We start from the raw sequence: 144179 nt of genomic DNA, 5'->3' as shown, positions 1-144179 counted from the left end.
TGAAGCAAGACTCACTGGACTATAATTTCCTGGGCTATCTCTACTCCCTTTCTTGAATAAGGGAACAACATCCGCAACACTCCAATCCTCTGGAAACTCTCCCATCGCCATTGATGATGGAAGAATCATTGCCAGAGCCTAAATAATCTCCTCCCTCCACCTCCCACAGTAGGCTGGGGTATATCTCGTCTGGTCCCAGTGACTTATCCAACTTGATGCTTTCCAAAAGCTCCAGCACATCCTCTTTCTTAATGTCTATATGCTCAAGCATTTCAGTCCGCTGTAAGTCATCCTTACAATTGCCAAGATCCTTTTCCGTAGTGAATACTGAAGCAAAGTATTCATTAGGTATCTCTGCTATCTCCTCTGGTTCCATACACATTTTTCCACTGTCACACCTGATTGGTCCTATTCTCTCATGTCTTATCCTCTTGCTCTTCACATACTTATAGAATGCTTTGGGGTTTTCTTTAATCCTGTTTTTCAAGGCCTTCTCATGGCCCCTTCTGGTTCTCCTAATTTCATTCTTAAGCTCCTTCCTGCTAGCCTTATAATCTTCTAGATCTCTTTGAACCTTTCGTAAGTTTTTCTTCTTGATTAGATTTTCAACAGCCTTTGTACACCACGGTTCCTGTACCTTACCATCCTTTCTCTGTCTCATTATAATGTACTATGCAGAACACCACGTAAATATCCCCTGAACATTTGCCAGATTTCTGCCATACATGCCCTGAGAACATCTGCTCCCAGTTTATGCTTCTAAGTTCCTCCCTGATAGCTTCATATTTCCCCTTACTCCAATTAAAATTTTCCTAACTTGCCTGTTCCTATCCCTCTTCAATGCTGTGGTAAAGGAGGTAGAGTTGTGATCACTATCTCCAAAATGTTCTCCCACTGAGAGACCTGACACCTGACCAGGTTCACTTCCCAATACCAGATCAAGTACAGCCTCTCCTCTTGTAGGCTTATCTACATATTGTATCAGGAAACCTTCCTGAACACACCTAACAAACTCCACCTCACCTAAATCCCTTGCTCTAGGGAGATGCCAATCAATATTGGGGAAATTAAAATCTCCCATCACGACAACCCTGTTATTATTACATCTTTCCTGAATCTGTCTCCCTATCTGCTCCTCAATGTTCCTGTTACTATTTGGTGGTCTATAAAAAACACCCAGTCGAGTTATTGACCTCTTCCTGTACCTAACTTCCACCCACAGAGATTCAGTAGACAGTCCCTCCATGACTTCCTCCTTTTCTGCAGCCGTGACACTATCTCTGATTAATAGTGCCACGCCCCCACCTCTTTTGCCTCCCTCCCTGTCCTTTCTGAAACATCTAAACCCTGGCATCTTAAATCCTGGGTCTTGGGCAAGATTTCGTCGACACAGTTTGTGGATTGGACCCTGTAGTTCAAGTTATGATGTGTTTCTGCTTTCTGGTTGCTTCTATTTCTTTTGCTATTTTGTACAATTTGATTGGGGTGGACTGGCTCTGTGATCTGCAGATGAGGAATGACAGAGCACTCAGATGAGTTGGACTGAATATGACTGGACTCTTTTGATGACCTGGTGGTTTGGTGTTTTATATTCTGTGTTTTTCCACTCAATTTTATTGGCATTTGTGTGATTTTTTTTGGGGGGGAGCATTGGGGGTTGATGTTTTCCTTTGAGCAGGTTCCATTGCTTTCTTTGTTTCATGGCTATCTGTAGAACGATGGATCTCCGTGTTGTACACTGCATATGTACTTCGATAATCAATGTATTTTGAATCTTGATAGAAAGTCTACAAATGCTGTTAGGAATGGTGTTTTAAAATCATTTAAAACAAAAAAGCCACATTCTGAGAATCTCAAAGGTTGTAAGATTTAGAGGACTCTGTTGGGTTTTAGCAGACTGTTGCAATGGAGGTGTGAATATGTGGAAAAGTGTTAGAAACTAATAGCTGATTTGCTGGGATAAGGCGACTGGAGATGGTTTGATAACTGACCTTGATCATGCATATGAATTCAGTGAACATTTTTTGCTAGAATTCATTCATTTCTTCAAGGCTTGACTCTTAATATTCCTCTGCAGAGTTGTTCCCAGCTTGACTTTTCAGCTCATGTCTGGAGTCTCCTGGGCCTCTCCTTCCTCTTTTCCCACTTTCTCTGCTTGTTATCCTGAGCAGTATCTTAAAAAAAAGTGTAGAGCCTACTCTCTCATACTGTGCCATGTCTTCTATTAAGTTGCAATCACTACCAAAATGATTTACACCATCTGCTGCAGCCACAACGTACCGCCCTGTTAATATGTGTCGGCTGACTTTAAGTCGCGCAAGCTAACTTCATTTAATGATGTTCACTCAGAAAATTCTCTGAGGCAATCAACAGTGCAATTAAAATAGGCGGTAGACAAAATTGTGATAATGAGCAGACTGGAACAATTGGTGTGTGGTCTTATTGGAAAACATTTTAACTCTGTTTTCTAAGTGTTTATTTTAAGTGTTGCTTTTATTGCACATCGTGTTTATTCAGATGTTGACCATGCCTTTACTATGCATTAAGTGTCTGTTACTGAGTGCGTGGGATTACTATGATATTTGGGATGTAACCATTGAATGAAACCTGTCCATTGGTCCCCCCCATCCCTCCCCACTGACCTCCCTCCTGGCACTTAATATCCTTATAAGCAGAACACTTCCTCCCTTACCACCATTCAGGGCCCCAGACAGTCCTTCCAGGTGAGGCAACACTTCACCTGTGAGTCAGCTGGGGTGATATACTGTGTCCGGTGCTCCCGATGTGGCCTTCTATATATTGGCGAGACCCGGCGCAGACTGGGAGACCACTTTGCTGAACACCTACGCTCTGTCCGCCAGAGAAAGCAGGATCTCCCAGTGACCACACATTTTAATTCCACATTCCCCTTGCCCATCCTCTGGTTTTTCCCACCCCCCTTGTCTTTCTCCCAGGGCCTCCTGTCCCATGATCCTCTCATATCCCCTTTGCCAATCACCTGTCCAGCTCTTGGCTCCATCCCTCCCCCTCCTGTCTTCTCCTATCATTTTGGATCTCCCCCTCCCCCTCCCACTCTCAAATCTCTTACTAACTCTTCCTTCAGTTAGTCCTGACGAAGGGTCTCAGCCTGAAACGTTGACTGTACCTCTTTCTAGAGATGTTGCCTGGCCTGCTGTGTTCACCAGCAACTTCGATGTGTGTTGAATGAAACCTGTGTACCCCTCGAGAAAAACGAATGTAGCCAAGTAAGGGAGATAAGAGTAATTGATTTATTAGCTAAAGTGAAATTTACAGAGATATGCCAATGCTGTTAACCCAGAAGGGGTGCTATAAAGAATGCTGTGTGAAAACATCAACAGGCATTCAGTGGCAGACTTACAGAGCCTAGTCCACTGCCTGTCTCAGCTTTACTTTGCAAATTAAAGTTTAAAATTTCTTGAAGAATCTTCGGTGCTTCCTTGTCATTTGTGAAACCACGACAAAACTGGCGTAGTCGGGCAGGATCGGGAAGAGACCCGTGGAAGAAGAGAAACGGCAGATTGAGGGCGCTTCCCGGTCCCTGGGGGACCTCCACAGAGCTAACAGAATTCAGGGTGCACCCAAAGAAAGGTAAACGCTTTTTAGCGACAATTTGGACTAAGAATTCTGTTGGTTTTTGGGGAGATCTCGGGGACTCAGAAGTGTGAAACAACTGCTGAAGGGTCTCTCCGATTCAAAGAATCTGGCAGAATTGAGGGTTAAAAGGAGGCTCGGAGAATTAATCAAGAACACTGCAGTGGGGGGTGAGTATGAATAAAGTAATAAGAAGTGTAGTAAGAAAAATTCCACGTGGTGTTGCTAAGTCCCTGTGGATACCGCTTTGTATGAGACGAAGGTCTGAACGGGCAGGGAAAGAAAGAAAAAAAGAGAAAATCCTCGTGAATACCGCCTTAAGAAGTGTAAGGGTCTGCACAGGCGAGGTGCAAAAGAGAAAATCCTCATGAATACAGCCTTAAGAAAAGTAAGGGTCTGAATAGGCAAGATGCAAAAAGAAAGTTCTGCGGATACCGCCCGAGAAGGGGGTCTGCGCGGGCAGAACAGAATAGAAGATAAGGATAGCTTAAGTAGATAATTTAGACGTGGGTGAAAAGAAACCATAAGGTTAGATAGAGAAATAGGTTACAGAAAATAGTATTACCGAGGTGTGAGACGTTAAGAATACCTTAAAAAGGGGAAGAACAATATGACAGGGAAAGGAACAGCAGTAGAAATAGAGTAAAATATTCCCGGTGGGTCAAGGTAAGATCGCGGAAATTTCAGAAAAATGGGAAAAAAGAACCAAAAATCTGGTCACGAAGTGGCCGAAAGAGGGAACATTTGATGTAAGTTTATGTGTGGAAATGGAGGCGCTGATTAAAAATCACAAACCAAGAGATAAATCCAAGAAAAGAGAGAAAAAAAAAGAAAATAGGAGATAGAAGTGTTAAAACTCTTTAGGCCGGAGGGAGAAAGATTGAGAAAGAAAGGAAGAATATCAGTAGTAAGTAAAGAAGATACTGAGAAACAAGAAAAGCAGTCTGGTAAACCACCGGAGAAACAGAATAAAGAGCCGACTCTATACCCAGACCTGAGAAATGTAGAAACCCCTCCCCCTTATTACCAGAAGGAAACTCGTTTATGACCATACTGCTCCGAACCACCGCTTTGGACACAATGCCTCCGCAAGTTAAATCTAAACTGGAGGAGGTGGTCGGACTGATGTCAATGAACTCTCAAGAATTTAGAGACCACGTAGTCCATGCGGTTGAGAAATATCGGAAAGCCAAACGGAAGCTGATTGAGCAGCAGGAAGAGGTGTAAAGAAAGCTAATGCAAATGCAGCTTGAAGAACTCAAAAAAAAGTATAAAGAGAAGGGAAAAAAGGTGCTGCCAGTAGCACCCGATTTGAGTGCAACCGTTGAAATGAATGAAACACCACTGTATGGAGGAACCGGTCGCGCTGTCAGACAAGGGCCAGAAAACCCCATGCCAATAATAAACGTCTTTGGAGGAGCATTCCTACGAAGGCCCTATCAGGATCAGAGTAAATTTAAACAGCAGCCCAGACAGGACTGGAAATCCCAAGGAAGGGGACGGAGAGGTTATGGACAAAGAGGGCCAGTGAGGAGACAAGGGGAGAGAGAGATAGAGAGACTGTGCTGGGGGTGTAAACAGCCAGGACACATGAGAAGAGACTGTCCACTCAGGTCATGGCCCGTCATGTTACCAGCAGGAACCGATGAGGAGAGAACGGCAGGTTAGCCAAGGATCAGCTCCCACAGGCTCAGGCGGACCCGTGAACCCCTATGCAAGATGCTAGGGAACTCAGAGAACCCAGGTGGGAAGGGACATTACCCAGTGATAATAAGGGAGGTGGAAATGGCGTTTAATACTATTAAACAGGAATTGCAGTCAGCCCCAGCGTTAGCTTTGCCTGACCATGAGAAGGACTTTCATTTGTATGTATCTAACCGGCAGGAAGGCTATGTTGCAGCGGTTCTAACACGAGAGACGGGCACAGGAAAAGCAAAACAACCTATAGCATACTATAGTGCGAAATTGGATGAAGTGGCTCAGGGGTACCCACCCTGTTATCAGGGACTAGCAGCATTGTACTTTGCCTATGAAAAGGCATCATCCGTGACCATGGGCTACCCTGTGATCCTGTACACACACCACAAGGTAACAGAATTACCGGAAATAGGTAAATTCGTGTTGACACCAGCCAGAATAACAGCATATCAGATGTTATTGACATTTCCAGATATAACTATACAGAGATGTACTACCAATAATATAGCTGATTATGTCCCCTTGGGTCATGAAGCAGAACCCCGTGACTGTGTAAGGGAAACAATGGCATTTGCCAAATCAAGAGCAGATTTCCAATCCGAACCACTAGAAGATATTGCCCTTATTGGTGTACGCTATCCCAAGCTTCCTCGCAATTCCATCGAAATGTGCTCGCCCATAAATGTAATTATAGCAGACCTTGGGCCATTAGTAAAAGAAGTCAGACCCCCGCAGTGGGAAAATTGATAATGCAGGATCATTTGAATTATGAATGCTTTACACGGACAGGTGCTTTCTCGGTTGGCCATTTTAGGGGTAACTGTATGTAGACTTGGGATGTAACCCCAGGCCGAAGATACATAGTAGGTACCCCTCCACCCGAAGGTGCGTTGGATGTCCAGAACATTCCATTAGTGGACACTTGGTGGTTGCGCGGAATGGAGGAAGGCCTGAGATCCACGCTTCCCCTTAGTTGGGCAGATACATGTACACGGGTTATGCTGATTCAAGAAGTTGTACTATCCCCTGAAGTACAATTTGACGCTCCGAAGCAACAGACACTGTGGCGGAAGAGGCGAAAATATGAACCTGACCCAACGATTCGAATCGACAGTATGGGACAGCCGAGTGGTATACTTAACGATTTTAAGGCAAGAAACGAGATTGCTGCTGGCTGGGAAGCGATTATACCTGTAATAGGGGTTAGCAAAAACTTTGAGTGGATAAATTATATATATTATAATCAACAGAGATTCATTAAGACCATAAGACAAAGGAGCAGAAGTAGGCCATTCGGCCCATCGAGTCTGCTCCGCCATTTTATCATGAGCTGCTCCATTTTATCCTATTTAGTCCCACTGCCGCGCCTTCTCACCATAACCTTTGATGCCCTGGCTACTCAGATACCTATCAATCTCTGCTTTAAAGACACCCAATGACTTGGCCTCCACTGCTGTCCGTGGCAACAAATTCCATAGATTCACCACCCTCTGACTAAAAAAATTTTTTCGCATTTCTGTTCTGAATGGGCGCCCTTCAATTCTGAAGTCATGCCCTCTCGTACTAGACTCCCCCATCATGGGAAACAACTTTGCCACATCCACTCTGTCCATGCTTTTTAACATTTGAAATGTTTCTATGAGGTCTCCCCTCATTCTTCTAAACTCCAAGGAATACAGTCCAAGAGCGGACAAACGTTCCTCATATGTTAACCCTCTCAATCCTGGAATCTTCTAATTAACTACACCAATGATGCGCTGGAGTCACTAGGACAACAGCTGGATGCAACTAGTAGAGTGGCGTGGCAGAATAGACAGGTATTAGACTGGCTGTTGGCAGAAAAAGGAGGAGTTTGTGTAATGCTTGGAGAACAGTGCTGTACTTTTATACCAAGTAACACTAGTCCGGAGGGATCATTTACCAGAGCAATGAACAAATTGAAAAGTCTGAGAAGAGAAGTTAGACAGAATGCAGGGCTCGGACATCAGCTATTTGACTGGTTAGATAGTAAACTAGGTGGATGGGGAGCTTGGCTAACCATGATAGCAATAACTGTAGATATTGTATTGGTAAGCTGTGCGATTGTTTTGTGCTGTTTTCTTCCGTGTCTCAAGTCTCTTATAGTGCGGGCCGCAACAAAACGCTTTCCGATGCTCCTGGAAATTGCTGAATCAAGCCCAGTGGAAGGAGAAATACCGATGGTATATTGTTACAGCTTACACGACATGCAAGATTTACAGGAGGGAAATGATAATGTGGGAGTAAACTGTAAAATCTCCTGAGTCTTTTTTCCTGTCTCAGACAGAAGGGACAGGTGTTTGGCTCAGTGGCCTAGGAAGATAGGGAGAGAACACTTTGAGTTCTAAGCACAAGAAATTATAGTTTGACCCAGATTTGGGAGTAAATTCTGGAGTTTATTTGAGCTTTTGTGTGTGGACTCGTAGTTTCCTCTCTCTATGTGAGACTTTGTAAGTCTCAAAGGAGAGATTATATTGGAAAACATTTTAAGTCTGTTTTCTAAGTGTTTATTTTAAGTGTTGCTTTTATTGCACATCAAGTGTTTATTCAGATGTTGACCATGCCTTTACTATGCATTAAGTGTCTGTTACTGAGTGCGTGGGATTACTATGGTATTTCGGATGTAACCATTGAATGAAACCTGTGTACTTTTAACCACTCGAGAAAAACAAATGTAGCCAAGTAAGAGAGATAAGAGTAATTGATTTATTAGCTAAAGTGAAACTTACAGAGATATACTAATGCTGTTAACCCAGAAGGGGTGCTATAAAGAATGCTGTGTGAAAACATCGACGTTCGGTGGCAGACTTACAGACCCTAGTCCTCTGTCTGTCTCAGCTTTACTTTGCAAATCAAAGTTTAAAATTTCTTGGAGAATCTTGGGCGCTTCCTTGTCATTTGTAAAAATCACGACAGTCTCAGCTACCTGGAAGGGGCACAGGCACTTGCCCTTCATGAACCCCTTCCCATTTTTCTGGTGCAGATTGTTCATCCTACATACGTTAATGCCACAAGTTCTGAAAAGTTCAGGCTGAATTCAGATCAAAGAAATTCATGTATCACGGTCATGTGGGTCACTATCCAAGATGTGATTTGTTTAGGTCAGGCAAGGTAAGCAGGCCAAGGGAATGAGTCAATGAATCCAAGTTTCATTTGTTGCTGTAAAGTTTGTTCCTGTTTTAAGGCTGGAAGATAAAAGGATTTGCAAATTTAACAGAAAGCATTTGTTTTTGCCTTGATCTGAATAATCAAGATCTTCTCATTTCAAGTTGTTCCTGATTAAAGCCGATTATCACACAAAAGTAAAATCTTACAATAATATGAGTCACTTTGGTCAGTCATTCATCTACATTAATTAGAAAAGGGACCTTTATAAAATAAGGGATGTAAAATTTTGAGATGGGTTGAAAAGTCTGTTTCCATTCTGTGTAACTCTATCACTCTATAATATCATGGAGCAGATCTACATGAGTATTCAAATTACTTTGATCCATGTGTGGTATCTGACTTTTTCAGAATTTGTAGCAATAACTTTTTGTGGAATAAACAGGGTTCCACTCAAAAAATGGGAAGGGGATCATTAAGGGCAAATATCTCAAGTCCCCAGAGGGCATGACTGCATAAAAATTCTTCAGTTAGTTTCGCTTATAGCGAAAATGCCATGGGCCAGGCCGTTCTGTGGTACAGGGGATTTGACAAATGAATAGCTAGGGCACATCCATACTGTCAACCTAGGAAAGTTCATCATTCACCACAGAAACCCTAACTCGGACTAATTTTGCACTCCCCTGTTTGTACACCAGTTAGATGCTGGATGTGAGCATCAGGGGGTGTGGTGTGTCAGTCGCCATGGAATTTGTTAGAGCTGCTGTTGCAGACTTGGTCATGTAGCAGTCACAGTCATATTCATGGAGGCCAGGTTGGTCACCATACCATCCATGAATTCTTGATACAAATTGGAGTTGTGCTCTTCCGTGTCTGAGATAAAGTATGCAAGCATGTTGTCAGATGACTCTTCTGTCTTCAGTGGTGAGAGACTTTGACATCAGAACCTGACTGTTCTGCATCACTGCCCCTTTTGAAACTCCCCCTCCTTCCAACTGTCTCATTTACCTTCCTTAATGCACATTTGAGCTTGATAACTCAACTTATAGAAACATAGAAACATAGAAAATAGGTGCAGGAGTAGGCCATTCGGCCCTTCGAGCCTGCACCGTCATTTATTATGATCATGGCTGATCATCCAACTCAGAACCCCGCCCCAGCCTTCCCTCCATACCCCCTGACCCCTGTAGCCACAAGGGCCATATCTAACTCCCTCTTAAACATAGCCAATGAACTGGCCTCAACAGTTTCCTGTGGCAGAGAATTCCACAGATTCACCACTCTCTGTGTGAAGAAGTTTTTCCTAATCTCGGTCCTAAAAGGCTTCCCCTCTATCCTCAAACTGTGACCCCTCGTTCTGGACTTCCCCAACATCGGGAACAATCTTCCTGCATCTAACCTGTCCAATCCCTTTAGGATCTTATACGTTTCAATCAGATCCCCCCTCAATCTTCTAAATTCCAACGAGTACAAGCCCAGTTCATCCAGTCTTTCTTCATATGAAAGTCCTGCCATCCCAGGAATCAATCTGGTGAACCTTCTTTGTACTCCCTCTATGGCAAAGATGTCTTTCCTCAGATTAGGGGACCAAAACTGCACACAATACTCCAGGTGTGGTCTCACCAAGGCCTTGTACAACTGCAGTAGTACCTCCCTGCTCCTGTACTCGAATCCTCTCGCTATAAATGCCAGCATACCATTCGCCTTTTTCACCGCCTGCTGTACCTGCATGCCCACTTTCAATGACTGGTGTATAATGACACCCAGGTCTCGTTGCACCTCCCCTTTTCCTAATCGGCTACCATTCAGATAATAATCTGTTTTCCTATTTTTGCCACCAAAGTGGATAACTTCACATTTATCCACATTAAATTGCATCTGCCATGAGTTTGCCCACTCACCCAACCTATCCAAGTCACCCTGCCTCCTCTTAGCATCCTCCTCACTGCTAACACTGCCACCCAGCTTCGTGTCATCCGCAAACTTGGAGATGCTGCATTTAATTCCCTCATCCAAGTCATTAATATATATTGTAAACAACTGGGGTCCCAGTACTGAGCCTTGCGGTACCCCACTAGTCACCGCCTGCCATTCTGAAAAGGTCCCGTTTATTCCCACTCTTTGCTTCCTGTCTGCTAACCAATTCTCCACCCACACCAATACCTTACCCCCAATACCGTGTGCTTTAAGTTTGCACACTAATCTCCTGTGTGGGACCTTGTCAAAAGCCTTTTGAAAATCCAAATATACCACATCCACTGGTTCTCCCCTATCCACTCTACTAGTTACATCCTCAAAAAATTCTATGAGATTCGTCAGACATGATTTTCCTTTCACAGATCCATGCTGACTTTGTCCGATCATTTCACTGCTTTCCAAATGTGCTGTTATCACATCCTTGATAACTGACTCCAGCAGTTTCCCCACCACCGACGTTAGGCTAACCGGTCTATAATTCCCCGGTTTCTCTCTCCCTCCTTTTTTAAAAAGTGGGGTTACATTAGCCACCCTCCAATCCTCAGGAACTAGTCCAGAATCTAACGAGTTTTGAAAAATTATCACTAATGCATCCACTATTTCTTGGGCTACTTCCTTAAGCACTCTAGGATGCAGACCATCTGGCCCTGGGGATTTATCTGCCTTCAATCCCTTCAATTTACCTAACACCACTTCCCTACTAACATGTATTTCACTCAGTTCCTCCATCTCACTGGACCCTCTGTCCCTTACTATTTCTGGAAGATTATTTATGTCCTCCTTAGTGAAGACAGAAGCAAAGTAATTATTCAATTGGTCTGCCATGTCTTTGCTCCCCATAATCAATTCACCTGTTTCTGTCTGCAGGGGACCTACATTTGTCTTTACCAGTCTTTTCCTTTTTACATATCTATAAATGGAAACATCCAAACCTCTAAGAATGGCAGGTTCCAGTACTTGCTCAAGTGAGATCAAGTGGTGTCCAACCTTCTTAGATCAAGAAGGATGACATTCCCCCATATCACTTCCTCCACCAACTGACAGATAAGCAGCTTCTGAAATAAATTGGAGATGTAGGCTACATTTTCATGTGTTGAGTGTGGAGTTGCATGAACTGAAGGAGGCTGTAGTTTGTCATGTAGGGGTAAATGTGGAAGGGATATAAGGTCTTTTTCACCAGTGGGAGATTTAGGAACATGATGTATTTACAAAAGAATGGACCGGCAATTCAAAACTGAGCTGTGCAGAGATTTCTTCTCTCAAAGGGTATTGAATATCTGGAATTCGCTGCGCTGAGGCTGGTGAAGGTTGGATCATTAGATATATTCCAGATGGAGATCAATAAGTATCTGTCAAATCAAGGAATTGACATTTAACGTGAGTGTCATAAGACAAGTTGATGCTGTCATAGATTAAACATCGTATTGAATGGCAGGGCAGGTTTGAGAGGCCAAGTGTTCAATTCCTGCTTCTACTTTCTCTGAAGACCTGCTGTTGACTGTATTGGCCTTGCCATTGCTATAAACATGATGGCAATTATTGCTTCAAGCGTGCCCTGAACGTTCCTGTCACCCTCCATCTGTTTTCAGATGAGGACAAATTACAAGACCATAGGTACTCAATAGTAATGCTTTAAAGTACTGGATAGATAGGCAAAGCACAATAAGAAAGGCTTTCGAAATATTTGTAAATAAATAATTAATTTTCCCATGTTCGCTGTGCTTGACAACCCATGCAAAGGGAAGTGACTAGAAACAGGAGCAGTTCCTTAAATGATCTGCCTCTCCAAGATGTCAGTAACTGGGAAGTGCTGGGAAGCTGCAACCAGTGTGGAGGTCACAAGGAAAATCTGTTAGGATGAAATGTAGGGGAAGAAGAAATGTGGAGGTCGGTAATGGAGGGGAATTCTAGTCAGCAATAATGTCACATGAGAACATGGTTCAGGAATTTAACTTCATTTTTATAGCCTGGTTTATAAGTGTTTGAGGAACTGCCTGGGGACGGAGGCACGATGACTGTTTCAATCCCTTTAGCCTTATTCCAGAAGATAAAGAGCAAAAACTGTCAAGATAAACATAAGACCACAAGACATAGCAGCAGTATTAGGCCATTTAGCCCATTGAGGCTGCTCCACCATTGGCTGACTTATTTCCCCTCTAAACCCATTGTTCTGTCTTCTCCCCTACTAATCAAGCCTCTATCAACGTCTGCTTTAAATATACCTAATGACTTGGCCTCTATAGTTGTGGCAATGAATTATACAGAATCACCACCCTTTGGCTAAGGAAATTCCTCCCTCTCTGTTATAAAGGACGGCCCTCTATTCTGAGGCTGTGTCCTCTGGTTCTTGACTCTCTTACTGATATGGGCTATAGTTTAAATATGATCTACTGAGATCCTTTGCTGATCATGCTGATTCTTTGACCTGAAGGTATAGCAGTTATTATCTGTGGAAACAATTTGCAAATTCAGGTGAGCAGTTATGAAAAATCTGTATTTAAGTGTGAAATGCTTTTTCCAACGGAGCTGTTTCTTATATTTTTCCCATATCTGGCACCATCAGAGGACTGGCTGTAGACACTTCTTATTAGCTTTGTTGCATTGGTCTGAGGAAGTAACTCATCTTGACTTAGCTTAAAGCAGCGAAGTATCTACTAACTTGTAAGCAGTCATTCTGCATTTCCATAAATAGTACAAATTTACCCTTTTCTTGTGACAAATGGACAACCTCCACTTTGCATCAAGGGCCATTCAAAAAACCTGCAAATGACTTCCATATGCTATCTTGAAGGTAATTTAACTAAATTCTGTGAAGTTTCTGACAGAGCACCGCTTGACTGCACAATTTAAGACTCTTCCTTTAATCTTTGACATAGTTAAAATATTTTGTTGCTCTGCTCTTGTACCACATGACAAACAAAAAAAAAGAAATTTAAATTGATTTAAAAGTTATTCAGCTTGACAGGTCATTTGAGTGGATGAATTGACAAGGCAGCCCTTAAATTTTGAATAGTTTGGATTCCTGTGAACTGGACAGTGTTCAGTGTCATGAATTTGGATGATGCAGACTAAAGTATCAAATCTAGGGTGAATAGAATTCCCAGCTACTAACGAGAAACAGTTTAAACGAGATTGTGAAGATGGTTGTTTCAACTGAAATAATGCTTAAAAATGCAACAAGAATTTGTGGAGAGACGAGCTGGTCCTCAACAGAATAACGCTACTACAAGTATTAGGATGATTAGAAAAAGAAACTTATTTATTGCCTTTGATTTATGATATTGAATCACCATGGGTTTTTGTTTGAAATTACTGATGGTGCATTATTTACAGTGGACAGTTGTGTGATTCATTTTCACATTAAACACACGTGCCCTTTTCTGAAGTTAGATACACTGAGAGTGCTGTCAGCTTTACGCTAAGCAGCAGCTCAGAACGGTATCATTTGACATATTTCTCAGAGCAAGGTTCTGTTTCTTTGTTGTTGACCTTCATAACGTGTTTTGGAACATGAGCTTTGTCTGACTAGTTAGTCATAAAAGTCAAAGCTTGCTTCAATCACTATTCTAGAAATCTAAATCAGATGTCAAACTGTGACTAGTTTAGATCTAAAAGGTATTCTTATAATTTTGATGGAAGCAGCAGACAATCAGATCCAATATTTATGATGAATGTACCTGAATATAAAAGGAAAGGTGGGCACTTGAGGCTTAACGTCCAAGTTGGATTGATCATGGTACTGAGTCTCAAATTTTTATGAATTTTATTGTGTTAGATCTCCACATGAAGGGACACACTGAGTAAGATCATGCCTTAAAAGATTCAACTTGATCAGTCCAGGTAAGATCACTACAACATCAACATCAATCCACTTTATCAGGGGGAAGTTCGTCAAGATTGTGGATGAATTGGGAAAAAGGACAGGGACTTTGTGGGGGGGGGGAGGGAACAAAAGAACATGTGGTAATGCCCTTTGATTAAAAAAATTGAAATTTTGAATTAAATTTTATTATCATAATACATAAATGTCACTATATACTAACTTCAGATTCATATTTTGTGGATATTCACAGTAAGTAAAAGATTAGAATCAATGAAAAAACTATATAATGAGGATGGACAAACAACTAATGTGCAAAAGAAGAAAATCTGTGCAAATAGAAAAAACACTAATAATAATAATAATAATAATAATAACAATAATAAAGAACAAGTGTTGTAGAGTCCTTGAAATAGAGCTTATTGGTTGTAGGATCAGTTCAGTGGTGAGATCAGTGAAGTTATCCATGCTGATTCAGGAGTCTTTTGATTGAATGGTTTGACTGTTCCTGAATCTGGGGTCTAAGGCTCCCATACCTCTTTGCCATGGCAACGGTGAGAATAGAGCGCAGCCTGGATGGTGGGGGTCTTTGATGATGGATACTGTTCTCTTGTGGCAGCACTCCTTGTTGATGTGCTCACTGGTGGAGAGGACTTTTCTTGTTATAGACCGGGCTATAGCCACTACTTTTTTTGGAGGGATATGATAAAATAAACAAAAATTGTTAATTTATAAAATGTGACAACTAAAAGCAGAAGTATTTTATAGGTAAAGTAAATTACTCTAAATAGAATTGCAGATTGGCATCATTCTCAGAGCAATGAAACCTGCCTTTCGGTTGTCTTAATAGATATAGAAAAGTCTTTGAAGCTTTGCTATAATCCAGCAAGGCTCCAAGCAAAGTGTTGCACGAAGGAAGGTATAATTTGAGTCATAATTGATTCAGATGTATATTGCAAAGAGGCTAGTTAAATTTCCAAAGTGATACAATCATGGAAATGGTCATTATTACTTAAGTACATATTCAATTTTAAAAGAAGACCCTGCCATGTGACCTAATGAAGGGTCTCGGCTGAAAGCCTCTACTATAGTCTTTTCTATAGATGCTGCCTGATCTGCTGAGTTCCTCCAGCATTTTGTGTATGTTGCTTGGGTTTCCAGCAGCTGCAGATTCTCTTTTTCCAAGCCAGTTCCCTCCACTTGCACTCTCATCTGCATTGTAGAATTACTCCTGTCCTCAATAACATCTCTTTCAATTCCTCCTACTTTCTGCAGTAGTCATGGACCCTAGCTATGCCCATGTTTTTACAGTTTACAGTCCTTGTTCCAAGGCTATCCAGCAACCCCAATCTCTTTCTCTGCTTTATCAGCACCGCTTCCAGCACTTGTGCAAAAACTTTCAACTTCATAACATTCTCCAGCCACTCCCATCCTGCCCTCAAATTCATCTGGACTTTCTCTGACTCTTCTCTTCCTTTTCTGGATCTTCTGTCTCTATCTCAGGAAATGGCCATTGGCATCTTCCTTAAAATCATTGACTCCCATCCTACCTCTTGTAGGGATGCCTTCCCCTTTTCTCAATTTTTCCATCTGAGATGCATCATTCTCAAAAAAGGAGACCTTCTGTTCTAGTAATGTCTTCCTCCATCTTGAAATTTGACTTTACTCTGCAATGTCCTTATCAGAAACAATGGTGAGCTATGATTTAAAACAGTTGAAAGGGAAATCTGACCCATGTTAAGTTGTATGTGTAAGAACCCAGGTTTGCAAGGCTGCATGATGAGGGGAGATGGGACACTAAGTTCGATAACAGTTACACTGCCCAATGAAAGGTATTTTACCATATGCCTGATTAATGTCCTCACACTCTGCGGTGTCCTTGGACACTCAACCACACAGTGTCCAGGTATTTTTATGAATTTCCTGAAGTTTACTTGTGGATCAGGAGAAACAGTGGTGTGTGTAAGTGAGGATATCGACTTGAAGTATCATCCAAACATTTGAAAATCAGTGACGTGGAGAAAGATCCAACAACAGCGGGAACAAAAAGTACGGGTTGAGTAACTCTTACCAAAATGCCTGGGGCCGCAAGTAATTTGGATTTTGGTTGTATATTTTGGAATATACAGTATGTGGGGCACACGGTAGAGTAGTAGTTAGCACAGTGCTTTATAGTATGGGCTCAATTCCCACCTCTGCCTGTAAGGAGTATGTATGTTCTCCCCATGACCATAAAGTTTTTCTCTGGGTGTTCTGGGTTCCTCCCACAGAAAAAGGATGTACCAGTTGGTTGGTTAATTGGTCATTGTAAATTGTCCCATGATTTAGGCTTGGATTGAATCAGGGATTGCTCGGCTGCATGGCTTGAGATGTCAGAAGGCCCTATTCTGCTTTGTATCTCAATAAATAATAAATGAATTATGAGATAGCTTGGGATTGCCTTCATTTCAACTCTGAATTTCTGTGCCATGTGTAAGTTGTGTTTGTCTTACTCTTGTTCCTCAAACATATGTACTTGGCAATAAAAAAAAATTCCATGCCATTAATATAATGAAAATACAGTGTGAGCAGGGCAACAAAAGTAGCACAGTAGCATCGAGATAACACCAGAATCAGCTGCTGAACAACAACAAACAATGGCAGGCTTCCAGTCTTCACCTACAATGTCGTGTTTTGATTACGAGGTTACAGTACACTATATTTGTCTTTTACTTTTCTAGGTTTTATGTAAGTCACAAAAACAATCAGCATCATAGACTTGTTCTGGGGCTGAATTTTTGTGATCAGTGGATGCTTTAAAAATTTAACACTGTGCCTTTTCTTAAATTTCTGCAACCAGCCTGCAGAATATTCACAATTACCTTCAATTTTCAGTTTGTCATGAGGGATCTTTGCTTGTTTCATGACCAGCACACGGTTAAGCTGCATATGTTCACTCCGCTGATGACACATGATCAAGGATTTCATTTTTTACTTCATCCAGTGCTTTTCTATTTTTCATTAACTTCTGTTGATTATATTTGTGAGGCAACTTCTCAGAACTGTCTGTGTGTACAGAGACCTGTGCATCAGCTGGGAACCTTCCCAGTGCCCTGTGGAATCTTCCTTTTGTGACATCATGTCAGCACTCAAAAAAAAAAATTGGATTTCGGAGGTTTTCGGAGTTTGGAATTTGGATAAGGGGTACTCAACCTACATTGATAAAAGAATATTGTAGGTGGCTCAACAGGAGAAAATAGAAAGGAAAGCATTTAGTTAATGTAAAATGTGTTTACCGTGATCACAACTGAAAACGGGCATTTTAATCCACCTGTTTTCCGAATGTAAGAACAGAATTGTAAACAATTGATTAACTGATGCCCAGTGACTATATGAAACTTCTGCATTTTAGTAGAGAAGTACCATCCCCTCTCAGCTTATCACTGCACATAGCTACCAGTAAAGTTCAAAGGAGAATTTGAACCTGTTTAGAAATAATTGCACTCCAGTGCTATCATTGCAAATCTGATTGTCATGTTTTCAGAAGTAGATGCTGCTGCTCATCCAATTTGCATCATTACATTTTTCGCCACCAGCTGATGGAAGAGATTTGACTGTATTCTGCGGAAGAGGATGTCACTCTAGATTACTTTTGATTTGAAAATTGTGTGTAATTTTGCACAGGATTTTGGTACATAAATATTTGAAGCTAAATGTTAAAGAAAAAAAATTTATAGATTGCTGAAATTCAAGCCCTTGCATTGTGATTTCTATGGTATGTTATTAAATAGGAAACAGAACCTGCTCACCACTCTTGGTAGGTTAACATTCACTGTGGATTTGATTAGTTCTATAAAAAACAAAGTTACCTCTTCAAATATTATTCATTTTATGGCACTGACATTTTCAAAATTACTCCGTATGCAATTAAATATTTGGCTTAAAAATGGCAATACTTATTTTGTGGCAGTATGGTCACGTAGTGGTTAGCACAGGCTTTACAGCACAGACAACCTGGGTTCAATTCCCAACAATGCCTGTAAGGAGTTTGTACGTTTTCCTGGTAACTGTGTGGGTCTGCTTTCGGTGCTCCAGTTTCCTCTCACAGTCCAAAGATTTACCAGCTGGTAAGTTAACTGAGCATTGAGAATTGTCCGTCAATTGGGTTAGGATTGATTCGGGGAATTACTGGGTGGCATGTCATGAAGGGCCGGAGGGCCTATTCTGCGCTGTATCTCAATAAATATAAAATAAAATCACATCAGCTAGTAATATACATTCTGAGCTTTTGGGAAAAAACAAAAAACAAAAATAAGATTTCTGTGTATTATAATTTATTCAAATTAGAAGGCATAGTATCATGATTTAAAATCCATTTTCTTTGCTCTGACCTTCTGCACTGAGTTTACTCTATTGTGCAATAATATCTTTACTAAACCTAACTATAACCTTGATTTTAATTGTCAAATTAAAGTATGGAGATTAATTAACTTTATACCTGTCTCACTTTTGACAATCAAATTTCACATTTATATTAAAAAAAAGTAGTGAGAAATAACGAGTGTCATCTCAACAAAGAATTACTTTATTCTGAAATAACTTGGGAAAGTGGGAATTCAAATAATTAGGTAAAATGGACATAACTGGATATTGATAGAAAATTATGGCATGACAATTATGGTCTGGACAAATATTATTTTACAAGTAGTACTATGTAATTTCTATTCACACACTAACTGAGACTGTTAAATTCTTAATTTAAATAATCCATAAAATATTGTTTTTTTGGTGGTAATATACTACATTATGTAAGTGCTTGTTGCATTCGCCTGGAAGAGAAGTTAATATAAGTTTGTTTTCAAAATCCATAGAAGCCAGTTAAATTGAAGTTCGTACAAACATTTTCACAATGCTGTTGTCAAAGCATTCATCTTTTTAGCTGACTTTAATCTTCCAGGTGCCAACCTAAACTTCTTTTCTGCCACCATCCTTCAGGCTGCTGTTGTATAGCTACCTGCCAAAATCAGCTGCTTCTAATTGTGGGAAGGCTGTTTCATGCAGAAAAGATTACTTCTCTGAGAAACAACACCTTGCTGCCAAGAATGACTGTTCCCCAAAGGAAAATAACTAATTCTTTTTGATCATAAATGGTTTTCCTATGAAAGAGATTGCCTATCTGCCAAGAATGATCTGTCTTGCTTATAAACAAAACTTGTGTCAAAAATAATTGCTTTTGTTGATCTTTACTGGAGGGATACATGCTGAATCTATATGTATGAGCAGTCAGTAAGTTTCAGAACTAGACCCTGCAAGTTGCTTGCTAAAAGTATGACTGGTTCTCAGTCACTTTGGAATAATTACTGAATAGATATCTAAAGACTGACTGACACTTATTCCTCTTCTCTTGGTTACTTTCTATTGGTTGAAAGTCCACAAATACCTTCACACTGCTAGGCAGGAATGAGGGATGAAATGCTTAGTTAGCTGAATATATTTCAGTTTCAAAATGATCATTTGTGCCCACAGTAATCATACTAATAAAACTAATGAAGCTTTTTGGTGAGGTACATGAAGGGAAGATGCTAAACTTCAAATTCACATGAAGTTAGAAGAAATGAAAAGGTAATGCCATCTGCTGCATTCATCTTTCCCATTCACACATGTGGTGGTTGAAAAGATCGTCTTTACTCCTGCTGAAGGGTCTTGGCTCGAAATGTTGACTGTACTCTTTTCCTTAGATGCTGCCTGGCCTGCTGTGTTCCTCCAGATTTTGTGTGTGTTTCCAGCATTTGCAGGTTTTCTCTTACTTGTGATCATCATTCCCTATCACCCAATCTCCAGAGAGCTACAAAAAAAAGTTTTAATAGAGAATTGCTTAGCTCTACCTTTGGGAGATTCCCCCCCCCCCCCCCGACTCTGGTGACAAAGCAAGCTAGCTCCAGATGATGGCCATAATTTGTATCAAGAATGTTCAATAATCCCTCATTCATCCTTTGCATGTTGCTTTACTTCTCAATTCTCAGGGAATGTTTCTTTTGGAGGAGTCGATTGAATCTGTATACAGTGCATTTTAAATAATCCATTTCATAGATGCCAATGCTTTGTGGAGTGAAATAATATGTCACTTAAACCATGTTTTTAAACTATACACTGAGTTTTACTTGTCTGTTTACCATTGAGATCAACTAGCCAAAATGCTCAACCAGAGCTCATCTACAAATTAAAATCTCATAAGCCTTGATCATTAGCTCCAAGGTAATAAAAGCAACAGTATAGTTTATATGTGGTAATAGGAAACTATCTGATATTTTTTTATCTGCTTGTCATTTTGATAATTTTATCAGATAAAGGTAAAATATCACCAATAAGAACTGAATAATAGGAGAACAAAGAAATGAGTATGAATCCTTTGTTAAGCAAATACCAATAATGAAATGTTACCCTGGAGATTGAAGCTCCAAATAACCCAATGAAGAAATAGCCAAGATAGTGTCATCCATACTCTGGAAACTTTTATATAGTTAGAACACCTAATGAGTTTGATGAAATCCATGTTGTAATCTCCCAACATAGCACCTTAAAGAGGTCAGGGTATTCCTGTCAAAGAACCAACTTAGAGGAAGTGTAGCTGCCTGATGTGATTTATCAGCTGCTTGGGTCCTATGTCAAGTCAGCCCAAGAGGATCTGAAATAATGGCAACAGCAATCTTACGCAGCAGAGAAGCAAAACTCAGAAGACACAATTGACTGACACAGTTGTTTTCATAAATGCTCTTCCTCGCACTAGTCATTGAGGAATAATTAAGCTTTTAGTTTAAAAGCTAAACTTGTCTTGGTGTAGAAACTGGTAAAATATTTTAGTTCATACCCCCATAGTTTTAGCAGTAATTTAAGTGAGGGAGCATTAATTTTCTGACATCCTGCTTTTTATTTTATTCCCAATAATAATTTATTACTGAATAAGAATATTAGAAATATAGGATAAAACAGGATTTTGTTTAAAAATATCCTTAGTTGCAAATGCATAGTCTATCATTCAGCCTTTGGGCTCTAGAGAGATAAACCCGCTTTTTGCCATTAAGAGATTTTTTTTTCCTGAAGGCATTTTCAATGATATTTTACATATGCTTTACCACTAGTAACACCAGATTAGCTTTACTCCTCAGCATTGGCTCACTTACTATTACTGCAGAAAATATTTTGTTGGGATTTTATATTGATTGTAAAACAATCCCCTGAAGGCAGATATAGGATTTGGATTCTTGCATGCTGTGTAGAAGGTTCCCTTTTTGTTTTGTATTATGGGATTTTCATTATATAATCTTCACATTTTGCTTTCCTTAGCAACAATTCTCATATGTCCCTTGCAGCAAAAGACTGATAAAAACACTATTTGGGCACTTGAGTGAGAATCAAATTACTAGGAAAGAGAATTTACAAGATACGGAGCCAAGATTATTTAAAACAGAAGGCAAAAAAAAGCACAAGGTAGAAGAGAAATGGGGATAGTGCAAACAGAAGCAAATATTAATGGTCTTTTTAGAAAACTGTAAGACATTTAAGCATGGGGAAAATGTTTTTAAGAAAAGAAACACTGTTTGATAAATTTTCTCAAATTCTCTGAAGATGTAGTAAACTGGATAGATGTAGTGTTCTTAGAATTCCTGAGAATGAGGGTAAATTGTAAAGATATCCTGATGAAGGGTCTCGGCCTGAATCGCCAACTCTTTATTGCTTTCCATAAATGCTGCCTCACCTGCTGAGTTCCTCCAACATTTTATGTGTGTTACCCTATAAATGGGAAAATTTTGATTTAGGAGTTAGCAACAGTTGGGATGCCACAGGGAGCAACAGTCTATAATACAGCAATGACTTGATGAATGAAGTTTACTTCCACTAAGTATACTATTGAGATAAAGAATAAGTGTTCTAGAAAGTTTAAGGATGACATCCAAAAACTGCAAAGGGATTTAGACAGGTTCAGGGAGTAGGGAAAAAATTGGCAGATGGAGTATAATGTTAGAGCATATGAAATTATCTGATCTGGAAGGAAGAATAAAATGGTTTAAAAATAGTGAGAATACAAAATGTTGTAGTACAAAGTAATCTGGAATCTGGAGCATGAAATACACATGGTTGGAATGTAGGCACAGGAAGTAATTGAGAAGGCAAATGGAATTTTGGCCTGTTTTGCAAGGACATCTGAAGTATTAAAATAGGAATGGTTATAGCGCAGCAATGGGAATGTTCTAGAGAACCAGTGAGACTGCATCTCAAGTTTTGCTTTAATTTTCATATTTAACCAAGGATATACTTGCCTTGAAGAAAATGCAGAGAAGGTTCACTAGGTTGATTCCTGTTATAAAAGAGATTACGCAGTCAAATCTACAATCTGTGGTGTGTGGTAAAATGACAGCTGATCTTATTGAAATATATAGGATTGATATAATGGCTATTTTCTCTAGTGGGAGGTATCTCAAATGAGAGCATAGCTTCAGAGTAAAAGATTTCTCATTTAATGGAGAAATGAGGAAATCATTCTCTTGAAGGGTTGTGATTTCTTGAAATTCTGTTTCATTGAACTGTTAGAGGTGAAAGTTGAAATTCATTGGAACTACTGGGGGGTATTTCAAAGAGATCAAGATTGGATCAGTTATGACCTTACCAAGCGGCAGAACAGGCTTCTAGAGTCAATTGTCAACTACACTGTTTCTTATCACCTTTTCCTCTTTTCCATGGGTGACCCATGAGAAACTCTGTCTCTGTTCTTCAGCTTAGTCCAAATCCATTCAGAACTTTTTCCAGAATTTAGTTGAAATTGATCAGAACAATTCTTTAATTTAAAAAAAACTTTGAGATGAATGGTATGTTTCTCTTTGATCAGCATGTATTTAGACATTTTAAAAGTGATAGGAATAGAGGTTGGAATACTGAAATTAATCAAACCAATATTTTGAGTTCTAAGAACAAAAGGGTTCAGATTCCTTGACCTACACCCAAAGGATTTCTATGAGATTCCATTGCTTCCCTGCCAAGTGAAACCTTGGACGTGATCACTCCTTCATGAGTTTTATGTTCATATGTGGCATAACCAGAACTCATCAAAGCCCTTTTTGACAAAATACTTTGTATTGCATTCAATTATAAAAAGTTGATGGTGCTAAATTTGATGTGAGCAAAAGTGAGTAATTTTAATTCAACGACTAAGCGGGTTTTAAAGTGGTTAAAGGATTAAGTCTGTAAAAAAGGTGTTGGTAGATAAGAAAACTTACGTGATTTCATAAACTTCTGAATTTAAACCAAGTGTATCAGGTTGTAATTGGAAAACCTTCCTCAGGCAAGAAAAGTTGACAATATAAATATTTTAATTGCTTTTTAGAGTAGAGTATGAATTTATTGTTGGGTGCATAACTTTTGCGAAACTCAAAGTGAAGTTATTGCAGGAACATTAAGATGGTAGACGGGGGCTGGAAATTCAATTTTATTAAGGTAAATTTGTGAACTGCTGTGTGCTGTTTATTTCATATTCAGTTGTACTGACACTTTGGAACTGACCTCCTGGTTATTTATATAAGCAGCTCTTCAGGACTTCATGTTGCTGTTACAGAAATGCTGTCAGTCCCAGAGAAGATGTAGTCTGGCCCAACACTGGGTTATCAGGAACAGCAACATCCTCCAAAAGTGACACGAGCTGCTCAAAGGACACCTTCTATTTCCTGGACACATTGGAAGTTGGATTCTAAAGAGAGTCCGTCTATCATGCCAACTGTAGCAGACCTTTCCAGAAGATCTGTCATCTCTTTGACCTGATAGACAGACTATTCATGGCCATTAAATTGACCTCTCAACCTTCTGAGTTTCTGCTGCTGACAGGTATAAGTTTTTATGATCAGCTAATAGTAAACGCTTCAGGCAAGTAACTGATGCTTATTCGCAGCTGATGACAGTTAATCAACCAGCCGTAATGAATGAGTACTGTTTGAGATTCTCCCACTAGCGCCCCGTAAGGAATCACTGATTGCACTTCTGGCAATGCAGGCACGTTCATCTCCAGAACTCCTAGTAATGGAAAAAAATGCTTTGTTTTGTCAATGTGCTGCTGGTTTGTAACATCAAGGTAACCTTTCAGCAGATGTGTATGATGCCAGGGCTGTTTGCTTGATTCAGTTCTCCTGCAGTTGCCACCTTCCTTCAAGCAACTTGAGTAGCTAAGTGCTTTAGATAGATAGATAGATATACTTTATTGATCCCGAGGGAAATTGGGTTTCGTTACAGCCGCACCAACCAAGAATAGAGCATAAATATAGCAATACGAAAAACCACAAACAGTCAAACAACAAAATGTAACTATGCCAGATGGAAATAAGTCCAGGACCAGCCTATTGGCTCAGGGTGTCTGACCCTCCACGGGAGGAGCTGCAAAATTCGATGGCCACAGGCAGGAACAACCTCCCGTGATGCCCAGTGTTGTATCTCAGTGGAATATGGCCGGGGTCCATCAGCAAAAAGTTCAATATCCAGTCTACAAACATGTTCCCCGATCGTAATATGACCTGGACTTCACCATCCGTTGTTAACTAGAACAGTAAGCACCCGACTCCTTTACGCTTACTGCTTTCAGTGCACTTCCGGTCAGCCTGAATGGTCTGGAAGCCGTCCATGGAAAAGATTTGATCGGGTATGTCCTCATGCAGCCCCATTCCAGTAAAACACATAACACTGCACTCTCGAAATGTTCCCTGATGCCTAGCTAGCGCCGTGAAATCGTCCATTTTATTACCCACCGAACTCCTCTTCTCCATAAGTCTCTGTTGTTTCGACCTGGTCCTTGAGCATGACCGATGACCCCAATGAGAAGCTAAGACAGTAAAGTACAAAGCCAATGTAATCAAGTCATCTGTCTGCATGCAATGCAACTGAACAAAGCAAATGACGGCTTTTCATGTACACAATATTGCACAGTTATGACGATTGGATATACATGACAGAGATGCCATTGACTTTTTGAATGAGCATGAGGAGGAAGATATTGACGATCAGGAGCATGGAGCATGTCTGGGATGCCCTCATGGTTAAAACCTCTTAATCTTTCTGATATATTATTCAGAAAGTATGTTTCACCGTTAGGCCAGAATTTCCCTTGAGATGGTGATGAAAAAAGTTGTTTTAGTCATGGTTATAGTCATAGTCATACTTTATTGATCCCGGGGGAAATTGGATTTCGTTACAGTTGCACCATAAATAATTAAATAGTAATAAAACCATAAACAGTTAAATAATAATATGTAAATTATGCCAGTGAATTATGAAATAAGTCCAGGACCAGCCTATTGGCTCAGGGTGTCTGACCCTCCAAGGGAGGAGTTGTAAAGTTTGATGGCCACAGGCAGGAATGACTTCCTATGACGCGCTGTGTTGCATCTCGGTGGAATGAGTCTCTGGCTGAATGTACTCCTGTGCCCAACCAGTACATTATGTAGTGGATGAGAGACATTGTCCAAGATGGCATGCAACTTGGACAGCATCCTCTTTTCAGACACAACCGTGAGAGAGTCCAGTTCCATCCCCACAACATCACTGGCCTTACGAATGAGTTTGTTGATTCTGTTGGTGTCTGCTGCCCTCAGCCTGTTGCCCCAGCACACAACAGCAAACATGATAGCACTGGCCACCACAGACTCATAGAACATCCTCAGCATCGTCCGGCAGATGTTAAAGGACCTCAGTCTCCTCAGGAAATAGAAATGGCTCTGACCCTTCTTGTAGACAGCCTCAGTGTTCTTTAACCAGTCCAGTTTATTGTCAATTCGTATCCCCAGGCATTTGTAATCCTCCACCATTACAGGGAGTTTCACGATTTGGACCCAGTGCCAATAAAGGAATGGTTCGAAGTTGTGCGTATTCTGGAGGACAGAATGAAGGTTGTTGACAAAGCAATTCCCTAATCTGCATCCGGACCCACTGATACAGGGAGCGCTGCACCAGGATACAATAGGTGACCCTGACAACCATCGCAAAAGGCTCCCACTGGCTACCCATTTCATTTTGACTTCCCATTCCCATATATATCTATCCATGGTCTCCTCTCCGGCCACATTGAGGCTAAACTCAATGTGAAGAAGCAGCACCTTGTGTTCCATCTGAGTTGCCTCCAAATTGTGGCATGAACATTGATTTCTCTAACTGCTGGTAATTTATTCCGCCTCCCTCCTCTCTTTTTCCATTCTCTATTCTTGTTACCCTCTCACTACTTCTCTGCACCTGCCATTACCTCCCGCTGGTTCCCTTCCTCTATGTTCCACTGTCCTCTCCTGTTAGATTCCCTCTTTGTCAACCCTTTACCTCTTCCAGCAATCCCTTTCCATCTTCTTACATCACCTCCCTTCTTTTCACCCACCAATCTTCCCCCTTACCTGGGTTACCTGTCACCTGCCACCTGTCAGCTTGTACTACTTCCCCTCCCCGACCTTCCTATTCTACTTTCTGCACCTTTCTTTCCTGTACTGATGGAGGGTGTTGGCCTGAAACATCAGCTGTTTACTTCCCTCCATAGATGCTGCCTGACCTGCTGAGATCCTCCAGAATTTTAAGTGTGTTGCTTTCTGAAGTTGTCCTGAGAACACATGATAGTTGTGTCTGAGAATGGTAAATTGGTAGCCCATAAGCACCTAAAAATTACCTAATGTGGAAAGAACTTAGAAAGCAGCAAGATGATTGTTCATATTTCAAAGCAATAAGCATAAAAAACTGCAAATAACTAGGAAAAGACATGAAAATACCAATGCATCTGGGAATTCTAAGCAGATTGAACATTTGAACAGAAGCCAGGGTTTGGCAAAAAGCCAGTCTCTTTGCATAAGCGTGGAAAGACTTAGTGTTCTAGAGAACTGAGCTGCTTAGAAACAAACTGTGTGGGTGTATTTGTGTGTTTTCTATAATATTCCGTGCTTGTCTCTGATGAGTAGCTCCAGCTAGCTTGAATATGTACTCGGTCTTGTCAATTTGCAGTAAAATAGTGCATAGTACTTCAGGGGAAATAATGATAATAACAGCAAACATCATTAGGAAGAGATAAGGGCATGGGGCAAGAAGCTTTGTCAAACAGATACACCAGTCTATTTAAGGCACAAACCCAGATATGAGTGCAGATCTCATGAGAAGTAATTTTCCTTCTTGTTTCAGTGAATTGCTGTGTTGGCAATACTTTATCAGTGTAGTACTTCCAGAATAAAGCTGACTGAGCTCACTTGTGACATAATTAAAGTACTATACGAATCATATTTATCTGTTACCATACCTTTGCAACAAAATATTACCTTTTTGTTTATGAATTATACAGTCTCCGAAATGACATTTCCCAAAAGAGAAATTTAGCAGTGAAGTGCTACAATTGCAATAACACTCAAATAATTTTGGCATGTAAATATGAGAAAAGAATCAATTATTTTTAACCTACATTTGAATATAGTGCTTCAAGGTTTCCTTCATTAATATTTTCACGTTTCTTTTCCGTGTAGTTTGGTTTTTAACTATTTTTTTTAGTCATTTTTTTTTTCTTGTTTCATGTTTTAAAAATTCTGCGTTGGAATTTTAAGGATTGTTATAAAAAGATTGGTGCAGTTGTCCAATCAATATTTAGATGTTTGTAGACTCCAGAGAAATTTCTCACCTGTGAAAATGAAATATCACACACAAAATTATTAGCAATTCATCACAGAGTATTCAGATAATTTAAATACTATGGATGGAAGACCAAATTAATAGTGCCAAAGGATTATTTTTGACAATTACTTTGGCTTACGTGCCCACCAATACTGCTTCAAAGGAGAAAAAAGCCATTACCAATTAATTTGTCAGTACTTATCCCTACATTTAAAATGCATTCCGTTCTTGATTGAACGTGTGTTTTTTCAACCTTGCAGACAATTCTTCTAGGAAATTATTCTATGGGTGCCAAGAGTGTTGATTTAATTACATAAAAAGAAATCAAGAAATAGAAGGATCAGCCTTTTGAGCCATCAAGATCACATGAAAATAGAAGCAGGAGCAGGAGTAGGTCAGCAAGCTCTCCAAACTTGACCTGCTATTCAGTGTGATCAGAATCATGTTTAATATCACTGTTAGATATCGTAAAATTCATTAACTTTGCAGCAGCAGTACAATGTAATACATGATATAGGAAACAACAGTCAAAGAACATAGGCTGTCTACAAGAAGGGTCAGAGCCATCTCTATTTCCTGAGGAGACTGAGGTCCTTTAACATCTGCCGGACAATGCTGAGGATGTTCTATGAGTCTCTGGTGGCCAGTGCGATCATGTTTGCTGTTGTGTGCTAGGGCAGCAGGCTGAGGGTAGCAGACACCAACAGAATCAACAAACTCATTCGTAAGGCCAGTGATGTTGTGGGGATGGAACTGGACTCTCTCATGGTGGTGTCTGAAAAGAGGATGCTGTCCAAGTTGCATGCCATCTTGGACAATGTCTCCCCATCCACTACATAATGTACCGGTTGGGCACGGGAGTACACTCAGCCACAGACTCATTCCACCGAGATGCAACACAGAGTGTTATAGGAAGTCATTCCTGCCTGTGGCCATCAAACTTTACAACTCCTCCCTTGGAGGGTCAGACATCCTGAGCCAATAGGCTGGTCCTGGACTCATTTCCTGGCATAATTTACATATTACTATTTAACTATTTATGGTTTTATTATTATTTAATTATTTATGGTGCAACTGTAACGAAAACCAATTTCCCTCTGGATCAATAAAGTATGACTATGACTAAATATGTATATGTGTGTGTATATATATCTCAAACAAATAGTTAAATAAGTAGTGCAATAACGTAAATAAAAAACAAATAGTGAGGTAGTGCTCATGGTTTCAATGTCCATTCTGAAATCAGATGGCAGAGGAAAAGAAACTGTTCCTGAGTCATTGAGTATGTGCCTTCAGGCTTCTGTACCTCCTTCTTGATGGTGACAGCGATGAGGGCATATCCTGGGTGTGAGAGTCCTCAATGATGGACACCACCTTTTCGGGCAATGCCTTTGAAGATGTTTTGATACGATGGAGCTCATCTATACTATATGGATACTATCATGGCTCATCTATGTTAGCTTTAACTCCTCTTCAGTGGCAGTTCCCCATAACCTTCAATTCTCATCCTTTCAAATATTTACCCATCACTACCTTGTATATAATCATCTGGATTCTAGCACCCTGTTCATAAGGTCCTGTTATTGACAGAGGGTCCCAGGTAGAAAGACCATGTGGATTTGTAAGGATTTCGGGGAACCCAAAAGTGAACAGTGACAATGGCTGCACTCATATTGCCTTTGGGACACCATATCTGAATACAGAGTTGTCTGCAGGCAAGGACTCTGAATGTGTAGAAACATAGAATTATAGAAAACCTACAGCACAATACAAAGCTGTGCTGAACATGTACTTACTTTTGAAATTACCTAGGGTTACCCATAGTCCTCTATTTTTCTAAGCACCATCTACCTATCCAGGAGTCTCTTAAAAGACACTATTGTGTCTGCCTCCACCACTGTTGCCGGCAGCCCATTCCACGCACTCACCACTCTCTGTGTGAAAAGCTTACCCCTGACATCTCCTCTGTACCTGCTTCCAAGCACCTTAAAACTGTGCCCTCTCGTGTTAGCCATTTCAGCCCTGGGAAAAAGCCTCTGACTATCCACACGATCAATGCCTCTCATCATCTTATACACCTCATGTGTAGCTGGCCTTTGACTATCTTTGACTACATTCACAACATCCTGATGGCTACTATTTAATCACCATTTAAGATTCAACGTTTCAACTTCGTGACAAAATGCTGTGACTTCCCATCTTTGAACAAATGCAACAGAGCAGATTTGGAGATGAAGGCTGTCCTTTCGCCATTTCAACATTGTATCAAGTCCAAAGCCAATCGGAAAGAAGAGAACCTATTTTCAATTAGAGCCATACTTGTCATATGATCATTGGTTATCTCCAGCAGCGATCAGTGAACGCTTTAATTGAATCAGAAAAGACAAATTTTAAATCGTATTATTGTTATGATATTTTGAGGCAACACTTTTGACGTAGTTATAATAGTAGCTGAATACTTTTTTTGTCAGTCGTACAATATTCTCTTTTCTAACTTCAAAATTGGTTGTGTTTGCAATAGCAAACATGGTCAAAAACTTGCCATTTTTTAACTCAACATCAAGAATTCTATTAGCAAAGTGATGACACAAGCATTGAAAGAATCAAAAAAACAGGCACAGTATCAACATCAGAACTGCAAGCAGATCTTTCACTTGGTCACTCCAGTAAATGGAATCACCAAGATACTGTGACTATAACTTGTTCATTTTTGCTTTTACATATCTCAGTGCTTCAATTACATTCAAACAGCTTTTCTGAAGGAATTTACAAAAATACACCAGATTTTCTAAAACATCGATAAGGACAGTTCAGCGGGCTGATGGTTTATTAACAATGAGCTGCTGACTTGCATTCTGTATTTATCGTATCTTGAAACACTGTCGAAGTAAATACGTTGAAGGTCTAAAATGTTTCAAAGTAAAGGCTGTGTTACATTTATTACTTAGAAAATTTATGGATTATATTCATTAACACAATTACAGGGTATTTCACAATTATATTAACATAGATGTTTAAATCATATTAGCAGAATTCCAGAATTATATAAAAGAAAATTCCAGCTGCATGCAAGAAAGTCTATGTGCATGGGAGCATTTCAGTTACTGCATGGCTGTGCACCCAAGCAGCTTAAAGGGAAACAGTTCTGGATTCTCACAAAGTCCCCAACATTATGAGAACGATATGTAGCCAATTTAAATCACTCCATGTGATGTGAACTGGTCTACTGAAGTATTCTGAAGAACTAAATTTTCAGCAACAATTTCCTTTTACCCTGCTGTTATGTTACTTCTGTTTAAACGTACCGTGGGTTAACAGTAAAGAATCATATTCTGGAAGAAGTAGAGAACTTTTATTTACAGTAATAAACAAACACGCCTTAACCCAGCCACGTGCTGGAACATTCTGGCAATCCCATGCATGCTCAGTACTCTGTCCAATCATGTACTGGCAACTCATTGCACGTGATATCACCACACCTGTCAGTTGTCCATTCATCACTTTCAAATTCACCCACAAAATTAACAACTATTACATGAGCTGGTAGATGGGTGTTATGGATAGAATATTCGAGTACCTTACTGTTGTTCACTGACTATGAGGCTGACAGGTGGGAGATCTTCATTATTTGAAAAGTAAAAGCACAAGAGTCTGATTATGTTGAGGTGAAGTGAGAAAAGGAAACAAATGCTTCTACAATCTGTACTTTATGATCAAAAGAGAGAAAAAAAAACAAGAGGACGTGCAATAGGCAAAAGAGGATGGAACATCTCATCTTAAAAAGACTTTGTGTCACTGCTAGTCTTGGTGTCTTCAAAAGCCAGGGGCTGTGCCTTTGGAGATGCATAAGTCCCTTGCCTGTTCGCCAGTGCTAATTAAATGCCAGATCGAAGAGAGTTAAAAATCTCCACTCAGTATATACTTGTCATGCTTGAATAGCTGAAAATGTATGTAAGCTAAAGAATCTTTATTTGAATGAATGTCCCTGTTAGGGGACATTGTAGAAATTGAGAATCAGAATCAGGTTTAATATCATTGGCATATTTTGGAAATTTGTTGTTTTGTGGCAGCAGTACGTTACAATACGTAATAAAAAGAAGCCAAGACTTACAATAAGAAGCATATATTAAAAAAACTAAATTAAATATGTAGTGCAAAAAGAGAGGGAAAACATGAGGTCGTGTTCATGGGTTGATTGTCCATTCATAAATCTGTTGATGGAGGGGAACAAGTTGTTCCTGAAATACTGTGTGTGTGTCTTCAGGCTCCTGTACCACCTCCTTGATGGTAGCAAAAAGACAACATGTCCTGGGTGATGGGAGTCCTTAATAATGGATGCTACAGTTTTGAAGCATCGCCTTTTGAAGGTGTCCTCGATGATGGGGAGGCTGGTGCCCATGATGGAGCTGACAGAGTTTGTAACTTCCTGCAGCAATTTCTGATCCTGTGCAATGGCCCCTCCATACCAAGCAGTAATGCAACCTATTAGAATGGTCTTCATGGTACAAACTCTTTCACAGTGAGCTGAATCTTTCGAACAGCCTTCAGGGTGATGGAAGCAGTCTTCGAATATTGTTAAGGCAGAGGTGGATGAATGAATTCTTGGTCACCAAGAAGCTGAAAGGCTGCTATGGTTAGGCAGAAGTTATTAAACAGTTAAGGCTACAATCAGATCAACCCTTATTAAACAGTGGGGGGTGTCTGAATGGCCTCCTCTTTTTGATTAGTTTGTCTGTATGATTGTAACAGGTCTGCACGTTTTGATCTTTTTGCTGGAATGTCCCAGGGATTTAATGAACACGTTGCCCTTGGTTGTCTCCTGTCATTGTTACTTTAGCACATACCTGGATGTCTTCCTGGCCTCTTGCAAGTAGAAAGTCTTTCTTTCTTCCTTCTCAACCCAGCCTGCTGTTCTATGTCAGGAATTCTGTGTGCTTTGCTCAACTTTTGTTCATCACTTAGGAAATTGGCAATTTAGTTGATGACACAATAAGCCATTAACAATGTGGTTGCTGAAATTATAACTATTGGGTCATTAATGGATTTTGTGTGCAACCTGCAGCAGGTCAAACTGACACTGGTTAATTTTGCTTCCCTGTCCTAACAATTCACCCTCTTATCTTGCTCGCACCTGTTAACATTAATAAACATTTCAGAAATTTTACTCATTTCTTTCATTTTTAATTATTTTGTAATGGTTTTGAATGTTGGAAAACTTCATAGTATTTTGACAGCTTTGATAGGTATCTAATCTGATGTCCTAACTTGGTCGACTAAAAGTTTCTGGCGTTTTTCTGGCCCATCTGATGGGATTCATTTCATGAGTGTGTATTCCTGCCATGGTGCAGTCTCACTACAGTTTACAGTGACACTAATCATCAGCAAGTTGACTTTGAGAAATTCATGTAAGTTAGGCTGTAGCAGCAATTCTGTGGCATAGACTACATGGGAGTGAGTTTAAAAGTCAAGTTTTTGTTTGGTTTGGAATGCAGGAATCACTTGTTTCTCTATCATAACATGCAGATGCATTAATGTGATTGGGTAGTGTCATATTGTGTAAGAGTAAGGAAACAATAGTGTTTGATAAAGGCTTTGCTCCATGAGGATAGTCCTGCATTAATAAGAGTGTACATCTTCACATAATGTGATATACTATAAAAAAAACCAACAGTATTCATAAACAAGAGAAATTCTGCTGGAAATCCAAAGCAACCCGTACAAGATGCTGGAGGAACTCAGCAGGTCAGGCAGCATCAATGGAAACGAATAAATAGTCAACGCCTCGGGCTGGGACCTTTCTTCAGGAGTGGAAAGGAAGGGGGAAGATGTCAGAATAGACATAGACATAGACATACTTTATTGATCCCGAGGGAAATTGAGTTTTGTTACAGCTGCACCAACCAAGAATAGAGCGTAAATATAGAAATACAAAAACCACAAACAATCAAACAACAATATGCAAACTATGCCAGTTGGAAATAAGTCCAGGACCAGCCTATTGGCTCAGGGTGTCTGACCCTCCACGGGAGGAGCTGCAAAGTTCGATGGCCACAGGCAGGAACAACCTCCGATGACGCCCAGTGTTGTATCTCGGTGGAATATGGCCGGAATCCAACAGCAAAAAGTTCAATATCCGGGCTACAAACACGTTCCTCGATCGTAATATAACCAGGATTGCACCATCCGTTGTTAACCAGAACAGCAAGCCCCCAACTCCTTTACGCTTACCGCTCTCAGTGCACTTCCGGTCAGCCTGAACGATCTGGAAGCCCTCCATGGAAAAGTTTTGGTTGGATAATATGTGGGGGGAGGGGAAGGAGGATAGCTAGAATCTGATAGGTGATACCAGGTGGATGGGAAAGGTAAAGGGCTGGAAAGGAAGTGATCTGATAGGAGAGGAGAGTGGACCATAGGAGAAAGGGAAGGAGGAGTGCTGCTAGGGAAGTGAGAAAAGGTAAAGGGCCAGAGTGGGGAATAGAGGAAGAGGGGAAGGGGAGGGATTTTTTTTTAACCAGAAGGAGAAAACGATATTCATGCCATCCGGTTGGAGGCTACTCAGACAGAATAGAAGGTGTTGCCTCTCCACCCTGAGGGTGGCCTCATCGTGGCACAAGAGGAGGCCATGGACCAATGTGTCAGAACGGGAATGGGAATGGGAATTAAAATGCTTGGTCATCAGGAAGTTCTGCCTTTGGAGGGTGGTGCACAGGAGTTTGATGAAATGGTCCCCCATTTTCAACGAGTCTCACCAAAGTAGAGGACGCCACATCGACAGCACCGGACACAACAGATGAACCCAGAAGATTCACAGGTGAAGTGTTGCCTCACCTGGAAGGACTGTTTAGTGAGGGATGGTGGTGAGGGAGGAGGTGATTGGTCAGGTGTAGCACTTTGGGTGCTTGCAGGGATAAATGCCAGCAGCAAGATTACTGGGGAGGGATGCATGGACCAGGGAATCTTGGAGGTAGCAATCTCTGCAGAAAACGGAGAGAGGCAGAGATGTAAGACCATAAGACAAAGGAGCAGAAGTAGGCCATTTGGCCCATCGAGTCTGCTCCGCCATTTTATCATGAGCTGATCCATTCTCCCATTTAGTCCCACTTCCCCGCCTTCTCACCATAACCTTTGATGCCCTGGCTACTCAGATACCTATCAATCTCTGCCTTTAATGCACCCAATGACTTGGCCTCCACTGCCTCCCGTGGCAACAAATTCCATAGATTCACCACCCTCTGGCTAAAAAAATTTCTTCGCATCTCTGTTCTAAATGAGCGCCCTTCAATCCTTAAGTCATGCGCTCTTGTACTAGACTCCCCCACCATGGGTAACAATTTTGCCACATCCACTCTGTCCATGCCTTTCAAGATTCGAACTATTTCTTTGAGGTCCCCCATCATTCTTCTAAACTCCAAGGAATACAGTCCAGGAGTGGACAAACGTTCCTCATATGTTAACCCTCTCATTCCCGGAATCATTCTAGTGAATCTTCTCCGAAGCCTCTCCAACATCAGCACATCCTTTCTTAAATAAGGAGCCAAAAACTGCCCACTGTACTCCAAGTGAGGTCTCACCAGCGCCTTATAGAGCCTCAACATCACATCCCTGCTCCTATACTCTATTCCTCTAGAAATGAATGCCAACATTGCATTCGCCTTCATCACCACCGACTCAGCCTGCAGGTTAACCTTAAGGGTATCCTGCACGAGGACTCCCAAGTCCCGTTGCATCTCAGAACTTTGAATTCTCTCCCCATTTAAATAATAGTCTGCCGTTTATTTCTTCTGCCAAAGTGCATAACCATACACTTTCCAACATTGTATTTCATTTGCCACTTCTCTGCCCATTCTTCCAATCTATCCAAGCCTCTCTGCAGACTCTCTGTTTCCTCAGCACGACTAGCCCTTCCACCTATCTTTGTATCATCAGCAAACTTAGCCACAAAGCCACACATGTAAAGATATGTTTGTAGAATCCCTTTGGAGATGGTGGAAGTTACAGAGGATATTTTTCTTGTGAGATCTCTGCTGCACAAAATTACATTGAACAATGAATGGAATCATGCACCAATGTTTGAAAATTAAAGATGAATTGTAATAAGTGTTTCGCATTAAACACATAAAAGGAAAATTAAGGCACAAAGCTTGAACTCACAGGGTCTTTAGAAGACAAGTAAGACAATACTCCTAATATTTTTAAAATGTCTGTGTTTTGTACTTGATGCACAGGGCATATCTCCACATGTTTGTTTCCAGATGTATTTATGTAAATTAAACAATTGGATATGAATATAGACTTGCTAATAGATTTGTTTGCTATTCCTTACTCTACTGTTTTAACGGGTGTTACGTATCTATAATAGGCTTGGAAAAAAATGTGAACGTCGAGTCCAAATGAGAGTATGATTTCAGATGCAGCATGTGATGTGCACTGTGCTTATCTTTTGGGTTTAAGAACCAAGTTTACTTGAACCTTCCCCCACCCCTATAGGATAGGAACATAAAGGCATTCAGTTAATCAAGTTCATCCTTCGACAAACTATGTAAAATCCACACCACCGTGGACTCTGCTGCACCTAATTAATCTCTTGAGGGGAAGTTCTGCATAAATATTCCCCAAAGGTAATCAAGCAAAACTCCAGACGATCTGTCTATCTCCCTTCAATGCCAACAACCTCCTCCCCCTTCCCAAAACACAAACACCAACCATCCTGCCTCCCCGTTATTCTCTTTTCAAACCTGACCTTCTTGCCCCCGCAAATTAACTGCTCCTTTCAAGGCCAGTAACATGGGACACAGGTTTGTCCAATGAAACATTCTCATATTTTAGTGCATAATTTGCATTCTGCTTTTTTTTTAAATATTGTAGCTCTTCTTTTAAGGAAGTAAATAGCTGTTGTTAACTGTTTTCTTGGGAGTCTTTTCGACAGATGCACTGATATTGGGGAAGTAGAATCTCTTCCAACTGCTAGTCTTGTCTGAGTCTCATTAATTTTAAACCTTTGCCCTCTATTTTTCTTCGTATAGTCTAAGTTAAGTAGAATGGTGTAATCCCTTTAAGTAACTGATCGTGCTACAGTTTGTATTAAAGACACATGTGAATCACAATTGGTTAAATAGATGCTATTCTGCCTTGTACTACATCTTAGTAAGTGGCAATCTGGTGATTTTTTTCCCCTTAAAGCTGATGAATGTAGTTATTTGGATCAATGGATTATTTTCTTAAGTACTTAAAATACCAACCTGTTGCTGTATTGCAGCAACCTTTTGCAATTCTGTGCTGATGTTAGATTTATTAGAAATGTTAGCTGTTAATTTGCCATTATGTTTTGCCTTTGTTGGGGCTGGAGATGTACTGTGCTCAATCACTGATGAATGTTAGAGATCGCAACCCTAGTTTCCTCTGTCATCACTGATGCTCATGACCAATTACTTCCACTCCATTAATCTGTCAGGGCTAAGAGGTACTTTCATAAAAATGAAAATAAAGAATTCCATTTAAATTAGGAATAAATTAAAAAGTAAGGTAGTTCAATTCAAACGTAAACTTCACGGATTCTAAATTATATCCAAAATCCCTCGTTGGATTTCATTCTGCATTTCTATCTTTCTTTTCATCATCTTTTTATTCTTCTTTGTTTCATATTTTCTTCATATTCCCATCTGCCTCTCCAAAATTTCTTCTCATTATTCTAAACTAATAAACCCAAATGCTACATTTCTTCTTTGAGCTATTGCTTTTACTTTGCTTTCATTCAATTCCCCGAAATGTATGTGGCCACTCATCTGTCGAATCACATCTTGAAATGGTGGATAACATTCCTCCAATCATCAATGTTTTTTCCATTCGCATTCTGATCTGTTTATCCTTCAAAATATATTTTCTTTTCATGTTTAACTTGTGCTGCAAAGAAACCTGAGGAAAGATCTTCTGTTTTGCCTTTCCCTCCCTTTCCCCGCCTTTCCAATTGTACATTTTTCTCCCCCCCCACACACACACTCTCTCTCTCCCACTATCCCATCCTTCCACTCATTTCCATTCACTCACACTCTCTCACTCTCACTCTCACTCACCTTCTCTCATTCTCACTCATGCTCTCACTCACACTCTTCACACTCATTCTCTCTCAATCTCACTCTTACACACTTACACACTCTCTATTGCACTCTTCATCTCTCGCACTCTCCCCCTCTTGCATGCTCCCTCCCTTTGTGTCCTTTTAGATAAACTACAATGTTTTGCTAAAAGGACATAGGCAATAAAAAGCTTTATATTTGCTGCAAAATTCAACTCATTGCTCTCTGAGAATTTTTTTTTTCAGCCTTTTGTGGAGCAAAACTGAATAACACTCTTGCAGGTTTGGCCTTGTAACTGTTCCAGTTTGCAGCTGTAAGTGAGGCTTACATTGGAATCACAGATAATGACAGGTCTGCTCATCATTATAGGTAAGTAGTGTTGATGGTATTGAATACTTGTTTCAGCTACACCAAATATTCTGATAGCTAATAGTTTACTATAATAATTTTTATATTTACAAAATTGGGTGCAGCTTATATATGACATAAAGCAATAGCTGAGCCACATCTGGAGTATTGTAAGCAGTTCTAGTCACCAAACTATAGGAAGATGTAATTGCATTGGAGGGGATTCACCATGACATTGCCTGGAATGAATAGGGTAGATGTGATCTCTTTGGAGCAGCGAAGTGTGGGACAGAAGTGGTGACTGAGGGCACCACTGTAGCGTAGTGGTTAGCGTGATGCTATCAAAGCTCGAGGCATCAGATTTCGGAGTTTGAATGTTCCCCCCCTACAATGCATGGATTTTCTCTGGCTGCTGTGGTTTTTCTCCCACAGTCGAAAGACGTACTGATTGGAAAGTTAAGTGGTCATTGTAAATTGTCCTGTGATTAGGTTAGGATTAAATTGGGAGTTGCTTGATGGTGTGACTCAAGAGGCCAGGAGGGCATTATCGGCACTGTTTTCTCTAAGCAATCAAATAAATAAACAAACAAGAAATTATGACCGTTGTAATCATGGTAGATAGAAACTTTTCCCCTTCACAAGTGTATCTAGGTTTTGAGAAAGGCACAGGAGATTTAGAGGGGGTTTGAGGGTGAAATGTTTTAATCATAGGTGGTTTGAATCTGTAGCTCGCTGCTTGAAGAGTTAGTATAGGCAGATATCCTCACATTATTTCAGAAGAATATAGCTGAGCATCTGAAACACATACCATCGAAGGCTGTAGGTCAAGAACTGGCTGATGGCTGATGTGAACATATTGGGCCAAAGGCCTGACTCCATGTTGTATGGTTATTGCTGTGATTATTGAGTTCTGACAGATGGTCTCGGCTCAGAACAGTTTATTCATTTCCATAGATGCTGCCTGACCTGCTGAGTTCCTTTTAAAAGTGTTTCTCATGGTATTGCTAGCTTATATTTGATTTAACACGACGCATTTCGCAGTTAGTGATTGACAGATTGAGTACAAGTGAAATATCAGAGTTTGGGAGAAATGTCTGATGGGTCAGTGGGTGCTGGAAATGTGCAAAGTTGAATAGTTATTGAAGGCAGACATATGTATCCCCTTCCTGCTTCAGGAGAGTGTTTGCTACCTGAGTGGAATGAATGAACTTCTCTTTTTGGAAATAAAAGTTACAAAAAAGTAAAGCTTATTTTCTCTGAATTGCTTTGAGTGTTTTTGTTAGGAAGTAATAGCACAGCATTTTAAGGACTACTGTGCTTTTGAAAAATGGTCAAATTTCAGTAGTGGGTTGCTAGCAGACTCTATTTTTATTTGTTTAATTTATTTGATATCATTCATGCAATTTCAGGGTTACAGGGGACAGTTGCCACATTGGACATGAGCTGCTCTGGGGAATTTCTGCTGCACATTGGGATTTATTGAGGTGTTCCAGTCATAAACTCTGTCTGGTATAAGTTCAACCCATTTGTCTCTTGGTTTTGCAAAAAAGTTTTGGCTGCCCAGGTGCCAATGCAGAACTGCGTATTAAAGCCAAGTTGTTCCAGGACTGTCCAAGTTGCCTGCATGATGACTTGACTAATTTTTACTGTGATGTTCCAAAAGGAAAAGCATCATCTATTTGCGTCTGAAGCCAAAATTGTATCCGTTGCGCAAGAGTAAATCAGTAAGGGAAGTCACCCGTTAGATTTCTTGCAGATTATTAAATGCTCCTGAAATGGTTGGTAATGCACTTCATTGTAGGTATAGTGAGAGTTCAGTTGTGTAATTGAATAAAAAATCTTTAAGATACTTCCTTTCGATTGAGATCACTAACATTCATCATCATCATCATCATTATGTGCCATGTTGTATGATGTGGGAAGTGATGGTCTCCATGACCTTGATTGTTCTTGCCAAGTTTTTCTACAGAAGTGGTTTGTCATTGCCTTCTTCTGGGCAGTGTCTTTACAAGACGGGTAACCACAAGCTATTGTCAATACTCTTCAGAGATTGTCTGCCTGGCGTCAGTGGTCGTTTAAGCAGGGCTTGGGATGTGCACCAGCTGCTTATTCCATCATCCACCACCTGCTCCCATGACTTCATGTGACCCTGATCATTGGCAGGGGGGGGGGCATGCTAGGCATGTGCAAACGTTTGTACTTTGCCAAGGGTGAATGCGGGCTAGCAGAGTGAAGGAATACTTTACACCTCCTTTGGTAGAGCTGTTAGCCACCCAGGACTAACATGATTGCTGTCTCAACTGTGTTATAGTGATGAACAGTTTAAGATATTCGTAACTAAGGCTTAAGTATGAGCAATTTCAATCAGTGAGCTGAAACAAGGAAATTCCATTGTGGAACCATTGCAGAAAATTACTATGTAATAAAGAAAGTAAACATCCATCAGCAATGCTGGAAAGTTGACTATGTTTTATAGATGCTGTAATCTTCTAGATCACAAAAATAAACTATTAAAAAATGATCAAAATTGACTGATGGTCCTGCAAGTACAGTATTATTGCAGGTTTTTTAATGAACAGTAGGCTTTCCTTAAATTGGGAAATATCAGTCATTAACCCATACATAATTACGTATGGAGTATAGTTAGCAGCTTTGACTAAAATAATTTTCCATTAGAGACTGGACTCCCATTAATCCTCCCCCTAGATACTATCTTTAAGTTTCCCTGTAAAGCGATCTTGAAATTTTTTTGTGATCAGAGCTTGTTGACCAAATAGTCCCCACATGTAAAATAGATAATCCCATAATAAGCAAATGAAAGTATACTTTAAATGTGTAAATCAATTAAACATCTGTATACTTTAATTTTAAACAAAGTCAACAGTGAACACAAAATATCAGTGAACAGCAAATGCACGTGTAACCAGTACGAGCGCTGAGCCACAACTGGCGTTTGGTGGCCTCTGCTAGTGTTGCCACGTCACACCTGAGTGACATCAGCTGTTGGCGAAAAAGATTTTGGTTTTCGGAGCTTTTTGGATTTCAGAATTTCGGATAAGGGATTGTGGACCTGTAGTATAAACATTTATCTTTTGATCAAAGGAAGTGGTACACAAACCATTTAAATCTATCAATGGAGATTCAAATACGAGTATCTGCTGCAAATATCCCACTTCAATTTAATCAACATGAATTTCTATACCTTTTGCTTCTTTTTATGGATTTCCATCTTTATAACAGTACCAGATAAAATGAGTAGTCAGTCTGACCAACCTGGGTAGTTTGAAGATGTTCAATCTGTATTAGCAGCTTGCATACCCTAGTTTTCAGGTTCCTCATATTATTACTATTTACAAACTCCCACTTTCTGAAAATCTCTAGGTAAACTGAATGTAACAAAAAGAATTTTAAAAGTTAATACACAATAATAATACCTTAAACCACCTAAAATAGAACAATACTAGGCACCCCAATGTTGAAGTCATTGTTCCAAATAAAAATGAAATCCCTGAGAGCTGTTAGATTTGCTTGCTATGAGGGTAGTGCAGTAGATGTGATCTATATGGATCTTAGTAAGGCATTTGACAAGGTTCCACACAGTAGGCTTATTCAGAAAGTCAGAAGGCATGGAATCCAGGAAGTTTGGTCAGGTGGATTCAGAATTGGCTTGCCTGCAGAAGGCACAGGGTGGTGGTGGAGGGAGTACATTCAGATTGGAGGATTGTGACTAGCGGTGTCCCACAAGGATCTGTTCTGGGACCTCTACTTTTCGTGACTTTTATTAACGACCTGGATGTGGGGGTAGAAGGGTGGGTTGGCAAGTTTGCAGACGACACAAAGATTGGCAGTGTTGTGGATAGTGTAGAGGATTGTCAAAGATTGCAGAGAGACATTGATAGGATGCAGAAGTGGGCTGAGATGTGGCAGATGGAGTTCAACCCAGAGAAGTGTGAGGTGGTACACTTTGGAAAGTCAAACTCCAAGGCAGAGTACAAAGTAAATGGCAGGATACTTGGTAGTGTGGAGGAGCAGAGGGATCTCGAGGTACATGTCCACAGATCCCTGAAAGTTGCCTCACAGGTGGATAGGGTAGTTGAGAAAGCTTATGGGGTGTTAGCTTTCATAAGTTGATGGATAGAGGTTAAGATTCGCGATGTAATGATGCAGCTCTATAAAACTCTGGTTAGGCCACACTTGGACTACTGTGTAGAGTACTGGTCGCCTCACTATAGGAAGGATGTGGAAGCATTGGAAAGGGTACAGAAGAGATTTACCAGGATGCTGCCTAGTTTGGAGAGTATGCATTATGATCAGAGATTAAGGGAGCTAGGGCTTTACTCTTTGGAGAGGAGGAGGATGAGAGGAGACATGATAGAGGTGTACAAGATAATAAGAGGAATAGATAGAGTGGTTAGCCAGCGCCTCTTCCCCAGGGCACCACTGCTCAATACAAGAGGACATGGCTTTAAGGTAAGGGGTGGGAAGTTCAACGGGGATATTAGAGGAAGGTTTTTTACTCAGAGAGTGGTTGGTGCGTGGAATGCACTGCCTGAGTCAGTGGTGGAGGCAGATACACTAGTGAAGTTTAAGACACTACTAGATAGGTATATGGATGAACTTAAGGTGGGGGCTTATATGGGAGGCAGGGTTTGAGGGTCGGCACAACATTGTGGGCCGAAGGGCCTATACTATGCTGTACTATTCTATGTTCTTAATTTCAATGAAAATACTCACACTTAATGCCTGTTACACCACTGGCATTTAGGGCAGCAATGAAGGTCCTTCATCTCTGGTGGTGTTCAGGGCTTCCTTCATCGTGTTAGTAGCTTCCTCTCGGTTTTCACTTCTGTCAGTCATGAAGTCCCAGGTGGAGACTCAGGAATACCATCATTCTCAGATGTAGAAGGATTATTTATTGCTGTTTCCGTAACAATTTTGCTTTACCAGTCATGGTTGTTAGCCCTGAGTTGAATCCCTGAACCTGGAGGACCAGTGGACCACCCTTAGTGTATCCTCTACCCTTTGACCTGTTTGGCGTGGGTGACCCTACCAAGAACCAAAACATAAAGCCCTGACTCCAGCCAACATAGCTCTCTGAGTCATTGAGGCATGCAAGCCTGAAAATCATGACACGGCTGAGGTCCCCTTGGGGTTAAGACACTCATGTAGTGTTTATATTGTTCTCTCCATGTAAATATTGAAGACTCTTGCTGGAGAAAATAGATTGCAAAACTGTATCTAGTCGGTACAATGTACAATTCTCTAGACAAGTTACGTTACTGGCTGTATTCTGCAGAGCAAACCTGCAGGCATGTGGAGTGCTTGCTTTTTATATGATGCCAATTTCAATGCTAGAAATGAAGGTAGCAATATCAACCTGAGAAAGTCATGGCCTACTTCCCTGAAAATATGATGGGCTGCTTGGCTCATTTTAAGTATTGGTGCTGCAGTTTTACTAGAACTGCTGTAAATCTCAAAGGATTTGACGTAGTGCCCCAGAGATCACCACATAAAAATTTACATATCATCAGGCATGGGAGTCAGGTTAATGCCTCACTCCGGAATTACATTTCTGTTTTTGTGTAAATTTTCATTACAAGCTGTAATGCATTAGAATGATTGCAAAATTACAACTTGAACTTAAATGTGTTCATTATTTTAGTCTGTTTTAAATGAAGTGATGTCCATTACAAGAGCTACTTTAATTAGATTTGGTCATGCAAGTACAGAATAGGTTTGTAAAAGTTTTTTTTTGTTTATCAGGTTGCTGGAAGTGGAAGCAGATAGTTGAACAGTGAGAGGCCTTCAATATGGGGAGCAATAATGTGCATTCTTTAGCAGTGAAGTTAGAAGAAACAGGAAAACAGATGGAGGGTAAATTCAATGTCAAATCAGATAAAGAAATTTATCTTCATTGAGTTTTAGAGAGGAAACATTAAAACAAATTAGTAAAAACACTAAAAATCTATTGTTTTTCAGAATTCCCTTAAATAATTTACAAGGAAAAGAAATAAGACTCCTGGTTCATTTTTTTTTGATTTAGCAGGCAAGAGAGACTGATTGACCATCTGATTGAAATGGTGCATATACTATTAATCACAGAATTTCACATCTGATGGTGTTTAAAAGCAATTCATGTAGAAACAACAATTTCATGAATGTTATAAGGAGGAAAAGTGCAAGACGTCACTCTCTTGAAACAGAACAATGGAAAGTGTGGGGTAGCTAGCTATGTGGCAGGAGAATTTCATCGTTGCTACAGGAGCTGGACCCAGCTGGTGGCGTAATGGCATCAGAGTCGGACTTCGGGATGAAGAGTCCCGAGTTTGAATCCAGCTGGCTCCCCTGCACGCTTTCTATCCATGCTGGGTTACGACCTGGTGATCCCTTTGGAAACTCACCCAGCAGAAGGCAATGGCAAACCACTGCTGTAACTTGCCTCTTACGCAGTTCCCCACTACGTCAGAGAGGCGTGGAGAGAAATCGTCTGCTAACCAGAGAAACTCCGGATGCCTTTCCTTTTACAAGGAGTTGCCCTATTTGTAATTGACAGTGGTTTTCCAATGTTACAGTATTTTAAATAAAATTCACAAAATTCCACAAATTATTTTATGCGTTTTAAATAACGGTGCATGAACTAATTAAAGATAAGTTTGCTTTCATCATTTGGCTTCATTTAGAAACTGCTTGGTCTTCAAAAGTAAATGATATTTGCCAAGGAAAATGAGAAAATTTCCAAGCACTGTGTGTCATACAATAGACCTCCATGAATAATTCCACAAAAGTGTCTTTCGTTCATGATCTCCCACCATTACTGAGAGTGGAAATGGTGAAAGAAGTGTGTTGGTCAATGGATTAGCAACTTGAGTCTGAAGGTGAGGAAAGGTTGACGTTTATTGGATGGATCATGAAGGGGAAAGGAATGTAACTGGGACCTGAGGTGAAGATTCAGTAAGAAATTGGTGAGACAGCAAAGGGCTATTAGAAATCCTTGATGGAAGTGGACAGAAGAAAGAAACTGAGGGACCATCACTCAGGGTAAGGGAAAATAAACTCACCAAGAAAAATCAGTGTATTGGATCCCCTGACAGTGGCTCAGATAGCATTGGGCTGTGCCACCAATTCACTCCAGGCAGCATCCTATCTGGAGGCATCATGACTTGGTATGATAGCTGTTCTCCCTGTGACCACATGAAATTGCAGAGAATTGTGGATGAATCTCAGCTCATCATGGAAACCAATGTTCTCCCCCCCCCACCCCCACCCCCTGGAGGATTCTGTCTATACTTTTCACTGCCTCAGTAAAGCAGACAACATAATCAAAGATACAACCCACTGCAGACATCCTCTCTTCTGCGCTCTCACATCAGGCAGAGGTTGTGGAATATCGGAAAGTACATACCATTAGACACAAGGACAATTTCAAACCCACTGTTATAAGACTATTGCATGGTTCCCTAGTATGCTAAATGGGACTGTTATCTTTAGAAGCTACCACATTATGATTTTGTACTTTATTGTCCACCTGCACTATGTTTTCCATGTAGCCATTTCATTTGATTTTGCATTCTGTTATTGTTTTTTTCTACTACTACCCTAATACACTGTGCAATGAATTGATCTGTTTGAACATTATGCTTTTCACTGTATATGTGAACTAGTCCTGGTGTCAATTGCACAATACTTAAAAACTTTGCTGCAGGATGGACTTTTGCCCAAGAACCATCAATCATGCATTGTTTGCTCAGTGATGGCACCGTTGTTTTGAAAATTTTTGAATGCACAATGAACCAACCTCACTGTTTTGTTCTCATTTTGCACTACTTAGTTAAATTAATTTGTAAATAACAGTACAATAGACTGTGTATAAATATATATAAAAACCTGGTAACTAAAAGCAATGAGAAGGTGTCCAAAGATGCCTAAGTTACAAAAAGTTCCATTAAGACAAAATGAGATTGAAAGCTGTGGTGATATCACATGTCACGTGTAAGAACGTGATTAGACAGAGTTCTGAGCATGTGCAGAAATGAAAGATTGATCGAGAAACTTGTATGGTTAAAACGTGGTTGCTGTTTGCTGTTCAATAAAAGTTCTAGTTATGTTTTTCCAGACATGGCTTACCTGATGAAGTTTTCACAGACAATGGTCCACAATTTAATGGTGAATGTATGAGACATTTTGCTCATGAATGAGTCTTTGTTCATATAACATCTAGTCCATTTCTGCCTCAGTCCAATGGATTAGTTGAGAAGTCGATAGGAATTATCAAGGAACTGATGCACAAAGCAAAAGATAGTGCAGGTAATTTATATAAAGTTTTGTTAGCCTATCGTAGTACTCCACTTGAACGTGGATTTTCACCTGCTCAGCTCTTGATGGGACACCGTTTGAGATCCAATCTGCCAATAGATGAGAGCCTTCTGAGAACTGAGGGAGATGAACAAGTGAAAAGATGGAAAGATGAACACAAAGCAAAGCAGAAAACATACCTTGACAGATGTTCTCGTCCATTACCTGAACTGCACCAAGGAGATGAAGTAAGGATGCAAGACAAAATGAACACATGGGCACAGAAATCTACAGTACTTGACGAAGTACAAACCAGATCATATATGTCCAAATGGAAGAAGGAGCAGTGTTAAGAAGAAATCGCAAAGACCTTAAGAAAGAGCCAACTTCAGAGTTTCAGTTAACTGACGCAGACCAGACAAAACATGGAACTAACAACGAAACACAAGAACTGTGTGAACCACTTAGAAGGTCTACTCGTGTTCGTAAACCCCCAGAGAGACTGATAGAGACATGTAAATTATGTATTTGTTCTGATCAATGGTGCTAATTGTTTTTCTTTTTAAGGAAAGGAAGATGTAGTGATATCACATGTCACGTGTAAGAATGTGATTGGACAGAGTTCTGAGCATGTGGAGAAATGAAAGAATGATCGAGAAACATGTATGGTTAAAATGTGGTTGCTGTTTGCTATTAAATAAAAGTTCTAGTTATGTTCTTCCAGAATATGTTTCTTTATGAGTAACCCACAGTACGTATAAAGAACACAACAAAAGCTTGTAGAGGTTTGGCTAGTCTTAGGTAATTTTCATGTAGATATTTCAAATATTTGGTCAGAACATAGTTACTCAGAATAAATAAAGAACTATATAGTTTAATAATTATATTTTCCTGTGTGAACTGGTTTGAGACAGTTAGAAACCTAGCAAGAAACAGTGACAATTAAAAAGGCTGAGTATTTTTAAGCATTTAATTATGAAGATGTCATTAATGGTATCACCTAAACTCTGATTATATGTGGACTGATACCTATGGACTGACCACTACAGTGTGCAACTTGGCATATGGAATTCCCAGTAAATTTATAACTCAGTAACAATGGTAGGAGAGGCTGATGAACTAACCATCTGGAATGAGGTGAGAAAGTTATTTTCAGACTATCGTAACAGACTTTAATTGATATTCCTGGGATTGTCTGAATTAGAGAAGCAAAGACAAATACTCTCACTTCTCTCTCTTATTTCTCAAATTCTGCTGCCTCCTATTTTTGTCATGATGAATTATGTTAAAGAAAATGTTTATTTTTAACATAAAAACATGGTACTTTTGGCAAATCTAAGTCACTTTTCATAACCTGAAATATTTATACTATCTTAAATGGAAAAAGTCTTTGTTTTACTTTACATGTTTTATCTACAGAATCCCTGGGAATGTTTGAAAGTTCTTAGTACATTATCAACAGTGTGAATCAACCTTCTTTTGTTCTTTTGCTCCTTTTCTTTGAAAGTGTCATTCTTGATTTATGTGTTTCCATGCACATGGATATCAGGTGTTTTAATCTGTTACTACACATATTTAGCATTGTCAAAAATTTATTTAATAATGTAGTTTAGACTTCTAACCACATAACAATGTTATAAGATGTTCACCATTAGCAATATTACTTTTAAACGACTTTTACTCCTTCCATTACTGCTATGTGATAGTTTAATAGATATAAATGGTGCATTAAAATGATGACTTGCATTCATCAGGTGCAGCTTGTAAATAGTCAGTCCTTATACATTGATTAATTGATTGTGTTTCTATTCAGTGTTTAATGAATAGAGAGATGTAATTAACTCTTGAAAAAGATGGAGGTTACTGCTCAAATATCCTCAGTCATCACGTAACCACTGATGTAGAAACGTATTTTTCCAATCTCTAACATTAAATAACTCATTAGCAGTTGGATAAAAGTATCTTCAATACAATGTTGTTTTCTTGTGTAATGAAGATAGATAACAAGTGTAAAATTTCCCATGAATGAATAGCTATAGGTATATAGTTTTCTAATGAAATGTTTAGTATGTAGTAATTTAAAATTACAGTAAAATTATTTTTAAAGATTTTTAACATTTAAAAATGATTTCTCTCATTAAAGGAATGTTATTAAACACTGAAGAATTTTCACAGAATCAGGAAGCAAAGGGCTCTAATTTTAACTCACATTTTACAGAGAACAATGTCATTATTGGGAAGTAATGTTAATTCTGCAATATACAGTATATTTCTGAATGTGCATTAAAGTAACATAAAGGTATTTTTCACCTTTCAATTTGAATTTCAATCTAGTCTTTTATGAAACTAGAATTAATCTTTGAATTAATTCATTGCATCTGCATGGTTTGAGTTCCCTTGCTCCCCTTCCAATCTGGAGTTTGGTGCTCACAACACAATGTGGACTCCTCTACATCAGAGAACCCCTCAACTCTTGGGTGAATGGGTGACCTCTTTGCAGAGCAGTAGTAGCAATCCATTTACGGTGGTGATCCTGGACTTCCTGTGTTTTTTCATTTTAATTGTCCAGGCTGACCTATCCTTGGCTTACTGCACTGTTCTACCAAGGCCATTTCAAGCTTAAGGAATAGTACCACATCCTTCCATGCTATTATTGAATTCAACAGCTTTTGGGTAACTCACTTTCCATATTTGTATCAGAACTGGATAGTTCTACTATAGACTATCTACTGCAGTATTGACTCAGTTGTTTTCTTTCTCCAATTGCACAGCCTGACCTGCTAGACATTTCTTTCACTTCTGTATGTCATGCCTTTGAATTCTTTCTCAAACGATCCTAACTAACCTATGGACCGGATAAATTTATAAATAGTTTATCCCCATTGAAACCCTCACCTCACTCCACCAAAATCCTCTCCTTAGTCTTATCAATTCTCCCCCCCCATTCCTATCTTCACCCCCAACCTTAATGAATTTAAAATTAATGTTTTTTCTCTTTCTCAATTCTGATGAAGGATGACCTGAAATAATGATTATGTTTCTATTTCCACAGCTGATGTTGACCTGCTGAGAGTTTCCAATAACATGTGTTTTTTTAACAATTAGAATCTGATTATTATCACATTTCTCATGTGACATCTGGGCGTCTGCGATATTTTGCCACAGATGTTCTTCAGCTGGATATTCTTGGTTGTGTTGGAGGTGCTTGTGAAGAGTGATATCATAAATGTCTTCACTTTGGATGATTCCTTGCTCCTGATTGCTTCTGTGGACTGAATGAAAAATGGATTTTTTTTTCAGAAAGTGACATTTTACAGGGCGAGAGCCATTTGAAAACTGCAAGCCTCATTGGGAATAAGTCACTATTTGAAGTAGTAGGTGAGAGGCTGCCATCTTGCAGACGAAAGCCATTTGTAAACTGCAAATCTTGTCGGGTTTCAGTCACTGTATGAGCCAATAAAGAGAAAGGAGGTGTAAGTGGAGTGGCCATTGTTGGAGTGGGGCAGTACTGGAGTGGTCCAGCATTGGCTCAACGGGCTTGGCAAGCGCAGATGCACGTTCTGAGTAAGTTTCCTGTAATTTTTTTTCTGTTAGTACATAGGTAGTGCACTGAGAATAGGGCCAGAGTTGGGGTGGTATGTTCCTTGTGTGAGATGTAGCCTGCATGAAGTGCACTGAGCTGCAGTTCCTTAGGAACCATGCTAAGGAGATGCAGCTTGATGACCTTTGGCTCTTACAGGAGAATGAGGTGGTGATAGATAGAGCTACAGGGAGGTAGTCACACTAAGTTGCAGGAGGAAAGTACCTGGGTGACTGTCAGGGGAGGGAAATGGAATAGACAACCAGTGCAGAGTACCCCGATGGCCAATCCCCTCAATAATAAGTACACCGCTTCGGATACTGCTGGGTTAGGGATGACCTACCAGGGAGAAGCGGCAGTGAGCAGATCTGGGGCACTGGGTTCGGCTCAGTGGCTCGGAAGTAAAGGGGGGAGAAGAGGCAAGTTGTAGTGATAGTAGATTCATTGGTTAGGGGAACAGAAAGGCTCTGCGATGAGAACAAGATTCCTGGATAGTTTGCTGCCTCCTGGGTGCCAGGATCAAGGACATCTCAGATCAAGCCCACAGCATTCTTATTTGGAAGGGTGAGCAGCCAGAGGTTAGCGAACACATAGGTAGGAGGGGTGATGAAGTCCTACAAAGTGAGATCAATGAGGTAGGTGCTAAGTTAAAGGACAAGACCTACAGGGATGTGGGCTCCGGACTGCCACTTATGCCATGTGCTAGCAAGACCAGATATAGGAAGATCATACTATTTAACGTGTGGCTAAAGAATTGGCACAGGAGGGAGAGTTTCAGTTTTTGGATCACTGGGCTCTCTCCCAGAGAAGGTGATACCTGTACAGAAGGGATGGTTTGCACCTGAACTAGAGGGGGCTAATATCCTAGTGGGAAGGTTTGCTAGTACTGCACGGAGGTTTAAACTAGAGTTGCAGGGGGATTGAAACCAGTGCGCCAGAACAGAAAGTGGGGTGGTTGTGGATAAGAATGTTGTTAAGCCTACATACAAGGCCAGGAAGCAAAAGGTTGAGCATAGTGAAACTAATCTTCTGAGCTGCGAATATATCAATGCAAGGATTTTGGCAGGAAAGGTAGATGAGCTTAGAGAATGGATCAGCACATGGAATTATGACATTGTGGCCTCGTGAGACTTGGTTGCTGGAGGGGCAGGACTGGTGGCTCACTGTCCCTGTTGTTTTAGATGTGATAGAACACGAGGGATTAAAGGAGGAGGGGGTGGCATTGCTGGTCAGGGAAAATGTCACAGCAGTGCTCAGTAAGGACAGACTGGAAAGCTTGTCTGAGGAATAAGAAATGTATGACCAGGCTGACTGGTGATGCAACGACATCAGCACCGGACCCGAGAGCGGAGGTTCCCGGTTCGAAACTAGTCCGCCCCACGAGTACGCTTTCCATCCGTGCCGGGTTGAGACTGCAACTCGACCTTGTAAAACAAAGGGAAAATACTGCGAAAATGTCTGTGTGGGGAGTGGCGCGCCACACCGTCTCTCTCTCGCTCTGCGCCTTGTAAAAAGCCATGAGAAATCCATCATCACGGATGCACGCAGGGACATGCAGACGCGCACGTATAAACCCGCACGCACGCACACACACAGATGCACACGCATAGACTCGCACGCACGCAGGCACATGCCAAAAAAAGAAGAAATGTATGGCTAAGGTAATTGGATTATATTATAGATCACCCAACAGTCTGTGGGATTTAGAGGAGCACACTTGTAGACAGGTCACAGACGATTGCAATAAGCATCAGGTTGTGATAGTAGTTGATTTTAGCTTTCCACATATTGACTGGGACTCCCATACGGTAAAAGGACGAGATGGGATAGAGTATGTTAACTGTGTTCAAGAAAGTTTCCTTAATCAGTACATAGAAATTCCAACTAGAGAGAGTGTGATACCAGATCTCCTATTAGGGAATGAGACAGGGCAGGTGATATACAAGTTTGTGTAGGGGTAAACTTTGCACCTAGTGATCTTAATGCTATCAGTTTCAAGTTAATTATGGAAAAAGATAGGTCTGGTCCTCAGGTTGAGATTTTAACTTGGAGAAGGCCAATTTTGATGATACAGGAAGGATCTTGCAAATGAGGATTGGGATAGGTTGTTTTTTGGCAAAAGTGAACTTTTGAGAGTACAGAATAAAAAGTAAGGATAACAGGTTTATGGAAGCTTGGTTTTTGAGAGATATTGGGGCCCTGATTAAGAAAAAAAAAGGAAGTGTGTAGCCAGTATAGACAGGCAGGAACAAATGAGGTACTTGAGGAGTATAAGAAATGGAAGACATAACAAGATGGAAATCAGGAGAGATCAAAGAAGACATGAAGTTGTTTTAGCAAGGAAGGTGAAGGAGAATCCCAAGGGCTTCTACAGACATATTAAGAGCAAAAGGATAGCAAGGGACAAAACAAATCAGAATGGTAATCTAAGTGTGGAGCCAAAAGAGATGGGGGAGAACTTAAATAGATTTTTTTTAACATCTTTATTTACTTGGGAGTCAGACACAGAGTCTATAGACATGAGGAAATGAAGCAGCGAGATCTTGGCCTCTGTACTGATTAGCAAGGGGAAAGTGTTTGATGCTTTGAGGCAAATTAGGGTGGGTAAACCCCCAGGGCCTGACAAGGTGTTCCCTTGTACCCTGTGGGAAGCTAGTGCAGAAATTGCAGTGACCCTAGCAGAGATATTTAAAACATTCTTAGCTAGGGGTGAGGTGCTGGGAAATTGGAGGATAGCTAATGTTGTTTTGTTGTTTAAAAATGGTTCCAAGAATAAGCCGGGAAATTATGGGTCAGTGAGCCTGACGTCACTCGAGGGAAAGTTAGTGGAAGGTATTCTAAGGAACTAGATATACGAGTAATTGGAATAGACAGGGACTGATTAGTATAGCCAACATGGCTTTATGTGTGGTAAGTCATGCTTAACCCAATCTTATAGAGTTTTTCAAGGAAGTTACTGGGCAAGTAGATAAAGGCAAGGCAGTGGATGTTGTCTACCTGGACTTTAGCAAGGTCTTTAACAAGGTCCTGCATGGGAGGTTGGTTAAGAAGATTCAGTCACTTGGCCTTCAAGATAAGGTAATAAATTGGATTAGACTTTAGCTTCATGGAAGCAGCTAGAGTGTGGTTGTAGATGGTGGTCTTTCTACATCAATGATCAGGATGATAATGTGGTAAACTGGATCAGCAAATTTGTGGATGACACCAAAATTTGGGCTGTAGTGAACATTAAAGAGTACTTTCAAAGTAATGGGATCTGGACAAGCTGGAAAAATGAGCTGAGAAAAAGCAGGTGAAATTTAATTCAGACTAGTGTGAGGTGTTGCACTTTGGGAGAACCAACCAGAGTACACAACCTGAGGAATGTGGTAGAACATGGGGATCATGGAATACAGATACACAATTCCTTGAAAGTATTGTGACAGGTAAATAGGGTCAGAAAGAAATCTTTTGGCACATTGGCCTTCATAAATCAATGTTTTGAGTACAGGAGTTGTGATATTATGTTGAAATTGTATAAGACTTTAGTGAGTATTGTGTGTATTTGGAGTATTGTGTGTAGTTTTGGTCACCTATGTACAGGAAAGATGTAACTAAGATCGAAAGAGTGCAGAGAAAATTTACAAGGATGTTGCCGGGACTTGAGGACCTGAGGTACAGGGAATGGTTGAATACGTTAGGTCATAATTCCCTAGAACATAGAAGATTGAAGGGAGATTTGATAGAGGTATACAAAATTATGAGGAGTGTAGATAGGGTAAATGCAAGCAGGCTTTTTTCCGTTGAGGTTGGGTGGGACTGCGACTAGTGATGGGTTAAGGCTGAAAGATGAAATGACTAAGGGGAACATAAGGGGAACTTCTTCACTCAGCGGTTGGTGAGAGTGTGGAATGACTTGCCAGCACTAGTGGTGTATGTGGGGTTGATTTTAACATTTAAGAGAAATTTGGATAGGTACAAGGATGTAAGGAGTTTGGAGGGCTATGTCAAGGTGCAGGTCAATGGGACCAGGCAGATTAATGGTTCAGAACAGACTAGATGGGCCAAAGGACCTGTTTTCATGCCGTAGTGTTCTATGACTACGCTATCATTTTTGAAATTTAGTGACCTCCCTCACCTAATTTCTTGGCAAGTGTTATTGTGCATGGAAATTGGACCAATGTTGTGCTCCCTGGTCTGAACCAAACTTTGACTGCACAGTATTGTTTTGGATGTTGCATGAAGGAATTTCTAAGTAAATATGCTTTAATGCTGTAAATGTAAAATACTTATGCATAAAGCACTGGAGCTGTAGAATCAATAAGTGAGCATTTCATCATGGAATTGGTTATTGATTGAGGTCAGCCTTTTCAAAACTATTCCTGAAAAAAAAAACTATTGTACTAATACTTTTACAGTTTTGGGGCAACTGGTAGCTACTTCTTGGCAAGTAAGGCTTTGCAGCTAAAAGTGAATGGATTCAAGTGCAAATTTGCCAAAAAAGATCAATAGTACAAAACGTGGGTAGGAATTAACTTTCTTTGTGCTCTGTGATAAAGAAACACCATGCTGAATTTGATTAAAAAGTGTTTTATTCTACTGCCAGGGATGATTTGAAACATGTGAGCAGTATCATGTACATATTGAGTGTCTTTGCACTCAAGATGGAAGGATGCTCCGTTTCTCAATCGTCCTGCGACAAGTGAAACAATTTACCATCTTATGCCGTGATGCCGCAATGGTCGTTCATTAAAAATTGGATGCAGATCTCAAATCTGATTTAAAGGATTGAAATCTGCCCTTGTATGTGACCTCTGTGAAATTCTTGCTTGTGCCCAGTTTCTGTTAAATAAGTGGAAGTTTGTCAAGTCCTTTATCAGTATGAAAAGCTTGCTACTAAATCCCTTGCATTGATGACTCATGACAATCGTTGATGTCAGCAGAAGCTTGTTCATATTAAGGCATAACGATGCCTAAATTAAGGCCACGGGGGAGCTATTTTGTTTATTCTGTTGAGTTTACAATCCTGTCAAAACTTGATGCATTGCATTCAATTAATCGTAGAGCATTGCATTCTGCAACTGGCCATTAAATTCTATTTTGTGTCTCCCAGATATGCAATGCAGGATAAAATTAGCAATCAAGCCCAGAGCAGGAAACTAACTAGTGTGTGGAGTATAGTTTTATTTCTCAGTAATTTGTCACAGTAAAAGAATGGGAAAATGATAGGACCCAGAACTGTATTTTCTCATCATTTTTAATTTTCATATTTACTGAGGCTCTCTATTGTTGAGGCTCAGGATTTGTCTCCTAGTCATTTATGAGATACACAAGTCGGGGCAGTACAATATAGAGAGCAAGCTGTTGCTCATGCAGTGGGCACCCTCTCTCCCCACAGCTGATGATTCTAAAGGAACAGCAGAGACTGGTTTTGGCCCGTAACATCAGCTGTACCCTTTTCCATAGATGCTGCCCGGCCTGCTGAGTTCCTCTAGCAATTTGTGTGTGTTACTTGGATTTCCTACATCTACAGATTTTCTCCTGTTTGTGAGCAGAGACTGGCACAGTGAGGTGCTGCAGTGTTGCGGAAGTCGCGAGTCAGTTGAACTCAATGTAGGACCACCTTGGGGGCTCCAGCTCTGGACTTTTCTTCTGGGGTTTACTCTGAAAGCCCTCCCCATGAGTGGGTACGGCTGCAAGGCAGCAAAGGTTTGAAATCAGCAGTTTTTCTTCTAGATGAGTTGCTGACCATGGCTGACAAGCCCCATCTGCCCAAAGTGACTGGTATTAAGGCACCAGTAACCTGCCTTTGCCCTCTCTCCTGTCAGTAGAAATGGTTCCACCAGACTTAGTAGCTAAGCCATACATGAAGGCCAGGAGATGAATGTGATTGTCCAAGGCTATTTGAGATGCACACCATTGGAACCATTTAATAGATATTAGGAGCTTATCCACAACTCCAATCCTGGCTATGATAACCTTAAAGAACCACTGTTTTTAAGGTTTACTGTTATTTCACTAAATAGCATGGTCGGCATTTCTGTCACACAATAATGCTAAAACTGAGAATCGTTAATTGTTTGGAAAATACACAATGAACAATAAACAGGTAGGAGTGATTTTGCAGCAGTAATTCAAGTTCAGGATTACAATAAATTTGGGTCATTTGTGTTTTGCCTTTATACTTTGATATTTCACTAACACAACTATTGTTTAATTCTACATGTCAAAAAACCTCTTACAAATTCAGATTACACAAAATAAATGAGAAGAACAAAACAAAAACAAAATATTCTTAGCTTTGCAGAAACATAATTTCTTCTAACACAATTTAATTCTACAGTTTTATATCGACCTTTACAATAAGGATAAGGCCATTCATTTCAATCCATAACTCACAAATAGTGCAGACTTTATAAATACTGAGTATATTGTTTTGGCATACAGGTTGGCAATGCTGACAGTTGATGGAAGGCATGGTGTAATTTGTGTTAATTGAATGTTAAAGCATACCATCAACAATTATCCTTACATCATGTCAATGCTGTGAAGTTTCCAGTACAATGTGTACCTTCTAGCTTTTGTCAGCTTATGTTTGCTCTCTTATTGGCTTTACATATTTCAAAATCTTTTGGCCATAGACTTTCTAATTCAATCACCTACTTGTTACTTAGAGAGCATTTGGCGCAGATCTCTTGTGCAGAAGAAAGTTAACTAGTCAAGTCCACATATTAATTTAATGAAAATGCCTAGGTAAAGACATTAAAATTCCTTAATCCATCTTACGTAACTTAAATAAAACATATTTAAAATTAGGTTCTGTTTTAAATCTCGGATCCACTTGTAATATCAGAAGCACAATAAATAATTTAAAGCAGATCTCTATCTGCAAATATAGGCACAGTACTTCCATTCATTAAATGGTATTGAAGGATTGCTTGGCTGTAATGATAACCAGCAGTGAACAATTGACCAGCATACTTTGACAATCAAGTCTTTGTTTCCACCGAACAGCTCTAATGTGACATTAGAAAATATACATAGTCCAGCCGTACTTCAATATTCTGACATATATTGTGAACAGAGCATTACTGTTGATGTAGAAATACTTGTTGCATTTCTTTTTTTTAAAAAGTAAGGCCTTTAATCTCCTGTCAAAACACAAAAGCTATGAAATCTAATAAAAAATTGGCTACTTATTGGGCACAGATGAAGAAGGCTATGAAGTCTACAAAGTCATTTTGAGCTGGTGCAGTGCCTTCCAAGAACCTATTGTGAAATCATTATTTCTAACTCAACGGCAGCATCATTATTTGACCATTTGTCAAATCTTTCCAAAGTGCCTGTTTGGAAATACACAGGTGTTTTAGAGAGTTTGCCCTGACTGAGTGTGAGAAATTGAACTCCCCATTAATTTTAGTGCTCTCTGATAAACCCATCAAGAGTGCTGAAGAGGAATATGGGACAGAGCAAGTCAAACTTTGTCAGTCTGATTGCAGTGTAAAAGACTATACATTTTCTGTGGCTTTCTAGGTTCTGGCTTTGTGGCCAAAATAGCTGGCAGTGAAGTCCAAAACTTGAGATTTCCACTGCATTTTAGTACAACAGGCATTGCCATGTAAATGAGATCTGCACATGTTCATCCCATCTTCTTGAGTTCCACCAGGCAAGGTTTTAGTTCAGTAAGCCTCATCTTGAAGGAAATATGAACCAGGTGGAATCAAGCAAATTGAAGAGCTTGATTATGTATTATATAATTATTATATTTATATATGTATTATATATACCTTGTTTTGGCATATAGGATGGCAACTGGCATTTGATGAAAGGCACGGTGTAATTTGTGTTAATTAAATATTATAATCATATACGTATTAACATAGTTAATGAAAAAAATTAAATAACATAGAGCATTTGAATTAAAAAATGAGCCATGGTGTTACCCATTCTGCCAAAAGCTTACGGCCAGCCTCAGAAAAGGTTCTTTGTGTAAGGAATCTGCCAGCCAAGCACATCTTTTCTGAGTTCAGATTGTGTGTTGAAAGAAAAGAAATAGAATTGCAAGTATGTAGACAACTCAGAGTATTCCAGAGCTCCTTACTGTAATGTTCTTGAATGTACTGTGGAGAACATTCTGACTGGCTGCATCAGCGTCTGGAATGGAGGGGCTACTGCATAAGATCAAAGTAAATTGTGGAAACTTGTAAAACTAGTCAGCTCCATCATGGGTACCAGTCTCCAGGAGTGGTGTCTGAGGAAGGTGGTGTCCATCATTCGATCTCCGTCAGCCAGGACGCGCCCTCTTTCCATTGTTACCATCAGGAAGCAGGTACAGAAGCCTGAAGGCACACACTCAGTGATTCAGGAACAGCTTCTTCCCCTCTGCCATCCGATTCCTGAATGAATATTGACCCCATGAATACTATGACAGTACTTTTTATTTGTTTTTTTTTGCATTACTTATTTTAACTTAACTATTTAACAGACAGATATATATTTACTGTATTTCTTTTTTCTCTATATCTATTTATTATGTATTTCAAAGTACTGCTGTAGTTAAATTAACACATTTCACAACATACGCCAGTGATTTTAAACCTAATTTCAATTCTAATTCTTATCACCATTAAACTGTTTCAGTGCTGCAGCCAACTTGCACACAGCAAACTCCCAGGAGCAACATTGTGGGACTGAGGAAGTAATTGTTTTTTATTTCATGATGTGGGTTGAGAAATAACTATTGGCCAGGGCACTGAGGATAACTCTCTACACACTGCTCCTTTCTAGTATGATGGGAACTTTACCCTTAAAGATCAGCAAAAACCATCATGTAATGTGTTTTCTAATGAATTCCTGGTAATCTCAGTGACACATTGGAGTGCAACCTCTGTTTTTTGTGCTCAGACATTGGTTTAAATTGATATATCTGTGTTTTAGAAGGTAATATTTTGATTGAAGCTTCATGGAGAAGTAGTTATTTACAGAACAGGATGTTATCTTTATAGGATAGGTAAGCTACACTTGAGATTGTTGAAATTTCAGGAATTATAATTTTGTATTGTTTTACGGAATGTATCGGTCATAAGTCACCTCCTGAAGAATTCTTGCAGTAATGTCCTGGGGCTGAAATAACTAACATTTCAATAGCTACAATTATCCTTTGTGGCAGCTACAAGTTAGCAATGGAAAGTTTTCCCCATGCTGCCAGATTTTACCAGGGCCTGCTCCTTGATCCCCAACTCAGTCAACTTTACATTGATGCCAATCACTCTCAGCTTGGCATATGGAGACTAGATTTTTTGTTCAGTTGATTGGGTTGTAATGAAGTCTTGGCAAAACCCAAACTGAACATCAATGATCGGTTTATTGATCAGCAAATGCAACTTGAAGGCAATGTGGACAAGGTCTTCTATTGTTTTATTGATAATGGGCTGATGGGACAAAAGGAGCAGTTCAGACTAGAATTGTGCTGCTCTCTGTTGTCATCTGCCATCACAATATTGCACATTGTCAGATAGTAGCCAGTACTGAAACAGTGTGGCTAGACGTAGTTTCGGGTTTAGCACTACAACTAAGAGATTATCTGACTCCATCATCTTTGCCTTACCGGTGGTCTCAGTAATTTCTTAAAAGCATGTAGAATAAATAAAATAGCCTGAAAGTGATTGCTTCATTAGTTGTGTTTTCGGGTTGAAGCTGAACTGGGATCATTCGCTTAGCTGTTATGTCTGAATGTGGTGGATTGTAGTTTGTTGCATTATAATTTCTATTGAGTGGAGATCCATCTGATGACACTGAAGAAGTTCAATCTTAAACTTTGATTATATCATTTCAATGCAGAATTACTATCAAGAAGACTAGGCAATTTTAGGAAATGTTCGTGGATGAACATAAGTCTAGAGCTGATGGTATGTGGTTCAAATAGATTGAACAAAGTTCAATGTAAATTTATTATCAAAGTATATATATATACAACCCTGAGATTCATTTTCTTGTCGGCATATTCAATAAGTCCAACAACCATAATAGGATCAATGAAAGAATGTACAAACTACGTGTACAACCCAGTGTGCAAAAGATGACAGACTGTGCAAATACAAAAAGAAATAATAATAATGAGAAAAAAAAGTTAACCAATGGAAGAGCATGACCCTCCATGGAAGACATCTCCATGATCTGAGCAGACCAAATGTTGACAAGGAAGCATTGAATGCCTGGCTCAGAGTTGGAGACCTCTTCCCAGAAACAGAAGGGTTCCTTGCAGCAATACAGGACCAGGTTGTTAACACAAATGTAATTCTTGGTTTGGCTAGTGGCTTAATCTAGGGGAAGACAGCCCTCAGTCCGGCCAAACTTAAGAAATCTTGTTGGAGTGGATGCTCCGTGAATCAGTTACAAATCAGTACTATGAAAGAACAAACAGTAGACAATATGCAATTAAACAATAGAGATTTATAATTCTTAATTTGACTATATGATTAATAAAGAAACAAAAAAAAAGAGGATCCATTCTCGTGAAACAGTCTAATGCACAATGCTGGAGCTCGTGGTTCAGTCCATAGGGTCCCCATCAACCTCCTCTGAGCTGAGCTGACCCTCAGACCTTCGCTCCAAGTCCACTCCATTCAGCAGTCTACCAACTCTCTCCATTCGCGTCTTCTCTCCTCATCTCTCCCCGGCAAAAGACCGTGCAATCCCTGCTCCCAGACCCACAAGAAAGGTCAACATCCCTCTCATTGGATAGACCACATTCCAAAGCCCTGCTATCTCTAGTCATAATCCAAACATTGCTGCTACAGAGAAACTGTTACATTAGCAGTGAAACCTTACAGTGCATTACACAAAAAAAAACACATATTACCAACAAATTCAAGATGATACATGTAGAAAATGCCAAGGAACACTAGAAACAATCCAACACATTACAGAATCCTGTAGCATTTTAACATAATCCGATTACTTATACAGGAACAATTAAGTGACTGACATTATTCATCAAAATCTTGCTTTAAAATACAAACTCATAAAAGAAATTACACCTTACTATAGATAAAAGCCTGATCCAGTTTTAGAGTCAGAATACCACAAATTATATTATGACTGATCAGTTATTATAGACAGGACAACCCATAATAACTGTCTGGCTATAATAATAGAGGATAAACAGCAAGAACAACTTATTTAATAAATATAACCATTCCAGGCACACATAACTTACAGAAATCAGTAAGTGAAAACCACCAGAAATATGCTGAATTAAAAGAGGAAATAGAAAGACATTGGAATATGAAAAAGGTATATATTGTCCCGATAGTGATATCTTCAACTAATATCATTCCAAAGACACTACACAATAGCATTAAACAATTAGGGCTACACAGTCTCTATAAGTCTTCAGAAAGCCATAATACTAAATACCACTAGAATAATCTGAAAGTTCCTAGCAACTGACAAATGAGTATGCTTGGCTCTGCCTGTACCTCAGGTTTTACCAGCTTGAGCCAAGAAAAAAATATAATAATAACAATAAATAGCAATAGATATTGAGAACTTGAGATAAAGACCATGAAAGTGAGTCCACAGGTTGTGGGAACATTTCAGTGATGGGGTAGGTAACCATATAACAATTACAGCACGGAAAACAGGCCATCTCGGCCCTTCTAGTCCGTGCCAAACTCTTACTCTCACCTAGTCCCGCTGACCTGCACTCAGCCCATAACCCTCCATTCCTTTCCTGTCCATATAGCTATTCAATATTACTTTAAATGACAACATCGGACCTGTCTCAACCACTTCTGCTGGAAGCTTGTTCCACACAGCTACCACTCTCTGAGTAAAGAAGTTCCCCCTCATGTTACCCCTAAACTTTTGCCCTTTAACTCTCAACTCATGTCCTCTTGTTTATAGAAAATAGAAAATAGGTGCAGGAGTAGGCCATTCGGCCCTTTGAGCCTGCACTGCTATTCAGTATGATAATGGCTGATCATCCAACTTAGAACCCTGTACCTGCCTTCTCTCCATACCCCCTGATCCCTTTAGCCACAAGGGCCATATCTAACTCCCTCTTAAATATAGCCAATGAACTGGCCTCAACTGTTTCCCGTGGCAGAGAATTCCACAGATTCACCACTCTCTGTGTGAAGAAGTTTTTCCTCATCTCGGTCCTAAAAGGCTTCCCTTTTATCTTTAAACTGTGACCCCTCATTCTGGACTTCCCTAACATCGGGAACAATCTTCCTGTATCAGGCCTGTCCAATCCCTTTAGAATTTTATACGTTTCAATAAGATCCCCCCTCAATCTTCTAAATCCCAGCGAGTACAAGCCTAGTCGATCCAGTCTTTCATCATATGAAAGTCCTGCCATCCCAGGAATCAATCTGGTGAACCTTCTTTGTACTCCCTCTATGGCAAGAATGTCTTTCCTCAGATTAGGGGACCAAAACTGTACACAATACTCCAGGTGTGCTCTCACCAAGGCCATGTACAACTGCAGTAGTACCTCCCTGCTCCTGTGCTCGAATCCTCTTACTATGAATGCCAGCATACCATTCGCCTTTTTCACCGCCTGCTGTACCTGCATGCCCACTTTCAATGACTGGTGTATAATGACACCTAGATCTTGTTGCACCTCCCCTTTTCCTAATCGGCCATCATTCAGATAATAATCTGTTTTCCTGTTATTGCCACCAAAGTGGATAACCTCACATTTATCCACATTAAATTGCATCTACCATGACTTTGTCCAGTCACCTAACCTATCCAAGTCACCCTGCGTCCTCTTAGCATCCTCCTCACAGCTAACACTGCCGCCCAGCTTTGTGTCATCCGCAAACTTGGAGATGCCGCATTTAATTCCCTTGTCTAAGTTATTAATGTATATTGTAAACAACTGGGGTTCCAGCACAGAGCCTTGCGGTACCCCACTAGTCACTGCCTGCCATTCTGAAAAGGTCCCGTTTATTCCCACTCTTTGCTTCCTGTCTGCCAACCAATTCTCCATCCACATCAATACCATACCCCCAATACTGTGTGCTTTAAGTTAGCACACTCATCTCCTGTGTGGGACCTTGTCAAAAGCCTTTTGTAAATCCAAATATACCACATCCACTGGTTCTCCCCTATCCACTCTACTAGTTACATCCTCAAAAAATTCTATGAGATTCGTTAGGGAGTATTTTGTGGGATTTTCTGTTCAATGGCATCGGTTTGAATCTCCCCCAATCTCAATGGAAAAAGCCTATCCATGTCAACTCTATCTATCTCCCTCATAATTTTAAATACCTCTATCAAGTCCCCCCTCAACCTTCTATGCTCCAAAGACCCAGCTTGTTAAAGTAGATTAGATTAGATTAGATTAGATTAGATTATGAGGACACACAGTCCTCTTTTATTGTCATTTAGTAATGCATGCATTAAGAAATGATACAATGTTCAACCTTTCTGTGTAATTTAGGTGATGAAAACCAGGTAACATTCTAGCAAGTATTCTCTGCACTCTCTCTATTTTGTTGACATCTTTCCTATAATTCGACGACCAGAACTGTACATAATACTCCAAATTTGGCCTTACCAATGCTTTGTACAATTTTAACATTACATCCCAACTCCTATACTCAATGCTCTGATTTATAAAGGCCAGCATACCAAAAGCTTTCTTCACCACTCTTTCCACATGAGATTCCACCTTCAGGGAACTATGCACTATTCCTAGATCCCTCTGTTCTACTGCATTCTTCAATGCCCTACCATTTAACATGTATACCCTATTTTGATTAGTCCTACCAAAACGTAGCACCTCACATTTATCAGCATTAAACTCCATCTGCCATCTTTCAGCCCACTCTTCTAACTGGCCTAAATCTCTCTGCAAGCTTTGAAAACCTACTTCATTATCCACAACTCCACCTATCTTAGTATCATCTGCATACTTACTAATCCAATTTACCACCCCATCATCCAGATCATTAATGTATATACCAAACAACATTGGACCCAGTACAGATCCCTGACGTGCACCACTAGTCACCGGCCTCCAATCTGACAAATAGTTATCCACCACTACTCTCTGGCGTCTCCCATCCAGCCACTGCTGAATCCATTTTAATACTTCAATATTAATACCTAACGATTGAACCTTCCTAACTAACCTTCCATGTGGAACCTTGTCAAAGGCCTTACTGAAGTCCATGTAGACAACATCCACCGCTTTACCCTCGACAACTAGAGCCTGATGTTTGAGGGGTAATAAGTGTTCCTGAATCTGGTAGTGTGAGTCCCGAGGCTCCTGTACCTTCTACCTGACAGCAACAACGAGAAGAGAGCATGACCTGGGTGGTTGGGCTCCCTGATGATGGATTCTGATTTCTTGTGACAATACTCTCTATAGATGTGCTCAGTGGTGGGGAGGGCTTTACCCACGATGGACTGGGCAATATCCACCACTTTTTGTGGGATTTTCTGTTCAATGGCTTCAGTGTTTCCATACCAGGCTGTGATGCAGCCAGTCAATATACTCTTCTCCACACATCAACAGAAGTTTGTCAAAGTTTTAGATGTACATCAAATCTTCATAAACGCTAAGGAATTAAAGGTGGAGCTGAGCTTTCTTCATGATTGTACTTAGATGCTGGACCCAGGACAGGTCCTCTGAAATGATAACACGGAGGAATTCAAATTTTTTGACCCTCTTCACTTTTGAGTCCCCCAAAAAGGACTGACTCATGGATCTCTAGTTCCCTCTTCCTAAAGTCAATATTCAGGTCTTTGGTCTTGCTGATGTTGAGTAAGATGTTGTTGTGGCATTCTTCTTCCTATATGCTGATTTGTCACCACGTCAGGTTTGGCCTGTGTCAGTGGTGTTGTCAGAAAACTTGAATATGGCATTGGAGCTGTGCTTAGTCAGAAATGTAACAGGAAATTGTTGACTTGGATTTAAGATCAAGACTGTAGAGGTTTATGGTAATCATCAAACAAGGTGACTGAATTTTTCCCTGTATTGAAATAAAGTATTTTTTCTTTTTGGTTAAACACTACCCTTTGTTGCAATCTAATAACAAAGAAATGGTAAATAGAATCAGGTGTGGATTGAAATAATACAGAAAGGATCATCATCATACATTTAAAATTCATGGGATAAGAGCATCACTGTTAAGCCTTTATTATCCATCACTTATTCCCCTTGGAAAGGAGATGGTGAGTGGTTTTCTTGAACAGCTGCAGTCCTTCTGGTGAAGGTTCTCCCACAGTGTTTTGGGGAGTGAATTCCAAACCTCCCTGTGGAAAATGAGTCCATACTTTTGGATAATGTCCATAGGAAGACAACTCATTAAGTGAGAATTTTGGCTATTTGAGCAGTAACTTATACTTGCTGAGCAGTTAGTGATGGAAAAGGGAGAAAACAATCAAATTCCTTGCTTTATTCTTAAAATTAGTTTTTCATGAATTATTAAGTATGATAAAAGCAATCAAATGTTCAAACAATTCTAAAGTATCGTTCTTAATCAAACTTCAATTTTCTCATAAGACCATAAGATATAGGAGCAGAATTAGGCCATTTGGCCCATTGAGTCTCTTCCGCCATTTCATCATGGCAGATCCATTTTTTCTCCCAGCCCCAATCTCTTGTCTTCTCCCTGTATCTTTTAATGCCCTGACCAATCAAGAATCTATCAATCTCTGCCTTAAAAATACATAAAGATTGGCCTCCATAGCTGCCTGTGGCAATGAATTCCACAGATTCACCACCCTTGGGCTAAAGAAATTCCTCCTCATCTCCATTCTAAAAGGACACCTCTCTATTCTGAGGGTGTGTCCTCTGCTCTTAGACACTCCCACCATAGAAAATATCCTCTCCACATCCACTGTATCACCATATAATAGGTTCCAATTAGGTCGCCCCTCATTCAGTGACTACAGGCCCAGAGCCATTAAACACTCTTCATATGATGAATCATTTAATCCTGGAATCATTTTCATGAACCTTCTTTGAACCCTCTTCAGTTTCAGCACATCCTCTTCAAGATAAGGGGCCTAAAAGTGCTCACAGTACTCCAAGCGGAGCCTCGCCAGGGCTTTATAATGTCTTAACATTACATCCTTGGTTTTTAAATTCTAGTCTTCTTGAAATGAAAGTTAACATCACTTTTGTCTTCCTCACCACAGATTCAACCTGCAAAAATACCTTTAGAGAATCCTGCATAAGGACACCCAAATCCCTTTGTGTCTCATATTTTTGTATTTTCTCTCCATTTAGAAAACAGTCAACTCTTTATTTCTTCTACCAAAGTGCATGACCATACAATTCCTGACTCTGTATTCCACCTGCCACTTCTTGGCCCATTCTCCTAATCTGTCTAAGTCCTTCTGTAGTCTCCCTATTTCCTCAAAACTACCTGCCCCTCCACCTATCTTTGTATTGCCTGCAACAAAATAATTAATTCCATCATCCAAATCATTGACATATAATGTAAAAAGAATCAGTCCCATTGCCGGCGCCTGTGGAACACAACTAGTCATAGGCAGCCAACCAGAAAAGGCTCCCTTTATTCCCACTCTTTGCCTCCTGCCAATCAGCCACTGCTTAATCCGTGCCAGAATCTTTCCTTTAATACCATGGCTCACAGTTTGTTAGGCAGCCTCACGTGTGACACCTTAACAAAGGCCTCCTGAACCAAGTGAACAATATCAACTGATTCTCCTTTGCCTATTCTTAAATGTGAACATTTCAGCCACAAACTTATAATAAATATAGATTTTTGAGAAATCAGTATGTTTTCTATATTTCGTTACAAATGTTCGTGAGAAACTGTCATGCAACATGAGGTCTAATCATATATATATTACTGAAAGATCTATCATCTATTGAACAGAAGATTAAATAGCAATGCATATCACCTGCATTATTGATGAATTTTACTTCTTAATGGGAATAATCTACTGATTATATTTTAATTCTTAAGGAATATTTAAAAAGGAACAGAAGCACACTGACCCATTGAATGTATTCACTGCCATCTTTCTTCAAAGTGAATACAAAAGTACTAAATTACTTGAAGTTGGCACTTGAGGTAATGGATAAGGTTCTCCATTGCATAGGTTCCAGTGAAGAGAATAAGTAAATATGAAGGAAATCAGGGAGGCTGTTTCTCCCACAAAAACTTTCATATGCTCATGACTCTTTCCCTCAAAGCCAACCCAATCTGAACTCTGTGAACGTTATAGATGTCTAACTATATTTTAATACTTAAAGCAACTATATTGAAACTGCTGAACACTTCTGCAGTCTATTGGTAAATTTCATACACTAGCATAATTTTTCAGAAGTACTTATAGCAATTAAGAGATGCACATAGAGAAAATGTTCCCTTGTTAAGGAGTCTAGGAACAAAGGTTTGTAGTTTCAAAATACAGGGTAGAGCATTTTACAGTGAGATGGGGTGAAAAAGGATCTACTGCTTTCCTGCCATAGGTGATGAATAAACTCTTCTCGAGTATCCAGCCGGGTACAGGTATCGATTTTAAGATGTTTTGATGACAGACTCTACCATCTTCTTCAGGGATGGTGCCTGGGCATATCTAGTCTGGTAGTGTTTAAGAAATTTCTTCAGAGGATGTGAAGAAATGTCTTTACTGTAGAGTACTGTTGTGACTATAAGACATAGGAGCAGTATTGGGCCATTTGTTCCATTGCATATTCTCCGCTATTCCATCATGGCTGATTTATTCTCCCTCTGAACCGCATTCGCCTGTTTTCTCCTGTAACTTTCATGATTTCATGGAGGCTTGGTTGATGGTTGTTTTCAAACTAATTGACAGATTTCTGGATATCAAAGGTATTGAAGGATATAGGGATAGGGGAAATCTCACTGCAGAAGTACCTCCCTGCTCTGTTCACCACATGATCTGTTGACCTTTCCCCCATTGCTGTTCAGTTGGGAAGCCATAATATTCTATGGAAATAGACTCTTTGCTGCTGACTGTCATCTTGATTTCAGCTTTCTAACTACAATACAAAGGTTAACATCACCCATGATGCTATGGTGTTGGCTGTGTCTCCACACCCAGGAGAATTCTCACCCATCAGTATTCAGAACTGGATGCAGAGCGGAGAACAAAATGTCCCCATAGGACCCATCTGCCCTTTTTCTCTCTGTCTGGCAATCCTCTGTCCCTTTTACCTTGCAGTCCCCCGAGCTCCAGCGGAAGCACTTCCAAGTTCATGGTATACATGAAATACTCAAGCTAGCAGACGGACTACACAGACAGCAGTTCAAATTCCCAGACCTGGAGTTCCTCTAAGTGATGACACTTCCTGTAATGGTGCTTGTAAAGGCCACTGGCAGCGTCATAGGTTTGCCACAAGACCAGGAAGGAGCAGTCCATGGATCTGAGTTGCCATGCCACATCCTTATTTTTAAATTAATGTACAAAGCAGATATAAAGATACCAAAATCGGCAGTCACTGCAGCAATTCCCCTAATCATCAAAATCCTGAGTATTGCTTTCTGTGGAAGCAGTTCTCTGTGAATCTGGGGTCCTTCTTAGTTGCCAGTCTGGGTTTTTCAATTTTCTGACTAATCTTTGGATCTGTGCATGCATTTCACACATGTGTCATATCCACATCCACTAGAGTTCTGTCATAACACAACCAAACTGTAGACTTTCCTCATTGTAACTCGTTGGCTTTCTTTCCCCTTTTGGTATACACATCTCTTAGAATATTTCAAAACTTTGATCAAAGGAAGTTGGCTTTAATACAACTGTCACTTTTAAACTTTTAAATTGGTGGATGGCATGTTCATTTAGCTTCATATTTTTCTCCTTCCCCTGAATGGGTGCATAGCCTGACTACATTTGCCTTTTCTTAAATTAAATCATGTTACTTGTGAGTAGCAGCTGTTTGATATTATTTTTGTAGGCATTGTGCTGGAATCTACTATCCAATATTGGCCTCTTTCTAGTACTTGCGGAGTCAGAATTTGCCATTAGATACTCTGGGCCCATTATCAAGGGCCATTAAAAGTAGTTTAGCAAAAACAGATCCACACCTGTTCTTATGCAGAATTTCAGTAAAAGCTGATGTAAGTGGTAGCGTTACATGTAGGTGATACTCATTGCCTTGGCCATCAATCACTGTCATTTGTAGATAAATCAGTTTAGTCAGTTTGGCTGGATTACCACTTACATATAGCAGGACGTTGTTTTAAGCAAGTCAGTTAAGAAAACAAACAGTGCTTGATAATAGCATCGTTGGCTCAGCTTCAGAGATCTTTCATTCCTTTTTAATACCATTGTTTAAAAATGGCTGTTTTAGACAATATGGTCCACTTGCAATGCTGTACATATTTTCAGTAAAATATTTATGAAACAAAAGTTTAATTTTATGAACTATGATCAAAACATAATACTTAAGAGTTGAGTCAAGTTATTAGGAGCTTCATCGGCTACCATAATGTTTAAAAGACATGGCAAATTCAGATAATTTTCTTGATGAATTTCAAAGTCCTTAATTTATTCATTTTCTACTTCCTGTTAGATTTTCTTTTAATTGAGGAACCCAAGGTGACTGTTCTATATCTGGGAATTTTCAGATGAGAAAGCTTTTTATTCTGTCAGCAAGTTAACATGTTTCAGAGACAAAAGGCTTTTAATAAGACATCAGTTTGGCAGTATATCCTCGTTACTGCTGCGCAAGCTGTTTGTTTGTGCCATGTTTTCTTTAGAGTAATAAAAATGTCTTCAAGAAAATGACATAAGCTCTTTTTTGTTGTTTGACAGTAAGTCCCCTTAGTGGTAACAAGTCGACATGAAAAAAATTCAATTTTATGCAAGTAAATTAGAGTTGTTTTTGTCCAAAGTGTGGAAAAGCTGCAGGTGCTGATGTGCCTAACTTTGATTTCAAACAACAAAGAACTTCAGTGACTGACAGCTCCAGGAATGCAAAAGTCAGGTCTGATTCTTGATATGAAGCTGGTGGTTGAACTGCCTCAGAAGAACTGACATCTATTAAGGTAAGCAAAGAAAAATGTTTGAAAGCGATTCAATCACAACTGTCAGTATGTGCTGTGGACTTCTCGTTATTAAAGATTTTTTTTTGAGCGTGACTGTGTGTAGACCACAGTATGGGGGAAACTTGTGGATGCAGAAGAATATACTCTGAATCCTTTTGTGCGAAGTGAAGTCATTACCATGCTGACTATTGTTGTTGGAGTCTCAGTAACTGCATATATTTTTACAGAATTAAAGCAATGTTATTTTCAATAAAGGAAGAAGAGTGCTTCACCTTGTTCAGCTGAACACAATGTTCTCAGCACTGACAGGGAACCTAGGCCACGGGTTTATTGGAAGAGGTGGTCACTGATATAAAATCGGAGTGCCTAGTTCAGATCTTGCGTTTCATATACATATGGAATGGAATAGCAGAATATCTCTATGTTGTGGGGTGATTTTTCAAATTACTTACAAGTGAATCAAATTAGGTTTGAACCGGGACAGAATTTATTCTATTGAGAAGCAGTTTTATTATTTCTGGTATTTATTTGTAGTGTGATGTCATATAATTGGGTCAGATGTTGATGGGAAATGTTAAGACTTTTGCACAACCCTGCTGGAATTTCCCTATGTATTTTTCCACTACTGTTCTTTTTTCCATGACTGCAATAGATCCAAATTTGCTGAACCATTTTCACTGGCACATTCACAAGAGTATTCATGAGTCCACAAGTTGTGGCAATTTTCTTACATTTACACTGAAAAATCTGCTCACTGAGCGTGTGTCATATTAGAACAGGCAGAATGCCACAAACTCCACCTATTTGAATGGGGACTGGCTGCAGGGGAGGAAAAATGGTAATGTTAGGTACATCTCTAAAATAGGGTTTAATGAATGGAAATCAACTGCACTTGTAAAGAACTTTTATTTTATTTTAGTCTTGCTTATTCTTAAATTGTCAACAGGAGACTGGAACAGAGTTAATTTTAAGTCAATGACCTTCCAGCTGATGAAAGATGAAAGTTTTGTTCTGAAATGCGATCATCAACCTGAAATGCTAATTCTGTTTCTCTGTAATTTTACAGATTGTCAAGTAGATGTCCATCTTTCTATACTGGTACTGCTTAGCTGGATACACACCAGCACTGAAGCTCAGGCCTACAGGACTACAGCAGGGATGTTGTCTGCTCCCATAGTCTTTCCTGTATGCTGTGTTCCTCCACATTTCTTTATACTAAGTTGGGTGATTTCACATTAGTTGAAAATTGGTCTCTGTGATGGCGGGGATTTGAGGATGAAGCTAAGGTGAATTATTCACAGTGGTTCTGGCTGAAGATAATTGTGAAACCTTCAGCCTGCTCCTTAGCATTCACAAGCTAGGCCTCACTATTATTCAGGTTAAAACAAAGAAAAACTTAACATAGGATCAGGCCCTTCAACCTAGAATGAGAATGTTCTTGGTGCCTCTTTTCCCATTAGCTTTTCAGTTGTCCACCACCATTCAGAACTTACAGATCTCTTATCTGGTTGATTGATTGTAATATTACTTTGGTTTCTTCATTGCTTGTAGTCTTCTGTTGTACCTTTGCTAGACTGGCACATCCATTTTAGGTTTGCCTAGTGCTTCTCCTAATTTTCCCCTCTTCATTTCCCGTTGAAATTTGCTGAAGACTGGCCACCACAGAGATGGGAGCAGACTACATCCCAGCAGTGCTACTGAAGGTACCTGAGCTTCAAAACTAGCATGTCTCTAACCAAGTACAACAACTACAACATTGACATCCATCTGACAAAGCAACATGCACAAAATGCTGGAGGAACTCAGCTGGTCAGTCAACAGCTATGGAAATGAATAGGTATTTGACGTTTTGGACCGAGACCCTTCTCCAGGACTGAGAAGGAGGGGGAAGATGTCAAAATAAAGAGGTCGGGGGAGAGGAAGGAGGCTAATGAGAAGGAGAGGAGACTGGACCATAGCTGAAAGGGAAGGAAGAGGGGACACAGGGGGAAGTAATAGGCAGGTGAGAAAAAGTAAAATGTCAAAGTGGGGAATAGAGGAGGGGGTAATTTGTTTTCCCAACCCCTCCCCACAGCATAATTTGTCTTAGTTCTGAGAGAAAAGAGTATTCAAAGACAAACCTGAAAGATGGCATTAATCTTATTGGTTTACCAGCAGAGGTCCTTGTCCTGTTGTATGCTCTTGAGGCATGGACAATCTACAGTATGCACCTCAACATTCTGGCAGTCTGTAACTAATGCTGTCTCCATAAAGCCCTTAAAATCTCTTGAGAGTTTTGGGGAACCAATGACAGTATATCTTTCAGGCTAACATATTCATCATAAAGCTGCTGATTATATTCATCTAGCTCTAACGGCACATAGCATTGCCAGCACTCTTGACGTCATTCTCCTCAAACTAGAATGACACACTGAACACATGGACACACATGATGGTAAGATTTCCTAGAGGATAGGAAAAAAAAATGCCTCTTGGATGTTCTCAAAAATCAGCCTGAATAATATCCTTGTTGATTCATGGGAAGCCCTGGAGTGTGACCATTTAAAATGAAGAATAAACATTGTGGAATACTGAGCATCTAGAGAACATTGGGAAATAGTGAGCACCTACAGCAGGGGTTCCCAATGTGTGGTCAATAGATCCCCGGTTAATGATAGGGGTCCATGGCATAAAAAAACTTCAGGAACCCCTGACCTAGGGAGTAACTATCACAGGAACTTATGGAGGCATTTTGCAAATAGCAGGTGTTCACAGAACCTTACCACATCTGTCGCTGTGGATCTTGCATAGGATTCACTCAGAAACACAGAACTGGAGTAAAGCAAGTCATCCTTGACAGAAAGGGGCTGTTTAAGAATGAAAGGAAAGGGTCAAGGAAGTATAATAGCAGGAAGGTCATTTCACAGCCACAGCACTGCATTGTTTTCACATTGTAGTGAAGATGTCTTGGTCCAACAGATTACAGAGATGATTTATGAAAACGTTGCTGGGACCGAGGGAGATTAGTTTCAAGATAACATTGACTAGACTGGAATTATTTCATTTGGAACAAAGAAAGTTGATGGATTTAATCAAGATGCCAAAAATTCCCAGAAGCCTAGACAAGGTATATTGGAAAGAATAAGTTCAATCTGAGGAGAAGCAAGTAACTGAGACAGAGCTGTGGGATCATTTATACAGGGAAATGACTGGGGCTTGTCTATTTTGAAACTGTAAGGGGATAGGGATCAACTCAGGAATATACAGTGATGATTGTAATTTCTCACCGATTGTCCATTTGACCATTTTTACCCTATGTTAATTACCACGGATGTATCTGTGGCTCTAATTGTTTTTAATTTCTTAATGATCTCTGCACTGTAAGAATAGTGTAGGAAGAAACCTTCATTAAATTTAAATCGTAGCTGAATGAGAAATTGAAGCATGGTAATCTGCAATGCTAAGAATGGTTGAACTGAGAAGTGGGATTACCCTAAACAGCTTCTATCTCTGGTACCGGCAAGAAGGGCCAAATGGCCTCTTTTTAACCATAAACTTTTAAATACGTTTTAAATTTAGAGATACAACACAGAATAGGCCCCAATGCCCTTTGAACCGCACTTCCCAACAACCCCCAACCACCCCGATTTAACCCTAACCTAATCACGGTATAATTTACAATGACTAATGAACCTACCCAGTCTTTGGACTGTGGGAGGAAATTGGAGCACCCAGAGGAAACCCATACATTCCATGGGAAGGGCATACAGATACTACTTACAGAGGACACATGGATAGTACTCCAAACTCCAATGCCTAGAGGTGTAATAGTGTTGCACTAGCCACCATACTATCGTGGCACCTGTATAACTTTATAGCAGTTTATGGCTTATTGTCTTCAATATACCCATACAAGTACATCTAATATTCCACAATGCACACTTTTTCCTGCCTTACATAACTAAATAACAGTTATTTCAAACTAATACAATAGTACAAACAGTCTTCTTCGAAATGTGACAGCTTGTATGAAGGTTATGAAATTCAAGGCATAAGTGTCTTTCTTTCTTAAGGTCTCACTCCTTTTTTTACGGGCCTGGTGTTTAGAGTTGATAAAGGCATGTGTACACTTTACACTTTTAATAAAATGCTCCTTCTGTTTGGAAATATTCTGGTTTGCCCTGTGAAAGAGGTACTAGTTAAAATTAAGATACTCGACATAAGATTTCAGTCTTTTTATCTTCAATTTAGAGTTTTTTGCAATATAAAATTAATACGAGCAAAAGAAATATACGTCTCAGTAAAACTATATACAGAGAGCATTGGTAGTCAGTAAATGGAAAACATATCCATAGGTCTAAAACCCCTCACTTGTGAAATAAATGTATGTTTTATAGTGGTATGAAACATGTCATGTTCAATCTTTCTCAAAGAGTTGATTTAGAAGCAGATAATTAAGTATTTATGCCTTATAGACTATAAGGACATTTGTTTGCTCATTAAAATTACATAAATACTCATTATGCAATTTTATTAGTTTTCATGTCTAACTATTTAGCTGTATGATTACCTACCGTGGGTGCTGCCATGGAATGTAGAAAGTCTTTGGAATCATTATATTAATCTTTAGAAATCATTATTTTATTGATGACAATTACTGCGAGAAAATAGAGGCTGCTGTGGTACAGTAAAAGATAAAAAAATGTCAAATAGACAATCAGTGAGAAATTGGGATCGTCTCCATTTATTTTTTTAGCTGCTTTTTCTACCCTCAAAGTATGCACCATACTTGTACAGTATATTTATGGTAAACTGCAATAGGTGCATTACTGCTTGAGAATGAAAGTCTGCCAGAGCATCCAAACTCTGCAGAGGTGCTAAATGATACACAGAATGCTGGAGGAACTCAGCAGATCAGGCAGCATCTATGGAGGGAAATGATCAGTCAATGTTTCAGGCCAATGCAGATTACCACTTCATCCCACACCACCTTTTAGCCTTGCAAGGCTGAACAGGCCATCTAGCAGGAAAGGTTCCACCAACACAATTTAAAGGAAACACAGCTACTTGTAGTCTGGATAGTGATTGATTTGTTGCTAGCTGTTAATAAGATTCTACAATGTTTGAGGCTTTATGAATAATTATAAGTGTAAAATCTTGCAAGAAATAGTGAATGGGCCCCGATATTTTCATCAGAACATTGCCAATAAAATTGGTTGTCCCCTTGTGTAGAAAATCCTTAGAATACATTTTGTCTAGGAGAATATGAAGGACATGCCAGTGGAGGAGAAAGCCTAAGGGGTAGGTAGTTGATTTCTTCTGGACCTCCCATAAAGAACTTGTAAAAAATATGCTGTGAAAGGAAAGACTGAACAACCAAAAGACCCAACCATTAACCACAGCCACCAAATTTGGTGCCCACACTGCACCAGAATATGTGGATCCAAGATTGGCCTCCACAGCTACCTGGGGGTCCACCAGTAGTTACCCTTCTGCTTTCTGAGGAGGGTGAAAAGAGGGGGACCATGAACATCTATACTCACATTATTCTACAGTACAAATGTGCAATAGAAAGCATCAAGGCATGGTCTGAAAACTGCACAGACAGGAAGGCTCTACAATGGGTAGTCAAAACCACTCAAAGCATCATCAGCACCAGCCTACCCACCAACAAGGACAAATATATATAGAAAGGAGTTGGAAAAGGGCCAGTAACATCATGAAGGATCCCACCCACCCTTATCTTGGACTGTTTGTCCCACTTCCATCAGGGAGGAGGCTACATAGCATTCATGCCAGGACCACCAGATCTTTTACTTTCCCCAAGCAGTAAAGCTGATCAACATCTCCACTCATTAACTCACTCCTATCATTTATCATTTTCTATCAGTAAGTACAAACACTCCTGTGCCTAGCGTCATTTTATTGATGTACAACCAATCTATGAGGGGTGATTGATAAGTTTGTGGCCTAAGGTAGAAGGAGTCAATTTTAGAAAACCTAGCATGTTTATTTTTCAACATAGTCCTCTCCTACATTTACACACCTAGTCCAGCAGTCATGGAGCATACGGATCTTGGACCTCCAGAAAGTGTCCACAGCAGGGGTGATTGATAAGTTTGTGGCCTAAGGTAGAAGGAGATGAGTTATACAGTGTATCTCGCTACATGCACATGCAGGTCAACTCTTTGAGTGGGTATGCAGTAAGTTTGAAGTTAATAACTCATTGGGGTGATTGATAAGTTTGTGGCCTAATATAGATGGAACTATAAACTTATCAATCACCCCTGCTGTGGACACTTTCTGGAGGTCCAAGATCCGTATGCTCCACGACCGCTGGGCTAAGTATGTAAATGTAGGAAGGGACTCTGTTGAAAAATAAATGTGCTAGATTTTCTAAAATTGACTCCTTCTACCTTAGGCCACGAACTTATCAATCACCCCTCGTATGTACATAAGCTATCTTATGTATTTATATTTATTGTACTTTTTATTGTTGTGTTCTTTAACTTTTTGTGTTTTTTATTTGTGCTGTATTGGATCTGGAGTAACAATTATTTTGTTCTCCTTTACACTTGAGTATTAGAAATGACATTAAACAATCTTGAATCTTGAGACCATCTTACTTAACTCGAGATCACACTTCTACTACCAGTAACTACTGACCATCTGCTCTTTTAGTGTTCCAGACCTCAGCTCCTCTGAACTTAATTATCATAGCAGCAGGGACCAAAAAGCACTGCCACTAAGTAACCATTACAAGCCAAATTTATGAATGCTATTAAGTGACATTATATGTAAAGTCAACTTATCACCCCTGCATCACCTTGGTTCCCATTTTGTGTGTGCAATTGCCTATTCTCCTCAGTGCTCCTCCTGAGAATCCAAATCTCCATTATAGCAACTGTAGGTAAACTTGGAGTGTTAACTTTAGATCAAGAAGGCCTGACTTTGGACTGCATCACCTTGGACTGAGTAACATCACCCTTGGTCGGCAGATGACAGAAGGAGCATTGGCAGATGGGCAGACTGCTGCCTGCTGAGAAAGGAAAATAGGCTCATGCTGTCAATCAGTTGGAAGACGGGTTGTTGGAGTGCTGTGAGACCATATATATATATTCAATATACAAAGTATTTTTGCATATTTGATTTCTGCAACTGAAGTAGCAGAAGAGCAAGGTAACCTTTCTACTTCAGCTTCTTTGTCTTTTTCGTCAGTGTCTTGGAGTCAATGGGCACCACATCTATGGGGTCTGATGTGGCTAATGCAACCTGTTGCAGGTGGGGCAGGAGGTGCTTCACAAACTACGTGGGGATTTGCAGGAGTTGTTACAAGTTGCTGAACTGTACAGGAAATGGTGTCACAGGTGATGAAGTAATTCCTCAAGCCTTCTACTGCTTGTGCTTGGATCCTATGTGCTTCTGCTGGAGAGCCTCAAGTCCTAGGTGATTTGTGTACTCTGTTGCCAATTTGAGAAGCATTGTGCCATCAGTAAGGATGTTACATATTCCAGAGAGGCTTTGAGAATGTCCTCAAGGTGTTTTCTCTGTCCTTCTGGTAATTTCATGCCATGTTGGAGTTTGAAGTAGACAGTCGATTTTGGGAGTTTGGTTTCAAACGTATAGAAGATTGTGCTCTGCCCATTGCAACTGGTTGAAAATGATTGGTGCCTTGATGCTATGGATCTTGGTCTGGAAGATGATGCTGTCATTGGAATATCTATCATGTTAATGGGCATGGAGGATTTTGTAAAAGCAATGCTGGTAGTGTTTCTCCAGTACTTTAAGGTGGCTGCTGAGGACCGTTTGCATCTCTAACAACATACGAGATGGGAGAGATCACTGCTGCTCTGCTAGCAATGAGCTTGGTGCCAGTTTTGAGGTTATAGAAACAGTACACCTCTGGGGAGGCCTTTTGGCCCTTGATGCTGTGTCTATCTTGATGATGAATTAAACTAAATGGCCTCCTACTGTGTGTCATCCATATTCCTTCATTCCCTTTATATTCATGTGTCTGTCTAAAAGCCTATTAAACAGCATTGATCTGCCTGCTTCCACTACTACCCCTGGTTAACCATTCCGACTACTTACCACTCTCTGCATGAAAAAAGTTTTATTCCTCATGTTGCTGTGAAAAGATCCTGACTGTCTACCCCATCTATGTCTCTCATAATTAAAAAAAAAATCTCTATCTAGTCTCCGTCAGCCTCTGAAGCTCGAGGGAGAACAACCCAAGTTTGACCAATCTCACCTCGTGTAGATTCTCATACCCTCTGCAGTCTCCATATCTTCTATATAGTGGGGAATCCAGAACTGTACACAATACTCCAAGTGTGGTCTGACTGAAGTTTTATCCAGTCCTAGTATGACTTTCTTACCGTTATACTCAACACCCCCTAACAGTGAAGGCAAGGGTACCTATGCCTTCCACTTTGAGTGAATTAGGGATTTGTACCCCAAGATCTCTCAAACCTGCCTGGAGTAAACTCCACCTGTGACTTCTCTGCCCATCTCTGTAACTCCTGCTCCAATTGTTTATGATATCCAAACTTGCAAATTCACTCATGTACATTTTCATCAATATCATTGATAATTAACACAAGCAACAAAGGCTCCAGCACCGATCATTGCAGATTAACCCAGATCAATGTGAGGTGGTTCATTTTGGTAGGTCAAATATGGTGGCAGAATATAGTATTAATGGTAAGACTCTTGGCAGTGTGGAGGATCAAAAGGATCTTGGGGTCTGAGTCCATAGGACGCTCAAAGCAGCTGCGCAGGTTGACTCTGTGGTTAAGAAGGAGTATGGTGTATTGGCCTTCATCAATCGTGGAATTGAACTTAGGAGCCGAGAGGTAATGTTGCAGCTATATAGGACCCTGGTCAGACCCTACTTGGAGTACTGTGCTCAGTTCTGGTTGCCTCACTACAGGAAGGATGTGGAAACTATAGAAAGGGTGCAGAGGAGATTTACAAGGATGTTGCCTGGATTGGGGAGCATGCCTTATGAGAATAGGTTGAGTGACCTCGGCCTTTTCTCCTTGGAGTGACGGAGGATGAGAGGTGGCCTGATAGAGGTGTATAAGATGATGAGAGGCTTTGATCGTGTGGATAGTTAGAGGCTTTTTCCCCAGAGCTGAAATGGTTGCCACAAAAGGGCACAGGTTTAAGGTGCTGGGGAGTAGGTACAGAGGAGATGTCAGGGGTAAGTTTTTTACTCAGAGAGTGGTGAGTGCATGGAATGGGCTGCCGGCGACGGTGATGGAGGTGGATATGATAGGGTCTTTTAAGAGACTTTTAGATAGGTACACGGACCTTAGTAAAATAGAGGGCTGTGGGTAAGCCTAGTAATTTCTAAGGTGGGGACATGTTCGGCACAACTTCATGGGCCGAAGGGCCTGTATTTTGCTGTAGGTTTTCTGTATTTCTATGTTTCTAACACCACTGATCTTGTACTTTTGACAACACTTTCCCTGAAAACCCATGGTGGTGCAGTGGAGTAATAGTGAATTCCATCATCAGCATAGGCCTGTATTGAAAGGTGATTCCTGAAGGTAGTGATTCTTGTAGTCTCTAGCAGTCCCACAATTTTTCTTGATTGCCAGGTCAGTGATGTGTAAAGTGGGCCTTTGCCTTCCACATGTACAAGGCCTCTCCTTTGCTCCCAGTCAGGAGACTGGGGCCCAAGGTAAAGGTTCAGTAAGAGATTAATGAGGCATCCAAAGGCCTATTTGAATATCAGTGATGAAAATGGGAGAGAGTAGGAAGCTGAGGGAACAAACACTTACATAAACATAAGCCTAATTTGAGTAAGATCAATACCTTGAATTTGCTGACAGTTTCACAGATACTTCCCGTTCTTCCAGTTGAGTACTGTGCCACCAGTTTCTATTGATGCACCATAGACAGCATCATATCTAGATGTATCATGGCTTGATATGGCAACTGCTCTGCCCAACACTGCAAGAAACTGCAGAGAGTTGTGGATACTCAGCACATCACGGAACCCAACCTCCCCTTCATGGACTCTGTCTTTAGTTCTTGCTTCCACAATAAAGCAGCCAGCATAATCAAAGACCCTACATATGCCAGACATTCTTACTTCTCCCCTCTCCCATCAGGCAGAAGATTTGAAAGCCTGAAAGCACCTGCTACCAGGCTCAAGGACAGTTTCTACCCCAATGTTTAATGGTTCCCTTGTTGAATAAGATGCACTCTTGGTCCCACAATCTACCTCAATATGATCTCTCACCTTATGGTTTATCTGCACTGCACTTTCTCCATACCTGTTAAACTTTATTCTGCATATTTTCTGTTTTAAGTTGTTCTACCTCAATGCACTGTGTAGTGATTTAACCTTTCTCAACAAGATGATTTAAGAGGATCATTGGGTCTCTCTTCCACTCATCTGAGATATTTATCAGGGGTGCTGCATACACAGGACCCTTAGATTTGTTGATGATCCCTTTCACCTGTCCAACAATCCCTTTGACCCTCTACCATCAGGCAGGAGGTTCTACAGCATTAGGACAAGAACTGTTAGGATAGGAAATAGTTCCTTCTCCCAGGTTATGAGACTACTAAACTCCTTGCTACCATCTAAGTCTCATCACGTATGAAGTGCCAGTAGATTATACTCTTACTTTATGACTTGAGTCATAAATACAAATTATTATCTGTTAATTTATTTGTGGTAATGTTACCTTCATGTTGTTATTTGTTACATGCACTGTGTTGTGCACCTCAGTCCAGAGGAACACTGTTTCATTTGGCAGTATACATGTATACTGTGGAATGATGACACATTTGAACTTGATTTGAAGTATGCAAAACAAGCTTTTCACTGTATACCAGTACCTGTGACAATAATAAACCAATTCCAATTCACATTGGATCTATAGTCTGTTAAAAACAAAATTTATTATGCTTAACCATATGTTTCATCTTCTTACAGTTTGTTGATGATCACGGTAACAGTTTCTTCAGTTTAGTGAAGGCTGCTTGCATTTCATCAGTAGTGCAAAGGAGAAGTTATGGTAATCCTGATGTATTTGCTTTAGATAAAGGGCAAATGATTTACATATTCTATTAGGCCAGCTTCTCAGTTAGTTGAAATTCGGAATATTTTTCACAATGTTTCCAAGTTACTCACACTGGAAACCATGAACCATTCCCATCCTTAATTTCTCTCCTATCTTTTCATGTCACTAAACATTAAAGAAAGAGTTTCTATGTTCACTTTATCTAATAATAGATTATGAATTCAAGTCAGAAATGGTTTATAGTAGGACACTGTTCACTTTTGGGAATTATGGTTGAAAATAGCCAAGGTCTATCAATTTTGTTTCATTGTTCTCACTTTTGACTAACCTTCTAATAATCTGTGTAGAATAGCACAGGAGTGAATTTAGATTTAAAGTATTATTGTTTGTTAAAGAATGTGAAAGGTGGTTGCATAATACATGAAATCATCACCTCTTAGTTGCTGTTGAATTCTAATGAATTTTATGCATTCAGTTTCCTTTACTTTTAAATAAGGAATTAAAATATTAATGCCGTACATGTTTATGTAAGTCATGTATAATGTAAAAAAAGCTATTCCTGAAATTTAAGGTTTGCAGTTTAAAAGGACACTCCTTTAAAGTAAGCTTAACATAGTATTCTTTGTCTATTCCAAGCTTGTACATTGCTAGATTAAAATATGTTTTGTAACTTCAACTGTTGTAAGTACAACTGGTATTCAATAGGTGTTCAATAGTAAGTGACTGACGACACTTACTCTTGAATCCTCAAACTGCTATGTCTTATTCTTTGGGAGGAAATGAATATAGATGCAGAAACAATTAGTTGTATTTCCTCCGAGTGTTTGGGATATGCACAGTGTTAGATAAGCTACACACTACAAATTATTTCTGAAGATCATCTGGAAAATGCTATAAGCAGGTATTTTTGATTTTCACTTAGAAGATTTACTTTGAGGAAAATGATCCATTTTTTTCCGTCTCTAAAAATGCAGTCTATTTAAATAAAATCATGTTCTATGCTCATTTGCAGTAACCTATCTTGAGAAAAATTTCTGTTGAACTGATTTTACATTCTATGGAATTGATTAGCTTTTGCTGCTACAGTATTTTCAATTAAGATTTCGAGTCAATTAAACACAATACCTGCTGTAAGTGTGAATTTAGTAGGCTTGAAGTCAGACTGACCCTGAGCATTTGGTTCTCACGTTAATCTTGCAGCTACACTGGCATACTGCTACACCAGCTGAATGAGGCAAACACCTCATAGTTTTTCTACAAGATGAGTGGTGACCTGGTCTTAGGAATAGAACTAGAAATTCTGCCCTATTAACACTGGGGGAAATGCAGGTAGCTGGATCAACATCAATACCTGGCTTTTTCTTTTGAACTCGCACAAAATTTTGACTTCTTCAATCCAAAGGCACCATATAATATTCTCTTGTAAATTTGGCTAAACTGCAAATAAGCATTTTTATTTTACAACTGCTCCATCATTGCACGCATTGGTCAATGGATCACCAAGAGAACCATCTGAGTGTGGTGAAGAAAGACTGTGTAACTGCCCCAACAATTTGTCCATTTTTCCCCTATGCACTAGTGCATCTCACCTTCACTGATGTCGGCACGGTGCTGCAGCTAGCAGAGCAGCTTTTGTACAGCTCCGGTGACCAAGGTTTGTTCCTGAATTCCAGCTCTCCAGTGCAACCATATAGGTTTCCCCTGGATTCTCTGGTTTCTCCCTGCAGATTGGTAGGTTAATTGGCCACAGTAAATGGCCTCAGGAGCATAGGTGAGTGGTAGAACCTGGGAAGCATTGAAGAGGATGTAGGGAAGATAAAATTGGATCAGTGTAGGAGATATTTAGGAATGACTCAAATGAAAAATGATAAACTTGATTAAATTAATTTACAAAATATTAACATAAATGTACCTTTTTAAATAAAGGGCTGGAAACCTTCTTGAGATTGGACCTAAAGGTTAGGGACCACGTGCAGATGGCATCCTGCCCTCCCTTTGAGAGACACCACCAGGGTGTTGTTGTCATTGGCAGTCAGTACAGAGATGCAGAAACTGAAGACATACTGAACACTGAATGCTGGATGGTTAGCAGTTCCCTAAAAAAAAAAACCCCTGAAAATAATGAGCACTGGCGCTAACTTGACAAATTCAGTTGTTTTATATTTCTTTCACGGTAATGAAAATGTGGCAATGTGGCAATAATACAGAACTTACTGTCAGACTTTGTACATGGTCACATAAAATACTGACCAATCTTATTTGCCTGTGTGATCTTCTAGCTGGTGGCTTTAACAGTGTTCAAGAAACTGGAAAATGAGAGCTTGGAAGTGCTGGGTTGGGGAGGGAGGTAGGGTGTGGTGAAAAAACAATAATGTAAATGATTACGTGTCGATAGCTTCTGAAAAGTAATGAAGGGAAAGTTCAACTAGAGTTAACATATTCCAGTTATTTATGTGATTACTGTGAAAACCAGATAGCTGTGCAACACAAAGCACATAAATCTAAAAAGAAAATCCAGTCAAAACTTATGGAGCAGTTCTGCTATCAATAAGTGAAGTTGTAAATTCAATGAAAAGAAATACAAATGAGAAAATAACACACAAGTTTGTTCAGACAACGGAAAATCTAAATGATTCAGATAATTTAAAACTGAATATGTTGGAACTTCTTGGCAAGGATTCAGAACCTCTGGAATTCTCTATCAGAGATATTTATCTGGGGCACTGTATACGCAGGGCTTTTAGCATCATCAATGATCCCTTCCATCCGTCCAGCAATCTCTTTGACCCCCTACCATCAGGCAGGTGGCACCATTGCATTGAGCCAAGAGCTGTTAGGATGGGTAACAGCTTCCTACCCCAATCTGCAAGACTACTGAACTCCCTGCTACCACCTAGGTCTCATCACGTATGAGACGGCAGTGGCATTGTACTGCTTACTTTTTTATTTGAGATTTAAATACACCGTATTATTTGTTAATTTATTTGTGGCAATATTACTTCATGTGTTGTATGTGTAAGTTATATGTTGTGGGTTGTGCACCTTCACCTATATGGAGGAAGAAGTTAATTTTTTAAAGATCAGAGAATTGAGTGCGCGCGCACACACACGCGCGCGCGCACACACACACACACACACACACACACACACACACACACACACACACTTACTTTGTGGTAAGTAATTGTCAGAGATTCTTGAAAATGATTTGTGCCTCATTGCAGTCAAGGTGAGTAATTAAAAAATCCATTATCTTGAAAGTCCAGTTGTAAGTATCCTGAATATACACAGATTTTTGTCTCAACTAGGTTGATTCTTTTTATTGCTTTTTGGTTTGGGTTACCAAATAATACGAGTCTTAAATAATCTAAGAATAAAAATAGACAATTCAAGTTCTAAATTTGTAGTCATTTACTGACTGTGTCTGCATGCTGTGTATTATGATAAATAGGGCCAGGTCTAAAATAAGTTCAAGTTCAGTTTATTGTCATTCAACCGTACACATGTATACCACCAAACAGAACAAAATTCTTCTGGATGAAGGTGCCCAACCCATGACATATAACTCACAGATGCAACACATAAATAAAACTACCATAAATAACTTAACAAATAATAAGATATATTTAAATCTCAAACTACAAAATAAGCAGTACAGCACTACTGCCATCTCATACATGATGACACCTATTGTGGCAGGAAGTTCAGTAGACTAACAGTCTGGGGTAAGAAGCTATTACCCATCCTACCAGTTCTTGTTTTAATGCTACAGTACTCCTGGCCTGATGGTGAGGGATCAAAGAGATGGTTAGACAGGTGGGAGAGATCATTCATAAAGCTAAAGGCCCAGTGCTCCAGATAAATATCTCTGATGGGTGGAAGAGTGACTCTGATGATCCTCTCAGTAGTCCTTACAATCCTTTTTAGGGACTTGTGATCAGATACCTTGCAGTTCCCCTACCAGACAGTGATACATCTGGTCAGGGCACTCTCACTGGTGCTCCTGTAAAAATTGGTTAGAGTGGGGATGAGGAGAGGGCGGGGGCTGGAGACTCTCTCGCCACAAACTCCTCAGGAAGTGGAGATGCCTTTGTGCTTCCTTAACCAAAGAAGGAACGTTGAGGGCCCAGGTGAGATTGTCCATTATGTGCTCTCTCCACGAAGGAGCTATTTATGTACAGTGAGGAGCTGCTAACGGCAGACCCAGCAAGAGACTGATGGGGAAGATGGAAGAGCTACCACCTTGGAAGACAATGGTTGCTTTGCAAGCAGATGATCTACCAAGAAGAGAGGAGGTGATCTTTTTAAACTCACCGGGCAGAAGGCAAAGGTAAACCACTGCTGTAACCTGCCAAGTACATAATTTCCCGATATGTCAGTCTCAATAAAGGATCAAAACAATGACGTTAACGGAGCACGAATAACAGTAGTGGAGTCGTGTCAGTCAACGGTAGGAATGAGGCTACCAGAGCCGTCATCAAGCAAAAGCCTCATGTCAGGTTAGCTACGTGGAATATTAGATCTCTTCTTATACGAGGTAAACTAGAAAATGTGGTTATGGAAATGAAAAGATTGAAGATAAACATACTCAGACTATGTGAAATGAGATGGACAGAGGGGGGATGGATCTATTCAGGAGGAAGTGAACGTAAGCATGGAGTTGGAATCTTGGTAGACAAGGAAACTACGAGAACTATCAAAGGCGTGTATCCATTAACGAAAGAGTGATAATAATTAAAATCTCGGCTAAACCATTTGACATTAACATCCTACAGGTCTATATGCCAACCACGGACTATGAAGATGATAAAGTCGATATGGTCTACGGAGAAGTTGAAAAGCTAATGAAGAAGACTAAAAACAATGAGATAATTGTGATTCTTGGTGATTTTAATGCCAAAGTTGGCAGCGCAAGAGAAGTTTTGACTGTAGGACCCTTCAGGCTTGGAGAAAGAAACGAAGGTGGAGAAAGACTGGATTGCGAACAGCTGGTACTGTGTGCCAAAACGGAGACTGTACACATGGACCAGTCCTGATGGATCAGTGAAAAGACAAATTGACTATATTTTAGTACCCAATCGGTTCAGGAATGGAGTGAAGCAGGTGAAAACATACTTCGGTGCCGACTGTTATACAGATCACAACCCTGCGATATTGGACATGAGTGTGCATTTGAAGAAGATGAGAAAGGCCAAACCATCAAATAAGATAGACTTTGATTTACTCATTACAGATGAAGCAAAAAAGATCCAATATTTGGTCGAAATGGAGAATAGATTTTCAGTCTTAGATGTCGAGGGTAGCAACATGGCAGTGGAGAACATCTGGGAAGAGTTTAAAACAACAGTGACAAAAGTTGTGGAAAAGACTTTGGGTTATCAGAAAAAGAGCAAAAGACATAACCTTTGGTTCACCGACAAGTTGAGAAAGTTAACTGAAGAAAGAAGAAAGGTAAAATGTCGGGATAATGAACGCTACAAGGCCCTACACCGCTTGATTCAAAGAAAATGTAAGGAAGCGAAAGAGAATTGGATGAATGAACAGTGAGAAGAAATTGAACAGTATGAACGAAGTAATGATTATAGAGGCCTTCACCAAAAGATAAAGGATATGACAAAATTAAAGAGGACCATGCCATCAGCTGGGTGTATGCTATGAAAAATAAGAGATCATAGACAGATGGGTTGAGTACATCTCGGAATTATTTGAAGATAGCAGGATTGAGGATTTACCAGAATTAAATCAAATGACTAATCAACCTAAAATATTGATGTCAGAGATGGAAAGTGTGATTTGGAGTCTAAAAGTCAGAAAGGCAGCCGGTGAAGATAAGATTTCCACTGAAATTCTGAAATCACTTGGTTCGAAAGGAAAAACGAACTTTTTAATGATATTAAACAACAGTTATATGACAGGAAATCTTCCAGAGGACCTTCTCAAATCGGTATGAATCGCCTTACCAAAAAAGCCAAGAACGATGAAATGTAACGAACACAGGATGATAAGCTTAATGTCTCACTGTGTCAAGTGACTGTTGAAAATAGTGTTCGGCAGAATGAAAGGTACAATCAGCGATGAAACTGGAGAAACACAGTCTGGTTTTTGTAAAGTCTCAGGAACAAGGGAAGGAATATTTGCAATGAGAAACATCATGGAGAGATGCATTGAGGCACAAAAGACTATCTACTTATGTTTTATTGACTATGAAAAGGCTTTTGATAAAGTAAGACATGAGAAAGTAATAGAGGTGCTGAACAAGTACCAACTTGGGGATGGGAGAATGTGCAGATAATAAGGAACTTGTATTGGAAACAAAGCGGCGGTCAGGGTAGAAAATGAGCTATCACCATGGGCATGTATTAAACAAGGCGTAAGGCAAGACTGTGTTGGCTCGCCATATTTGTTCAACCTCTATGGAGAATGGATTTTTCGGGAATGCAACCATCAGGAGACAGGTATTCCAATCAGAAGCCGGAAGGTGGATAACATCAGGTATGCGGATGACACCGCATTGTTAGCTGACAGCGAATGCAAACTGCAAATTATGCTGAATAAAGTGAATGAGAAAAGCCTTGACTATGGACTTAAAATCAACCCTAAGAAAACAAAATCGATGGTGGTAAGCAAAACAAACACTAAAGACTCATTCATGATAGCATCATTAGAAGTGAATAGACAAGACATTGAATGGGTGTGAAAGTTTGATTATCTTGGCAGTTGTCCGACAGATGATGGGAGATGTGAAGCTGAGATCAGAAGGAGAATAGGTACGGCTAAACCCCAGTTCATGAAGCTAAAAGATCTACCATGCAATTGGAAGGTAGACATCCAAAGTAGAATCCGCTTCCTTGAGTATGGTCAGTGCTGAGGTATGGATCAGAAACATGGACCCTGAAGAAGGATGACATGAAACGAATTCATGCTTTTGAAATATGGTGCTATCGACGAATGTTGAAGATCAGCTGGGTAGAGAAAGTTTCAAATGAGAGAGTTTTGTCCAAAGTTGATAGACCACGGATACTGCTGGAGAAGATCACGAAGTTAAAAGTTGCTTACTGTAGACACATTACACGGAGAGGTAACATCTTGTTGGACTTGCTATATAGAAAGGTGGAGGGAAAGAAAGGAAGAGGAAGGCAAAGAACAATGTGGCTGGATAACATCAAGGATTGGACCAAGCTGGACAAGACTAGGGATGTTGTGGACAAGTGTCGGGACAGAGTGGCACGGAGGGAAATCATCCGCCAACTGGAAATTCCAGACATGACCTAATGACGACGCCGACAACGAGGAGCTGTCAGTGTGCACCTTCATAAAGTCCACAATGATCTCTTTGGTCTTGTTGATGAAGAGACTCAACCACCAGCCTCTCTACCTCCTCTCTGTATGCCGTCTCATTGCAGTTGTTGATGAGACCTACCATTGTTGCGTGATCAGCAAACTTGATGATGTGGTTTTAACTGGACTGAGCAGTGCAAGATGAGGTGAGGACTGGGATATCGCTCAGAGGTGGTTCAAATTGGAAGAAGACAGGAGCAGTCACTTTTGGTCACTCGGGTTAGGGAAGGAATCTGGCTTTGATGAGATTTGCTAGTCACAGTTGGGTGGAAGTCAGATTGGGTGTGTGGGAGCACCAAGTGAAGTTTCTGCAAGGGTAAATTTTTAAGTAAAAGTGAATGGAATTGAAGTGTGTTGCTAGTACTGCTCCCCTTGCCTTTAAGTCACAGTGAGGTGTGTAAGAGTTGCACCTAAACTTCAGCTTGGCTTATTTATGCCATGGTGGAGATGTAAAGAAAACAGCAGGGGATCTGAGTATTAATTGGACACTATTGGAAGTATGTTTAGCCATCTTCTGGACTGTACGTTATGCATTACAAAATAGAATTTGTCGGCCCATTTTGTTTTCCCAGATTTAAGTTTCCATCGGTAGCCATGGCTTCAGCAGTAAGGTCCAAAGGTTGGTAACTCCATCTGTAAATCTCCACATTGACATACTTCTCCTTCATCATTCAAGATGCTTCTTCACATGTTTCTTTGATTGTTGTTATCTGCCTTATGTGCTAATGTATTATTTCCCTACGTGAAGTTTCCATAAAGTGCTTGGGGATATTTTCTATATAGAAGGTACTATATCAAAATGCTATTTGTTGTAATATATAGCATTAAACTGTGCATTGCTAGTGAAAAGTACAATTTCAGGAAAGTAATTTTGAAACTTGAATCTACTTCATAAAGCCTACCCAAAACCATGCTTCCTTGGAGCCAGAGTTATTGAATCATGCACTGACATTCTGGTGATGCATTAGATGGCATTGCAATATATGAAAACACCTATGATTACAAAACATTATAATCAGATTTCTCCCTTTCAATTGTCTCATCCAGATTATATAAATAATAGCAATAAATTAATTACTTTTTTCATTAAAAAGGGCGCTGTCAATAACCATTTGATATTTTAATAGTTTCTAAAAAACAGCAATGACATAATCATTTTTAATATTTGTGATTATTTATATATTTTGGTTGATGACCTGTTTTACCTGAGCGCTGAAGTAAATTAAAGTCAAAGCCAATTATGTCTAATGACCCTTTCCTTTCCAAAAAATAAAATATATAACTTTCATCTGAATACTGAAAGAAGTCAAAGTACATTTTATATAACCATATAACCATATAACAATTACAGCAGGGAGACAAGCCATCTTGGACCTTCTAGTCCATGCCGAACTCTTACTCTCACCTAGTCCCACCGACCTGCACTCAGCCCACAAATTTTATTCAAATTTATTTATATTTTTATATCTGCAATACTTCAGAAACTGTGATTTTGATTTCTTTGCAACTTTTCAAGCCACATGGTACCACTTAAAATGTACATATATCATTTGGCACTTGGAATTGTTATGAGTTATCGAGTACAGTACATCACCTCTGTGGATAAAGTTAGGGGCACGTTCAATTGAGTAAACTAGAATATCAATGAAAATTATAACCAAGTAGCAGCAACATGACTGTTGAATCTGCCCTGCCCAACCCGTTTGCCATTCACACCAAGGATTCTCCTGAGGTAGCTTTGTAAGTATTGAATGGGATTACATTATTTATTGAGATACTGTGTGAACAAGACCCTCCGACCTTTCGAGCCATGCAGCCCAGCAATATCCCAGACTAATCATGAGAAAATTGACCAATTAACCTACTAACTGTATGTCTTTAGGCTCTGGAGGAAACTGGAGCAACCAGAGGAAACCCACATGGCCATGGAGAGAAGGTACAAACTCCTTACAGGCAGTAGCAGGGACTGAACCTGGGTCACCTGTACTCTAAATCGAACCACTACGCAACCGTACCATCCCAGCTCATTATAGAGTAATTAAAGGGAAAATTGATCAAAAGCCTCTTTTCGTTAAAATAACAAGGCTGTCTTTGACCAGAGTATGTAAATTCTGAAACACAAAAACAATATCTACATCAGTATTTCAAGTCAATGTGTGCTCAGGATTAAAACTTGTTTTCCTTATGCAAGCTCTACAAAGAAACTCATTAAATTTCTTCTTGAAAAAATTTGATTTAGTAACATAAATTCTCAGAATCAGGGTCGAAAGGCATGTGAAAATGGAGCCAGCAGGAAACACTTAGTTTCATAGGCAGAATGAATTATGGAAACCAAAGCTTTAATTCATTGTAATGCAGTGAAAGCCTTGACCCAGTGAACAGACTGACAACCGAAGTCAGAACTGAAATTATATCCAATAGTCAACTGTCAAGCTGGAAAAATTGTTGCAAAGTTTCAGGTTTAATTGGCTGGAAAATATTTCATAAAATAAAGCCAGGCTTGAAGAATTGGACAAAGGGACTGCATTTACCTGATGTAACAGAAACCTCCATTGAAAAGGATGTGGAGCATGCCTTGTTGTTTGAGTGACCAAATAATGGAGTGTAGCAGACTCTGAAACCATGGCTTAGCAGTGGCTACAAAACTGAGACAGTGGCCTCACAATCATTGTCCTGACAAGCTACTAGGAGTGGGATTAAGTCTGGTCAGTATTAAACCATCTGATGCCGTAGTGTTTCCTGTGCATGCAACTATTTCCAACCAAAAATAAAACCTTGACTTGCATGTTGATACAGAGTTTATCATCCAAAATAAATTAAAAAAACAGCAACAGGAGGCAAACAACAGGAATTCAGCAGATGCTGGAAATTCAAGCAACACACATAAAAGTTGCTGGTGAACACAGTAGGCCAGGCAGCATCTCTAGGAAGAGGTGCAGTCGACGTTTCAGGCCGAGACCCTACGTCAGGACTACACGAAGGGTCTCGGCCTGAAACGTCGACTGCACCTCTTCCTAGAGATGCTGCCTGGCCTGCTGCGTTCACCAGCAACTTTTATGTGAGCAACAGGAGGCAGCCATTTTGGCCCATCAAGACTGCTGTAACATTTAACAAGATCGTAGCCCATCTAAATTCAGTACGTTGTCCCTGCTTTCTCTCCAAAATCACTTAAGATATTAGTACAATATCTATTTCTTTCTTTCCTTCTTGACACTTAACTGTCTTCTCTGGTTGAGAACTTCACCACTCTTTGGGTAAAGAAATTTCTCCTGGTGTCAATTTAAAATGGCACACCTCTTATCACCAGTTGGTCATCTCTAGTTCTGGAGTTCCCCACATCTTGAATATCTTTTGTCTTTCCAATCATATCAGGTTTTAATAAGCATCAAAGGGGACCCAAGTCATTCTTCTAAACTCTAGTGAACATAAACACTCCTTATCTGTCAGTCCTGGTGAACCAGCCTGGTGAATCTTCACTGCACTTCCTCCACAGCAAGAGCACAGGGAGAAGAAAAGTGCTCTGTCACAAGAACCTGTCCAATTGCAGTAAACAATTCTCCTACTGTGATCAGTTTCTCATGCTTGGAAGGCCAAAATACCTATCTCCTCCACCTGCATTGACTGGTACTCAACAACTTCCACTTCTTACTGCAACCCTCCCTTTGCCAATCTCTTGCCTTCAGATAATAATCTGCCTTCCCGTTTTTGCCATCAAACTGAGGGGTGAAAAAGACTAAGAATGTTGCACTGGAGGAGCACAGAGATTTTGCAGGGCTGGGTAATATTCTGCTGACATAGAGGAGGAAAGATGTGCAGCATTTCAAATCAAAGACTGAGAATGTAAATACTCTACCTAATGGAAATAGGTACAGTAAGGAAAAGGTGCAAAACCCACCCATGAAAAACAGTGAAACGATAAAAATAAAAACATAGAACCAGTCAAAGTGGTGTGTGAGCATTGAATATTAATCATGTGGGAGTAAGGTTGAAGCAAAGAAAGAAAGACATGGAAAATCAAACAGGGATCAGGGAAGGGAACTAAATTCCAAACAGGCAAGTGCAACTGAACAATGTAAAGGAATTGGTGTAACAATTTAAGCGCTAGAGATTGAAATACAAAAAAATACTGGAGATGTTACAAGTCTGAAGCAATGACTGCCTGAAGCACTCAGCAGGCCAAAAAGCTCCATTTTAAAATTTCATGACCTTTTATCAGAACTGGGAAAAGTTAGAAAGCAAATGAGTTCCAAGTTGTTGAGAATTTGGAAAAGGATGGAAAACAGCAAAGCTAAAGACTCTGTTTCTCCCTGCACCCACCCCCCCCCCCATGACACAAACTGACCTACTGAGTGCTTGTGGTATTCTCCATCTTGATTGAATTCAAATGGTCACAGTATCGAAATCTGAGAAAGAGTGTAGACCTGGCATCCCTGACTACCAACGTTTACAAGAGGCAGGCTATTAAATTAATAGTCGTCATGTTGAAATCCTGACTAGGGAGTTTTAGCATCAGTAGATAAAGCTGCATTCCTTATCCTGTGGTGAAATATCCTTCCTTGAGGTCATGAGTTAAAGTAATCTTAATGTAAGGATTAATGCTGATACAGCCTTTCCTTAAGCTTCTATACCAAAAGCTGAATCTTGGTATAGTCACTGGGTCATTCCTGTTTTATTTATTTTCAGGATTTTGACATTGGTGAAGATGCCAGCTTTATTGTTTATCCCTAACTGTTAATTGTTCTTGACTGCGGTACCTTCAAGACTGAAGGCTTACCTTTAAGGTAAAACCCACGTTGCTATAAACCTTTTCTCAGTTCTTTTGTCTTCACCATTTCTGTTCTCAGGAGCAGACTTTCCTTTCCAAGACACCAGAGATGCTCTACTTCTTCTAGGAGTGGGTGTTCCCTTCCTTTACCATTGATGCTGCCTTCACCCGCATCCACTCCACTTTCTGGACATCCACACTCACCCCATCTTTCTGCCACCTTAACAGCGATGGATTCCCTCTTGTCCTTACCTACCAGCCCATGAGCCTCTGCATCCAACACATCATTCTCCTCAACATCCACCATCCCTAAAGGAATCCTACACCTAAATACATCTCAGCCCTACACTATGCTTTACTCACTCATTTCCACAGGTGCTGCCTGACCTGCTGCAATCCTCTGGCATTTTGTGTGTGTTGCTATAAGCAATTGTATTTGTTGATTTTCCTTTGATCTAAGAATGAGTTCTTTACTGCTCCTGCCATGCTTGCTATAACAAGGAGCGTTTAGCTTGCTTACCCTCCTTTGTCTGTTATTTCTGTAAAGTGCATAAGATGATTTTTAATGTTGCAAGTTTATAATTCCTTAATTACTTTCCTGTGTTGCAACTGAGCTTCCAATTATTATATAGGGATTACCCATTTACAATAGGATTTCAAATGGAAAGATTGTTTCAGTGGAACTACACATTCACAATGGGATACATTTCAGGTTGGAATTATAAACTAAAATTTTTGCAGCACTAGTTCAGTTTTTCTAACTAAGTTAACCATATATGGTCACAAAGTGCCATAGATACACAAACCATCTTTGCAAAGGATTGAAAATGACAATAATTTTTGACTATTAGAGTTTCAAAATGTTGTATCAGGAATCAGATATGAGGCTATTTTGCAAATTTTATAACATTGACTATTTTAACTCTGTAGAGAGTCATAAACACAGAGTGTCAGTGAAGTGAAGTCTTCAGGCTAACCTAAGAAAATACATGTGTGCATGTGTATATATATATCAGTGTGTGTCCGTGTGTGTGTGAAGGAAACAGTTCAAGATCTAAAAGTGGAAATCTGAAACAGGAATAATTAACTTGAGATGAGACTTCAATAACTTGAAATGTCTGGGTTGTTTCTTGGTGCTGTCTGACATATAGAGTATTTCCAGCATCTTTTTTTCAAAGTCAGTAAGAAAGTTCAAGAAGTTCAAAGGTGTTTATTTTTGTGGTCAATAAGGACCCAAGCTGGAAATTTAGGTGTACGACAAATACAAAATTGAATTACCTTTAGACAGAGTTAGATTTTAATTATTATAGTTTTTCTATGCTTTTTTTGAAAATTGTCACAGTGACTGTATAACAGATATTGGCAGGTGTGCTAAAACAAAAAAATATTTCATATCTTTCTCTTCTGATGAACCATGAATTGTATTTGAAGTAGTTGAACTGTGCATTTTTACCAATGTTTACATAGACTCCACAGCAAGGTCTTTTCTCACAATGTCCCAGAAGGGATAATTTAGACCATAACATATAAGAGCAGAATTTGACCATTAGGCCATTGACTCTGCTCCACTATCTAATCATGGTTGATTTTATTCAATCTCACTCTTCTGCCTTCTCCCGGTAACCCTTAACCTCTTTATGAAGCAAGAACCTATCAACATCTGCCTTAAATACAGCCAGTGGTTTGGTCTCCACAGTGCTCCATTGCAACAAATTCCATAGATTCAGCACCATCTGGCTGAAGAAATTCCTCGTCTCAGTCTTAAAGAGATGCATCTTTATTCTGAGGCTGGGCCCTGAATTTTAAAACTTTTTTACTAATGGAAGCATCCTCTCCGTGGCCACTCCATGAATCTCATGCCATGTTCAGTTACTTTAATGTATTGCAGCATAAAAAGTTACTCCATAAGGTCTACAACCTTGTTGCAGGGTTTGGAGGTTTGAGGCCTCAATGACTCAGACAGTGACATTGGCTGGAGTCAGGGCTTTATGTTTTGGCTCTTGGTAGGGTCACCGAAGCCAAACAGGTCAAGGGTAGAAGCCAGACCAAGAGTGATCCACCGGCCCTCCAGGTTTCGGGGTCTGGCACAGAGCTAACAACCCTGACTGGCAAAAACAAGATTGTTATGGAAACAGCAATGAAGAATTGAAGCAAAGTAGCACTTTCGTAGCACTTCTACAGCTGTGTGCAACAGAGATGGTATTCGGGAACTTGCATGACTGACAGCAGTGAAAACTGAGCTACTGACATGATGAAGAAGCTCTGAACACTGCCAGATATGAAGAAACTGCAATGCTGCCCTAAACAACTGCAGCGTAATGGGCAGCAGAGAGAGGAGAGAGAGCATTCAAAGTTGCAAGGATCAGTTGGTTCTTTTCACTGAATTTGGAAAATGGGAATAATTTGATTATGTCCTACATAATTTATTGGTTGCCCTCCCAGAATTCTATTTTATGCACTTTCGTAGCACAATTTAACAAAACAAAAATGAATGAAAGTCCTTAAGCTCTCATTGGGTTACAGTTTTAATGATTCGATATGTGTGCAATATCCATTTAAAATACGAGGGTGAAAGTCATGCACAGGATATTTTCATAGTACTTCAACAAGACAGAATATTTCTTGTGGAAGTTATCAAACTGATCAAAAAATAGCTGTCAGATAAATGACATTTAGTCCTACAAATACTCTTTTATATTTGACCAACTCATTAATAAAGTAAGGCTTGAGAGAAGAAAAAAGAAAAGGAATCTTATTGATTTCACCATTAGTGTTTGATATGTCAGGTAAGATTTCCATAATCGTGATTTTTGATAACAGTACACAGTAATAATATTGTACTGCTGTTTTCAGAATCCATTGTACTTTCTATTTACAGTGACTTAGAAAAAGGGATGAAAAGGTCTCCTGTGATGTGAAGCTGAAAATTCAAACTTTGATCTTTCCCTTTATAGTGTTGGTATTAGCAGCAGGGAGTGTATTTGGTAAAATATAGCATGTTTATGTCAAAGAAAACAACAGCTAAGCACAAACTAAGTGGTGCAATACAAGACTACAGTTGTATTTGGTACAAAGATCCTATTTTGCTTGACTATTGGCATCCAAGCTGCTAGGAAAGCAGATTGTTTGGAAGGGACTTTGCATTTTTAGATAAATTAATTGGGCACTCTCAGCGGCAGAAATTCCCAAGTACATTTATCAAAGTGTGGCTGAAAAATGTTGCATTAAGAAAACATTGCAGTTTCATCTGTCATGACAAGTAGCTCTAACGGAGACTGCAAATGACAATCATTCCCTCGTAAAGAATCAAACTGTCAATTTTTCATGATGTATTTTTATAGATTACCTAAGTGATTCCGAGTTATTTGATTCAGGTAATAAGTGAGCTACTGATTGACTGTTACAGCGAAGCCCTAGTGACTTTTTGATGAAATGATAAAGTGCTTATGTCAATGAGAATTGATGCTATTTGTTTGGTTAAGTATGCATGAGCTTTTGAAAGCTTGTACACATCAGAAAAAAATCTGAACAAAAGCGATTATATTTATCTTCTCCATTATTTATGAACAATACAATAGCTTCAACTACTGCTGAGGGAGCCATTCGTGTGCTCAGAAACAAGCTGTTTTAAAATATTTGATTTTTCTTTTTTAATGATTTGAAACATCAATGTTTTGTTAAAAGAACTATTCAAAAGTTATTTAATAGTTGAACAAAGCAATTGTGGAGAAGCAGCTTCCTTATATGCAAAAGATTACGAGCTCAGAGTTGGATTTTATCCTTTTTTTGGCTGTGATAAACTTTTTGCTTTTTGTGCTAGTGGTGAAGTGGATCTCCTTTGAAAAATAGTGTCATCAGCCACAAGGATGTTTAAAATAGTGCCAGGGAGGTTCACACTCAGAACGTTGCACTAAAATGAGACAGGTTCTGTTCTCAATACCACCACTCCAAAGTAGCACCACCATTGATACTTTACTGTGCATCAAAAACAGAAGGACATCAGTCCTGAAGACACTTCTTCAAAGAGAGGAGTAGACTTGTAGATTCATACAAGATAGTGCTAAAAACCTGTCTGGGAAATAGAGTTCTGGGGTTGGCACAGGAGAAATGCCAAGGCTGCCATAAGGTGAGCCTGTTGGTACCTGCCTGGGATATGGCCAGCCAAGAGTGAGAATTCTTGAAGCACGGAAGAAACTTTATAACTAGTTAAAAAGACCTATCAACTCAAGAGGTGGTGTGCTCCTTTCCTGGGTTTCTTTCCACTCTTCATGCAGAGGCTATAGTTTCTCAGGAACATCCCAATTGCTCCTTCTCCAAGGACTGGCCATGAACCAGATACTCCCAGGGTGAGAAACTGCATTTTTTTTTTTAAAAAAGAGGCTTTGAGAGCATCCATGAATCCTTTCTTCTTTCCACACTGTAATCTGTTATAGAGTCATACAGCAGGGAAATAGGCGCTTCACCCTATCTGATCCATACCAATGGAGATTTCCATCTAAGCAAGTCCAATTTGCATGTATTTGGCCCATCGCTCTGAACATTTCCTGTCTAAGTATTTGTCCAAGCTCCTTTTGAATGCTGTCAATGTACCTGCCTCAACTACGCTGTCTAGCAGCTCCTTCCTTATACAGCCTACCCTCTGGGTAAACAAGTTGACCTTCAAATTCTCCTGTGACAGAGGCTGGAACAACCCATTTGTTTCAGGAGTCTGACATCAGGCACTTGTAGCATGTGGCCAGGCCAGGAAGCTGACTGAATATATCTTTGGATCAATACTGACAATATTGAGCCAGAGGAGAATTCAGACATTAAATGTAGGACACATTGCCTCATACACATTAGTAAATAAATCAACAACAACATATTCCACCAACTCCTACACTTCTCCTCAGCCTCACTTCATAACTGAAAGCTAAAAAGCCAGCAGATGTTTGAAGTCTAAATGGAAACAGAAAATGCTGGAGCTACTCAGCAGGTCAGGCTGCACCTGTGGGAATTGAAACAGAGTGAAAGTTTCAGATCAAAGGCCTTTGTCAGGACTGGGAAAGGGAGAAAAGGAGCTGTAAAGCTGTGGGGAGGACAAGGGAGGCAAAAGAAAGTAGAGGTTGTAAACTGAGCAGGAAGACATGCCGCAGAGCAGGCTGGAAAATCCAGCACTTCCAGCCAAAAATAAGAAAGGGAAAAAATAAACAAACAGCTCTGAGTTATTATTGTAGACATGATGATACAGACCAAGGAATCTCAGTAGTCAAAGTTGTAGGATTCAGTACTGAGCTCAGAAAGCTGCACAATGCTCAGACAGAAGATGAGGTACAATGACCTTGGGTGCGGGAAACTGCAGACGGATAGATTGGAGTGGGTGGAGCATTGAAGTGGCACACAACGGGACGTGCACGGTCACCACTACAGATTGAACGCAGGTGATCTGTAAATTGATTACCTAATCTGTATTTTTTTTCCATTGTCGAGGAGATCACATTGTGAATACCACCTGCAGTACACCACACTGGAAGAAGTGCAAGTGCAGTACCCTTCCACCTGGTGAACCAAGAAAGCTCACCAACACCTCTGGTTTCTCAGGAAATTAAAGGAATTTGGCATAACTCTGTCAACCCTTATCCATTTTTATCAATGCCACCATAGAAAGCATCCTATCAGTCCAGCCTGGGCATTCACTCTTCTCCCCTCTTTCATTGGGCAGAAAATGCAAAACTCTGAAGGCTCAGGAACAGTTTCTACCTTGCTGTTATCAGACTATTGATGGTTCCATGGTATAACAAGATTGACTCTTAACCTCACAACCTACCTTGTTATGATCTTGCTCCTTATCTTTCTTGCACCTTATTTTCTAATTGTGTTGCGCGCGGCTAAGCAGTTAAGGCATCGGTCTAGTGATTCGAAGGTTGCTAGTTCGAGCCTCAGCTGAGACAACGTGTTGTGTTCTTGAGCAAGGCACTTAACCACACATTGCTCTGTGACGACACCGGTGGCAAGCTGTATCGACTCTAGTGCCCTTCCCTTGGACAACATCGGTGGTGTGGAGAGGGGAGACTTGCAGCATGGGCAACTGCTGGTCTTCCATACAACCTTGCCCAGGCCGGCGCCCTGGAAAACTTCCAAGGCGCAAATCCATGGTCTCACAAGACTAACGGATGCCTATATATATATTCTTTTTTTCTTTATTAATCTTTTTATTGATTAAAAAAACCCCATAAATACTATCAAGAGGAGAATTAGTTCAAATATATATATATCAGTAACCAAAATTAAAATAGACACTGTCAAAATCATAGATATTGTTAAACTAGCATAAAATATATAATAATAAAAAAGAAAATAACAATTCTCCTCTTACCAGTTAAAAGGAGAAAGGAAAAAAATGGGTTTTAAATAGAGAGAAAAAACCCCACTACACTATATTTAAAAAAACAGAACAAACAAAACAAAACCAAAAAAGGGACTGGGCAGCCCATTTTGAGGATACAACCAAAAAAAGAGGAGAGAAAAACTTTCTGATCAAATCTAAAACCTCAAAAAAACTTGAAAGAGTAATAAATCAAATTAAATGAAAATATTGGATAAAAGGTCAGCATATTTGTTCAAATTTAAAGGATGTATCAAATGTCTGACTTCTTATTTTCTCTAAACTTAAACAGGACCTGATGGAGGAGAGCCAATAAAAGACCGTAGGCGGATTAGAATCCTTCCACTTCAATAAAATATATATATTTTCTAATTGTTACACTTTATTCTGATTCTGTTACTATTTTACCTCATTCTACCTCAAAGACCCTTCTCAATGCACGTGTGACGATTTGATCTGTAGGAACAGTATGCAAGAAGAACTTTTCACTTAATCTCAGTACATGTGATGATAATAAAAGAGCTCCAATTCCAGTCTGTTTTGGTCCTTCGATGAAGAGAGGATGAGAGTTGAAAGGGGAAGTGTTGCTTTTTCTGTGGTTGTAAGGGAAAGTGCTGTAGGAAATCAAGGTGGTTGTTGCATACAAAGGAATGGGGAAATTGTGAACTAATAAATTATGAACGTACATTTCCTGCAAAATACTCCAAGGAGAGGGGGAGGCTGATGTGTCCATTGGTGGAATCCTTTCGGTTATGACAGAAATTGTAGACAATGATCTATTAAATGTGGAGGCTGGTAGAGTGGAAGCTGAAGACGGGGGAACTCAATTTTTGTTCTGTCTGGCAGGGGGGTGGTGTGGGGGTCTGGAAAAGTAAATGAGCTGCAGTCAAGAGCTTTGAGCTTCTTTAACAATGGCAGAGGGGAAGCCATGGCTCAGGAAGAAGCAAATATTTCAGAGGTATCAGAAAGGAAAGTCTCATCAATGAAGCAAATATGGAAAAGATAAAAATGGATTATTTTTCCTCGTTATAAACAACTGAACACAGAACTAGTGATCAAGTATGTTCTAATTTAGGAAAAAATAAATTGTATATTGTGCAGAGATTATAGGTACTGATATAGCAGCTTCTGGCATAGTGCAACTTCACCAAAAAAATGTAGATTGTGTAGTGCTGCCTGCAGTGCTGACACCCAGGTACAGATTGAATGTCAGCTACTAATGACCTGTGAATAGGTTTGTAGTGAATGAAGGATAGAAATGTAATCTGTGCACACTTTTAACAGGATTTTCATCAAATATTGGTCAAACTGTAATGAAAGAAAGTATAAATTATTATGATTCCTTAGTTATTCGTTTGTTCTCATTAATAATTGAAGTGAATTGTTCCATCTGTAATGTAAATCTGTACCCTGCCACATTTTTGTCACAATTATTTAATGTACTCTAATGTTAGTTCTATGACTTTTGTGCATAAAAGAATGGTTCAGAATTATTGGATGAGTTTAAGGGTATTCAACACTCTTTTGGACAAATAAAATAGTGATTCAAAGCAATGGAGCTGTGTCCAGTTACACTCAAGAGAGTCCTTGAGAAGGATGACTAGGACCCAAATGCTGGAGTATCCGAGGCTGGGATTGAGAAATTGAGCATAAAACATAGGCAAAAATACTGGTAGATTGAGCACTGCACCTATGGTCATGTTTTCCTTAAATACTCAATTCTTGGCACCCAAAGCATGACTATCAATTAAGGGGAATGTCATTAGCCCTTAAAGAGTACGTGCTAGCTATCTATACTCTGGAGAGTTACAGGGTTTATGTCTCAGAAGCTGGCGTGGGTGGGAGCATCTCGTAACACAAAGATCCAGAAGCTCCTCTTCCATTTACAGCCCTCAACCGTTATCTATGGCAAAGGTGTTGTTACTTTCTACCAAAGTAACTCTGTTTTGAAACCATGGCAGGTCATTCCTTAAAATTTTTGAACTCTTAAAAATGTGCGATTTTAAATAAAACTTCCATTCACTTTTCATTTCTGTCTTTTTGTCTGTTACTTATTCCTATCTGTCTATCCCTGTTCAGTCAGATCCCAGGCACCCTTTACCTTCAATACAAGGCTATCAAAATTGGTTTTCAGCAACTGAGTGATAAAAATCAGCACAACTTTACCTCATAAGGATCCGTCTAATTAAATTATAGACAGTTCACACCTCTCTTAACTTTCACAGTTACCTTAACCATACCTCTTTGGGTGGCGGGTTGGAGATACATCTCTACCAAAAGAGGTGTAAGGTGCTCCTTCCTTCCGCTAGCCTGCAGTTCATCCTTGGGCAAGGTGTAGCACCTGCTTAACACTCCAATCAGGGTCACATGAAGCAATGGGAGCAGGTGATAGATGAGCAGCTGGTGCATAAATCCTGGCTATGCGACCACTGGCACCAGGTAGACGGTCTTTGAAGAGTATTGGTAATGGCTGGGATCACCCATCTTATAAAGACACTGCCCAGAGGAAGGCAATGGCAAACCACTTCTATGGAAAAGTTTGCCAAGAGCAATCATGGTTACGGGACCATGATCCCCTACGTCACACAAAACGGCACATAATGATGGTGTCATACAGCACGGCACATGATGATGATGTCATACAACATGGCACTTAATGATGATGATGATGATGACTTCTTCTCACACTGTCACTTGTAAAAGTACTATTCCCTTCTTGTTTCTTGATAACAGACCTAAACAGTTCCCCCTCACCACCACCCTTCCTCCATCTGGCAGAACTACCCTCAACAATTCAGCTCCACATACTTTCTCCAAACTAAAGATGTGGCCATGGGCAATTGCACGGGCCCTAGCTATGCCTATCTTTTTTTTGTGATGTGGAACAATCCATGTTCCAAGCCTACTCTGGAAATGCTCCGCAACTTTTCCTGCGCTACACTGAATACTGTATTGGTACTGCTTCTGGCACCCATGGTGAGCTCATCAATTTCTCCATCTTCCACTCTGCCCTCAATGTACTTGGTCCATCTCTGGCACTTCTCTCCACTACCACTAAACACATGTTACATCCTACTACATCCTACCACTAAGCACATGTTTCCCTCCCCCCCTCCTCTTTCCATGGAGTTGACTCCTTTGTCCATGGCAGCACTTAACCTGCGAGTCTGTCAAGGCCATCTACTGTACCCAGTGCTCCTGGCGCTGTTTCCTCTACATCAAGGAGACCTGACGTAGATTAGGAGACTACTTCGTCGAGCACCTTCACTCCATCCACCGCAAAAAGCAAGATTTCCCAGTGGCCACCCAGTTTAATTCAAATACCCCCTGCTTCCCATTCCACTGAGGCCACCCTCAGATTGGAGGAGCAACATTTCATATTCCATCTGGGTAGTCTCCAAACTGATGGCATGAACATCAAATTCTCTGACTGGTAGTTTCTCCCCCTCTCCCTTCTCTTTTTTTTGATTCCCCATTCTGGCTCCCCCTTACCACTTCTCTTCTCCTCACTTGTCCAGCACCTTCCTCTGGTTCCCATTCACCTTCCCTTTCTTCCATTGTCTACTGTCCTCTCCTATTATATTCCTTCTATTTCAACCCTGAATTATACTGTAAATTGGCTCTCTGAAGTTCAGCAGTTGAATAATAGCTTGGACCTGGGAGTGAAGAATCTGCATTTAACAGGAGATCTACACATTTTACTTGAGGTTACGTAAAGGAAAAATTATTTTCTGAACAAAATGATACCTGATTAACAAATAATGGAAAGAATACTTAGTGTGCTTTAATCCTTTAAAAATTGCGATGATATAATTGAAGAATATCAATATAATGTATTCAGGGGCTTTTTTGCAATTTTGTAAATGTGGTTTCATGCTGAGCTGGGCTCTTACAAATCAAACCTTTCAAGCTCTCAAGCAGTTTGGTGTCATAGGATCTGTTTCAATGCTGGTAATTCAAACACAATTGACAAAAGTGATCAGGGCATCTCTCTAGCTTTCTCTCTGTTGGTTTGGTTTCTGACAAGTGATGAAGAACGACAGTTTTTGTAATCCATTTCTACAGCAGGGTTAAATGTAAATCGAGTTAGTTACTGATCCAAAGAGCATCAACACTGTTATGCTGGAAGAATTAAATCATCTGAACCCAGATCAAATGCATTCTTTTTTAGTTTGTGGCCTCTCTAGGTATTCATTTCCTTATCTCATTGGCATTTCCAACATAGACCGGAGCTGAGGATCATTTTTTTCCAATGGTACTTTTCCATCTGGGAGTTGTTCAGATTGTCTGTGAAGTGCATTAATTATCCGTGTTGAATTTACTCGGTCTTTGGAGATTAAATCGAAAGGTTTCGATTTTAATATCCTTTGCCTTGGTATAAACTGCAAACTGGGTTTCCAAAGAAAAAGTTCATTCCTTCCCCATTTCTGCACCATAAGTTTGTTTACTGCATCTGATCTAGACTTTGTGGTTGGATTCAGATCAAAGTAGAGCTGCTGCAATCACTGCGTTGTGTTCTCTGTGTGTGTCTACAGGGCAATTACAACATTCACACAGGGGGAAATTTATTAGTAATTGTGGGAAAAGCCATTTTCAGTTTCATTAATATAAAAAACATGACTACGGCTGCATCTAATCTAAAATTTATTTATTCATGGGGGAAGGGCTTTTGGGAAGTTCACTTTTAGATAGGAAGTAGCAGATTTTTGAGAAGAGTCACAGGCCCTTATAGAATCAGGTGTCATCGTTGCCATATTAAACTGTAAAAGTATGATTACTCTACAGTGTTAATTAATATCACCTGAACTCCAAAGTTTTGTTAAAGACTTGTTGCATCGGTTGGTTTATTTTATAAGATGTACATACAGTATTTTGATTTTATGTTTTTATAGAAAGTGAGCCCATTGGACAGCTCTTTTTTTGCCTGAAATGCTCTCGCTACGTGCTGTACTCTCAGAATGCGTACAGGAGGGCATGATGGTACCATTAGGCTGCAGTGTTAGTTTGCTTAGTGGTGTTGCTTATCAGGCTGTGTTTTAAACTCTGTAAATCTCTCCTTATCCATTGTGAAGTAAATCCAACAAATGAAATGGAGAGCATCAGAAATAACATAGTCATTGATGCTAAATATTTCATTAACGTCATAGTCAATACAGTAAAGAGGGAGGTTGTTCAGCCCATTAAGTCCATGACTGTTAACTATACAGCCATCCATCCATTCCATTTCTGTTTATTTCCCTTAAGTGCTTATCCATTTTCCTTTTCAAACCAATAATTGTCTCTGCTTTCACCACTCTTGTAGTTAACATGTTCCAAGTTATTACCATGCAATGTGTGTACAAATTACTGCTCATCTCCCCCTATCTCATAGTGGTGGTGACTGGATCACACACCATAGAAACGGGCCTTTAGGTCCACTATGTTCTCTACCGCCGACCTATCCAAAGCAATTCCATTGTCCAGCACCCTGGCCCAAAGCTATTCATGCCAAAGTGTTTCAATTGCTCACCTGAGCACTCCTTAAACATGTGAGTGTACGAACCTCCACAGCATTCTCCTCCCAAATTCCCACAACTCGCCTCACTTTCTCAAAACTAATTCCGTGTCCCCAGTCCTTGCACCAGCAGCTAATGAAAGCAACTCCTCTTTGACTACTTTTTCTAAACCTATCATTATCTTGTGCACCTCTATTGCCCCCCACCCCCAACCTGCTTCAAAATGGTACCTGTTGGACCGGCCGGTGACAAAAAGAAGCTTGATGACCGGCCTCAATGGCACTCACATCAATCGTCAACCTGCTTTGAGAGGTTGGTTATGGTGCAGATCAGCGTCTATCTCAGTGGTGACCTGGATCTGGTCCAATCTGCCCACCAGCACAACAAGTCAACAGCAGATGTAATTTATCTGGCTCCTCACTCTCACTTGGACCATCTGGACCGCGGGAACTTATATGTCCAGCTATTGCGCATCAACTGTAACTTGGCTTCAACACAATCTTCCCATGCAAATTCATCATCAGTTTTCAAAACCTGTGCCTCTGTACCACGTCTTGTATCTGGATATTCAACTTCTTCATTGGCAGACCTCAATCAGTGAGGATTGATAACAGATTCTCCTCCCCTCTGGTCATCAACATGGCTGCACTCAAGGCTGTGTGCTTAGCCCCCCGACTCTACTGCTGATGCACACATGACTGTATGGCCAAGCACAGCTCCAATGACATCTTCAAGTTCATGAATAACACTACTGCTGTTGTACAAATCAAGGTGGTGATGAATCTGCTTACCAGACTGAGGTTAGGCCATCTCGTTGAGTGGTGTGGCAACAAAAATCTCTCACTCAATGGCAGCAAAACTGAGGAGCTGATTGTTGGCTTCAGGAAGGGAAAGAAGGGTGACCATGTGCCAACCTACGCTGGGGAATAGGTAATGGAGAGCAAGTCAACAGCTTTAAATTCCTGGGCATTAACATGACCTTTCCTGGGTCCAATACATACAATAGATACAATCATAAGGAAAATGTAGCAGCATCTTTATTTCCTCGGGAAGTTAAGAAGGATCAACCTGTCACCAAACACTCTAACAAACTTCTACAGATATCCTTTTGAAAGTATTCTGAATGGTTGTATCAATGTCGCTTTCAGGAGGCATTTACAGGAAAAATAAAGAGTGCAGTGGATTCTGGTTAATTGGACCATTGGATACTTATGGCACCTGCTTATTTGGGATAATTCTTAAAGAAGAGAAGCTAATTGAGAAAATAGCCCTTTGTTTACTTGGGACAGGAGACTGTTGCCGAACAGTTTCTAACTAGCCTCAGTTGTGCGCACTTGTGCGGCCATTAGGTGCTACACTGTGCTTAGAGTGAACTGTTTCTAAGTAGCGTCAGTTGCTCTTGTCTGTGATCAAAAAAGCATTGATTTTTGTCACTGATATTTGGCGAGAAATGAGCTGTAAGACAATACTCACAACACGCTGGAGGAGCTCAGCAGGTCAGACAGCATCCGTGGAAAAGATCTGTCGACGTTTCGGGCCGGAACCTTTCGTCAGGACTGTAGAGGGAAGGGGCAAAGGCACTATAAAGAAGGTGGGGTGAGTATGGGAAGGAGAAGGCTCGTAGGTTCCAGGAGAAAAACCAGTAAGGGGAAAGATAAAGGTGTGGGGGAAGGGAGGCAGGGAGATGATAGGCAGGAAAGGTGAAAAAAGAATAGGGGAAAACACAATGGATAGTAGAAGGAGGCGGAACCAAGAGGGAGGAGGTAGGCAGCTGGGGGAGGGGGCAGAGTGACATAGGGATAGGGGAAGGGAGGGGGAGGGAATTACCGGAAGTTGGAGAATTCTATGTTCATACCAAGGGGCTGGAGACTACCTAGACGGTATATGAGGTGTTGCTCCTCCAACCTTATTTTGAGTTTATGAGCTGTAAGACAATTCTGAGCTGTTTTGCTCACTATGGTTTCAAGCAGTCAGGCTTGGAGAAGCCCGAAAGGGATGGGAGTGAAAATGAAACAATTTCATTACTTCAACAACAGGAATTCTGCAGATGCTGGAAATTCAAGCAACGCACATCAAAGTTGCTGGTGAACTCAGCAGGCCAGGCAGCATCTCCAAGAAGAGGTACAGTCGACGTTTCAGACCGAGACCCTTCGTCAGGACCAACTGAAGGAAGAGTTAGTCGACGTTTCAGGCCGAGACCCTTCGTCAGGACTAACTGAAGGAAGAGTTTGTCGACGTTTCAGGCTGAGAACCTTTGTCAGGACTAACTGAAGGAAGAGCCAATCACCTGTCCAGCTCTTGGCTCCATCCCTCCCCCTCCTGTCTTCTTCTATCATTTTGGATCTCCCCCTCCCCCTCCCACTTTCAAATCTCTTACTAACTCTTCCTTCAGTTAGTCCTGACGAAGGGTCTCGGCCTGAAACATCGACTGTACCTCTTCCTAGAGATGCTGCCTGGCCAATTTCATTACTTCAACAAGTTAGGAATTTGAAGGTATCAATAATCATCTTAAATGTCACAATAAAAATGAAGATTTGGGGGTTCCAATTATCAGAATCATTGTATGAAGGGATGTGTGTGCACTAGGTGTCTGTTCTGATTTTGTTTATTTACAGTCAATCAAGAGAACATGGCAGTGTACACTGGGTGAATTCTTCCATCGATAACTGTTAGGAACCAATACAGTTTTATAGTACTGTAGTAGTATTGATAGTGTTCTAATTTGTTCTCTGTTTCATTAAATATGTTATTTTTTACTCAGTAAAATGGTGGTTTGTCTTTTTTATACCCTTTTACTTATTTTCTTTAAACTTCAGTTAATTGGGGCAAACACTGACAAACCATCAATGTACAAAGAAAGATAAACTGCAGACTGAAAAAAAATGAGACGTGGGTTGTAAAAGTGGCCTTGAAAGTGCGTCTGTAGGTTGTAGAATCAGTTCAGAGCTATGGTCAGTGAAATGATCCATGCGGGTTCAGGAGTCTGATAGTTATAGGGTAATAATGGTGCCTGAACGATTGGTGTGGAACCTAAAGCAGTTGTACCTCCTGCCTATTGGTAGTAGCGACAACAGAGCATAGCCTGGATGGTGGGGATCTTTGACGATGGACGCTACTTTCTCGTGGCAGTGCTCCATGTAAATATGCTCTGTGATGGGGAGAGCTTTGCCTGTGATGGATTGGGCTGTATCCATCACTTTCTGTTGTCTTTTCCATTCCAGGACACTGGTGTTTCCATACCAGGCCGTGACGCAATGAGTTAGAATTCTCTCCACTCTGCATCTATAGAAATTTGTCAAAGCGTTTGGTGACATGCCAAATCTACGCAAACTTTTAAGAAAGTAGAGGTGCTGTCATGCCTTCCTTGTGATGGCACACAGTGCTGGTACCAGGACAGATCTCAGATCTTCTGATATGTTAACATCATAGAATTTCAAACTAGTGACTCTCTTCACCTTGTGTTCCCACCCCATCCCCCACGCCAATTAAAGACTGGCTCATGGGCCTCCAGCTTCTTCCTCTTGTAGTCAATAATCAGCGCTTTGGTTTTGCTGACACTGAATGAGAGATGCTGCCCTGTTCACACTCAGTCTCCCAATCCATCACCACCTTTGATTCAGCCAATAACAGTGGGGTCACCAGGGAACTTAAATATGGCATTGAAGTTGCAATTAGCCACACAATCATAAGTATAATGTGAGTAGAGCAGATGGCTCATCACACAGCCTTGTGGTGTATCCATGCTGATGTTGACAGTGAAGGGGATATCTGTATCATCTAGGGTCTGCCAGTGAGGAAACTGAGGAATCAGTTGGGATTGCAAAGAGAACTGGAAAGGACAGGTAATAAGGGTAATGTCGCAATTGTAATAGGAGACTTCAATATGCAAGGAGATTGGGAAAATCAGGTTGGTGTTGGATCTCAAGAGAGGGAATTTGTTGAACGCCTATGAGATGGCTTTTTAGAGCAGCTTGTGTTCGAGCCTACTAGGTGAAAGGTTATCTGAGACTGGGTGTTGTGTAATAACCTGATTTTATTAGTCAGCTTAACGTAAAGGAACCCTTAGGAGGCAGTGAGCATAATTTGATTAAATTCATACTGCGATCTGAGAGGGAGGAACACAAGTCACATGTATCAGCATCGCAATGGAATAAAGGGAATTACAGAGGCACGAGAGAGGAGCTTGCTCAGGTGGATTGGAAGGGGTTACTGGTGGGGCTGACAGCAGAACAGAGCTGGATGAAGTTTCTGGGAATAGTTCACAAGGCGCAGGATAGATATGTCCGACAGAAGAGGAAGTTCTCAAATAGCGGGGCTAGACATCCGTGGCTAACAAGGGAAGTTAAGGACTGCAGAAAAGTCAAAGAAAGAGTGTAGAATGTAGCAAAAGTGAATATGAAGTTGGATGATTATGAAGCTTTTAAAATCCAACAAAAGGCAATTAAAAGAGCTATAAGAATGGAAAAAAAATTAAACTTGAGGGCAAACTAGCCAATAATATAAAACAGGATACAAAAAGTGTTTTCAGTTATTTTAAGAATAAAAGGGAGTTGAAAGTTGATATTGGACCACCGGAAAATGATGCTGTTGAGGTAGTCATAGTCATGGTCATAGTCATACTTTATTGATCCCGGGGGAAATTGGTTTTTGTTACAGTTGCACCATAAATAATAAATAGTAATAGAACCATAAATAGTTAAATAGTAATATGTAAATTATGCCAGTAAATTATGAAATAAGTCCAGGACCAGCCTATTGGCTCAGGGTGTCTGACCCTCCAAGGGAGGAGTTGTAAAGTTTGATGGCCACAGGCAGGAATGACTTCCTATGACGCTCTGTGTTGCATCTCAGTGGAATGAGTCTCTGGCTGAATGTACTCCTGTGCCCACCCAGTACATTATGTAGTGGATGGGAGACATTGACCAAGATGGCATGCTACTTAGACAGCATCCTCTTTTCAGACACCACCGTGAGAGAGTCCAGTTCCATTCCCACAACATCACTGGCCTTACGAATGAGTTTGTTGATTCTGTTGGTGTCTGCTACCCTCAGCCTGCTGCCCCAGCATACAACAGAAAACATGACAGCACTGGCCACCACAGACTCGTAGAACATCCTCAGCATCGTCCGGCAGATGTTAAAGGACCTCAGTCTCCTCAGGAAATAGAGACGGCTCTGACCCTAAAGGGGGACAAAGGAATGGCAGATGAACTTAATAAGTATTTTGCTTTAGTCTTTACTGTGGAGGACAGTAGCTGTATGTCAGAGGTCTGTGAGTGTTAGGGAGTAGGAGTGAGTGCCATTGCTATTACAAAGGAAGAAGTACTAGGCAAACTGAAAGGTCTGAAGATGGATAAGTCACCTGGACCAGTTGGATTACATCCCAGAATCCTGAGAGAGGTTGCTGAAGGGTGGGAATAAAGGGGGCCTTTTCTGGTTGGCTGCCAGTGACTAGCGGTGCTCCTCAGGGTCAGTAATGGGACCACTACTTTTCACATTTTTTGTCAATGATTTAGATAGTGGAAATAATGGATTTGTGGCAAAGTTTGCAGATGATACGAAGATAGGTGGAGGGGTAGGTAGTGCTGAGAGAGCAATGTGATTACAGCAGGACTTATATAAATTGGAAGAATGGGCAAAAAAATTTTTTAGCCAAGGAGTGGTGAATCTGTGGAATGCTCTGCCACCGACTGTGGTGGAGGCCAAGCCCGTGGGTATATTCAAAGTGGAAGTCGATAGAGTCCTGATTGGTTGAGGCATTAAGGGATATGGTGAGAGGGCAGGTGTATAGGGTTGAATGGGATCCAGGGTCAGCCAAGATGAAATGGCGGAGTGGACTCGATGAGCTGAATGGTCTAATTCTGCTCCTATGTCTTATGGTTTGATGGTCTTATGTGGAGGTTTGAGGAAGAACCTCAATTTTCTGATGGTCATGTGAGTATAAAGGTCATTGAGATCATCTGGGAGTGAATTTTAAAAAATTATGTTGCTTGGTTTTGCTTTGTAGGATGCGATGGCATTCAGGCCCTGCTACAGTTGTTGAGCATCTCTCAGTGGTTCAAGCTTAGACTAGAATTGCTACATTGCAAATGAGATGGCCTTCCAGGGTCTTACATGGACCTCTCGTACTTTCCTGGCTCACCGGTCCTGAATGCCACTGATATAGTTCTCAGCAGATATTGAATCTCTTGACTCATCCAGGGTATCTGATCATATCCCATCTATGAATATCTTTATAAAGTCCATGACAACTGTTGCTTATTTTGCCTCCTGTGACAATCGCTTTGAGGTTCTTACCTCTGACGCCTTGCCCTTTAGTTTCTGCCTATGTATACAGGTAGGAGGAGGACAGGCAGATGGTCAGATTTCCTGAAATGTGGCCGGGGGATGAAAAGATGGTGATGGTGGTGTCGCAGTGAGCCCAAGTAACACTTGGGTCATTATGTTCCCAGGTATCAGCGTTCTCAAGTTCGTTTATGTCCCTGTAATTTTTCTGTCATACTTTTATTTAATCTTCTGCATTTTTGGAAATCAAAGGAAAATTTCATTTCGGAGATATCTTCCCTTATTATACAAACACTCCACTTAATATTTTTTTCCCTTTCTTAGCTACATGAGCACCTTGCATCCGTGAGCATTGAACACTCCATCTATTAAAGCTGCTAAGTTCTTCTAGCACATTCCTCTTTTGCTCTTGAATTTACCTGACATTGCTAAACCTGTCAGATTCAGATTCCTCAGATCTCTTCTATGTCTTTAAACATAAATTAGAAAATTCAGCTCATTAGACAGGGGACATCTCATATCCTTCAACTGAAGGCTGCATGACAAAGCTTCATAACTATTTCGGTGTACTTTGTCAGCGAAAGTGTTGTGTACAATATTAAAATGAGCTACACAGTTCATTGCAAGTACTTTGTGAAATGTGGAAGGTGAAGTGATCTGTGGCAGAGTTAATTAGACCTCAAATTTTGAATTAACTATTTTTAAAAGAAAATTGATGATTACTTCATCAACAACATTTAAAGCTTCATTAAGGGAGGTCTGCTCAAGCAGCCTCAGGTTAAAATTTTTAACAAGCACTTTAGTGGATAATCTGTGTTATTGCCAACATATGTAAACTTCCTGATGCTAATTGCACTCAGCTGTGAATTGAACAATGTCTACTTGTCTTCAGGATTAATTATTCACATGTGCAGATTGCATTTCTAAACAAGACACTCATAAATAATAAGACATACATTATAGCAGATGGGAACTTATTTTCCAACCAATGATCAGTTTATCAGAAACAAACGTGTGGCAATTGAAAGTACTGAAAAACACTGAATATTTACAGTCATTACAGCATGAATTAGTTTCCTATCCACTTGTTTTTAGAGCACTACTTGAATTTTTTTTTGCAAGAAGCAGAGATTAGTAACATAACTGCATTTCGACTGCTTGCAGGCGTCAACATTGGAGCTAAGGGAAGTTTCACACTAATCGAGGGAGGAATTTCTGGCCCAGTCATCAATGTCAGAAACAAGAGTCCTGACAATAACAGAGATTGTCAAAGCATCTATGAATCTGTAAGTACATTTTGCTGTGGTGCATTCTGTTGGTGTTGATACAATGTTTTCTCTATCTTAATGTTGGAAGGGTAAGGTGAAATGTGTCTGGCATTGCTTGTAGGTGCGAGAAGGAGGGTAGAAATACTGAAGAGCATTCCACCACAACCTAACCATGCAAATCAACTTGTCAACTGCATTTCCCAAATGAATTACGTGCACAGTAACACCTGATCCACTGTTGTGTTTGATAGCAAAAAATATTACCTAGCATAAACATGACAGCTTAAAGTTCACTTAAGACTTTGAAAATTTGCATCCTTAAGTGTTTAGCATTATATCAGTGAGGTCATTTATGAAATATACTGATTTAGGTATATGTTCTTATAATAATCTAACTGATTTAGTTATTCAAGACCTTGAGGCTTGAAGGTTCCTTCGGTTGTTATAGCTGCAAGGGATAATGGTAGTCGGGATGAGCTCTCACTATCTATTAAATACTCCCTGTGGCACGTGTCTCAAGTAGCCTGAGCCTGTGTCAACGAAGTCCATCTCTTGGCCTTCATGTGTGGATTAGCTACTCAGTCCAGCGGAACCGTTTCTACTGACAGGAGATGTTGCAAAGGCAGATTACTGGCATCTGAAAACCAGACACTTCGGGCAAAAGAGACTTTTCAGCTGTGGTTGGCAGCTCAGCTAGGAGAAAGAAAACTCTATTCTCAAACCCCTGCTGCCTTGCTGCTATACCAACTCATAGGGAAGAATTTGGGAGTAAACCCCCAAGGAAAAATCCAGACCTAGAGTCCCACGTTGAGTTCAAAGCTGACTGGAACTCCTGCGACACGACTGGTGCCAAACTGTACTGGCCTCTGCCATTCCTTTGGATTCATCAGCTGCATGGAGAGGGGGAGCCCACTGCATTGGCAACATCTTGCTCTCCATATTGTACTGCTCTGGCTTGTGTACTGGCTGGCGTATCATGTAGGACGCAAAATCCACGGTCAATTCCAACAAATAGAGGACCTCAGAGGTTTGAAAGCTGTGGCTGTTTTTTACTTAATGGCATATATTTCTTCAGCTTCTTGAAGATCAGTCCATTTCTCTTTAAACATGAGATTCTGCAGAGGAGAGAAATTTCTGCACATCTCCCCTCAGCCCATAACAAGGATAGCATTCCCCTTGTCCTTACCTACCACCCCATGGCCTGTTGTATCCACCTCATCATTCTCTATTCTGCCATCTCCTATGGCATCATACCACAATCACATCTTTCCCTAAGCCCCTATCCCTCTGCTTTCCATAGGGAATGCTCTGTATGTGACACCCTTACCTCCTCCCACTGATTTTCCTCCTGACAGTTATCCTTGTAAACAGTACAAGCGCTACACCTGCCTTTCCATCTCCTCCCTCACCACAGTTCAGGGCCTCAAACCGTCCTTTCAGGTAAGATGACTCTTCACCTGCAAGTCTGTCAGGGTCATCTATTGTATCCAGTGCCCTTGGTGTGGCCTTCTTTACATTGATGAGACCCAACATAGTTTGGGGGACCACTTTGTCAGCACCTTGGCTCTGCCTGCAGCAAGAGTCAGTATATCCTGATGGCTATCTGTACCAATTTGACTGCCAATTCTCATTCTGACATGTTTGTTCGTGGCCTCCTCTAAAGCCATGATGAAGCCAAACTCAGGTTGGAGGAGAAACACCTCAGATCCTGTTGGGTAGCCTCCAAACTTATTCCATGGACATTTCTAATTCTCGTAATTTTGCAAGATGGTTGCAGAATCTACAAGGCACAATAAATGTTTGCAATATATGAACCCAAAAGAATCTCATTAAATTTACAACTGTGGCATCCATATGCTAGCCTTGCAAAACTCTTCTTCTTCTTCTCAGGCCCTTAGCTCCCAGTGGAGCATGGTCCATCGATGACCGCCCATCTCCATTGTCCTCTGAAGTCAGTGGTATGGTTAGAGTTCATCAATGCTTCTGAAATCCATTGCATTTACTGTTCAGGGGATTGTCCTATATATTTTCACGAGAGAAAAGCTCAGGAAAAGCAGCTATGATCTGCACGAAGCTATCAAGGCTGTGAAACAACAATACAGGGACAAGATTGAGTCAAGATTCACAACAAGTATCACATGTGACTCGTGGCGAGGGCTAGATACCATTGCAAACTTTAAAGCCAAACGTTGTGGTGCCGCCAACGTCGCGACCTCTCTCCCATATGAGCTCAATCACTTTTATGCTCGGTTCGATGTCGCCAGCTCTGAGCCTCCGAGGAAAACTACCGCTACAACCTGCAACCTGGTCATCTCGGAGGCTGAGGTACGCAGATATTTCCAAGGAGTGGACAGTCGCATGACTGCAGGACCGGACGGCATCCCAGGGCGAGTACTCAGGATGTGCGCAGCGCAACTGGCAGTTGTGTTTACTGACATTTTTAATCTCTCCCTCTCCCAATGTAGAATGCCCTTCTGCTTCAAATTATCCACCATTCTCCCTGTACCGAAAAAGACCAAGGTAAAATGCCTGAACGACTGGCATCCTGTTGCACTCACCTCAATCATAAGCAAATGCTTTGAGAGGTTGGTCGAGGATTACATCTGCGGCTTGCTACCAGTCAAACTGGACCCCCTATAATTCACCTACCGACACAACTGATTGACAGACGATGCAATAGCCACTTCTCTACACACCGTCCTTACACAGGATGCTTATGTGAGAATGCTGTTTTTGGACTACAGTTCAGCATTCAACACCATAATTCCATCCAGGCTCGACAAGAAGCTCAGAGACCTCGGCCTTGACCCTGCCTTGTGCAACTGGATCCTGGACTTGCTGTCAGATCGCCAGCAGGTGGAAAGAGTGGGCTCCCTCACCTCCAACCCTCTGACTCTCAATACAGGAGCCCTTCACGGCTGTGTACTAAGTCTCCTCCTTTCTCCCTGTAAAACCGTGACTGTGTCACCACCCACAGCTCTAATCTGCTAATTAAATTTGCCAACAATATTACATTGATTGGCCTTATCAAAGACAATAACAAGATGGCCTACAGGGAAGAAGTCATCTCTCTGACACGGTGGTGTCAAGAAAACAACCTCTACCTCAATATTACAAAAACAAAGGAGCTGGTTGTGGATTACAGGAGGAACGGAGACCACTTAACCCGAATTGAAATCAATGAATCTGGGGTTGAGAGGGTAAACAGCTTTAAGTTCCTTGGCATCCACATCACCGAGGACCTCACGTAACCTGTGCACACCAGGTGTGTGGTAAAAAAGGCACAACAGTGCCTCTTTCACCTCAGATGGTTGAGGAAATTTGGTATGGGCCCCTAAATCCTAAGAACTTTCTACAGGGGCACAATTGAAAGCATCCTGACTGGCTGCATCACTGCCTGGTATGGGAACTGTACCTCCCCTAATCACAGGACTCTGCAGAGAGTAGTGCGGACAGCACAGTGCATCTGTAGTTGTGAACTTCCCAGGATTCAGGACATTTACAAGGACAGGTGTGCAAAAGAGGCCTGTAGGATCACTGGGGACCCGGGTCACCCCAACCACAGTCTATTCCAGCTGCTACCATCCAAGAAATGGTACCGCAGCATAAAAGCCAGGACCAACAGGCTCCAGGATAGCTTCTTCCACCAGGCCATCAGACTGATTAACTCACGCTTATTTGAGTGTATTTCTATGTTACATTGACTATTCTATTTATTATAAGTTACTATGATTGCACATTGCACATTTAGATGGAGACATAAGTAAAGATTTTTATTCCCCATGTATGTGAAGGATGTAAGAAATAAAGTCAATTCAATTCAGAGCCCAAACAACAGGAATTCTGCAGATGCTGGAAATTCAAGCAACACACATCAAAGTTGCTGGTGAACGCAGCAGGCCAGGCAGCATCTGTAGGAAGAGGTGCAGTCGACGTTTCAGGCCGAGACCCTTCGTCAGGACTAACTGAAGGAAGAGCGAGTAAGAGATTTGAAAGTTGGAGGGGGAGGGGGAGATCCAAAATGATAGGAGAAGACAGGAGGGGGAGGGATGGAGCCAAGAGCTGGACAGGTGATAGGCAAAAGGGGATATGAGAGGATCATGGGACAGGAGGTCTGGGAAGAAAGACAAGGGGGGGGGAGACCCAGAGGATGGGCAAGAGGTATAATCAGAGGGACAGAGGGAGAAAAAGGAGAGTGAGAGAAAGAATGTGTGCATAAAAATAAGTAACAGATGGGGTACAAGGGGGAGGTGGGGCCTTAGCGGAAGTTAGAGAAGTCAATGTTCATGCCATCAAGTTGGAGGCTACCCAGATGGAATATAAGGTGTTGTTCCTCCAACCTGAGTGTGGCTTCATCTTTACAGTAGAGGAGGCCGTGGATAGACACGTCAGAATGGGAATGGGATGTGGAATTAAAATGTGTGGCCACTGGGAGATCCTGCTTTCTCTGGCGGACAGAGCGTAGATGTTCAGCAAAGCAGTCTCCCAGTCTGCGTCGGGTTCCCCAGGTCCTCACCTACCACCCCACCAGACTCCGGGTCCAACATATTATTCTCCGTAACTTCCGCCACCTCCAACGGGATCCCACCACTAAGCACATCTTTCCCTCCCCCCCCTGCATTCCGCAGGGATCGCTCCCTACGCAACTCCCTTGTCCATTCGTCCTCCCCATCCCTCCCCACTGATCTCCCTCCTGGCACTAATCCGTGTAAGCGGAACAAGTGCTACACATGCCCTTACACTTCCTCCCTTACCACCATTCAGGGCCCCAAACAGTCCTTCCAGGTGAGGCAACACTTCACCTGTGAGTCGACTGGGGTGATATACTGCATTCGGTGCTCCCGATGTGGTCTTTTATATATTGGCGAGACCCGACGCAGACTGGGAGACCACTTTGCTGAACATCTACGCTCTGTCCGCCAGAGAAAGCAGGATCTCCCAGTGGCCACACATTTTAATTCCACATCCCATTCCCATTCTGACATGTCTATCCACAGCCTCCTCTACTGAATAGATGAAGCCACACTCAGGTTGGAGGAACAACACCTTATATTCCGTCTGGGTAGCCTCCAACCTGATGGCATGAACATCGACTTCTCTAACTTCCGCTAAGGCCCCACCTCCACCTCGTACCCCATCTGTTACTTATTTTTATGCACACATTCTTTCTCTCACTCTCCTTTTTCTCCCTCTGTCCCTCTGAATATACCCCTTGCCCATCCTCTGGGTCCCCCCCCCCGCCTTGTCTTTCTTCCTGGACCTCCTGTCCCATGATCCTCTCGTATCCCCTTTTGCCTATCACCTGTCCAGCTCTCGGCTCTATCCCTCCCCCTCCTGTCTTCTCCTATCATTTTGGATCTCCCCCTCCCACTCCAACTTTCAAATCCCTTACTCATTCTTCCTTCAGTTAGTCCTGACGAAGGGTCTTGGCCTGAAACGTCGACTGCGCCTCTTCCTACAGATGCTGCCTGGCCTGCTGCGTTCACCAGCAACTTTGATGTGTGTTGCTTCAATTCAGAGCCCTGCTGGCCCACCTTACCTGTTTGCAACTCTCCTGATGGGGACATAGGGTTGAACTTTGAGAGGCAAAGCCTAGCACAACCAACAGGAGAGAGATCAGGAAGTTCATTAAGCATTTTTAAGCTATTCTTCCTCCAGACAATACTGCCTCTCTTTACTCTCCCCCATCCCCACTTTATTCTGAGTGCTGCACCCTTCCTTTCCAATCTTGATATCTTCTTTTATCTGTTTAGTGTAATAGTGACATTTGTATCATAAAATTAAGTTCTTATCGACTTTTAAAATGGATGTTAAAAATATTGTACATTTTAATATGGCTTGTAAATTCCCCTGTCATCTTGCAAAATTTTAATAGAAGCTGTCAAAGAAGGTCATGAGGATGTTGTCCGAACCGGAAAGGTAATAATAGGAAGGGTATGCTGGCCTCTAACTGCTCAGCCTGGACTTGACAGGCAGGATTTTTCTGCATCTACATTATATGTTTTGTCTCCTGCATCTGTTGGTTGCTGTTCAGTAGGCTTTCCTGGACAGTTCGTTGGCGTCCCTGCAGGTCTACTCTGACAGAATAGGCTCCGTCACCTGCAGCATTGTCTGGAGGAAGAATAGTTTCAAAGTCCTTGATGATATTCCTGATTTATTCACTACTGGTTCTGCTCTGGTGGACTTTTATGCTAGAGTATAGAAACAACAGTTATAAACTTAATGAGGATCTTTTCGGTTATGGTATTGTGAACATTTAAATTGTCTGTACTATAGAATCATAGAGTCATGACACACAGAAAAAGGCCCTTTCTCCCATCTAGTCCATGCTGAAACCACTTAAACTGCCTACTCCCATCAATCGACACCGGCTACATAGCTCTCCATATCCCCATTATCCATGTAGCTATCCAAATTTCTCCTAGACATCGAAATTGAGCTCGCAATGCACCATTTGTGTTGGCAGCTCATTCCACACTCTCACAACCCTCTGTGTGAAGAACTTTCCTCTCATGTTCCCCTTAACGTTTTCAACTTTCAGCCTTAACCCATGACCTCTGGTTGTAGTCCCACCCAACCTCTGTGGAAAAAGCCTGCTATCAAATCTCCTCTCAACTTTCTATGTTCTAAAGAATACAATCCTAACCTGTTCAATCTTTCCTTTTAACTCAGGTCCTCCAGACCCAGAAACATCCTTGTAAATTTTGTATGTACTCTTTCAACCTTACTTAGATCTTTCCTGTGGGTGAGTGACCAAAACTGCACACGATACTCCAAACTAGGCCTCACCAATGTGTTATACAACTTCAACATAACATCACATTTCCTGTACTCAGTACATTGATTTATGAAGGCCAATGTGCCAAACTTTCTTTATGACCCTATCTACCTGTGACACCACTTTCAACGAATTTTGGACCTGTATTCCCAGAACCCTTTGTTTTACCACACCCCTTATTGCCCTACCTTTCACTGTGTAAGGCCTACCCTGGTTGCTCCTAAGTGCAAAAGCTCAGACTTATCTGCATTAAATTCTATCTGCTATTTTTCAGCCCTTTTTCCAGCAGATTGTTTTTAGCAAGCCTTGATAGCCTTCCTCACTGTCCACTACACCCCCAATCTCGGTGTTATCTGCAAATTTGTTGTTCTAGTTAACCATATTATCATCTAGATCATTGACATTGGTGACAAACAACAAAGGAACCAACAACAATCCCTGCAGTGCTCCAGTAGTCAGAGGCCTCGAGTCAGAGAGGTAATCCTCTACTACCACTATCTAGCTTCTCCCACGAAGCCAATGTCTATCCAATTTACTTCCTCATCCTAAATACCAAGTGACTAAACCTTCTTGACCAGCCTCCCATGTGGGAACTTATCAAATGCCTTTCTAAAGTCCATGTAGACAACATCCTCTGCCTTGTTTTCATCTACTTTCCTGGTAACTTCCTTGATTATACATGACCTACTATTAACAAAGCCAGGCTGACTATCCTAAATCAGTCCATGTCTATCTAAATACCTGTATATCCGGTCCCTTAGCATACCTTCCAATAACTTTCCTACATCTGATGTCAAACTCATCAGCCTATAGTTTCCTGGTTTATGTTTAAAGCATTTTTTAAACAGCAGAATAACTTTGGTTATCCTCCAATCCTCTGGCACCTCCGCTGTCGCTAAGGATGAATTAATTATCTCTGCTAGAACCCTGGCAATTTCTGCATTTGCCTCTGGTAGGGTCTGAGGGAACACCTTGTCAGGCCCTAGGGATTTATCCATCCTTATTTGCCTCAGGACAGCAAACACCTCCTTCTCTGTAATGTGTACAGAGTTCATGAAATTGATTCTGCTTTGCATCACTTCCGTAGACTCATGTCAATCTCATGAGTAAATACAGATGCAAAGAATTCATTTACCATCTCCCCCACCTTTTTTCAGCTCCACTTGTGGTTTACCATTCTGGTCTTCCAGAAGTCCAATTTTGTCCCTTGCAATTCTCTTGCTCTTATCATATCAGTAGAATCACTCAAGAATTTCCTTCACCTTGTCTGCTGGAGCAACTTCATGCCTTATTTTAGCCTTCCTGGTTTCTTTCTTAAGTGTTCTCTTGCATTTCTTGTACTCCATAAGCACCCCATTTGTCCCTACTTGCCTATACGTGCTATGCACCTCCTTTTTTTTCTCTAAACCAGGTCCTCAATATCTCTTGAAAACCAAGGTTCCCTACACTTGTTATCTTTGCTGTTTACTTTCACAGGCACGTACAAGCTTTGTACTCTCAAAATTTTGTTTCTGAAGGCCTCCCACTTACCACGTACTCCTGTCCCAAACCACACTTGCTAGATCATTTCTGATACCATCAAAATACGCCTTTTTCCAATTTAGAATCTCAACCCATGGACCACACTTAACTTTTTGCCTATTTACTTAGAAACTAATGGTATTGTGGTCACTGAATGCAAAGTGTTCCCCTACACAAACTTCTGTTGCCTGCCCTGACTTATTCCCTAATAGCAGATCTAGTATCAATGTTCTCTTATTGGGACTTCCATGTACTGATGAAGGAAAATTTCCTGAACATAACTGACAAACTCTATCCCATATAGTCCTTTTACAGTATGAGATTCCCAGTCAATATGTAGAAAGTTAAAATCACCTACTATCATACCCCTATGTTTCTCGCAACAGTCTGCGATGGCTTTCGATTTGTTCCTTTAAATCCCTAGGGCTGTTAGGTGGCCTGTAGTATTGCCCCATTAACGTTATGATACCTTTCTTATTTCTCAGTTCCACCCCTAACACCTCATTAGTCGAGGTCTCCAGTCTGTCCTGAAGGGGAACCGTCGTGATGTCTTCCCTGACTAGTAACGTCATCCCTCCCCATTTAATCCCTCCCGCTTTGTCAAATCTAAAGCAAAAGAACCCCAGAGTACTGAGCTGCCAGTCCTACCCCTCCTGCAACCAAGTCTCACTAATGGCGACAGTGCCATAATTCCAGATGATGATCCATGCCCTGAGCTCATCCAACTTTCCTACGATACTTCTTGCATTGAAATATATGCAGCTCAGCTCAGGACACTAGTTGCACCATGCTCAACCTTTTGATTCCTGACTTTGTCTGAGGTCTTACCAACATCTGTCTCAACAACCTCTCCACTAACTGTTTGGCACTCTGGTTCCCATCCCCCTGAACCCCAGTTTAATCCCATCATGCAGCATTAACAAACCTTCCTGCTAGGATATTAGTCCCCCTCTAGTTTAGGTGCAAACTGTCCCTTCTGTACAGGCAAACACGAGGAAATCTGCAGATGCTGGAATTTCAAGCAACACACATAAAAGTTGCTGGTGAACATAACAGGCCAGGCAGCATCTCTAGGAAGAGGTACAGTCGACATTTAAGGGCCGAGACCCTTCGTCAGGACTAACTGAAATAAGAGCTAGTAAGAGATTTGAAAGTGGGAGGGGACGGGGAGATCCAAAATGATAGGAGAAGACAGGAGGGGACATTCTTTTTCTCTCTCTCCTTTTTCTCCCTCTGTCCCTCTCACTATACCCCTTGCCCATCCTCTGGGCTTTTTCCCCCTCTCCCTTTTCTTTCTCCCTAGACCTCCTGTCCCATGATCCTCTCATATCCCTTTTGCCAATCACCTGTCCAGCTCTTGGCTCCATCCCTCCCCCTCCTGTCTTCTCCTATCATTTTGGATCTCCCCCTCCCCCTCCCACTTTCAAATCTCGTACTAGCTCTTCTTTCAGTTAGTCCTGACGAAGGGCCTCGGCCCGAAACGTTGACTGTACCTCTTCCTAGAGATGCTGCCTGGCCTGCTGCGTTCACCAGCAACTTTGATGTGTGTTCCTTCTGTACAGGTCCTAACTTCCCTGGAAGAGAGCCCAATGATACTAAAATCTTATGCCCTCCCTCCAACACCAACTCTTTAGCCACGTGTTAAGCTGTGTAATCTTCCTAGTTCTGGCCTCACTAGCACATGGCATGGGTAGCAATCCTGAGATCAGAACCCTGGAAGTGCTGCCCTTTAACTTAGCACCTAAATCCCTGAACTCTCTATGCAGAAACTTGTCACGTCCTACTGATGTCATTGGCACCTACAGGGACCACGACCTCTGGCTGATCACACTCCCACTTATGAAATGCTGAGGACTTAATCAAAAATTTCCAAAACCATGGCACACGGGAGGCAACATACCATTCGGGAATTTCATTCTCATCCACAAAACATCCTGTCTGTTCCTCTAACTAATGAATCTCCTATCACCATAGCGTGCCTCTCCCCCCCCCCCACCCCTTCCCTTCCGAGAAACAGAGGCAGGCTCAGTGCCAGAGACCTGACTGCTGTGACTTCTCTGAGTGAGGTCACCCCCACCCCACAACGGTATCCAAAGTGGTATACCTGTTGTTGAGGGGAATGGCTATAGAGGTACTCTGCACTGGCTCCTTAACCCTTCTCCCCTTCCTGACTGTCACCCAGTTTCCTGTGTCCAGCACTTTAGGTGTAATTAGCTTTCTATATGTCCTATCTATCACTCTTTCAGCTTCCCGAATGATCTGGAGTTCATACAGCTCCATCTCCAACTTCTTTGGTGTTAGAAGCTGCAGGTGAATGCACTTCTTACAGTTGTCATCATCAGGGACACTGAAGGTCTCCTTGTCTTCCCACATCCTGCAAGTGGATCATTCCTCTATCCTGCCTGGCATCTCTACTGTTCAAACAGAGCAGATATAATCTTCATTAAGATGGAGAGTGACATAGTTAATTCAGAAACAAAGGTTCTGAACTTAAAGAGGGGTAACTTTGAAGGTATGAGACGTGAATTAGCTAAGATAGACTGGCAAATGACACTTAAAGGATTGACGGTGGATATGCAATGGCAAGCATTTAAAGGTTGCATGGATGAACTACAACAATTGAGTTTGTTGTAGTTTGGCAAAAGAATAAATCAAGGAAGGTAGTGCACCCGTGGCTGACAAGAGAAATTAGGGATAGTATCAATTCCAAAGAAGAAGCATACAAATTAGCCAGAGAAAGTGGCTCACCTGAGGACTGGGAGAAATTCAGAGTTCAGCAGAGGAGGACAAAGGGCTTAATTAGGAAGGGGAAAAAAGATTATGAGAGAAAACTGGCAGGGAACATAAAAACGGACTGTAAAAGCTTTTATAGATATGTAAAAAGGAAAAGACTGGTAAAGACAAATGTAGGTCCCCTGCAGACAGAAACAGGTGAATTGATTATGGGGAGCAAGGACATGGCAGACCAATTGAATAATTACTTTGGTTCTGTCTTCACTAAGGAGGACATAAATAATCTTCCAGAAATAGTAAGGGACAGAGGGTCCAGTGGGATGGAGGAACTGAGCGAAATACATGTTAGTAGGGAAGTGGTGTTAGGTAAATTGAAGGGATTGAAGGCAGATAAATCCCCAGGGCCAGATGGTCTGCATCCTAGAGTGCTTAAAGAAGTGGCCCAAGAAATAGTGGATGTATTAGTGATAATTTTTCAAAACTCGTTAGATTCTGGACTAGTTCCTGAGGATTGGAGGGTGGCTAATGTAACCCAACTTTTTAAAAAAGGAGGGAGAGAGAAACCGGGGAATTATAGACCGGTTAGCCTAACGTCGGTGGTGGGGAAACTGCTGGAGTCAGTTATCAAGGATGTGATAACAGCACATTTGGAAAGCGGTGAAATGATCGGACAAAGTCAGTATGGATTTGTGAAAGGAAAATCATGTCTGACGAATCTCATAGAATTTTTTGAGGATGTAACTAGTAGAGTGGATAGGGGAGAACCAGTGGATGTGGTATACTTGGATTTTCAAAAGGCTTTTGACAAGGTCCCACACAGGAGATTAGTGTGCAAACTTAAAGCACATGGTATTGGGGGTAAGGTATTGGTGTGGGTGGAGAATTGGTTAGCAGACAGGAAGCAAAGAGTGGGAATAAACGGGACCTTTTCAGAATGGCAGGCGGTGACTAGTGGGGTACCGCAAGGCTCAGTGCTGGGACCCCAGTTGTTTACAATATATATTAATGACTTGGATGAGGGAATTAAATGCAGCATCTCCAAGTTTGCAGATGACACGAAGCTGGGTGGCAGTGTTAGCAGTGAGGAGGATGCTGAGAGGATGCAGGGTGACTTGGATAGGTTGGGTGAGTGGGCAAATTCATGGTAGATGCAATTTAATGTGGATAAATGTGAAGTTATCCACTTTGGTGGCAAAAATAGGAAAACAGATTATTATCTGGATGGTGGCCGATTAGGAAAAGGGGAGGTGCAACGAGACCTGGGTGTCATTATACACCAGTCATTGAAAGTGGGCATGCAGGTACAGCAGGCGGTGAAAAAGGCGAATGGTATGCTGGCATTTATAGCGAGAAGATTTGAGTACAGGAGCAGGGAGGTACTACTGCAGTTGTACAAGGCCTTGGTGAGACCACACCTGGAGTATTGTGTGCAGTTTTGGTCCCCTAATCTGAGGAAAGACATCTTTGCCATAGAGGGAGTACAAAGAAGGTTCACCAGATTGATTCCTGGGATGGCGGGACTTTCATATGAAGAAAGACTGGATGAATTGGGCTTGTACTCGTTGGAATTTAGAAGATTGAGGGGGGATCTGATTGAAACGTATAAGATCCTAAAGGGATTGGACAGGCTAGATGCAGGAAGATTGTTCCCGATGTTGGGGAAGTCCAGAAGGAGGGGTCACAGTTTGAGGATAGAGGGGAAGCCTTTTAGGACCGAGATTAGGAAAAACTTCTTCACACAGAGAGTGGTGAATCTGTGGAATACTCTGCCACAGGAAACTGTTGAGGCCGGTTCATTGGCTATATTTAAGAGGGAGTTAGATATGGCCCTTGTGGCTACGGGGGTCAGGGGGTATGGAGGGAAGGCTGGGGCAGGGTTCTGAGTTGGATGATCAGCCATGATCATAATAAATGGCGGTGCAGGCTCGAAGGGCCGAATGGCCTACTCCTGCACCTATTTTCTATGTTTCTATGTTTCTATAAAGAAGGAAAGGAAAAAAAAACGTTTACCTAGAGTTTTTATTTTTTTGCTTTCTCTGACTGAAGCTTCTCTTCACTGAAGACTTGAAGAGCTAAAGCGTCACCACTCTAACTCTGTCCACTCAGATGATGGCTGTTGCACTTGTGCCTGCCTTCCTTTAATTTTCTCTTGCTTATCAATCCTAAATGCTGATTGGTCACTAGTCAGAGCTCAAAATAAGCTGCAGCAATCCTCTGCTGCTTTTTTTTTCCCCTGGTCAGTGGACCTGCGTGAAAACCCCTCCTCTCAAACCTCTGATGTCCAGATTAGTTGCTGGTCAGAGCTCAAATCATCAAAAGCTGGTTGGAAAATAGTTATTTTGCATCTCCAGTGACAAATAAAAGCATACTACAGAGGAAGTGAAGATCATTTGGCCACTTTAAAAACACACTCCAAATCATCCCATTCAGACCTTTGAAAATCTTTCCTTTTGAAGCATTTCTTCAAGGATCTTCAAGGAGAGGTGCCTCAGTAAGACAGTGTCCGTCTTTGAGGATCACCCAGGACGTGCCTTCTTCTCATTGCTACCATCAGGGAGGAGTTACAGTATCCTGAAGGCACACCCTCAATGATACGGGATTAGCTTTTTCCTCTCTGCCGTCAGATTTCTGAACAGATGTAGAACCCACTCCTTGCCAACTTATTTAATTTAACTTTCTCTCTCTCTCTCTCTCTCTCTCTCACTCACTCACTCACTCACTCACTCACACACACACACAAATTTTATGACATATGCAAGGGATATTGAACCTGATTCAGATTCTGATTCTGACATAATTTCAAGGTGTTATTGAATCTCCATCCATTAACCCCTCTTGCATTCTGGATAACAGCAAATCACTGTGTAAAATAAAACATCATCTAATCTCCCATTTGATTCCTTTGTCCATGATCTTAAATGTTTCTCCTTTGCTTTCAAAATCAGTTGCTAAAGGAAAAAAAGTTTCTCTTTTGTCATTGCATCAAAATTAATCATAATTTAGAATAACTGTATTAATTTTCTCATTAACCTGCTTTCAGGAGAATGCTACTACTTTTTATAATGTATAATTCAAGATCTGAATTGTAACTTATATTTTTGTTGCTCTTACATTTTTCTCATTCCACATTTAACATATGGTTTCTCTTACCAAGTGGAATGCAAGTTAAATAGATAACTCACATCCTGTTCTAAGGAGAAAGCTGCAAATTTTGATGAAAATATATGTAACCGAGTGACCGTTGGATCTTATTCAGTATCGTTAAAAGTGTATTTAGACATCCATCCGGGTAATGCTAAAATAATTGTCTGTGCCTTTAAGGGAGACGGTGATGTCATTACACACGCACTGGATAGTGGGGAGACCATTTTGTTTCTACTGAAGATGCTGTTGGGGCATTGGAATTGGGTTCCTTCCAGAGTGTGCTGGGCATGGTGAGGAAAGGTGAGCATTAATTGACGATATCCATGTGAATTTGTTTATGCTTGTTGGCAAATCGAGAATATCGGTAATTTGACATGTTTTACATGTGGATGCTTTAGATTTCCATGAGTGAAGAAATCAACGCTGGGTAGCCTAGTTTATACAAAGTTCCTCACCAGCCAAGTAGGTTAGTCTTCCTGTAATTTAACTACCAGGCAATATCTTGTAAAAGATGTGCAAAAGTGTACCTTTTGTCTAACTTTATTGTATCAGGACTGATTGTGCATGTAACCGTGTAACATGAATGTTTAGTCTCTGTTCGGAAGTTCAGCATGTGTGTACGTCTTAGATGAGATGTATTTGCTTACATTTTTCACTGTTACATATAAGATGCAGGGTGGGTGGGATTCTAATGTTGTTTGTATTGTGTTCCTTCAGAATTGCCACTACCGTATCAGTTCTGGTATTTTTTTTATACTTTTTTATACTGTTCATACACAAGGGTGTGGATCGAAAGCTAAACTGAGATTGTAACAGCAAGAATGGATTGTAAATTCGTTCATTTTGTTTCGCGACCCTCTTCTAGCACTTAAACATCTAAAACAGATAAAGGAATTAAAACCCAAAAAAAAAGAATTTGTTGTCCTGAGTGTGTACTTTTCCCCAGGCTACATATAATTATTTGAAAACAATATCTCCTCCTTTAATGCACAAACTAGTCAGTGACTTTTAGTGAGAAAGAAATACCCAGTGCATTAAGAACAGCATAAGATGCTGGACAATATTTGCCATCCCATTGTTACCTTTGTGAAAATGGTATATTTTACCTTACTTTCCTGTAGTTTTCATTGGTTGCTTTATTTGAAAATGAATTACCTTTTAAGTAAATGAAAATAATTTATTTTCATTATTAAAGCAAATACTTTTTAGTTACATGATAACTTCATATCAATCTCTTGCACATTAACTGAGATTCATTTTTATTCAGATTATAAACTGTTCCAAGAGATCGTAACAGGACAGGATGCTTTTTTTTTTCTTTCCTTTTAATACCTGTCCTGATCTTATTAGAGTATCACCCATGTTTACTCCAACATTTTCCCTCATTTTGTCTCCCTTTCTGAGTTCAACTTAACACTGAATTTACGACAGCCAAATTATACATCCTTTTTGGTCCTTCTTCTGTTTATTCTCTAATTCTTAAACCTCATTAGTTACAGAGAGATACTTCTGGTTATATTGTTTACTAAGTTCCTAGGACTCTTGTTGTGTCGTTATTACCCCATGCTTCCAGCAAATTCCTAAGGAAACCTTTAAAAGCCTAAATATGCATGCATCAATTAAAATTTTGAGGTAAGGCCCAAGTTATCCTGTTTAATGCAAAGTTTGCGTCTCTCAGTATCTGTAAGACACACCAAACATTGTTCACACCAGACAGTCTTGGATCCTTGTTTATGATGAGAAAGGGGAAGTAACTGGTAACCAGAAGTATATCATTTCTGTTATTTAATGGATTTCCTATCTTCTCAAATTTCTACTCAGTTTCTCTTTAGTCCACATTTGAGTCTTTTATTCTATGCTTTGCTCTTATCAACTTATTATTGTTTCCTTTGTTGCTTGATACAGTCATAGAGCTCCACAACACAGAAACAAGCCCTTTGGCCCATTCAGTCCATGCTGACCTATTATTCTGGTTGGTCCCATCGACCCCCACAGTCCATATCCCTCCCATCCGTATGTATATATCCCAACTGTTCTTAAATGGCGCATTCAAACCCACATCCACCACTTCTGCTAGCAGCTTGTTCCACACTCGCACTGCCTCTAGATCAGGGTTTCCCAACCTGGCGTCCACAGACCCCTCAGTTAGTGGTTGGGGTTCATGGCATAAAAAAGGTTGGGAACCCTCTCTCTCAGTAAATGCCTGCTAAATGTCTTCAAGTCACATCTATTTTCCTTATGTAATGTTCCAATTGTTGAAACACATTAAGTTCTATATTTGAATTCTATCGAGCCAAACTAAGCTTTTTGCCCCACACGATGGCTTTTGAATTTCCGATTTACCTTACTTCATGGTTGGCGTTCAGCAAAATTCTTTTGGCATTTATTCTCCTTGCTTCCTGACTTGCTGCTGTCAACTATGACACTTACTAATGTTTTACATCAATAGATTGACTGCTCTGCAAAGGCATGCACCTGCACTGAGCTGCTGACCATCTGGTTTTACCAGATGTGAATTGTACCAGTCACTTGCATCTCAGCCGAATCTCTGGGCCCTTGAGTTCTTGAACAGTCCTCACCAACCATGATCCAGGCAACATCAAAATGAGTAAGTGGATTACCAGAATGCTACAGCTTGGTGCAGTCTCACAGTTGTAAGGAAAATCTGAAAGCTAAGTTCTATACTACAGTGGGGATTATGGGCTAAATGCTTAATGCCACCTTATGGATCTGAGAAAAGTCGTTAAGTTGTGCAGTTTGTCAAGAAGAAAACCTGATGAAAGAATGTTTTCTCAAAGAAGAAGTCCTTCCCTTAGGACCTATTTTCTCCTCTAGCTCCTGAAGATGGTAACTAATGCTCGGAGCTTAATAAGAATTAGCTGCCCTATCCTGGCAGCTGTCCTTTGGGTCCAAATGGCTGATCACAAGGAGTACCATATGTGAACAATGCTTTCTTTCCTTATCATTCAATTAGAGCAGAACAGGAATAATTTTATCTAATTTCTGAAGTCTTGGCCAAAAGGTGCTAAGCTTGAATAAATCACTTCCAACTCCTGTCCCAGCTCAGAACTCCTATATCTGCATTGCCATTTTGTGCATTATTATTTTGTTCCTTTCTTTCTTTCCTCCCTCAGAAACATAATTCTGTGTTAGGGTACAGCACCGTGTTTCTGATAGACTATATTTCTACTTGGTTGTGATGTTGCAGCATTGTGGTTCTGCTGGGATGTGATTCTCCTGCACTATTATTGTGGAATCATATTTCTGGAATACAGCTGAGGTTTTATTTCACAGAAACTCATGACTGCTGAAGTGTAGCTGTGTTGATTATGGTTCTGCAAGACTCTGATTCTGTAGAGATGCATGGATGATGGCTATGAAGTTCCCAGTTATAAAATAAAGAGCAGTTTCTTAAGGTTATTTTGAATTTAGTTGGAACGATGGTAGGGGCAGAGGACATAATGCAAGGCAGGTGGAGAATTAAGATGAAAGCTGACATTAAACCTGGCTTTCATTTGTGAACTTATTGGAAGTTTGAACTTACTGAAAGTTTTCTACACCACAGAATCCCCATCACAAAAGAGACAAGATCTCAAGTATTAAAATATAATATACAAATTGAAAGAAGTTTTCTTGAAATACTTTTTCCTCAGGATGATGCATTTGAAGCGTTCAAGGTCAGCAGAGGAAGAAGTAGGATGAGTAGATATTAAGACCATAAAACGTAGCACACACTCAATGACGTTCCTACAGAAAGTTGCTAGAATGGGGTGGGGAGCCTTGCACTCCTCATTCTCCTCAGAGGTCGTAGATGCTGCTCTGCATGCTTGACTGTTGAGGAGGAGCTGTGCGTCCAGGTTACTCTTGCGGCCAACCATTGTTGTATCAACAGTGAACTTGATGATGTCATTTGAGCTGGATCTGGCAGTGCATCCCTGGGGGCATCAATGCTCAGCACAATGGAGTTTGAGATGTTGCTGCCAGCTCAGACTGACTGAAGTCTTTTCATCAAGAAGTCCACAATCCAGTTACAGAGAAGGGTGTTGAGTCCCAATAAGGGCAGTTTACCCACTAGTCCCTGAGGGATAGTCATGTTAAATGCTGAGCTGAACTCAATGAATAACATCCTGGCTATGAGGCATTGTTTTCTAGGTGTGACAGGATGGAGCGGAGGGCTGATGCTGTGGCATTATCAGTGTACCGGTTTGAGTGGTAGAGAAATGGAAAGGGTCCAATGTAACTGGAAGATGATATTTTACATGATCCATTAACAGCTGCTTAAAGCACTTCATGATTGTTGAAGTCAGTGCCACTGGGCAGTGATAATTTTGGCCAGTTACCATTAATGCCTTGGGCAGCAGAATGATGGTGATTGACTTGAAGCCTGCAGAGACAGTGAACTGTTGCGGAGAGATTTTAAAGATGTCTGTTAAAACCTCTGTTAGTTGGGCTGCACAATCCCCCAACACCTGGTCAGATATGTTATCCAGCCCTGCAACTTTGCATGGGTGTACTCTGGCTGGGATCCTCCTTACCACGGCTGCGGCCAGACAGGGTGCCTGCTCCTCAGGGGTTGAGGGGGCTTTCCTCGATGTCACATCATTCATTGCATTGAACCGTGCTGAAAGCCTATCAGAAAGGGAGGTGTTTCTGTGGTTGGTGTGCAGGATGGACTTGTAAACTGTTATGGTTTCTATAACTTGCCACATGTGCCACATGTCCCCGGCGTCACAAAGGTACTAGTGAATTTTCTGTGAGCTCATTGGAAGTTTGAACTTACTGGAAGTTTTCTACACCACGCAATCCCCATCAAAAAAGAGACAAGCTTCCAAGTATTAAATATAATATACAAAATTGAAAGCAGTTCTGTTGAAATACTTTTGCCTTCCTGATGGCACGGGGGAGCATGGCTCTTGCTGACCTTAGAGTTGTCTTATCCTCCGATCTGAAGGCAGCGTCTCAATCCCCAAGCAGTACATAAACATCTGCAGACAGCCATGGTTTGTAATTTGCCCTGGCAGTGTAGTGTACAATCACAGTAACACAATGCATTTTCCTACGTAGCCAGTCACCGGTCCCACATATTCATCAAAGTTATGTTGATGTGATCATCATCAGGAGCTGCCTCCCTGAATATGCTCCAGTCCGTGCTTAAAAAAGACCTTCAGCACTGAGGTGGCACCTTCTGGTCTGGTCCTGATCTCCCTGTAAACTGGATTGACTCATTAAATCAATGGTATGTATACTGGGATGAGCAAAATGGATATGTGGTCTGAATATCTGAGAATAGGGTGGACAGCAAGAACGCTGGGATTGAGCAGATAGACCAGGGCTAAATTTCACTCATACTTCTGACGAGACTTCCTTATACCTTTTTGAAGATTTCTCTCAAACGTTTCAGGGATACAGACATGTAATGTAATGTTATGAAGGGAAAAATCTTTGAGATGGAGAGGATATGGAGTTGGAAGCTCAGCTTCGGATAAAATAAAGTAGCGTAGTTGTAAAAATAGAATCAGGAACAATTTGAGATTGTGTCAAAGCAGAGGGTAAAACTCATGACTTTGACCTTCACCCTCTCAATGTTTAAATGGAGTACAGGGGAGGTGGATGTGGATGTGTTGAATCATGGAATGGAATGATGCCATGAGAAGAATGTGAGATTTGGGAGTAATTGAAGAGAAGTTTAGTAAAGGGCTGATCTAGGTTCAGCCATGATGAAATGGCAGAGTGGACTTGATGAGCTGAATGGCCTAATTCTGCTCCTATGTCTTATGGTCTAACTAAACATCAGTACCATTGAAACATGGTTATGAGTTGTTCAATTGAAACACGAGGAATGATTCCCTGATTTTCCCGTTTAGATGAGCATAAAAGTCAAAAAAGGACAGAAATAGGTCATGTGAGATGAAATGTACAAGAACACGTCCAATGGATTGGAACAACCATGAGAAGCAGACAATCCTGGAACCAATAATAAATCCCATAGCACACCCTTTACTTGAAAAGAGTGAAAAACAAGTTTAGCCAAATAATCCAAACTATTAATTGATTCATAGTTATGAAATATGTTGAGAATTTTCACCATCTTTTGCTTTTAATTCCTAATTATTTATTTGTAGTTTGTTTCCCTTTCCCAGTGACCTCTGTAATATGTAAACTGTTGAGACATACTACTCCACTGCTATTCTTGACCTCCTTTTGCATTGCAGATATTCTCATCCTCATCTTCAATCCTACATTCTACCTTCTTTTAGCTCCCAAATCCTCCAAGGGTTCTGCTTTCTAATTCTAAACACAGGAGATTCTGCAGATGCTGGAAATCCAGAATAACACATGCAAAATGCTGGAAGAGCTTAGCAGGTCAGCCAGCGTCCATGGAAAGAAATAAAATGTTGACGTTTTGTGCCAAGACCCTACATGAGTCCTAGTGAAGGGTCTCGACCTGAAATGTTGACTCTCTATTTCTTTCCATGGATATGGCCTGAAATGCTGAGTTCCTCCAGCATTTTGTGTGTGTTACTCTAGCTTTTCCCCTCATTCTCCACCTAAATATTGCTCTACATCATGGGTGCTCTAGAATTTTCTTGGCTAACCATTTGCCTCCCTATTTTTCTGTTCTCCTTCAGAACTTGCCTGATAATTATATTTTTATTATTGTTGTAATTACTGTTTGATTATTTACCTGTGAATTACATTGGGATGTTTTGCTCCTTTCAAGGTGATATTGGAAGACAACTTTGTAATGTCCAATTGCATTCAATTTTCCTTTGCGTTCCAGCTTTATAATTTGTGCATTCTCAGCCCTTTACTAAACTTGCATTTTTCTTTTAACCTTGCATCAAGTCCTAATCCAACCTGCCTTGGGTTCAGCCTAATTGACCTTGTTGCTAGAGAGAACACTAAATTGCTTGAGGTTCATTAGTGAAATCTGTGAGGAAGTGTGAGAGTTAGCCAAGAGATGCAAGGTGTCATTTGCACACAGAGAGATTTTATAAGTCATTTTACCCATTTAGATGCCTTCAACTGAGTAATGGTAGGGCGAATGTTGCTATGCAACATTGGGTCCCTGCATTCCTTATGAAGGATAATGACCCATGCCAGTTTTAATGAAGTGGGAATAGTGCCAGTCTTCAGATCGTGATAATATAAATAAAAAATTAAAGGTATAATCAGTAGGTATTTCGAAAAAATAAACGGCTCCTTGGAGACAGGTTTTGGTTGGCAGTGTGAATGTTGTTTAATGATCTTGAGAATCGTTGAAAGTTTTTTATATTCAGGAAAAGAATTCAAGTGAGATGCTATCAACACCTTTCATATTCATTGAAAACATAATGGATTTTTAATGTGTTACAAAAAAAGTAAATAAAATAGCTTGTATCATTTAATGTACTCAAAATTTATTAAGGTCCTGTGTGACACTATTGAAAGGGCTCTCCATTGGTTGGGGTCGACCATGACCGTAGCATCCTAGCTGTCTACGTGTCAGTCAATACACAAACAGGGGCAATATGATATGGAGAGCAAGCTGTTGCCCATGCAGCAGGCTCCCTTGTCTGTGCCGCTGATGAATCCAAAGGAATGGCAGAGAGGATACTGTTCGACATCGGCGGCATCTCAGGAGTTTCCAGTTAGTGTTCAACTCAATGTAAGACCACCTTAGGGACTTCAGCTCTGGATTTTTCCTTGGAGTTTACTCCTGAAACCTTCCACATGAATTGGTATAGCCACAAGGCAGTGAAGGTTTCAGATCAGTGTTTTCCTTCTTGTAGCTAAGCTGCCAATCATGGCTGATGAGCCCCAACTGCCCAAAGTGACGGGTTTTAAGGCACCAGGACCCCTGCCTTTGTCCCTTCTCCTATCAGAAGAAATGGTTCCACTGGGCTAAGCAGCCTGGCCTCACATGAAGGCCAGGAGTTGGGTTTGAGATGGATACCGCTGGGAGCATTTTATAGGTAGTGGGAGCTTATCTCCACTAGTCCCTCCCCTCAACCCAGCTTTGACAACATTAAGTGGAATTATTAAAAGTAAAATGAAAATCACTGGCTGTCAGGGGAGGGGTGAATGTGACACTGGATAAAATGTGAGACCTTTTAAAATCGTCACAGATGATTACAGGGGTGAGATTGAAGTCACCGGAGAGACACTGAATCTGGTGAAAAGGAAGTCTTTGTTTGGCACCATAAGCAAGCATCATTCTGGAAACACTCTTGGTAGATGCTTCCAAACCCAAAGATCATCACATTTTCAAACCCTTAAGATCAACGGTAATAGTTGATGAGTGTTGGTATACGTTCATGTTCCCGTCTCCTACAGCTTCTGAGTCAAAATATCACATCCATGACTTCATTCTTGCTATCTCTACAAGTCCTTTTCTTGATCCTTTGATCCTATAATGTTTCTCTGGCAAATTCACCTGCCATTTCTTTGTCCCCCATTAGTACCGCTCCAGTGTCATTTACCAGTGGTCCGGTATCTTCCCTCATCTCTCTTTTTCTCTTTGTATATCTGAAAATCTTTTGCTATCCTATTTTAGATTATTGGCTAACTTGCCTTCATACATCATCTTTTCTTCTTGCATTTTTAGTTGTCTTCTGTTGGTTTTAGAAAGCTTCCCTATCTTTAGCTTCCCACTAATTTTTGCAATATTGTATGCCCTCTCTTTTGCTTTTAGGCTATCTTTGACTTCCCTTGTGAGCTACCGTTGCCTCATCCTACCTTTAGGATATGTTTTCTTTGGGATGTGTTTATCCTGTCCCTTCCAAATTGCTCCCAGATATTCCAGCCATTGCTGTTCCGCTGTCATTCTGACCAATGTCCCTTTCCTATCAACTTTGGCCAGCTCCTCTCTCATGACTCTGTAGTTCCCTTTACTCCACTGTTATACTGATACAACCACCTTGTATTAGCCATTTCTGCCCTGGAAGAAAGTCTCTGGCTATCCATTTAGTCTATGCCTCTTATCACCTTGTACATCTCTATCCAGTCACTCTCATCTCCTCCTTTGCTCCAAAGAGAAGAGACCTAGCCCTCTCAACCAGTCTTCATAAGACATGCCCTCTTGTCCAAGCAGCATCCTGGTAAATCTCCTCTACACCTTTCCTAAAGCTTCCACATCCTTCCTTCCTATAATGAGGTGACTTGAACGGAACACAATATTCCAAGTGTTGTCTAACCAAGATTTTATAGAGCTGCAACATTACCTCACAGCTCTTGAACTTAATCCCCCGACTAATAAAGACAAAAACACCATACCCCTTCTTAACCACCATATCAATTTATGTGACAATTTTGAGCATTCTATGGACATAGATGCCAGGATTTCACTATTCCACCACATTGCTAAGAAGGGCATTGTGACTGTTTGTCACTAAAATGTACAACAGCCAACGCAGCAACATGTGATGTTGGCAGTGCTTGATTACGATGAAACAATAAATGGAGCACTTGTATAGCTGAAGACATTTACAGTATTTTTCTTTGCTATTAAATTTCTGCCACTTGAATGTATTTAAAATTGAGGCCGATGCTATTACTACAACGAAGGCCATATTCAGGCAAAATAAACACATCATCTAAACTGATTTTTCCATATTTAATTCCAAAAACAAATTTTCCATGTTGGCCACAGAATGTAGAGCAATATCTAATCTTAATGGAATTTGTTCACCAATATGCTCATTTGTAAGCAATATTCAATAATCTAAAAACAATCATCCAGCAGTCAAAGATCAATTTACTTGTCAAAGAAAAAGCAATAATTAAAACAATATGTGAGGGGCCCTTCCCTTCTACTGTGTCTCCCTTTCCCCAAATCAACCTGCTTACCATTTTGTAGTAATTTCAGGGACCATAAAGTAGCTTCCAATGGAACTCAACTACAGTTGTGTGTTCATTTAGTGAATCTGGAATCTCCAAAAAATTCCAAGTCACGCAGAGGAGACTATATAGGTGAAACGCCACAGGAATGGGGAAATGTAGGGCACAAAGGGATATCACTGATATAATTACATTTGAATATATTTGTTATCAAATTTCTCAACGGCTTTTTCAATATAACCAAGGAAGTAAATGGCTGCCATCAGAATATTTGATTTACTTCCCATACTGACCTGCCAGAAATTAGATGGGTAATCAGTACTACGAAAGTTCTTTGATATTTTGACATATAGAATCATAGAACACTACAGAATAGAAACATGCCCTTTGGTCCACCTAGGCTGTGCCAAACCATTAATCTGCCTAGGCCCATTGACCTGCACCCAGCCGTTAGACCTCCATACCTCTTTTATTCATGTACCTATCCAAGTGTCTCTTAAATAGTGAAATCAAAACTGCATTCAACATGTGTCCTGGAAGCTTATTCCACACTGTCACCACCTGCTGCGGAATATCCTCCTCGTGTTCCTCTTAAACACTTCATCTTTCACCCTTAACCCATGACCTCTAGTTCTAGTCTCATCCAACCTCAGTGGAAAAAGCCTGTTTGCATTTGCCCTATCTATATCCCTGATAATTTTGTGTATCTCTATCAAATCTCCCCTCAATCTTCTATGTTCTAGGGAATAAATTTCAAACCTATTTAACTTTTCCCTATAACTCAAGTGTTCCAGACCCAACAACATCTTTGTAAATTTTCTCTGCACTCTTTCAATCTTTCCTGTAGGTAGGTGACCAAAACAACACACAATACTCCAAATTAGGCCTCATTATGTCTTGTATAATTTCAACATAACATCCCATATTTGTACTCAATGCATTGATTTATGAAGGCCAATGTACCAAAGCTTTCTTTATGATCCTATCTACCTGTGATGCCACTTTCAAGGAATGATGGACCTGTATTCCAGATCCCTCTGTTCGGGAAAGGAGAAATAATAACAGGGTTGTCACGGTGGGAGATTTTAATTTCCCCAATATTGATTAGTATCTCCCAAGAGCGAGGGGTTTAGATGGGGTGGAGTTTGTTAGGTGTGTACAGGAGTTTCTTGACACAATATGTAGATAAGCCTACAAGAGGAGAGGCTGCACGTGATCTGGTATTGGGAAATGAACCTGATCAGGTGTCAGGTCTCTTATTCAGAGAGCATTTTGGAGATGGTGATCACAATTCTATCTCCTTTACCGTAGCATTGGAGAGGGATAGGAACAGACAAGTTAGGAAAGCGTTTAATTGGAGTAAGGGGAATTATGAGGCTATCAGGCAGGAACTTGGAAGCATAAATTGGGAATAGATGTTCTCAGAGAAATGTACAGAAGAAATGTGGCAAATATTCAGGGGATATTTGTATGGAATTCTGCATAGGTACATTCCAATGAGACAGGGAAAGAATGGTAGGGGACAGGAACTGTGGTGTACAAAGGCTGTCGTAAATCTAGTCAAGAAGAAAAGAAAAGCTTACAAATGGTTTAAAAAGCTAGGTAATGATAGACAGCTAGAAGATTATAAGGCTAGCAGGAAGGAGCTCATGAAAGAAATTAGAAGAGCCAGAAGGGGCCATGAGAAGGTGTTGGTGGACAGGATTAAGGAAAACCCCAAGGCATTCTACAAGTATGTGAAGAGCAAAAGGATAAGATGTGAGGGAGTAGGACCAATCAAGTGTGACAGTGGAAAAGTGTGTATGGAACCGGAGAAGATAGCAGAGTTACTTAATGAGTACTTTGCTTCAGTATTCACTACGGAAAAGGATTTGGCGATTGTATGGATGACCTACAGTGGACAGAAAAGCTTGAGCATGTAGATATTAAGAAAGCAAATGCGCAGGAGCTTTTGGAATGCCTCGTTGAATAAGTCAACGGGACCGGACGAGATGTACCCCAGGCTACTGTGGGAGACGAGGGAGGAGATTACTGAGACTCTGGCAATGATCTTTGCATCATCAATGGGGACGGGAGAGGTTCTGGAAGATTGGAGGGTTGCGGATGTTGTTCCATTATTCAAGAAAGTGAGTAGAGATAGCCCAAGAAATTATAGACCAGTAAGTCTTATTTCACTGGTTGGTAAATTGATGGAGAAGATCCTAAGAGGCAGGATTTATCAACATTGGGAGAGGCATAATATGATTAGGAATAGTCAGCATGGCTTTGTCAAAGGCAGGTTGTGCCTTACGAGCCTGATTGAATTTTTTGAGGATGTGACTAAACACATTGATGAAGGAAGACCAGTAGATGTAGTGTATATGGATTTCAGCAAGACATTTGACAAGGTACCCCATGCAAGGCTTATTGAGAAAGTAAGGAGACATGGGATCCAAGGGAAATTGTTTTGTGGATCCAGAACTGGCTTGCCCACAGAAGGCAAAGAGTGGTTGTAGACAGGTCATATTCTGCATGAAAGTCGGTGACCAGTGGTGTGCCTCAGGGATCTGTTCTGGGATCCCTACTTTTCATGATCTTTATAAATGACCTGGATGAAGAAATGGAGGGATAGGTTAGCAAATTTGCTGATGACACAAAGGTTGGGTGTGTTGTGGGTAGTGTGGAGAGCTGTCAAATGTTCCAACGAGACATCAATAGGATGCAAAAAATGGGCTGAGAAGTGGCAGACGGAGTTCAATCCAGATAAGTGTGAGGTGGTTCATTTTGGTAGGTCAAATATGATGACAGGATATGGTATTAATGGTAAGACTCTCAGCAGCGTGAAGGATCAGAGGGATCTTGGGGTCTGAGTCCATAGGCTGCCGCGCTGGTTGACTCTGTGGTTAAGAAAGCATACGGTACATTGGCATTCATCTATCGTGGGATTGAGTTTAGGAGAAGAGAGGTAATGTTGCAGCTAAATATTGCAGCTGGTCAGACCCCACTTGGAGTACTGTGCTCATTTCTGGTTGCCTCACTATAGGGAGGATGTGGAAACCATAGAAAGGGTGCAGAGGAGATTTACAAGGATGTTGTCTGGATTGGAGAGCGTGCCTTATGAGAATAGGTTGAGTGAACTTGGCCTTTTTCCCTTGGACCGACGGAAGATGAGAGATGGCCTGTTAGAGGTGTATAAGATGATGAGAGGCATTGATCATGTGGATAGTCAGAGGCTTTTTCTCAGGGCTGAAACGGCCAGCACAAGAGGGCACAGTTTTAAGGTGCTTGGAAGCAGGTACAGAGGAGATATCAGGGGTAAGTTTTTTTATGCAGAGAGTGGTGAGTGCTTGGAATGGGCTGCCGGCGATGGTGGTGAAGGCAGATACAATAGGGTCTTTTAAGAGACTCCTGGACAGGTATATGCAGCTCAGAAAAATAGAGGGCTATGGGTAACCCTAGGTAATTTCTCAGGTGAGGACATGTTTGGCACAGCTTTGTAGGCTGAAGGGCCTGTATTGTGCTGTAGGTTTTCTATGTTTCTACCACAGTCCTCAGTGCCCTATCACTCACAGTGTAAGACCTACCCTGGTTGGTCCTCCCAAAGTGCAGCACTTCACACATGTCTGCATCAAATTTCATATGCCAGTGTTAGCTCATTTTTCCAGCTGGTCCAGATCCCACTGAAAGCTTTGATAGGCTTCTTCACTGTCCATTACACCCCCAGTCTTGGTGTCGTCTGCAAACGTACTGATCCAGTTCACCACATGTTCATTCAGATCATTGGTATACGTGACAAACAGCAATTGACCCAGCACCAATCCCTGTAGCGCACCACTAGTCACAGGCCTCCAGTCTATCATTCTCTGGTTTCTTCTGTGAAGTTAATGTCTAGTTCAATTTACCACCTCGTCTTGAATGGCAAATCAAGTTTAATTATTATTTAAACCATACATGGATACAATCGAATGAGACAGCTTTCCTCTGAGGCCAAGGTGCATAACATACATTCAAAAGAGCGACAGAGGAAAAAAAACACACATTGTTACGTAAGAAAACATATGTATAGTCCAAGACCATGAGCGACATGCAAATTGATTGTACAGCTGCTGGCAATCCAGCCTGCCATTCCATTGTTTGAACATTGAGGGGCAGCACTGCCAGGAGAGGACAGCACACCAACCGAGCCCAGATGTCACACTACACTGCCTCTGACATTTCCTCACCTGGACTGCAGCTGCAGGCAAACGCATGGCTTTAGGTCTAGTCCTTGGTACAATGCTACAACTGAGGCTCCTTTGACAACCCAGCCAGTGACCAACCTCTCATGTGGGGCCTTGCCGAAATCTATGTCACTCTTTTATTAAAGCTGATTCTCCAAACACCTGTCGGCACAGTGATGATTTATCAGTATTCAAATATGAGACTAAATTCCAGAGTCCTGAGAGAGGTTGCTGAAGAGATAACAGATGCGTTGGTCATGATCTTTCAAGAATCATTTGATTCTGGCATGTCTCGGAGAAATGGAAGATTGCAAATATCACTCCACTCTTCAAGAAGGGAGGAATGCAAAAGAAAGGAAATTATAGGCCAGTTATCCTAAACTCGGTGATTGGGAAAGTATTGGAATATATTATTAATGATGGGGTTCTTGGAGGCTAATGATAAAATAAGCCAAAGTTTCTGTAAAGGGAAACCTTGCCTGACATACCTGTTAGAGTTCTTCGAGGAAGTAACAAGCAGGGTGGACAAAGGAGAGGCAGTGGATGTCATTTACTGTACTTGGATTTTCATAAGATATTTGATAAGGGGCCATAAATGAGGCTGCTTAAGATAAAATCCTATGGCGTTACAGGAAATATAGTGGCATGGATAGCGGAATGGCTGACAGGCACGAGGTAGTGAGTTGGAGTAAAATGTGCCTTTTCTGTTTGGCTGCCAGTGACTAGTGGTGTTCCTCCAGGGTCAGTATTGGGACTGCTACTTTTCACATTGTTTGTCAATGATTTGGATAATAGATTTATTGGCTTTGTTGCTAAGTTTGTGAATGATATGAAGATAGGTGGAGGGATAGACTGAGGAAGCAATGTGATTGCAGCAGGTCTTAGACAAATTGGAAAATGGGCAAAAAAGTGGCAGATGGAAATTGGTGTATGGTGCCACACATTGCAATCAGGGTGGGTGGCCATGTAGACTTGAGACAGTGTGGGATATTTCTGGTTTCCCTTTGGATTATGTTTGCCACAATAGGCAGACTTTTGTTTTGCATTATGGTAAATACCTCAAGAGGAGTGTCCACTTCTGAAAATTTTTCAGGTGTTTCCTTTTCCAAGGGTAAACAGGACAATTCATCAGTATTTCCATGATTACCTGTCCTCTTGAATTCAATCTTGTAATCGTATTCTCCAAGGAACAAAGCCCATACCTGCATTGATATTACCGATGCTAGGAGAACATTCTTCTATGGATTGAAAATGGACACCAGTTGTTAATGATCAATAATGAAGATATAATCTCTCTCTAACAGGTACTGGTTGAAACGATTTACACCCCGAACAAGACTCAGGGCTTCTCTGTCAATATGTGCATATTTTTGCTGTGCATTGGTGAAGGAGCATGATGCAAAGTCTATAGGGCTTTCACTTCCATTGTTCATAACATGTGGCCTGACTGCACCTATATCACCAGGTGAGGCACCACAGGCAAGTTTCACTGGACAATCTGAATCATAATGTGTGAGTACAGTGTCTTTTGGAAAGCGACCTCATACTATTTTGTCAATTGGCATTTCTTCCTGACATTTAGTAATGAGTTCAAGTGATAGATTACATTAGCCAGGTTTGTCAGGAACCTGTAATAGTAATTGACAAATCCTGAAAATGATCACAACCGTGGCATGTCCTTTAGCTTTGGGGCATCCAAAACTTCTTGAATTTTTGCAGCACACCAGAAGACTATAAGAGTAAACACAAAATAATCTGCAGATGCTGGGATCAAAGCAACACTCGCAACGTGCTGGAGGAACTCAGCAGGTCAGGCAGCATCCGTGGAAATGATCAGTCGATGTTTCGGGCTGGAACCCTTCGTCAGGACTATAAACCCTTTAACAAGACTTTAAGACATAGGGGCAGAATTAGGCCGGTCAACCTATCGAGTCTGCTCTGCCATTCCATCATGGTTAATCCTGGATCCCACTCAATCCCATATCCTGCCTTCTCACCATATCCTTGATACCCTGACCCATCAGGAAGCTAACAACATCTGCCTTAAGTATGGCCATGCACTTGACCTCCACCACTGTCTGTGGCAGAGCATTCCACAGATTCACTACTCTCTGGCTAAAAAATTCCTTCTCTCCACACCCACCCTACCGAGTCCTTTCAACATTTGGTAGGTTTCAGTGAGATCTATGAGAAACCTCGTTGCTGTAGCTTTCTCCTGCCGGTGAGTGGGCTGCCAGAGATGAGAAGTTGAGCCTGAGCATGTTCAGTAGTGACTCTAGTTCCAGGAAATACGTCACAACATTGAAGGACAGTAATGTCAACAGTACTATTAGACCCAGACAAACAGAATGAATTTAACTAAATGTACCACCAAAACATTCCACGAAAACTGAGGTCAATGGGAAACGGGCTGTGCCATATCTAGCTGAATAAGCTATGGCTTTGAAATCCGGTCATCTAAGTGATGTTCCAAAGCCATTCTGCCATCTACCAGGTGTATTTTATTGGAAAACTTTGCAGGTACTTGGATAAAAACAGCATTGAATTGAATTGACTTTATTTCTTACATCCTTCACATACATGAGGAGTAAAAGTCTTTACGTTACATCTCCATCTAAATGTGCAATGTGCAATCACAGTAATTTATAATAAATAGAACAGTCAATGTAACATAGAAAACACTCAAGTCAGCGTGAGTTCATCAGTCTGATGGCCTGGTGGAAGGAGCTGTCCCAGAGCCTGTTGGTCCTGGCTTTTATGCTGCGGTACCGTTTCCCGGATGGTAGCAGCTGGAATAGATTGTGGTTGGGATGACTTGGGTCCCCAATGATCCTACAGGCCCTTTTTACACACCTGTCCTGGTAAATGTCCTCAATCCTGGGAAGTTCACAACTACGGATGCGCTGTGCTGTCCGCACCACTCTCTGCAGAGCCCCGTGATGAAGGGAGTTACAGTTCCCATACCAGGCAGTAATGCAGCCAGTCAGGATGCTCTCAATTATGTCCCTGTAGAAAGCTCTTAGGATTTAGGGGCCCATACCAAACTTCCTCAACCATCTGAGGTGAAAGAGGTGCTGTTGTGCCTTTTTCACAGCATAGCTGGTGCTTACAGACCTCATGAGGTCCTTGGTGATGTGGATGCTGAGGAACTTGAAGCTGTTTATCCTCTCAGCCCCAGATCCATTGATGTCAATAGGGGTTAGCCCGTCTGCATTCCTTCTGTAATCCACAACCAGCTCCTTTGTTTTTGCGACATTGAGGGAGAGGTTGTTTTCTTGACACCACTGTGTCAGAGAG

This window comes from Mobula hypostoma, chromosome 9, assembly GCF_963921235.1.
Source record: "Mobula hypostoma chromosome 9, sMobHyp1.1, whole genome shotgun sequence".
Taxonomy (NCBI): domain Eukaryota; kingdom Metazoa; phylum Chordata; class Chondrichthyes; order Myliobatiformes; family Myliobatidae; genus Mobula; species Mobula hypostoma.
This window is presented reverse-complemented; position numbering follows the sequence as displayed.